The following is a 144179-nucleotide window of genomic DNA, read 5'->3' as shown; positions in this document are numbered from 1 at the left end:
CCGTCAGAAGCGAAAGAATACATTGAGACAGACCTGTGTACGAGTGAAGTTTTGCAATTAATTTAAATAAATTAGGAAACGGTCATTATATTGTACGCGACAAGGTTTGCTGAACATTTATTTTTACCGCACGTACTCGTTCGTTTTATTTCATTTGTTCCGGGTGTCGTCGAAAATGGAATTGAAATTCTATCTGCAACCCACAATCAACAACGTGTTAAAATTGGATGAGTGAGAATAATAAAAATGTTTGTTACAATTTCAACTTAATGGAAAACTTTCACATTGGAGAATTGAATAGTTGTGGTTGTTAATGAGACGTCTAATGAAACAATTATTTATTCATTCTTGTTTAAATGAAATAGTTTCACTGTTTCACTGATAATGTTGTAAAATGTATTTCTTTCCATTCAATCAATGTTTTCATTAGACTGACTTTTTGTCAGAAATTAAATTCGGAAAATGGGGGACGATTATTGAAATTACTAAAATATTTCTTCGTGAAATTCGAATGAACTTCTTGCTTGAAGCACATATTGCAAATATGAATAAATATGAATAGGAATTAAATATGTAAATATGTATATAAATATCACAAATATGAACAAATGCGAATCGGATTTAATATGTAAATATGAATATAAATATCACAAATATGAATAAACGTGAATATTAATTAATATGTAAATATGAACATAAATATCACAAATATGAATAAACGTGAATATTAATTAATATGTAAATATGAACATAAATATCACAAATATGAATAAACGTGAATATTAATTAATATGTAAGTGTGAATATAAATATCACAAATATGAATAAATGTGAATAGAAATCACCATGTAAATATGAATAAAGACATCACAAATATGATAAATCTGAATAGAAATTAATGCTCAAACAAGGATGTAAATATTGCAAATATGAATCTGAATGGAATTTGTACAACCTGCGACTAAACGCAATCTTGTCAAAAAAACCATACATCCGTCGATCGCGCGAAGTGCTCAGCAGTTTTATGGTTAAAACCGATAAAAAACACAACTCGAGGTTCCGAGTGCAAGCGGGGCCAGGTGAGAGAGCGTTAAGAGCGGTTGCTGGCGGAGCCACTAGAAAATCGTCTAGGCTGTGATCGTCGGAAGCTTAAGGTGACATCTCGATGGCTTATCCGGGCTGAGACACCCCGTGCATCATCAGCGGCAGACTATTTCGCGGGCTCGACGCGCCGAGCAGAATTCGCGACACACCCTCGTTATACCATTCATTAAGAGACTTTGCGAGCATCCACGTTGGTCGTGCGACATCAAGAACTAATTTGAAACCAGCGGCGGATTCCGCGAGATTTGAAGGAAAACGATGCGTGAACGCCGCGCCGGTCTCATTTAATTCGCTCGTCTCATCGCGTCAAGCGTAATGTAAAGAAGTGCCTCGTTTAATCGCCGTCTCCCCACCCGCCCCTCCACCCGTTCCTCTGCCTTCGTTTGCCCGACTGCACTTTCCACTTTTCCCAGTGCCAGGCCGCGAAACGTGGCCCCTTTTTACCTCGCGGTCTTTTTTGCCGGCTGCGCGGTTACCTCCATTCACGCCGTTGTACGCGGGATTTCGCGGTAAATTCCACGACAGTTATTGTCTAGACTAGAGCATTAACGAGGCCGAAGCCTGCTCTGACCGGGCGAAGTGGTGCTCACTTATGCCGGTCGATGGATAATCAGCGGTGAACAGCTGCGAAGGAACCGGGACTTGGATCCATCGCGCCCTCGCTGTTAAGTTCATTGGACCGGGGAGTCAGAAGACCCGGTCTTAACTCATCTGTCGGCTGCAAGGAGTTGTATGTTTGTTTTAAGTATTTCGCCGGCTATAATGCCGGCGATAATAATATGAAAGTAGTGATGGTCGTTCTGCCAGGCGACCGCGGCGGCGGGTGCTCGGCACCGCACGCCAACCGCTACAACGGCATTTCTTGCCGTCTTGCCGCCCCCAAGATACCACACGACAGCAATAGTGCAGCGTGCTAGGCCAGCGGGCGGCTATTTACTTATTTGCTTCTGATAAATTTATAGAGCTGACTGCTGAACCCAACACAGCCAGCCCGTGTCATTGAAGTAATTTTGGCACCGCTCGACAAACCAAAGGGCTGCAGATGCATTCTACCCAGACAAGCCCGAAGGCCGCGGGTAGGAAATACACCACCGACAAGCCCGAGGGCCGCGGGTGGTAGTAGCAATAATACCGTCGACCACGGTAGCGGGCGCCAAGCGCCACACGCAAGCACCGCGTCGACCCAGCGTCACAGACCTGTAGTAGGGAAGTCAATTGTAATCATGTCATGCACCACCATGTTTATATCTATCATTGGCCCCTGCTCTTGCCTCTCTTGTCACCTGTTAGCGCGCACATGAACTTAACGAGATCCATGTCCAATTCTAACAAGTTACTCCTCTGCGCGCAGGTCCTAGCAAAAGAAACGCTCGCCGCTAACGCAGAGGTATGCCATTACCCTGTTTTGCCGCCCATACTGATGTGCGTTGCCCAGTCTCCGCCGCGAGGAGGCGGGGTTAGTCTTTGGAGACCAAATTCCACGACAATTCCTTCCAGAATCTCGAGAGGTTTCGACGGTACTTTCGAGCGCGGCTTATTATCGTGTCGATGTAAATGGCCGTTCGCCGCGCCAGCGAGAACCAAAGCGAACGGAACCGATATTCCGGTTTGGTGACGCCGTCTCGCAAAGCTTATCATCCCTTATACCAAGGCGGCTTCCGGGTTCCCCGCCGATTCTATTCTGTTTCCCTTTTGTTTCCACGCCGTTTATCGACCTGCCGCGGATATCTATTCTCGTACACGCAGCGCGCAGCTCAGCTGTTCCGCTCCGGGAACATGGAACGTGCAGGGTCTTCGACGACTAGGATTACTGTTGGTAACGAAACGGCCGTTTCGGAGCTTTACGGAAAGAGGCATACGGATGACTTTTTTCCTCTGCCGATACATTCGTCTCCCCCCCCTTTTTTACGTTTTTGTTTTTTAGGGTAAGTACGTCATTCACTGAGCCTATTACAGCGACGACCGATGTTCTAAAAAATCCGCAGTATTTTTTATCTGTGTTGCTCGTCTTGAACATTTCGATTGTACATCGATGTCTTTTGTATATGTACATATATCGATTCAAGTATAGATAGAACGCGAAATATTTAATAAAATATGCAAGACAGTTTTTGAGCGAGGTACTGTGTCCATCAAAGTGATGTTCGAAGTTTTCGACAAATTGAACGGTTTTTTTACCTATATCTCACTTTTTGATACATTTCAATTATTCGTTGGTGTCTTTTGCATTAGTACAAATTTGATCATTATTGAAATATAGAAGGAACACAAGATGTTTGGCAAAATACACAAAAGAGTTTTCGAGCGAACTACCGTGTCCACTAAGCAGTTAACTACTGCGTGATAATTATGTTTGTATTTGTCGAATAAATCATATTAAATTCTCGCATTCTTTTATTTTGTTCAATTTCCAATAACAAAAATGTAACGCATCTTATTGGATAAATACGGAATTAAATATACCTGTCAATTAGTGTAGGATAATTAATTTTCTATTTACCGAATATGTCATATTAAATATTCGTATTTTTCTTATTTTGTTCAATTTCCAATAGAAAAAATGTAACGCGTCTAATTCGATAAATATAAAATGAATTATCCCTGTCAACGAACCAAAGGCACAGCAATCGGTCACCCCACAGTAACCGGCTCCACTTCCCTAACATTCGGCGGATACCGTCTGGAAACTGTGAACGTGACGCGGTTACACTCACCGAAGTTAGCTATTATTTCTTTTTTATCCCTGAGCCATTCCTCTATTTCCCCACGCGATACCGAGTGTGTTTACTGGTACTTTCGAGGCCGGAATGCGCGACTGGTATTTCGGTATCATCCGCGAAGGATGCGGAATGATCGCGGAATGTGAGAATCGTCTGAATCTCGGAAACAGCGTTTTCGTCATGTTCGCGACATAAACCTGGTCGAAGAAGAGACAGAGGCGAGCCAAACTTTCTCGAGATGATGGAATTCCGTGGCGTACGCGCGGTCCCGAGTTTTGCTGGGACAAATTCCGCGCGTATACGCAATCGCCGTAAACGGCTCGAACGCAATTAGAGCCAGACGTTTCGCTTTGACTGAAGTCCTAACGGCACCGCATCCGACGAATCAATCCGGAACAGTAATTAAGAATGGCATCGTGGGACACCTTTGTGCGTATCGTCCTCGGCGGTCGTCCATCCTTTATAGTTTTCCCGTTAATTACGCGTGCCTGCCGCGACTCCAAGCTCACCGTCGCGGAGCTACGTCTACGACGGAAGCAATAAAATTGTAATCACGGACGTCGGTCTCGCAGTCGGGCAATAATACGATTCTTACGTTGCTCGAGGAAATTGCAGTGGATCCGTTGGACGCTGAGTATCCCCGGTGAGATTTATTCAACGTTTTCGACACATTTTTCTTGTACCGGATGCTCGGCGGAACGCGTTCCCCGCTACTCACAATGTGTTTAACGAGCGCAGAGTGTTAGTCGCTAAGGTAACTAGGTCGAGATGATCGAGTTAAGTCTAAAAGCGGCATTCGGGGTGGAAAGGGAAGGGAACGATAAGCATTTTATCTTTTGCACTGTGGAAAATGTTGAGTGACACGTGTACAAGCTCCCGATACCTTCCGGCGAACGTGTTTCGCGGTGGAAATAAAGCAATTGTCGTTGCACAAACTGTGCTCGCGCCGTTTAGGTAGATCTTTGATCATTCCGTTCGTACAGAAAATGGTTTCATTGCTTTTATAAAGGTGCTTACGGATCATTCGCGTTCAGGACTGCCATCGGAGGTAGACGAAAACGAAGTTCGAAATTTAAAAAATTTTTAAAATTGATAAAAATACAAAATTCATCGGTCCAAGCGATTTCTGAAATGTCCAATGTCTCGAGGTCAACCTAGAAACATATTGAAGCTTCAAATAGACCACTTTATGGAACTGGTAAGATATTAAGAAAGATATTTGTAAGTATTGGACGGAACTGGCGCTGTCGTTGATCTTTTTTTATTCGATACGAACAAATAATTGCTCCAGCTACAATTGAGCCGTTTATTTTGAAAGTGGCACAAGTTACTTTTTCAAAAAAATCGAGTTAATGGCAACACTAATTACAATTGAACGGTATCTTTTCATTAAAAAAAAAAGTGACTTATGCCACTTTCAAAATAAACGGCTCAATTATAATTTGTAAACTCTTATTGACTGCTTGCATTCTTTGTTCTTCACATAAATTTCATTTCAGCTGTTAGCAAACAGTGAAACGAAATATGTACGTACTAGGATCGATGCTCCCTGGAAGTAGAAATATCCAGTGACTGTCAGACACGGTACAAATAACGATCTCAATAAATTTTCGTGCTCGACTCTTTTGCTCGCGTACAGTCATTCGATTTATACCGTATCTCTGACTATGAAAGTTCATCGACACGTTTGGTCGAACGAAAGGCCAAATATTTTTGCGTTCTGGTGTTCACGCCGTGACTTCCGGCCAGGGAAATGCCATAACGACGTATCTTCCTTCGGCTAAAAATCGACAAGAGGTCCATTTAGGACGAAAAGGTTTACTTTTGTAATATTCTGATATAAAAATAGTTTATTATCTAAGAATTTCATATTGAGTTCTCTGATGGATGATAATATTTTTAAATAATACAATGATTAGATGATAAAACGTTTCGATAGCAGAATATTGGAATAATAAATGGTCTGATAAGACAATACAAGATGTATAAATTATAAAAGAGTAAAATATATATTTGGTATCTCTGTGCACACCATTTTAATTTTCTATTATATAAATATCGTCAGTATAGTCAAGCTTGAACGATAATAATTACTGGTTTTATTGACATACTGACGATATTTATAGGAAATAGAAATGGTGTGCACAAAGATACCGAATAGATTTTTTACTCTTTTATAATTTATACATCTTGTATTGTCTTATCAGACCACTTATTTTTGCAATATTCTGCTATCCAAACGTTTCATCATCTAATCATTGTATTATTTAAATATATTACCATACAGCAGAGAACTCGAATGAAATTCTTCCATCATAAACTATTTTTGGGTCAGTATATTACAAAAATAAGTAAATATCCATTGGATATCCATACTTGAACGATAATAATTACTGGTTTTTATTAGCATACTGACGATATATATAGAAAATAAAAATAGTGAGCACAAAGGTTCCAAAAAGATTTTTACCTCTTTAATAATTTATATATCTCGTACTGTCTTATCAGACCATTTATTTTTGCAATATTCGGCTATCCAAACGTTTTATCACATAATCATTATATTATTCAAATATATTATCATCTAGCAGAGAAGTCGAATGAAATGCTTAGATAATAATCTATTTTTGTGTCAGAATATAACAAAAGTAAACCTTCAAATAAGGAAGTACTATATTTGACCACTAGGTTATAAGAATTATCAAGAACCGATATACTTAAAAAATGATAAAGTAAGTAACAGCTTCAAGGAAACAAATAATCGCGGGCCAGAAACTGATCGCGACTAACTAAGATCAGAGTTACCGGGTACTATTCAGACTGTTCGGGGCATGGTACACCGAATCTTGATACAGATATAATTACAGAGTCATCCGATATTATTTACTCTCAGCCCCGTGCATTCATCCGATACGATTCAGGTAAGGTATTGTTATTCGATATGCGTAGTTCATTGGGGACACAGAAGGAGCCGACAAACGCAACCGTTCGTTCGGACCAACACAGAACTGCATAATCTATAGCCTATAGCATAGAATATGTAGATTCTATACCATCGACCTGGCTGCTATTTATGACGATCCTAGAGTGCCCAGATTTTTTTTAGCGAACTTTCAAGAGTTACCTCGCATGCGCGAAGTCGTAGAGCATCTTAGGGATTTCAGGATATTCTGGATATCCTAGTATTCCCTGTCCAGGATGGTCCCGAGGTCTTCGAAGCTTCTATGGAGTCCCCAACTTGCGAAATCCTTGAAATCCCTGATACTCGATTAGACCTGTTCGATACACGAAACCCCGGAAGTCGAGGTCCATAAGACTTTGCTCAGACCCCACATGTGTCAGATTGTGCTATTATTTCCCGGTTCGAATGGTATCGCGGCGGTCTTTACTGAAAGTACACAAAAGCGGAGTGGAGCAGCAGTTCGGATTGCCAGCCGAATTACCAGACTTGGTTATTGATAGAAACACACGTGCGTTAGTGAAATAATTTGCCCAGTCAAGTATATGAAAGAGCATGGTATTTAATAGCAAGTATACATAATGTAGTAGACATTACTACTTTCTTTGTCTTTTTAAGCAGGCTGTACTAAACGAATAACAAGTATAACGTTTGTATTTTATTGCGTGGGTATTATGTTCGTTATCAAGTTGGGTGAAACTCTCGACATACTTTTCTAAAGACAGTACTCCATACAGTACAAAACTAGCACTGGAATACCTCTGTTTCTTTTTTAATATGAAAAAATATTATTAACAGATGTCTCACGGTTAATAAGCTGAAAATGTCTATGAAACTGATATTTTTCTTGGTATCTTTCCTTCGAATCATTTCTCTATAAAACGAGATAATTTTTTTTCTTCTGACTTTATTTACTTTAATTCCTAGATACTGATAATGGAAGAATCGAATTTTGTTTCAACTCGTGACTGACTCATTTACTGCACTGCAAATGGTTAAAAACATTCTTGGTAAATCGGAATAATATTTTAAAAACTAACCAATTTACTAAAGTCATTAAACTTTAAAATATTGGGCAAATCTAGCAATCGATTGAAATGATGAAAAAGATTGGAATAATGAATAAGGTTAAAAGCTCATGAAAATTTAGAGAATACTTGTCGTAGATCCCGGTAACACGGACGGCTGAAAATACCATCGAAATCTGTTCTCGACTCGCGTAGTTATCGCATTTCCATCTCGTACGTGCAAGCATTTATCCATCGAATGATTCCGCGACAATATTTCCAGCGGTCGCAGACGATTTACAACAGAAATGCAACGCGACAGAGTCGCATACTAAATTTCAGCCGCATTAAATACCGCGGCGCCGAATGCATGCCGCAGCACCCGCGACATTTATTTCGCGTCGCGCAATCCAATTTGCATCTGTTTCTCTTTACGCGTATCCACTTTTCGCGAACCATTCGAAACGCGCGAATCGGATTTCCGCGGCGAGGGGGGGAGGCGACGCCGAGCCCGGCACCGAACTTTCCAACAAACTCAATTGGGATTTCGTGTATCGTATCCTGGTCGATTAAAGACATGCTTATTATTCGAACGAAGTAATCGAGCTTTCCACGCACGGTTAAAATCCGGACGGCGTGCCGGTGCACGCGTTTCGCCTTTCGGAGTCGCAGCTTAGAAAATTTGCATAACGATATACAGACGTAATTGGAGCCTCTCTAATGCTGTTGTAGGTCAGATGAGCCAATTACTGTGCCTCGTTAGCGGACTCCTGGCGTTCCCACTGCTGAAAACAAATCCAGCAATTTAATGAACAGTTTTGAAGAACTCAAAGGTACAGAGTTTCTCAATAGAGATAACTGTATCAACAAAATTTCCTGTTTACGTTTCTTCTTCTCGAAAATACGATTTGATGATGATTCAGAGATGATTAAAATTTTCAGGTTATGTAGGTTATTTGAACAAATAATCACTGTTTTGTTCTCCGGTAATTTTAATTCGTTTCACCAACACAATTCGTTCACTATTTTCTCGAGTTTTGCTGAAAAATTCACGAAATCGATATAAAAAAGTTCAAACAAATTTTATAGTATTAGAAGAAATTAATTTGAATTTAAGTAGAAATGTTTGGTATATCTTTTTCGATTATGTTATTTATGCTTGAAAATATACAAAAGACGCAGTAATTGGCTAGCTCACAGTAATTGGCTCCAGTGTCCTACACGTTCAATTAGCGAGGCCCCCCTCGGCCTCGCAGTTGGACGAGTCGCAAGTGACCCTCGGGAACCCGTGAGGTCGCCGAAATATTGCCGTAGATCGGACGAAAAAATCGCGCGGCACCTAAAACCGGGAGATATATGTCCACGGATAATATGTGATCATTGCTTTTGCACCCATACTCCTTAGCCCTCCCGCGTTTTACGAGTGGAATTCTTCTTCCGCTCGGCCCCTTTTCCGATTCCTTGGGGCTGTTCCTCCTAGATCAGCAGTTATCGTTCGTCCGCGCTAAATAAGGCGAACGCTGTGTCGCCGATGAATCGATCAACTCGGTGATCTATGTATCCTTTTTCTTGTCGCTACCGAAATTTGAGTTTTTTAGGCGAGCATTTGACGCGACATCGGCGTTGGAGTCGCCTCTTTGTCGCGCAAACTGTTGCGCGATTGCGTGTCCCTCGGCGACGAAAAGCGCGGTCGCAGCTGCGATAAAATCCGCAGTATTTTTTATCTGTGTTGCTCGTCTTGAACATTTCGATTGTACATCGATGTCTTTTGTATATGTACATATATCGATTCAAGTATAGATAGAACGCGAAATATTTAATAAAATATGCAAGACAGTTTTTGAGCGAGGTACTGTGTCCATCAAAGTGATGTTCGAAGTTTTCGACAAATTGAACGGTTTTTTTACCTATATCTCACTTTTTGATACATTTCAATTATTCGTTGGTGTCTTTTGCATTAGTACAAATTTGATCATTATTGAAATATAGAAGGAACACAAGATGTTTGGCAAAATACACAAAAGAGTTTTCGAGCGAACTACCGTGTCCACTAAGCAGTTAACTACTGCGTGATAATTATGTTTGTATTTGTCGAATAAATCATATTAAATTCTCGCATTCTTTTATTTTGTTCAATTTCCAATAACAAAAATGTAACGCATCTTATTGGATAAATACGGAATTAAATATACCTGTCAATTAGTGTAGGATAATTAATTTTCTATTTACCGAATATGTCATATTAAATATTCGTATTTTTCTTATTTTGTTCAATTTCCAATAGAAAAAATGTAACGCGTCTAATTCGATAAATATAAAATGAATTATCCCTGTCAACGAACCAAAGGCACAGCAATCGGTCACCCCACAGTAACCGGCTCCACTTCCCTAACATTCGGCGGATACCGTCTGGAAACTGTGAACGTGACGCGGTTACACTCACCGAAGTTAGCTATTATTTCTTTTTTATCCCTGAGCCATTCCTCTATTTCCCCACGCGATACCGAGTGTGTTTACTGGTACTTTCGAGGCCGGAATGCGCGACTGGTATTTCGGTATCATCCGCGAAGGATGCGGAATGATCGCGGAATGTGAGAATCGTCTGAATCTCGGAAACAGCGTTTTCGTCATGTTCGCGACATAAACCTGGTCGAAGAAGAGACAGAGGCGAGCCAAACTTTCTCGAGATGATGGAATTCCGTGGCGTACGCGCGGTCCCGAGTTTTGCTGGGACAAATTCCGCGCGTATACGCAATCGCCGTAAACGGCTCGAACGCAATTAGAGCCAGACGTTTCGCTTTGACTGAAGTCCTAACGGCACCGCATCCGACGAATCAATCCGGAACAGTAATTAAGAATGGCATCGTGGGACACCTTTGTGCGTATCGTCCTCGGCGGTCGTCCATCCTTTATAGTTTTCCCGTTAATTACGCGTGCCTGCCGCGACTCCAAGCTCACCGTCGCGGAGCTACGTCTACGACGGAAGCAATAAAATTGTAATCACGGACGTCGGTCTCGCAGTCGGGCAATAATACGATTCTTACGTTGCTCGAGGAAATTGCAGTGGATCCGTTGGACGCTGAGTATCCCCGGTGAGATTTATTCAACGTTTTCGACACATTTTTCTTGTACCGGATGCTCGGCGGAACGCGTTCCCCGCTACTCACAATGTGTTTAACGAGCGCAGAGTGTTAGTCGCTAAGGTAACTAGGTCGAGATGATCGAGTTAAGTCTAAAAGCGGCATTCGGGGTGGAAAGGGAAGGGAACGATAAGCATTTTATCTTTTGCACTGTGGAAAATGTTGAGTGACACGTGTACAAGCTCCCGATACCTTCCGGCGAACGTGTTTCGCGGTGGAAATAAAGCAATTGTCGTTGCACAAACTGTGCTCGCGCCGTTTAGGTAGATCTTTGATCATTCCGTTCGTACAGAAAATGGTTTCATTGCTTTTATAAAGGTGCTTACGGATCATTCGCGTTCAGGACTGCCATCGGAGGTAGACGAAAACGAAGTTCGAAATTTAAAAAATTTTTAAAATTGATAAAAATACAAAATTCATCGGTCCAAGCGATTTCTGAAATGTCCAATGTCTCGAGGTCAACCTAGAAACATATTGAAGCTTCAAATAGACCACTTTATGGAACTGGTAAGATATTAAGAAAGATATTTGTAAGTATTGGACGGAACTGGCGCTGTCGTTGATCTTTTTTTATTCGATACGAACAAATAATTGCTCCAGCTACAATTGAGCCGTTTATTTTGAAAGTGGCACAAGTTACTTTTTCAAAAAAATCGAGTTAATGGCAACACTAATTACAATTGAACGGTATCTTTTCATTAAAAAAAAAAGTGACTTATGCCACTTTCAAAATAAACGGCTCAATTATAATTTGTAAACTCTTATTGACTGCTTGCATTCTTTGTTCTTCACATAAATTTCATTTCAGCTGTTAGCAAACAGTGAAACGAAATATGTACGTACTAGGATCGATGCTCCCTGGAAGTAGAAATATCCAGTGACTGTCAGACACGGTACAAATAACGATCTCAATAAATTTTCGTGCTCGACTCTTTTGCTCGCGTACAGTCATTCGATTTATACCGTATCTCTGACTATGAAAGTTCATCGACACGTTTGGTCGAACGAAAGGCCAAATATTTTTGCGTTCTGGTGTTCACGCCGTGACTTCCGGCCAGGGAAATGCCATAACGACGTATCTTCCTTCGGCTAAAAATCGACAAGAGGTCCATTTAGGACGAAAAGGTTTACTTTTGTAATATTCTGATATAAAAATAGTTTATTATCTAAGAATTTCATATTGAGTTCTCTGATGGATGATAATATTTTTAAATAATACAATGATTAGATGATAAAACGTTTCGATAGCAGAATATTGGAATAATAAATGGTCTGATAAGACAATACAAGATGTATAAATTATAAAAGAGTAAAATATATATTTGGTATCTCTGTGCACACCATTTTAATTTTCTATTATATAAATATCGTCAGTATAGTCAAGCTTGAACGATAATAATTACTGGTTTTATTGACATACTGACGATATTTATAGGAAATAGAAATGGTGTGCACAAAGATACCGAATAGATTTTTTACTCTTTTATAATTTATACATCTTGTATTGTCTTATCAGACCACTTATTCTTGCAATATTCTGCTATCCAAACGTTTCATCATCTAATCATTGTATTATTTAAATATATTACCATACAGCAGAGAACTCGAATGAAATTCTTCCATCATAAACTATTTTTGGGTCAGTATATTACAAAAATAAGTAAATATCCATTGGATATCCATACTTGAACGATAATAATTACTGGTTTTTATTAGCATACTGACGATATATATAGAAAATAAAAATAGTGAGCACAAAGGTTCCAAAAAGATTTTTACCTCTTTAATAATTTATATATCTCGTACTGTCTTATCAGACCATTTATTTTTGCAATATTCGGCTATCCAAACGTTTTATCACATAATCATTATATTATTCAAATATATTATCATCTAGCAGAGAAGTCGAATGAAATGCTTAGATAATAATCTATTTTTGTGTCAGAATATAACAAAAGTAAACCTTCAAATAAGGAAGTACTATATTTGACCACTAGGTTATAAGAATTATCAAGAACCGATATACTTAAAAAATGATAAAGTAAGTAACAGCTTCAAGGAAACAAATAATCGCGGGCCAGAAACTGATCGCGACTAACTAAGATCAGAGTTACCGGGTACTATTCAGACTGTTCGGGGCATGGTACACCGAATCTTGATACAGATATAATTACAGAGTCATCCGATATTATTTACTCTCAGCCCCGTGCATTCATCCGATACGATTCAGGTAAGGTATTGTTATTCGATATGCGTAGTTCATTGGGGACACAGAAGGAGCCGACAAACGCAACCGTTCGTTCGGACCAACACAGAACTGCATAATCTATAGCCTATAGCATAGAATATGTAGATTCTATACCATCGACCTGGCTGCTATTTATGACGATCCTAGAGTGCCCAGATTTTTTTTAGCGAACTTTCAAGAGTTACCTCGCATGCGCGAAGTCGTAGAGCATCTTAGGGATTTCAGGATATTCTGGATATCCTAGTATTCCCTGTCCAGGATGGTCCCGAGGTCTTCGAAGCTTCTATGGAGTCCCCAACTTGCGAAATCCTTGAAATCCCTGATACTCGATTAGACCTGTTCGATACACGAAACCCCGGAAGTCGAGGTCCATAAGACTTTGCTCAGACCCCACATGTGTCAGATTGTGCTATTATTTCCCGGTTCGAATGGTATCGCGGCGGTCTTTACTGAAAGTACACAAAAGCGGAGTGGAGCAGCAGTTCGGATTGCCAGCCGAATTACCAGACTTGGTTATTGATAGAAACACACGTGCGTTAGTGAAATAATTTGCCCAGTCAAGTATATGAAAGAGCATGGTATTTAATAGCAAGTATACATAATGTAGTAGACATTACTACTTTCTTTGTCTTTTTAAGCAGGCTGTACTAAACGAATAACAAGTATAACGTTTGTATTTTATTGCGTGGGTATTATGTTCGTTATCAAGTTGGGTGAAACTCTCGACATACTTTTCTAAAGACAGTACTCCATACAGTACAAAACTAGCACTGGAATACCTCTGTTTCTTTTTTAATATGAAAAAATATTATTAACAGATGTCTCACGGTTAATAAGCTGAAAATGTCTATGAAACTGATATTTTTCTTGGTATCTTTCCTTCGAATCATTTCTCTATAAAACGAGATAATTTTTTTTCTTCTGACTTTATTTACTTTAATTCCTAGATACTGATAATGGAAGAATCGAATTTTGTTTCAACTCGTGACTGACTCATTTACTGCACTGCAAATGGTTAAAAACATTCTTGGTAAATCGGAATAATATTTTAAAAACTAACCAATTTACTAAAGTCATTAAACTTTAAAATATTGGGCAAATCTAGCAATCGATTGAAATGATGAAAAAGATTGGAATAATGAATAAGGTTAAAAGCTCATGAAAATTTAGAGAATACTTGTCGTAGATCCCGGTAACACGGACGGCTGAAAATACCATCGAAATCTGTTCTCGACTCGCGTAGTTATCGCATTTCCATCTCGTACGTGCAAGCATTTATCCATCGAATGATTCCGCGACAATATTTCCAGCGGTCGCAGACGATTTACAACAGAAATGCAACGCGACAGAGTCGCATACTAAATTTCAGCCGCATTAAATACCGCGGCGCCGAATGCATGCCGCAGCACCCGCGACATTTATTTCGCGTCGCGCAATCCAATTTGCATCTGTTTCTCTTTACGCGTATCCACTTTTCGCGAACCATTCGAAACGCGCGAATCGGATTTCCGCGGCGAGGGGGGGAGGCGACGCCGAGCCCGGCACCGAACTTTCCAACAAACTCAATTGGGATTTCGTGTATCGTATCCTGGTCGATTAAAGACATGCTTATTATTCGAACGAAGTAATCGAGCTTTCCACGCACGGTTAAAATCCGGACGGCGTGCCGGTGCACGCGTTTCGCCTTTCGGAGTCGCAGCTTAGAAAATTTGCATAACGATATACAGACGTAATTGGAGCCTCTCTAATGCTGTTGTAGGTCAGATGAGCCAATTACTGTGCCTCGTTAGCGGACTCCTGGCGTTCCCACTGCTGAAAACAAATCCAGCAATTTAATGAACAGTTTTGAAGAACTCAAAGGTACAGAGTTTCTCAATAGAGATAACTGTATCAACAAAATTTCCTGTTTACGTTTCTTCTTCTCGAAAATACGATTTGATGATGATTCAGAGATGATTAAAATTTTCAGGTTATGTAGGTTATTTGAACAAATAATCACTGTTTTGTTCTCCGGTAATTTTAATTCGTTTCACCAACACAATTCGTTCACTATTTTCTCGAGTTTTGCTGAAAAATTCACGAAATCGATATAAAAAAGTTCAAACAAATTTTATAGTATTAGAAGAAATTAATTTGAATTTAAGTAGAAATGTTTGGTATATCTTTTTCGATTATGTTATTTATGCTTGAAAATATACAAAAGACGCAGTAATTGGCTAGCTCACAGTAATTGGCTCCAGTGTCCTACACGTTCAATTAGCGAGGCCCCCCTCGGCCTCGCAGTTGGACGAGTCGCAAGTGACCCTCGGGAACCCGTGAGGTCGCCGAAATATTGCCGTAGATCGGACGAAAAAATCGCGCGGCACCTAAAACCGGGAGATATATGTCCACGGATAATATGTGATCATTGCTTTTGCACCCATACTCCTTAGCCCTCCCGCGTTTTACGAGTGGAATTCTTCTTCCGCTCGGCCCCTTTTCCGATTCCTTGGGGCTGTTCCTCCTAGATCAGCAGTTATCGTTCGTCCGCGCTAAATAAGGCGAACGCTGTGTCGCCGATGAATCGATCAACTCGGTGATCTATGTATCCTTTTTCTTGTCGCTACCGAAATTTGAGTTTTTTAGGCGAGCATTTGACGCGACATCGGCGTTGGAGTCGCCTCTTTGTCGCGCAAACTGTTGCGCGATTGCGTGTCCCTCGGCGACGAAAAGCGCGGTCGCAGCTGCGATAAAATCCGCAGTATTTTTTATCTGTGTTGCTCGTCTTGAACATTTCGATTGTACATCGATGTCTTTTGTATATGTACATATATCGATTCAAGTATAGATAGAACGCGAAATATTTAATAAAATATGCAAGACAGTTTTTGAGCGAGGTACTGTGTCCATCAAAGTGATGTTCGAAGTTTTCGACAAATTGAACGGTTTTTTTACCTATATCTCACTTTTTGATACATTTCAATTATTCGTTGGTGTCTTTTGCATTAGTACAAATTTGATCATTATTGAAATATAGAAGGAACACAAGATGTTTGGCAAAATACACAAAAGAGTTTTCGAGCGAACTACCGTGTCCACTAAGCAGTTAACTACTGCGTGATAATTATGTTTGTATTTGTCGAATAAATCATATTAAATTCTCGCATTCTTTTATTTTGTTCAATTTCCAATAACAAAAATGTAACGCATCTTATTGGATAAATACGGAATTAAATATACCTGTCAATTAGTGTAGGATAATTAATTTTCTATTTACCGAATATGTCATATTAAATATTCGTATTTTTCTTATTTTGTTCAATTTCCAATAGAAAAAATGTAACGCGTCTAATTCGATAAATATAAAATGAATTATCCCTGTCAACGAACCAAAGGCACAGCAATCGGTCACCCCACAGTAACCGGCTCCACTTCCCTAACATTCGGCGGATACCGTCTGGAAACTGTGAACGTGACGCGGTTACACTCACCGAAGTTAGCTATTATTTCTTTTTTATCCCTGAGCCATTCCTCTATTTCCCCACGCGATACCGAGTGTGTTTACTGGTACTTTCGAGGCCGGAATGCGCGACTGGTATTTCGGTATCATCCGCGAAGGATGCGGAATGATCGCGGAATGTGAGAATCGTCTGAATCTCGGAAACAGCGTTTTCGTCATGTTCGCGACATAAACCTGGTCGAAGAAGAGACAGAGGCGAGCCAAACTTTCTCGAGATGATGGAATTCCGTGGCGTACGCGCGGTCCCGAGTTTTGCTGGGACAAATTCCGCGCGTATACGCAATCGCCGTAAACGGCTCGAACGCAATTAGAGCCAGACGTTTCGCTTTGACTGAAGTCCTAACGGCACCGCATCCGACGAATCAATCCGGAACAGTAATTAAGAATGGCATCGTGGGACACCTTTGTGCGTATCGTCCTCGGCGGTCGTCCATCCTTTATAGTTTTCCCGTTAATTACGCGTGCCTGCCGCGACTCCAAGCTCACCGTCGCGGAGCTACGTCTACGACGGAAGCAATAAAATTGTAATCACGGACGTCGGTCTCGCAGTCGGGCAATAATACGATTCTTACGTTGCTCGAGGAAATTGCAGTGGATCCGTTGGACGCTGAGTATCCCCGGTGAGATTTATTCAACGTTTTCGACACATTTTTCTTGTACCGGATGCTCGGCGGAACGCGTTCCCCGCTACTCACAATGTGTTTAACGAGCGCAGAGTGTTAGTCGCTAAGGTAACTAGGTCGAGATGATCGAGTTAAGTCTAAAAGCGGCATTCGGGGTGGAAAGGGAAGGGAACGATAAGCATTTTATCTTTTGCACTGTGGAAAATGTTGAGTGACACGTGTACAAGCTCCCGATACCTTCCGGCGAACGTGTTTCGCGGTGGAAATAAAGCAATTGTCGTTGCACAAACTGTGCTCGCGCCGTTTAGGTAGATCTTTGATCATTCCGTTCGTACAGAAAATGGTTTCATTGCTTTTATAAAGGTGCTTACGGATCATTCGCGTTCAGGACTGCCATCGGAGGTAGACGAAAACGAAGTTCGAAATTTAAAAAATTTTTAAAATTGATAAAAATACAAAATTCATCGGTCCAAGCGATTTCTGAAATGTCCAATGTCTCGAGGTCAACCTAGAAACATATTGAAGCTTCAAATAGACCACTTTATGGAACTGGTAAGATATTAAGAAAGATATTTGTAAGTATTGGACGGAACTGGCGCTGTCGTTGATCTTTTTTTATTCGATACGAACAAATAATTGCTCCAGCTACAATTGAGCCGTTTATTTTGAAAGTGGCACAAGTTACTTTTTCAAAAAAATCGAGTTAATGGCAACACTAATTACAATTGAACGGTATCTTTTCATTAAAAAAAAAAGTGACTTATGCCACTTTCAAAATAAACGGCTCAATTATAATTTGTAAACTCTTATTGACTGCTTGCATTCTTTGTTCTTCACATAAATTTCATTTCAGCTGTTAGCAAACAGTGAAACGAAATATGTACGTACTAGGATCGATGCTCCCTGGAAGTAGAAATATCCAGTGACTGTCAGACACGGTACAAATAACGATCTCAATAAATTTTCGTGCTCGACTCTTTTGCTCGCGTACAGTCATTCGATTTATACCGTATCTCTGACTATGAAAGTTCATCGACACGTTTGGTCGAACGAAAGGCCAAATATTTTTGCGTTCTGGTGTTCACGCCGTGACTTCCGGCCAGGGAAATGCCATAACGACGTATCTTCCTTCGGCTAAAAATCGACAAGAGGTCCATTTAGGACGAAAAGGTTTACTTTTGTAATATTCTGATATAAAAATAGTTTATTATCTAAGAATTTCATATTGAGTTCTCTGATGGATGATAATATTTTTAAATAATACAATGATTAGATGATAAAACGTTTCGATAGCAGAATATTGGAATAATAAATGGTCTGATAAGACAATACAAGATGTATAAATTATAAAAGAGTAAAATATATATTTGGTATCTCTGTGCACACCATTTTAATTTTCTATTATATAAATATCGTCAGTATAGTCAAGCTTGAACGATAATAATTACTGGTTTTATTGACATACTGACGATATTTATAGGAAATAGAAATGGTGTGCACAAAGATACCGAATAGATTTTTTACTCTTTTATAATTTATACATCTTGTATTGTCTTATCAGACCACTTATTTTTGCAATATTCTGCTATCCAAACGTTTCATCATCTAATCATTGTATTATTTAAATATATTACCATACAGCAGAGAACTCGAATGAAATTCTTCCATCATAAACTATTTTTGGGTCAGTATATTACAAAAATAAGTAAATATCCATTGGATATCCATACTTGAACGATAATAATTACTGGTTTTTATTAGCATACTGACGATATATATAGAAAATAAAAATAGTGAGCACAAAGGTTCCAAAAAGATTTTTACCTCTTTAATAATTTATATATCTCGTACTGTCTTATCAGACCATTTATTTTTGCAATATTCGGCTATCCAAACGTTTTATCACATAATCATTATATTATTCAAATATATTATCATCTAGCAGAGAAGTCGAATGAAATGCTTAGATAATAATCTATTTTTGTGTCAGAATATAACAAAAGTAAACCTTCAAATAAGGAAGTACTATATTTGACCACTAGGTTATAAGAATTATCAAGAACCGATATACTTAAAAAATGATAAAGTAAGTAACAGCTTCAAGGAAACAAATAATCGCGGGCCAGAAACTGATCGCGACTAACTAAGATCAGAGTTACCGGGTACTATTCAGACTGTTCGGGGCATGGTACACCGAATCTTGATACAGATATAATTACAGAGTCATCCGATATTATTTACTCTCAGCCCCGTGCATTCATCCGATACGATTCAGGTAAGGTATTGTTATTCGATATGCGTAGTTCATTGGGGACACAGAAGGAGCCGACAAACGCAACCGTTCGTTCGGACCAACACAGAACTGCATAATCTATAGCCTATAGCATAGAATATGTAGATTCTATACCATCGACCTGGCTGCTATTTATGACGATCCTAGAGTGCCCAGATTTTTTTTAGCGAACTTTCAAGAGTTACCTCGCATGCGCGAAGTCGTAGAGCATCTTAGGGATTTCAGGATATTCTGGATATCCTAGTATTCCCTGTCCAGGATGGTCCCGAGGTCTTCGAAGCTTCTATGGAGTCCCCAACTTGCGAAATCCTTGAAATCCCTGATACTCGATTAGACCTGTTCGATACACGAAACCCCGGAAGTCGAGGTCCATAAGACTTTGCTCAGACCCCACATGTGTCAGATTGTGCTATTATTTCCCGGTTCGAATGGTATCGCGGCGGTCTTTACTGAAAGTACACAAAAGCGGAGTGGAGCAGCAGTTCGGATTGCCAGCCGAATTACCAGACTTGGTTATTGATAGAAACACACGTGCGTTAGTGAAATAATTTGCCCAGTCAAGTATATGAAAGAGCATGGTATTTAATAGCAAGTATACATAATGTAGTAGACATTACTACTTTCTTTGTCTTTTTAAGCAGGCTGTACTAAACGAATAACAAGTATAACGTTTGTATTTTATTGCGTGGGTATTATGTTCGTTATCAAGTTGGGTGAAACTCTCGACATACTTTTCTAAAGACAGTACTCCATACAGTACAAAACTAGCACTGGAATACCTCTGTTTCTTTTTTAATATGAAAAAATATTATTAACAGATGTCTCACGGTTAATAAGCTGAAAATGTCTATGAAACTGATATTTTTCTTGGTATCTTTCCTTCGAATCATTTCTCTATAAAACGAGATAATTTTTTTTCTTCTGACTTTATTTACTTTAATTCCTAGATACTGATAATGGAAGAATCGAATTTTGTTTCAACTCGTGACTGACTCATTTACTGCACTGCAAATGGTTAAAAACATTCTTGGTAAATCGGAATAATATTTTAAAAACTAACCAATTTACTAAAGTCATTAAACTTTAAAATATTGGGCAAATCTAGCAATCGATTGAAATGATGAAAAAGATTGGAATAATGAATAAGGTTAAAAGCTCATGAAAATTTAGAGAATACTTGTCGTAGATCCCGGTAACACGGACGGCTGAAAATACCATCGAAATCTGTTCTCGACTCGCGTAGTTATCGCATTTCCATCTCGTACGTGCAAGCATTTATCCATCGAATGATTCCGCGACAATATTTCCAGCGGTCGCAGACGATTTACAACAGAAATGCAACGCGACAGAGTCGCATACTAAATTTCAGCCGCATTAAATACCGCGGCGCCGAATGCATGCCGCAGCACCCGCGACATTTATTTCGCGTCGCGCAATCCAATTTGCATCTGTTTCTCTTTACGCGTATCCACTTTTCGCGAACCATTCGAAACGCGCGAATCGGATTTCCGCGGCGAGGGGGGGAGGCGACGCCGAGCCCGGCACCGAACTTTCCAACAAACTCAATTGGGATTTCGTGTATCGTATCCTGGTCGATTAAAGACATGCTTATTATTCGAACGAAGTAATCGAGCTTTCCACGCACGGTTAAAATCCGGACGGCGTGCCGGTGCACGCGTTTCGCCTTTCGGAGTCGCAGCTTAGAAAATTTGCATAACGATATACAGACGTAATTGGAGCCTCTCTAATGCTGTTGTAGGTCAGATGAGCCAATTACTGTGCCTCGTTAGCGGACTCCTGGCGTTCCCACTGCTGAAAACAAATCCAGCAATTTAATGAACAGTTTTGAAGAACTCAAAGGTACAGAGTTTCTCAATAGAGATAACTGTATCAACAAAATTTCCTGTTTACGTTTCTTCTTCTCGAAAATACGATTTGATGATGATTCAGAGATGATTAAAATTTTCAGGTTATGTAGGTTATTTGAACAAATAATCACTGTTTTGTTCTCCGGTAATTTTAATTCGTTTCACCAACACAATTCGTTCACTATTTTCTCGAGTTTTGCTGAAAAATTCACGAAATCGATATAAAAAAGTTCAAACAAATTTTATAGTATTAGAAGAAATTAATTTGAATTTAAGTAGAAATGTTTGGTATATCTTTTTCGATTATGTTATTTATGCTTGAAAATATACAAAAGACGCAGTAATTGGCTAGCTCACAGTAATTGGCTCCAGTGTCCTACACGTTCAATTAGCGAGGCCCCCCTCGGCCTCGCAGTTGGACGAGTCGCAAGTGGCCCTCGGGAACCCGTGAGGTCGCCGAAATATTGCCGTAGATCGGACGAAAAAATCGCGCGGCACCTAAAACCGGGAGATATATGTCCACGGATAATATGTGATCATTGCTTTTGCACCCATACTCCTTAGCCCTCCCGCGTTTTACGAGTGGAATTCTTCTTCCGCTCGGCCCCTTTTCCGAGTCCTTGGGGCTGTTCCTCCTAGATCAGCAGTTATCGTTCGTCCGCGCTAAATAAGGCGAACGCTGTGTCGCCGATGAATCGATCAACTCGGTGATCTATGTATCCTTTTTCTTGTGGCTACCGAAATTTCAGTTTTTTAGGCGTGCATTTGACGCGACATCGGCGTTGGAGTCGCCTCTTTGTCGCGCAAACTGTTGCGCGATTGCGTGTCCCTCGGCGACGAAAAGCGCGGTCGCAGCTGCGATAATTATGAACGAATATGTCGGAAATTTGACGTCGAAGTTTCGCGACACCGCGAGTCAAACCTGAGAATTTTGCGCCCGATTGTTTGAGCCATTAAGCTTACGGCCAAGTGGCGTGCCTTACCCGAAGGATGTAATGTACCATTTGCCTTCAGATTCCGGCAAGCGTGTAACATAATATTCCTTGGAAATTGCACCAGCGAACTTGAATTTTTCACGCGTTTAACGCGCCAACCGCTCTCCAAATTGATGTCGGAGTAGTTAGTTCAAATTGAATCAGAAGTTTCAACACTCTTCCGCAGCGCCGGGAAAGAGGGTATTGATAATTCCCGTTAATCGAAGATTGAACATCATCGATCATACTTTCACTATACTTTGGTCTGTGTATACCTATTTTTACCACGTCACTTTTCTAATCGTTCTAGGGAAAGTTGAGAAGCCGGCTGAGGAAAAGTGATTTAACTTAGAAAATTGTTTCGGATAGAAATTTTAAAAAGTGTCCTCTGACCCATTTCGTAGAAATAATGTTAAACGGAAATTTTGAGAGGTGTCTTTTCTCCCCTTTCGTAGAGATACTATTAAATTAACGTTGTATAAAGTGTCGTTTCACCCATTCCGTAGAAATAATGCTAAACGAAAATTTGATGAAGTGTCGTCTTTAACCCCTTATGTAGAAATACTGTTAAATTAAAATCTCATTTTGACCCCTCTCTCGACTCCTTTCTCAGAAATTAGGCGAAACGAAAACTTTGAAAGATATTTTTGACGCTTCTGTAAAAAAATAAATTAAAATTCAGATTTTTAAATGTGCTTTGGCGGCGGTCGTAGTGTGTGTGCTTGGGTGAGAAAAGGAGAGGGGAGGCGTTTCGTCCGGAGCCCGCTAGAGGATTCATCAATAAGGCTATCCTAGCGGGCCCTTGCCTTACACGTGGTAGTAGGACGAAGTCTCTGTATATATAGGGATCGAGGCGGATCGGTTACTAGCGGGAAGAGGAGCCCTCTGCTGGCGAGTCTGGAGGTAGCCGCCACAGTGCTTTTCACTATTTTGGTAAAAAGTAGAGTTAATCGAATTGTTCGATTTATTTGCGTTTTCATAAATTCATATTCTTATATAATGACACGCGAATACAATCTCGCAAATAAGTGAGCTTTAAGGATTGCACGAAATCAAGACTGTAATATCGCGTTCGAAAATTTATTAATATTACGTTTCGCTGGTAGTACGACGTGTTTCCCCGAGGTGCCCTTTCGTTCTACTTTATTTCGCACTTCTAGCGCTTCCTGCCGCTTGGGCTTTATCTGGTTCCCTTGTCCTTGTTGTTCGGAAACGAACAGAATCAGGAAAAGTTTCCGCACAGTCTTTTAAGACTTTTAGGACTTCAATATTGTCTCCGAAGTGGCTTATTACTCCTGCGAATAATATCCGTGGTACTGGAAACAGAATTTGCTCCGGCTCTATTTGCTGTTGCGAGGAATTCCTCGAAACTGGAATCAATTCAGAAACACATTGAATATCTGAAGCTTATATTATTATATAAGCTTCGGATATTATAATATCCGATATAATATAATCATTTATATAATAAAATTTAAATTTATATATATTATATAATAATATAAAGCTTATATTATAATATAATATTATATTATTAGAATTTACATGATGCCGTTAAGTCAATCAATTTTTGTGCACTGCAAAAATCAATCGATGGAACAATGCGGTGGTTATAAAAACTGTTGCTCTAATTTCACCGGTAATTACAAACATTTCATTTGCTAAAATAATGCAATTAATTGTTGAACAAACGAACGAAATATTTGTTGTTGGCATTTTTATACTTGTAATTTCATAACGTTAATATTAAACGTCGTCTGTGAAATTCTGTGCTGCATATAGTATTGCAAATGGTTCAAACAAATAATTCTTCCTAAAACGCGTGTATTTATATTCAAATGACATCTCTTACATGGAAATATTTCATATGAAATGTATTTAGACAATATATTGGGTTGGCAACTAAGTAATTGCCAATTTGTTCCATGAAATAAAAAATTTTTTTTTACTTGGAATGCAGTTTAATCTGTAATGTATTTTCCATTTTGTTCGCTGACTTTTTGCCATCTCTATGACAATTTGAAAATTCCACGCTTTCCGGCTAAAAACTGAGTTAAGTGAAATTTTACACCGTCATCATCATTAAAAGTTTTACCACGAAGGGAGTTATTCAGGGATCGAAATAAGTGGTAATCCGATAGCGTGAGATCAGGGCTATATGGTGGGTGCAACATCAATTCCCAACCAATATCCATCAATTTTGGCCGAGTGGACAAAGACATGTGCGGCCTAGCATTGTCCTGCTGAAAAATGACACCTTTACGATTGACCAATTCTAGTTGCTTTTCCTTGACCGCTGCATTCAATTTGTCGAGTTGCTAACATTCACGGATAATAAAAAATAACATAATAATAATAATAATAATGATTTTATAATATAACATTTACGGATATCATAAAAATGGGAGTGAGAGACATCTATAACTGAAATCGGCAATTATTTAGTTGCCAACCCAATAGAATAAAAGATATTGGTTCTATTGTACATTTATGCTATCTTACTCCACAATTATTCGAACCGACAAGCCAAATTTGAGAACACCGTCGAAATTAGTTTTCATTTGGTATTCCCGCGACGACTGCGATTATATGTTTACGACGGCGAAAAAAAAATGGAAAATAAAGGGATTCTAAAAGTTTTCGAATGTTCCGAGTTATACCAGAAACAGAGCGAACTCCACTTATTAGCGGACGTAACCTATCTGTTCGTCCCTGGGATGAGTTACTTTTCCTCTTTCGGACTCTTTTTCAGTTCTCTTCCTACATCTATCCGTTCTGCTTAAACTTTCCGGGCAAGTCCTCAGGGGTTTCGAGCACTTTCCAGCGCTGACTGAACCTCGTGTTATTGTCATATGGATGTAATTCTTTCTTGCTGCGCGAAGTCGACGTGAACTCGATCATGTACGAATAGATTCTGCTGGACCCTTTTCATTCGTGATTTACGCGGTACCCATTCCGGTGCTCGTACATCAGTTTCTCCCTCGATCATTTCACTTTTGCAACGTCCTGTACACTTGCGAGGATCAGTCAATAATTAAGTTAACCTAAAAAATATGGGCAATTTGGGAAGAGATACGCTTAATCGAGCCTCGCGGATCATTTTTATAGCTGCCTGTTGTCGACGATTATGAAAACGATATGTAATCATATGATACATAATTCACCGGAAAGAATGGATCTCATGAAATCCCCCTTATCAGAAGCTCCGCCCGGTTAATTTGAACTTGACATGGTTAATCCTAAACGTGCGGACTGCACGTGGCAGCCCGTATTTTACGGTTCCGCGCGATTTCCGCCATAACTAATTAAACGTCGTATTAGGCTTCGACTTTCTGCCAGTTTCTTTCGACATTAAACACCTTTTCTCATTTATTACTGACTTCAACACATCGACTGCCACGCTTCGACAACCACTAAAATTTCACGAAATTAAAGTATTTCATTTCATTAAATTACGAATTGCCAAGCAAACTTGTATCTCGTGAATCGCATTTCCAATATTATTACGTTTCGCGGGTATTAATAAAATTAGGAAATTATGACGGATTAGCGTGAAAATCAATTTTCAAATCTGATAATTCAATCATTTTCGATCGCCCATATGTAGACGACGCGGCAGTCAAAGTGTTAAAGTACAAAAAAGAATTTTTAAGAGAAAAATTTACAAAAGATATTTAACTTATCAATTAATTCGTTCGATAAATAAGAGCAAAGTTTGTAATTTACTAATATAAGAAGGGTATACTATTTCCCTTTGTTTTACTGTTCTTCCTTTCACATGTATGTGTAATATTTAATTAATGATCCTTGATTGCAATTGATCCTTGTTTCCAATGTATCATTGTTTATACTTTCTAGTGAGTTTGTTAGTTAACTATTGCTGCTCGTAACTGTACAAGTTGTACGTTAACCTACACCTAAATGAACTAGTGACGTCACGCAGAAGCGTTCTTTCATTCCGGTTCGTTCCTTTTGTTTTCAAGAACACGAATCGAGCGAGCCCAGCACGCTCTAAATTACACTAAAACCACACACAACGTATCTCTTGACTGACTTTCTCAGCTACTTGGTCCCGGCAAACAGTTTTTGTTGGAGGCGGTGGCGGGATCACGTTCAGTTCGCCGAAGATACCGTAAAATTTACAATCAAGATGTTCACCCGAGGAAACGTATATCGAAAGGGATTTGCATTTGAAAGTGTGTATTCTGACACCGAAATTAGACTGTTCATAGTTCGTACATCAAAGTTCAGCCGGCGAAGTTCCCATCTCGTCTCGGAACTCCCCATCGCGTGCGCGCGGGAACAGATTTACGTTCCGAAATTTCGCGGAAACTGCAACCGTCAGCGAAAGTTCGACGGCTCCGGTCCTCGAAACGTGACCAAATAAAAGTCTGTGTGTTTGACGAAAGCGGGGATCCCGGAATTCGCGTTAACGCTTTTCATTAAAAATCGACGTCAACCTGGCAACGGTTGATGATCACTTGCGAAACGGTATATCTCGCCGCGGTTGCAGATCCGGAAAGTCATTACAACTTGACACACTTTTACAATGTTTTTTACGAGTGCTGCATTAGAGCCTGCACGTCACGTGTATCCTGTCTTACAAACGACGACTGTTCATATAGGGTGTCTCGTGAAAACGAAGCGAGAATACTGTCTATGGGATCGATGACCGAGAACCATGTTAGTTCGGAAATTATTCACACTAAATAGAGCACTCGAAGTGACTGACCTGCGTTATTTAAAAAAAATGACATTACTGCATTTATTTAAACTTACTAAAGAAAATGTAGTTAATTATTTTCTGCGAAAGTAAAATAGATTTTCTACGTTTTTAAAAGGAAAAGTGAGAAACCGATTATTATTACTATGAACAGGGTTTGATAGATTTAGTGTTAAAACGTGATTTCAGAGATCAAGCTAAGATGGTGAGTGTCTTTTTTTATTATTGTTGATGCCACAGATCCACACTTATATGTTAGTACGTTACTTGTGTATATAATTATTATTAATAGTTCACCATGATATAAAGCAGGCAAAGAACAATAAAGTAAATTATTCTTGAACTTGTACAATTTAGAAGAATTTCACATTACAAATTGATGAATTAGTAAACGCAATATTAAAATATTGCAAAATTAAAATATTGCAATAAAATGAAACGCTTGAGCCACCTTGTACTGCTCATCTCTGGCAAACCTCTGGAAAAACATTCGATGAAACAAACCGTGCATTTGCAAAATTAATTATCAACGTATCGGTTGCAGAAAATATTTTTATTAGCGCTAAAAGCCGGTTCAACAATAACAGCTCCGCTCGCACAAATATATTAAACGTATTGACAACGGTTCCGCGAATGTGGGCCGGGTAAATACCATAATGAACAATATATACGAGAACAGTAGCGAACCAACGTGGAGAAATAAGTGGAAAATTCTGAATAGAATTTTTCCCAGAATCCCTTCATATTGCTCAATTGAATACGGATTTTAACTAGGCCTGCGAGTCGTTCTATACGATTTCATTTGCAGCTTTGCACGAAAATGACAAATTACATTTTATACCCATTGTCGCTTGACAAATTTCTGTTTTCGCGCTCTGCGATTTATCTCTGTTATTTCCTGATGTGGAAAAAATGTACGAAAATAGTTGTTGGTGCAAATTTTTGGGAAAATTTAGACAATTTTCAATTTCGTAGTTCCCTTGGAATTATTTCGAATTTTCTGCGCGGAGTTATTTTTAAGGCTGCTTTTTTAAACAGCTTTAATAATACGATGGTAAAAGGCAATCGGTATTATTAAAAAACACGAGAAAATAACATTGTAGTTTCGTCATTATTTTGCATCTAGAGATTCATATTTCCTAGTTTCGAGTTTCCAGTTCTTGTATAATGGTGCACAAAATTCGAGCGAACAGAGGGTTTACAGAAATACGCGAAATCTTAATGAACTAATAGCAAATGAAGATATGGTGATAATTTATTGCGTGCATTTAACGGCGTCTTTCGCCAATATTTTTTTCTATTTATTTAATGGCGCTTCGTTCAATTAAGCTCACATGTATTAACCATTTATAATCGAATTGTTCGGATAGTTGTAAGCGAATAACGGCTCGGTTTGCATATCAAACAAAGTAGCAATATGCTCGATCCAGTATAATCGTTGATCTCCGGTAAAAAAATTGTCGTCGGGTCAATTATCTCGCGTGATGTTGGCGAGATCAATTGCTCGTTTCATCGGTTGCGCCCGTTTGCGGAATAACGATTTATCGGCGGATTGCGCACCGGGTGACGTTTATCAGGATAATAATTAATCGAAGGATGGCGTAAATGAATAATGGACTTCCGAAACCGTTGGCATTAAAGTGACACCGTCCGGACGTTTGCTATTCTTGGAATCTCCGCAACGCGTAAATCGTAGGAATGACCGCCTCTATCTGTTAGTGTTTCAGAAGTCAGACGCAACAATCGAAACGATAAACCAAAAAATTTTGCTTTCTCGTGTCTACGATAATCGCTCTTGGAAGCTGTAGAGTCGAATACGGAGATTTCGTAAAATCTTGCATATAATTTTTGGTCGGATTAGTATACTCAGTAAGTATAGCGTTGTGTAATTGAAAATGGAAACATTACAACTACAAAAACAACTAAACATAAGAATCTAATTAGTTTCGAAGATAATTTTCGAGACGCCGCACATTCCAGAGGGTTGTTTCAACCCTCTCGAATTCAAGTATCACTTAACTTTCCTGCTATATTTGCTTTTAACAACAGAAACCTGGACGGAGTACATGAGAATTGAAGGTATGCAGTCGGGCGAAATCCCTGGTGGGGAAAATGAAGCGGGATAAAGCATACATTCAATATTACAAAGTTCCGGGGTAACATTCCTGCGGCACGGAGGAAACACCATGGTTAAACAAATCGGAAGTCGCGGGCAACACAACGTTTCCCATTGAAAACTGGAGCAAAATTCAAGGGAGAATTTTAAGGGACGTGTCACTCACAGTGTCGCTAAGGTAAGGACCACTCAGGCAAAAGTAAACGAGCAGAAAACAACAGATTTCTTTAAAAAGCAGAGAGCAAAGAAATAAACGTGCAGCAGGAAGAACATAAGGTAAAGACACTTTGCATCAGAGAAAATAGTATCGTGCAACATTTCCGTCGTCGCCGTCGTCTGTGCCGTCGGGGCTCTGTAAAAGCCATTTACGTTCAACTTGGACGGGTAGATGTACATGCGTAGAGGAGAAGATAGAGATACAAGCGTAGAGGTAGATGTAGAGGTACATGCGTAGAGGTAGAGGTAGAGGTACATGCGCTGAAGTCGAGGTGTAGGTAGAGGTACACGCATAGAAGTAGAGATAGAGGAACATACGTAGTGGTACAGGTAGTGATACAGGCGTAGAGTTAGAGGTAGAGGTACATGCAAAGAGGTAGAGGTAGAGGCGTAGTGGTAGAGTACATGAACCTCTATCTCTACCTGTACGCATGTACCTCTACCGACGCATGTACCTCTAACTCTACCCCGACGCACGTACCTCTACCTCTACACCTATACCTCTACCTCCATCTCTATCTCTACCCTTGCGCCTGGTACCTCTACCTCTACCTCTACGTATGTGCGTCTACCACTACCTCTACCTCTACCTCGAGCTCTGTGCATGTACCTCTACTTCTACCTCTACGCATGTAACTCTACCACTACCTCTACACATGTACCTCTTACTCTACCCCGACGCATGTACCCCTAACTCTAACCCGACGCACGTACCACTACCTCTACGCAAGTACCTCTACCTCTACCTCTACGCATGTACAACTAACTCTACCGCTACGCATGTACCTCTACCTCTATGCATGTACCTGTACCTCTACTTCTACGCCTGTACCACTACCTATACATCTACCTCTACCCTTGCGCCCGGTACCTCTACCTCTACCTCTACGTCTGTACGTCTACCTCTACCTCTACCTCTAGCTCTACCTCTACCTCTACGTCTATCTCTACTCTACCTCTACCGCTACGGCTGTACCTCTACCTCTACCACTACCTCTATGCCTATACCTCTACCTATACACCTGTACAACTACCTCTACTTCTACGCCTGTACCTCTAACTCTACTTCTACGCATGTACCTCTAACTCTAAACCGACGCATGTACCTCTACCTCTATGCATGTACCTCAAACGCTACCTCTACGCATGTACCTCTACCTCTACCGCTACGTATGTGCCTCTATCTCTATCTCTACCTCCACCTGTTACCTCCATCCACCTTACCAACCTCCACCTTTACGTTGTTTCACTTCGTTTCGCATTCATCATTTACGTTATTTTACGTGTTTTACTTTGCTTTACGTTATTTCGTCTTGTCTCACGTTGTTATTTATTACAGTTTTATGTTCTTCTGCGTTCTTATGCTTTGTTTTTAGGTTGTTTTATATTGTTTTACGTTGCTGTACGTTGCGTCAAGTTGTTTTTTTTGTTTCGCATTGACGATTTACATTATTTTACTTTGATTTTATATTGGTTTACGTTGCTTTACCTTGCTATACGTTGTTTTAAGTTGTCTCACGTTGTTTTTTAAATAGTATTACGTTGTTCTACGTTGTTATACATTGTTTTTACGTCGACTTATACTGTTTTACATTGGTTTATGTTGTGTTACGTTCTTTTACTTTGTTTCGCATTCATGATTTACGTTGTTTTACAATGATTTACGTTGTTTTCTTTGTTTGGCGTTGTTTTTAAAAGAGTATAGCTTTGGTTTACGTTGTTATACATTGTTTTTCGTTGTTTTATTTTGTTTTACATAGCTTCACGTTGTGTTACGTTGTTTTCCTTTGTTCCGCATATATGGTTTATGTTTTTTCTCGGTATTTTACCATGTCTTTCTTTGTTTCGCTATGTTAACAAACGTTGTTTTACGTTGATTGACATTGTTTTTACGTTGTTTTACTTTGTTTTGCCTTGCTTTTCGTTGTTTTACGTTTTCTCACGTTGTTGTTTAAAACAGTATTACGTTGTTCTACGTTGTTATACATTGTTTTTACGTTCTTTTATACTGTTTTACATTGGTTTAAGTTGTGTTTCGTACTTTTACTTTGTTTCGCATTCATGATTTACGTTGTTTTACGATGATTTACATTGTTTTCTTTGTTTGGCGTTGTTTTTAAACCCATATTGTTGTGTTTTACGTTGTTATACATTGCTTTTACGTTGTTCTATGTTTTACGTTATTTTACGTTGTTATACATTGTTTTTACGTTGTTTTACATTTTTTTACATTATTTTACGTTGTTTTACTTTTTTTTATCGTTGTTTTACGTTATTTTACCTTTCTTTACGTTGTTTTACGTTGCCTCACGCTGTTGCCCATATAACGTAAAACAACCTAATACTCTTTTAAACAACGACGTGAGACAACGGGAAACAACGTAAATCAAGGTAAAACAACACAAAACAACGTAAAAACAAAGTAATGCAACGTACAACAACGTAATGCGAAACATACGATTAAGAAACAACCCACGTGATCAAACGATCTAGTTTCAAATCTATGCGAATTAGAATATTTATCTACAAATTTACGCAGAACACGTGATTTAGCTACAAATCAATGCGAAATATATGATGTAGCTTCAAATGCATACCAGACAAACGAATTTAACTTCAAATTGATGCGAAACACGTGATTTAGATTCAAATTCATGCAAAACACATGATTTAGCTTCAAATTCATGCGAAACCTGAAGATTTATCTTCAAATCTATGGAAAGAAACGATTAAGCTACAAATCCATGCGAAATAAACGATTTATCTACAAATCCATACGGACCAAACGATTAGCTTCAAATACATGCGAAATAGAAGATTTATCTTTAAATTCATCCGAATAAACGATTTAGCTTCAAATGCATACAATATAAATGATATAGGTTCAAATCCATGCGAAACAAACGATCTAGGGTCAAATCTATGCGACATAGATATCTTCGCTTCAAACTGAGGCGACATACACGATTTAGCTTCAAATCTATGCAAAATAGAAAATTTTGCTTCAAATCTATGCGAAATAAAAGATTTCTCTTCAAATTGATGCGACACAAACGATTTAGTTTCAAATTCATGCGGAACATACGATTTAGCTACAAATCCATGCGAAATAGAAGATTTAGCTTCCAATCCATGCGAATCAAAAGATTAAGATTCAATTCCACGCAAAACACACGATATAGTTTCAAATTCATGCGAAACATACGATTTAGCTTCAAATCCATGCGAAACACATGATATAGCTTAAAATCCATGCGAAATACATGATGTAGCTTCAAATGCATACCAAACAAACGGTTTAACTTCAAATTGATACGAAACACGTGATTTAGATTCACATTTAAGCGAAACACATGATTTCTCTTCAAATTCATGCAAAACACATGATTTAGCTCAAAATCCATGCCAAATGGAAGGTTTAGATTCAAATCCATGCGAAATAGACGATTTAGCTGCAAATCCAAGCGAAACAAACGATCTACCTTCAAATCTTTGCGAAATAGATGACTTGGCTTCAAATTCATGCGACACAAACGATTTAGTTTCAAATTCATGCGGAACACATGATTAGCTTCAAACCCATGAGAAATAGAAGATTTATCTTCAAATTCATGAGAAATAAACGATTTAGCTTCAAATGCATACGCGATACAAACGATATAGGTTCAAATCCATGCGAAACAAACGATTTATCCATGCGAAATAGAATATTTAGTTTCAAATCTATGCGACACAAATGATTAAGCTACAAATCCATGCGAAACAAACGATCTAGCTTCAAATCTACGAGAAATAGAAGTTTGGCGGCGGTTCAAAGTGTCGTTGTCGTGGAAAGGAGAGGGGACACGTTTCGTCCGGGGCCCGCTAGAGGACTCATCAGTAAGGCTATCCTAGCGGGCCCTTGCCTTAGACGTAGGGGTAGGACGAAGTCTCTGTGTATATATAGGAATCGAGGCTGATCGGCTACTAGCGGGAAGAGGAGCCCTCTACTGGCGGGTCTGGAGGTAGCCGCCACAGAAGACTTGGCTTCAAATTCATGCGAAACAAACGATTTAAATTCAAATTCATTTGGAACACATGATTTAGCTTAAAATCCATGCGAAGTACATGATGTAGCTTCAAATGCATACCAAACAAACGATTTAACTTCAAATTGATACGAAACACGTGATTTAGATTCAAATTTAAACGAAACACATGTATGTCAAAACGACCCCGGTTGCAATTAACTCTTTGAAGGCTGCATTTATATACTTTTGAAAGACGGCTGACGAATTACATAACCCAAACGGAACCTTTAAAAATTCATAATGACCGGTGGGAGTTACGGGGGCGGTATATTTTCTGCTATTCTCATTAATGGGAACATGAAAAAATCCATTTCTGAGATCCAACGAACTAAATACTTTCGCGCCTTCTAATAAATCCAATTGATCCTCTATCAAAGGTAGGGGATATCTATCATTTACCATTTTTTTTTATTAAGCTGTGTGTAGTCAACACAAATTCTAGTTGTGCCATCCTTCTTCTTTACTAGTACAATTGGACTTGCGTAATCTGAACAAGACTCTCGAATTATTTCATCTTTCAACCATGACGTTATTTGTTTATCAACTTCAGATTTATCGCGGTCTCTCGTACACTGGGATCTCGTCTTGCAGTATCAAGCTCATTTTAATCCCTACTTCTTTCGTTTTAGATGGTTTATCATTTGCAACACAATCTTCTATAACATTTCTGTGTTCAGGAACCGCAACGTGTGATAAATCTACATTGTCAACTATAGCCTCGACATTGACATTAAAAATTTCCGGCAAATCTATTTATTTAATAGAAATTTCTTCTCCTTTCATACTTAGTTCTACGGAATGTAAAAATTCTGTACTGATTATTAAACTATGGGACGACAAGTATTGGGTAGAACGTGTATATTTATTGGATATGTTATCTGATTTATTGCAATAGTTGTTGAAAATTCCCCTAATGTGTGGTTGTTCTCTGCTCCGACACCACGAAATTGCAAAATCTTATTATTCAATCAAGGAGCACCAATTTTAACATAATAATCCGCTCGCATCAAATTCAGATCGCTTCCAGAATCTATTAACGCTGTCAACTTACAATTTTCGACTTGCACCTCTTTAACTCGCTTCTTTCTCGACGCTTCAGACACACTACTCACAACCCTTGCTGGCCCATTCGCACCGTTACAGCTTGACGCAACATGCCCATAGCCTTGACACTTAAAACACTTGGGTCCTCTTTCTTTCGTCGGGCAGTTTGCAGCCGTATGGTATCGGTTTCCACACAAAAAATATCGCCGTAATTCTTGCCGTGCCACTTGCTGTGATTCACCTTGTGACGAGGTTCCATGGACGGTCGTCTTCTTCTTCTCCTCAGGTCGCCTGTTTTTCGTTCTTGATTTTTCCTTCATGTCTTCGTAAATTTTGAATGTTTCTTTCAACTCACGTGTATTTCTAGCACCGTACAATATCGTTTTGTTTGTCTCGAAATCCTGAACTCCGTCAATAATATACTTAATAACTGTTGAGACTTCCACGTCTGCTTGCTTCGCAATCTCCAACATTTGATAAATGTATTCTTGATACGACTCGTTCGATCTTTTAATTTTACGTGACAACTCTTTATGTATCTTGTACGTATCTGCAGTTTTACCAAATTCGGACTCCAATGCTCGCTTCATCTCGACCCATTTGCGACAACATTTTTCACAGTCGACGGACAATCTCGCCGATGCACGCAATAACCGCTTCGCATAAATAACTTTTTGTACTTCACTCCATTCACATAGCTCCGCCATGTCTTCAAACTCTTCGAGCCAACAACGAATGTTTGCTTTATCGTCTCCGCTAAATGTACGCATGGACTCCTCAACATCCCTGAATGTTAACGCCTGCATCCGACGCACGCATCGTCTCACATCGCTTCCTTCTTCTTCATCTTCACTGCCATCAATATCATCTTCTTCTTCGGCATGTTCGATTTGCAACATTATAGCTGCTTTAAGCCGATCTTGTAGTTGCTTTTTATTTCCCGACGTCCTCAGCTTGCGGCTCTTCAATTCTTCCTTTAAACCGGTTAACTTCATTGTTAGAATTTCCTCTAATTTGTCAGCAGATAGGCTTGCTTGTGATACTTCGACAACGGTATCGTTTAGCTTAGTTGGGGCCATGCTGGAGAGCCCGACAAAATGGGCGGCAGCCATAGCCTTCTGCGAACAGGTAATGTTGCAGAAGGAGGCTGCCGAGCGGGGTCGCCGAGCAGCTGAGAATAGGCGGACGGCGGGTGTACCAGATCTCTGGTTCAATTGCCCGCCGCCCGCCAACCGAGGATGTCCTTTTAGAAGTGGGGGCGACGAAAAGTCGTCGCCCCCGACGGCCGCCGGTGCGGCCGTCATGACGAGGCGGTGTGGAGTGCGGTCCCCCGCTCCGCCGAATCAAGATGATTCATGGGGGGAGGATTAATCTCCCCCCGGGATGCGGCCAGCCACCGCTCCATCCTGGTGGCCGGCCAGGCGAGGGGGAGCCGCGGTCGTGTTCTTGAGAGTTCCCGTGGCTCCCCCGCTAATCGCCAGCGCCCTAGGCCGCCGTGGGGGTTTTAGCGGGTCGAACCCCGCACTACCCCCGCCCCGCCCTTCGGGCGGGACGGGGGTGTCTGACCAGCAGATTTCCCCCACGATAAATAAAAAAAAAAAAAAAAGTATATATCATCATTTTCTTCATTTATTTTGACAATTATTCAAAACTATTTTCTACATTTATTTTGTAAATTGTGCAAAATTATTTTCTCCATTTTTTTCGACAATTGTAGAAAACTATTTTCGTCATTTATTTTAGAAATTATGTACAGAAATGTTCCCCATCTATTTGGGAACTTATTTACAGGTATATTCGAAAACAAGTTTCGAATGCTTTAAAAACTTAATTGCCTGATGAAAATTTGTTTTATGAAATTTTATACTTGATTGAAACCGGAGAAAGATTGGACACGTTTGTTTCATTGGAAGATTGATAGCGTCGACAGCACGGGAAAAGCGCAAGCATCAAGCTGTAACGGTTGCATAATTACCGTTACGTCGAATAATTATTTTAATGAGCTGAAGTGTAGCAAATTAGTTTCAAACACGTTTCGAGCGCACCGGCGCCTCTGTTACTACCCTCCTCCGTCCGTGTGTCCGCAATAACGAAATTTTCTCGAGGCTTTTAAATGCTGTGTACTTGCTGCAGAATAAAAGCCTAATTAATTACCATCCACTGGAATGCCGCGTGCTCTCTGTGATTTAATTCGAGTCTCAAAAACGAAGAAAATTATTTCGATAAAATTGAAAGAATTCCTTTAGAAACAGCACTTAACAGACGACATCTTTTTTTTAATGTATTAGAAATCTCGGTTTTCAAACTTATTTAGTAATAGGATTTTAAAAAAATATAATAACTATCGAAGACAGAAATAATTGTTAAATATGCACCTAGAAAAATTCATCCAAATAATCTTCTAATACGTCCAGAAACTATTTCTGATTCTTCTGCAATTAAATAAAATGGAATTTGACTGAATTCGATTGATATACTGGTAATTAATGTTGAACAAATAGGTGAAGCTACTTTAAATATAAATTTCATCGATTTTCGATAATTTAAGAATTTTAGAAATAAATTTTTCTACTGATGTTATTAAATTAATAATAATTTTAATCAAAATTCTAAGTATGTAAATATGGAAAAATTGATCACAACATTTAAATGCAATATTAACATTATTATCGATATAAATAAGTAATAACCAAAACTAAGAAATTATTTATTTGATAATTTAATTAGATATATAGAATGTTGCAGATTAACAATATTAGAAACAATATTAACAGTATTATAAACATGAATAAATACAAATTCAAGCTACGAGATCTTTTATTACTGAGGACAATATTAACACTATTGCAGATATGGACAAATATCGATTGAAAATAGAAACTTCTGTGGCGGCTACCTCCAGACCCGCCAGCAGAGGGCTCTTCTTCCCGCTAGTAACCAAGCCGCCTCGATCCCTATATATACAGAGACTTCGTCCTACCCCCACGTCTAAGGCAAGGGCACGCTAGGATAGCCTTACTGATGAGTCCTCTAGCGGGCCCCGGACGAAACGTCTCCCCTCTCCTTTTCTCGACCAAACACACACAACGACCGTCGCCAAACTTCTTTATTAAATAATTTAATCATATCGCTAAAATGTCGCAAGTTAATAAATATTATAAATAATATCACATTATTATACATATTTTTAGCACACGTACTGCCGAATCAGCTACGACATTGTTACAAATATAAATAAGTAAAAATGAAAACTAGACAATTCTTTATTAAACAATTAAATCAAGTGTCTACAACGTTGCAAATTAATTTGCTATTCAGCTGACGAGCTAAATGAACCAATTCGTAGGAAACGCGTCAGAAGATCGTTCCTGGATCAACGATTCCAAGAAAATTAAGTTTCAAACGAAAATGTCCGATGGATGCCGCGATCGAGCGCGGGAAATTCAAAAGCTGCCGGCGATGAGAATCGAATTCAAACCACTGGCAGAGAGCAGTTTACATATTTAATGGCGTGTGATTAAAGAAACCGCGCACAGTGAAAATAAATGCGTAAAGTTTCCGGAAACTCGACGGTTCCCGTGGGATGGCGGCTGATTAGGCGAACAGCGTTGCTTGGCACTGCGTCGGAACTCTCGTACAACGTAATGGCGGTTAATATCTCTATCGATTGGAATTGAAAACGGCGAAATTCCTGATATCCGAGATCGCCGACGAGCATTTGTATAAATTCGTTATTAAAATGAAAATACTCCGGGCCGCCGTTTCGGTTTTACGTTCTCGCTCCGCCATGACCGGGAAGGTTCAAAGGATGATATTTCAGCTGCGCGAGAAATGAACTCGCGAGCTGCGGTCTCCGTTGCATTTTTTCGACCAACTGCAAAATTTTTTTTTGAAATTTTTGACGGCAAAAGTTATGTATATACACAAAAAATTGTGTAACAATATGATTATATACAAATTATGTTTCGTTGTTAAAATATTTTATATTTTTTAAAAAGTCCGAAAAGGGGATTGCGACAGGTTGCATGAATACAAAGAAAGAAAAACATTTTTTTTTATTGTGTAAAAAACAAAAGACCGAGTAAGTAATACATAGTTACTATAAGCTCTACATTACATATTTATGTATGGTATTTAATTATAATATAAAATCCGAACCAAAAATGTCATGCTTCAAATATGATAATTTTGTCATGTTCAACTTATTATTATACGATTATAATATTGTTGCGAAGTACACAATTTCTCTCGCGTCGCGGCATTTTATTTACAATAAAGGATATTAACTATAACACAATTCGATACAATAACAATTCAGGTCTTTTAGAAGTAGGATGTTGAGTTGTCCTTTCAGAATCCTTGTCGTAGACAGCGAGCGGTGCCATGGCGAACAACGCTGTCATTGTTTTTGCTCTTCTATATAAGCACGTTCGTTAATAGAACGATCTTCCATTTAATGGGCAAAAATGTCGGATTACGGAAGCAGGTGAAGTCGTATTTTTAAGTTAAAAAGCAAACCGGTCGCCGAAGCGCGCACAAAGTTTTTGTAATCTCGTTGTTCTTCCAGCGAGAGCGAGGGGGGGGGGGGAGACTTAACGCCGTGCTTTCTTTCGATCTTGATCCTGATTTATCTGAACTTTGACGCTCCCATTTGTCCTTCTTTACGCCGCCAACACGCGGTTCCGGCTTCTTAAGCCGGTGGTCGCATTTCCGGCGTTGTCGTCCACGGTTACCATGTCGTGCGATCGATCTTCATTCAGCTGCAGTTGGTCAGGGGCTTCGGTAATTAATTCGCTGAATCTGGTCGCTACTTGCTTCCATTTCAGCAGGTCAGCTGGCTGCAATGGTAGACGATCGATCAATCCCCGGGAAAATCTATGTAATTTAGACCACGATTTGTTCTCCTTCGATTCGAGGAATCAGTCTTGCGAGCCCGTTAAATCGTGAGCGTTTCTACAACCCGACAAAGTATAATCCTCCCGGTCTCGAATATTAATTAACAAGAGCCCGGACTGATCGAATTCGGCAGCGATAAATAAAAATAGAATCTGCCCGACCTACATCCGTTCATTAACTTGCCCCGGAGAGCAACGCACTGGGCCAGATGACATCAGCGAAAGAAATAGATCTGTTTCGAACAGTTTTGGTATGAAATCCCGAGATTTCCATTCGGATTTCACCGTTGGGCAATTTTTGTCTTTGGCTCTTTAACGACAAGAGGAAATTCAGTAGGAAATTCGTTAGGAATTTTACTAGAAAAAATAACTTGGTTGTATTTTACGTACAAATATCTAACAATTTTAATATGTTTTAGAATCTTCGGTATTAAGTACACCAGAAAATTGACTAGGAATATCACTAGAAAAAATTATTTGTTATGTTCAGATTTATGTATTTTATGTATAATTTTCCATCGATGTTTCCGTATTTTTTAAATTTTCGATATAAAGTTCTGTAGAAAAATCATGAGAAACTAACTAGGAGATATACTAAGAAATTTACTACATATGATTACTAGGTCTATTAAGATTTATGTATTTTATGTATAAATTTCCATCAATGTTTAATCAGTTGAAAATCTTTGACGGATGATTTTTCTAGAAACTTCACTGGGAAAGTCACTAGAAAACTCGCTAGTAAATTCGCTAAGAAAAATTACATTTTTATACAGATTTTTATATGTAATTTTTATATTTAAATGTCCATTAATGTCGATAAATTTTAAAATCGTAATAATACTGACGCGATAAATGTTTTTATATAATAGTAATATCTTGAATATTAGTAATTGTATGCAAGAGAACATTTGTGTATGTTTTATGCAAATTTCAGCTGAATGCTTACACATGTTATTAGACCAACTGGACTAATTCACTAACTGGACAATTCACTAAAAGGTACCGATCGAAAAGATATAGCGATGTTTTTGGAACCTCGTGTAGCACCTAGTCTGGAGTGATTAATGGATTCAGGTTGGTTACCTCGCTAGCGGACGACGAAAATAAGAAATTCCATTAACACTTAACCTGAATCGACCAAGCAGGGCTCCTGGGTTAAAAGAACAGATTCTTATAAAAAAGAGGATCCAGTAAAAGGGTTTCTTACTGGCTTAATTTAAAATGGCCTCTAGAAAGTCATACTGATAATAATAGAAGAATCTTCTGCAGTACCAAGACTGGAGTGATTAATGATGTTATACATAACCTAAACTCATTCACTAGAAATTTAGAAATAACAAAGACATTATTTATAGAAGAAGGCTATATACAAACTAAGATTTGTACATCTCACTAGAAGGAAAAGGTCACTAGAATGTGAGTAGAATAATCCTAATTCTAACCTAAACTCATTCAATAAAAATTTAGAAATAACGAAGAAATTATTTATAGAAGAGAGTTATATACTAAAGAACTAGATACAAATTAAGGTTTGTATATCTTACTAGAAGATAAAGGCCATTAGAAACTTAGCAGAAAGTCATATCATAGTAAATATTTGGAACCCTACAGGCATGCCAAAATTAAACTATTGAAGCCCTAGGAGAAGCAGTGTAAAATTAAAGAATAACACAATCTGAAAATTTAGCTCAACCCCATCTGGGGGTAAGATAATTTCGAAGCAACGTGTAACCTCCGTGGCCGTATTTCTGGGATTCTACGTCATCTGCTAGTTAAGTGAGTCAAAACTCAAATATTAAAGCCGTAGGGGGCTATTATAATGTGCTAGAATTAGGAAATAGCCCGAACAGAGTCGGTGGTACCGCGATCCAAATATTAAATCCTTAGTGGGACTATTGTATCGCAGAATTAGAGGATTCCGCAAGTGCAGAATTTACATGAAAAGGAAGATGATATAAAGCAATCTTTAACCTTTATGGTTATATTTCTGGGATTCTACCTCGTTCGCTGGTCAGGTACCATACCCCAAATGTTAAGCCCTTGGGGAGACCATTATATCATAGAAGTAGAGTATTCCACAAGTGCAGAATTTATACTAAAAGGAAGATAATTTAAAGCAACCTTTAACCTTTACGGTTATATTTCTGGGATTCTAGATCGTTTGTGCTAGAGAGGGCTATTAAACCTGAAATATTAAATTCCCAGGGACGATATTATATCATAGAATTATTTATAGCTCAAATCGGGAGAAAATGATTTAAAGCAATCTAATCTGGATTCATAAATATAGGGAACAAAACTCTAATGTGGTAATGCAGTATCAATGGTACCAATATACGCACTGCCAAATTCTAGGATGTTAAAACCTAGAGTAATAAAATTTAGGATGACAAAGTCTATGCCCCTTAAAGCTAGTGTACCGACGCATTGAAACTAAGATCTAGGGGTGTTAAAGCTTAAGCTAGTATTCTAGAGTATTCTTTGGAAGTATATGTTTTCCTGGGGATTCACAAAAGAGAGACCCAAAATGTGGGATGTCACCTCATCTAAGGCCCCTAAATCTGGGATGCTACCATCTAGGGTCCCTAAAACTGGAATGTCACTATCCAGGATCCCTAAAAATGAGATGTTACCGTCTAGGATGCTTAAAAACTGGGATGATATCGTCTAGGGTCTTTAAAACTGAGCTACCACCATCTACGGCCCCTAAATCTATGTTACTATGATGCAATGTTCAACAATCTATGTTACTATAATCTAGTGTTCCAAAATCTATGTTGCTATGATCTACTGTTCCATAATCTATGTTACTATGATCTAGTGCTCCAAAATCTATGTTGCTATAATCTAGTGTTCTGTAATCCATGTTACTATGATCTAGTATTCCAAAATCTATGTTACTATGATCCAGTGTTCCAAAATATATGTAACTATAGTCTAGTGTTCTGTAATCCATGTTACTATGATCAAGTATTCCAAAATCTATGTTAGTATGATTCAGTGTTCCAAAATCTATGTTACTATAATCAAGTGTTCCAAAAATGTTGCTATGATCTAGTGTTCCGTAATCTATGTTATTATGATCTAGTGTTCCAAAATCTATGTTGCTATGATCTAGTGTTCCGAAATCTATGTTACCATGATCTAGTGCTCCTAAATCTATGTTATTATGATCTAGTATTCTGTAATCCATGTTACTATGATCCAGTGTTCCAAAATCTATGTTACCATGATTTAGGCTCCCTAAATCAACGTTACTGTGGTCTAGTGTCCCAGAATCTATCACACCGTGATCTGCAACATCAAAACCTGCGATTGTGAAGTCTGAGGTACCAAAATCCATCATTCTTAAACAACGTGGCGCGAAAACGATCTATTCGCGCACAGGATTAGTCCAGGATTGAAGAGTGAGACAGTCGGGGGGAATTTCGGGTTGTGTCAAAGGCAGATAGTCGGATAGGGGAACGTTTAAGCTTCGCGGTCATAGAACAGGAATGGGTGAGGTTAAGTCCCGGGGCTTACCGTTAAAGTGAAAAAGACAGAGCAGCGCTATCGGAAGCAGCGAACCGCGTAGTTCCGATCTCTCGGTCGGGGATGTCTTGGTAAATCAAGAAGCTTGCCCAGCAGCTCTCCGTGACGGCCGCCGACGTCCTGCCGTATTAAGCCCAGGGCGTCCCTCACAATCACATCGGCGGTCACCCCCGGATTGTCAGCTGGTCGATGCGAAATTACCATTTAATCACCGCTCTTACGATTCTTGGCCCCCCGCCGGTAGTTATAGTCGTGCGGGGACGGATGGCGTCGGATTTATGGTAACCATTGGCCTGCGCTGCGTGCGCTACTTTCCTAGTTGATCGTGCTAAACGCTATTGAGGTTAGGTTAGTGGAACTTATCCGTTGTCGATGGTGATGATGTTCCGAGCTAATAAGGGGAACTTTGACTTTGGAACGACTCGATATACAATTGCGACCGTTAGTGCAACATGGCGGATGGTTGGGTTATGGTGCCAATGTCTAGTTATTTTTTGGTGATTTAACTAGTAGCGTTAGTTTTTGATTGTTCTGTTTAGAACGTTTTTGTAAATGCCTGTAGAAAATTGTATTTATGCAATTGTTTCGATGTAACATTGTTCTTTGAAATTGTTATTGCTATAGAATTGTTTGAAAAGCTGTTAAAGAACGCTTTGGAGGTTAGGTGTGTGACACTTGTCCGTTCTTGATGATTTTGTAAGTCAATAAGGGAAATTTGACTTTGGAACTATTCGATATTCAGTTTTCTGACGACTGCTGACTCAATTGGGACCGTTTGTGCAACATGGCGGACAGTTAGGTTATGGTGCCAATGTCTAGTTATTTTTTGGAGATTTAATTAGTAGTGTTTCAATATGGAATTATTTTTTAACTTTGTTGTTGCTGTAGGATTATTTAAACAATGGTTAAAGTGGAGAACTTTCTACATGAAAATAAGAAATGCTGAAATATTATTGCTTAAAGCGATTTTTCAAATAAAATTGTTTTGTAGGCAGAAATGAAATGTAAAATCTGAAAAACTTGGTTTTTGTTCGATTTAAAGGGTGCAATTTTTTCTGAGCAGATATAATGTAGGAGAATTTGCAAAAAAACAATCGAAAGGAAGGTACACCATGCGTCGAATTGGAAATTATTGGGTCTCAGCGTTCATTGATTCGAGTTTATAAATGACAAAAACGAGGAAATGCTACTTTATTTATGGAAGTCGATATTTATATTGCAGATAGGGACAGGCAGCGTAAAACGATTAATTAGCTGCGACGGAAATTGATGACTTACGTTAACAAATAACGGTACAAATGTGCGAAAGTTTCTGTGAACGACTGCTGTTCGTTTACTTTCCTCGACCAGTGCTATCAACAAATTAAAAAACCAAATTCCCAATCCTGTCCAGTTCGAGGACTGGATGCTTTCGTGATGAATATGGAGTGCCAGAAATAAGTAAATTGACAAATTAGTAAATTAAGAAGTTGAATAAACAAAATCAGGAATGATGAAATAAATAAATTAGGAAGTCAAAGATATGTGAAATAAGGGAGATAGGACATGACAGAATAAACGAAATAAGAGATGGCAAAATAAATAAATAAATGAAGAGAAACAAGAAATTGGTGGAAACCAGAATGAACAATTGAAGAAACACATAAATTAACAAATTACAAGCATTGAATAAACAAAGTCTGGAATGAGGATACAAAACAATTCAGAAATTGATGAAATGATGAATTAAATAAATTAAGAAATAATGGCAAAAAAAATTAAATGATTCACAAACTGACGAAAACAAAAATTAACCTATTAAGAAATGAAAAACTGGAGAAACGACGTGATAAATGAAGCAACGAAGAAACAAACAAATTAAGGAATACGGAAATTAACTGAAATTACTATAATACTTTCTGAAGCAACATTGAGGATGGCGTTTGAAAAATGTCGCAAAATCGATCTCGGGTGCGTGAATTTGATTCAAAAGTACCAATGCAGCGTCGGACCCTATTTTAATTACTCTTCGTTAGCATGGAGCTTGCAAGGATTTTTTCCAAAAGCGGTGCGCATCAAAGAACACGTCGAAGTACGAAAATGAAATTTTACAAACTGTCTGACACAGCGTGACCCCTTTTAATTATCGGGCACCGTTTCGAATCAACGATTGAGCAACATGGCGGAATTATTGCTTAACTCAGCGTTCGTCGTTTACTTGTTCATTTCATCAGCGTGCGCGTGCAATCGAAAAGAATGCGTTGTTTTCCTCGCGAACGACCGAATTAAAAACACGTTAACACTTTTCCGGCAACCTCGCGTTGTTCCGCGTTCCCGTCAACTTTGATTCGCCATTCAGTTAAATGCGCAGACTTGCAGCAATGAATTTCTTTAGTCGTTGCGAATTCATTCGATTCAAATCTTGTTAAACAAAATATAAAAACGAAGATTTGTATATGTCTTTATATATTTATATTATATATTTTATATTTTATACTTTTTTATATTATATATTTTATATTTTATACTTTTTTATATTATATATTTTATATTTTATACTTTTTTATATTATATATTTTATATTTTATACGTTTTTATATTATACATTTCATATTTTATACTTTTTTATATTATACGCTTTGATAATAAACGCAGGCCATTTTCTATCGAATCGAATTTCTATCAAAAGGTGAAAAATTCATTTCGACAAAGTGAAATGTTGCAGAAGAAAATTAGGGGAGGGGTGCATATATTATTTAAATTATGCATATTGACTGTGTGTGTATTGACTGTATTTTATTATACTTTATAATAATATTATCGATAAGAATTCTCGAAACATTTTTCTCAAAAATATATGTACATATACGATTTAACAAATGCAATAAAATTAATATTTTTCCTTAAACATGTATTTGCAACCAGTGCAAGTGAAATAATGTGTACGCGTGTACATACAGGGTGCTCCATATAAAAGAAACCTTAAACTTATCTCCTTCATTCTATTTTTTTACCATAATAGTATGACCATTAAAGCATCTTTAGTTATATTGTTTTTCATTAGCATGAAGCGTATATTGGATAAAATTTAATGTTCCAGAAATATTTCTTACATGGCAGCTAGGAAGGTTAATAGAATGGTCTGTTTTAGGTGCGACAATAATAATATTATTCTTGTGAATAATGAACTACATTCTTCTGAGAAATATATGTGAAATTATTAAGAATAATATTGTTAGTATTAGCAATATTGGAATATAGAAATAAAGAAATAGAAACAAATACTAAAAATTGCTAATTAGAAAATGAAATTGAAAGTAACAAATAGGACAAAAAATACCGTAATTAGCATAATATTATGAAAAATAACTTATACGTGCCATTAAAATTAATAATATTAGAAAATGAAAATACCAAATGGAAACTAGACATAAATATTGCCTATTAAAAAATAAAAATGAACGTAGCAAGTGGTAAACAAAAATATAAATTGCTACCTAGAAAATAGAAATGAAAAATATCAAATGATAATTAAAACAAAAGATTGTCAATTTGAAAGTAAAAATAAAAGTATGAAGCAGTAAATAAAATAAGAACAAAATAAAAAGTGACTAATTAGAAAATAAAAATGAAAGTAATAACTAGAAGCTGAAATGAAAAATTGCTGAACAGAGTATAAAAATCGAAACTAATAGTAAATACCAAATTGAAAAATTACCAAATGAAAAAATAAAAATTGGAATAACAAATACAACATAATATACAAAACTGTCTACCAGAAAATAGAAATGAAAGTTCTGAGTAAAAACTGAAATTAAAAATTGCCAAATAGATTATAGAAATTAAAACTCCGAGTGGAAGCTTACATAAAAAATTGCCAAACAGATAGCAGAAATTGAAATGCCAAATATTATAGAAAATGAAAGTAAAAATTGTCAATTAGAAAATATAAAAATGAAAGTACTGATTTGGAAACTGAAATTAAAAATTGTCAAATAGAATACAGACATTAAAACATCTAGTGGAATCTAACATGAAAAATTGCCAAATAGATACTACAAATTAAAATATCAAATAAGAAATAAAAGTAAAAATTGCCAATTAAAAAATAAAAATGGAAGTACTGGTGCGTGTGTGTGTAGAAACGGAAATTAAATATTGCCAAATAAAATATAAAAATGGAAACTGATAAATTACAGTAACACGAACTGAAATGAAAAAATGCCGAATGGAAAATAGAAATAAAAACTTTCGTTAGTATTTGCACAAAGTAGAGAACTGATTCTGAGAATTGTCAACTAAAAAATATAAATGAGAGCACCAAAGGTGAACAGAGAATATGACTCAAGATATGAAACGAAATAACAATTGCCAATTAGGGAGGAAAATTGAAAGTAGAGAAGGTAGGAAATAAAAATGGTGGACTTAGCATAAAATAATAATCTGTCTGTTCTGACCCACAACTTTTTTGCTATTTCATTAACATTGGATAGCGAAATCTAAACTTGTATTTTAAAAAATTGGAGTTTGAATAGTTTTCTAATTGTGGTTTAAGATGGAGACCTAACTTCCGGTTACTTTAGAATTTACCAAATCTAGCTTAAACCCTAGAAAACGCCATTTATATTTTCTAGTCGGATCTTCCTTCGGATACTTAATTTTGAAAATAAATTACAAAAGGACTGTGGAAAATGCCTCCCTCTCTTTAAGAATTATTTAAACATGTTTAAATGTTCGTAATATTGTAAAACAGTGTATCGTCGTAATCAGGAGAATCTGTAGAATTATTCTACGCAAATATCATGCGTGTGGCATTCACGGTTAAAGAAAAATGAAAAATTTTCAATTAAGAAGCTAAAAGAAGTTGTAGTCGACAGTTTGACGTTTCGTTTTAAAATGAATTTTTATAATCTAAAACAAATTTTAGATTATAATGATTTCTAAATTTGTGGTAAAATCGTAAAAATCGTTACGTACGCTCCTTGAGGAAGATTATGGTCTCCCTGACCGACTGCAGCGATTTCTTCGATATTATATCGTCGTCTGCGTCCTGTCTGCCAAGAAACATATCAGAAACTGAATTTCACAAAATTACAAAATTTTTTGATTTTTGATAGCCAAACATTACAATGAAAAAATATGTGTAAATATGCACAAAATAGCGATGATCTTCAATACTTGGAAGAAAATGATCTCGAAAGAAAAGAAGAACATCAATCGTAATATTCTTAGCTCTGAACTAAAGAAAGTTGGCACATATTTTTGATATCAGCAAAAATACGAAAATATTTTATTATACAGGGTAAAATAAAATAAACTAACTAAAATAACGAAATATTTAATTTCTCACTGATTTTAACCAAATAAATCGTACAACAATAAACCTAAATACATTTGACGATTTCTTTGAGTTTTATTAATTAGTCTATTTGGACATAAATACAAGTGATATTTGTTAGAATTTTATAAAATAACAAGAAATCCAGTAAAATCGAATGTAGTACTTCAGAACAGTCAATAATTTCATTCAACCGATCACAATAAATTTCATCGGGGAGCACATAATTATAAAATTCCAATGAAACTAATACAATAAATTTCATTAAAGTCCGCGTGTCCGCGATCAAATGAGGAACCCGGCGGAAGCTGAGAACCGGGTAGATCCGTGGCCATAAATAACGCAAAATAATATTCAGCCGGGTTAATTAAAAATAATATTTCATTGTGGACGCGGTGCGCGGCGCGGATCTCCATTATCCTCCGCCATTTTTAAAAACGCGATAGGACCGACCGACTCGTTTCCATTCCGAATTCCGTCAGGTAGTTTATTAAAAAGAAAAAATGAAACGCATAAAACAACGGAAAGAAATCAAAGCGTTCGGGCTAAGAAAAAACAATCAAGAGCGTGTTCGTGTCACGTTCGCTTTAACTGATTCATGCTAGCGATAATTAAACGCAAGCTCGGCCGCGTCGGCCGACTTGTTAGTCCCGAGATAATTATTGTTCGGCAGGCAATTATAATTCTTACTTTACTGTGTTGCCGGGCGTGTGATCGCCGATCTTAATGATCCTAATTGCACCTATAACCTTTCGCAGCGCGTTGATTTTGTAATTAAATCCGCGCAGATCGACGAGCTAGTCGCGAGCCATTTTTATCCGCTGATAAAACCGGAATACATTTATGAAATGTTACAGAATTATTTCTTCATTTATGAGGTTCTTGAGAATTAATTTATGAGAATTCGTGGATCGTATCGAGCAAAAATTTTAATAAAATAAATGATAGTACGTAATATGTAGTAAGAAGATTATGTTAGCAAACAAACTAATTTATTCAATAGATTTTAAACAATTTTAGATCAGTCTTCCATTTTAAACAATTTTAAATTAGCCTTTGATCACAAACAATATTAAATCAGTTTTCCATTTTAAGGAATTTTAAATTAGCCTTTGATCATAAACAATTTTAAGTCAGTCTGCGATTTTAGACAATTTTAAATCAGTCTTCAATTTTAAACGATTTTAGACATTTTGTAGTCAAACCGTTAACCGTGGCGCAGGTAATAAGACTGGGGAAAAAGTGGGTAATTGGGTAATTGGTGTTGTGCAGAAGGTAAGGGGAATACGTGACGGTGAGAGAATTTTGGCGACCAGATGTAGGCAGCGTTGAAGGAAATATTACAGGCAGGAAATAACGGCTTTTCGGTATAATTAGATACTATTATTACGGTCGCTTATTTGTTTGTGGAAAGACGCTTGCAGTACAGATAGAGTCGTTTGGTAATTTTCGGAATCTATTGTATGGTAGGGACGGTGTTGGATCGAGCGGTCGAGCCACGTATGCTTTATTACTTTAGATAGCTTCTATATACTTTTAACGCGGAACAACAAGTCTTAGTGGGCATGAGGCGAAAAAAGATAGAATTACAATTGGATTATGTGCAAATGCGTTAGGCACACATAAGATTATGCCTATTGTAATTTATAAATATAAAAACCTAAGAGCTTTGAAACATGTACTTTCATTACCTTACAGGCAGGAAATAACGGCTTTTCGGATAATTAGATACTATTGTTAATTTTACTATTGGTAATTTTCGGAATCTATTGTATGCTTATGCCCCGACGGTGTTGGGTCGAGCGGTCGAGTCGCGTATGCTTTATTAAATAATAGATAGCTTCTATAATACTTTTAACGCGGAACAATTGCAGTTTCTAAGTTGATGGTTTTTTCGAGCCGTCTTCTTTCCGGCAATAAAGTCATTTCTGCATTTTCGAGTAATGCACGCCTCATCGGCAGCATTTTTTATAATAGGGTCATTAGCACGCACCGCTTCGGTCGCCCGTCCAGGGTTTCTTGCTACCTGCGGCACTGCGTGCTACGTCACTTTTACATCCCCTTTCATCGCGTCACTGGTCAATCAATTTCTATTCTTCGTTTCTTGTGTCATTGTGTCATTGAACAAAAAGTCTTAGTGGACATGGGGCGAAGAAAGATAGAATTACAATTGGCTTATGTGCAAATGCGTTAGGCACACATAGGATTATGCCTATTGTAATTTATAAATATAAAAACCTAAGAGCTTTGAAACATGTACTTTCATTACCTGTAATTTTTAAATCGCAGTCAAATGCACGGATGAGTAGAACGTTATTTTCAGATTGATTTGAAAACCATTTCGAACCATCAGTAAAACAATATCAGGAGGAAAACAAATATCGGGGAAAGTAAAATAATGTTAAATGATTGCGAAGCCTACAAAATTTCGCTACAAGAAGAGGAACATTTTAAAATTATATATTTACCACCTAATACAGCATTTGTTCTGGAACCAATGGATCAAGGGATCATAGGAAAAACAAAAAGAATTTTCCGGCACAAGCTTTTGCAAATTGTTTTAACATATGATCAAGGAATAAATGAATTTTATGACGATTACACATTAAAAACCTGTATTGACATTTTATCGGATTCGTGGTTCAAAGTTACAACAAAGAACATAAAAAATGCATGGAATAAACTGCTACATAATAGTAATCCTGCTGGCCCTCCAATTCAATCACACATGGGAGAGTTTGAACCTGATTGGCCAGAGATAATGAGTGCAATTACAGGAGAGCAATGCACCCTGATACATGCCACACAATTTTTATTAGACTGTGAGGAGGAAGAAAGAAGGAACGAAAACGAAAATACAGAACTGCAAAATGAACCAAACAACCACAATAAATTACATGCGGCCCTTAAGTTATTGACATCTTACAGTAAACATCATACGTATTCATATACAATGGTAAAAATTTGCAGCCAATTTGAATATGAATTATTTACAAATTAATGTTTTTTTTTACATTATTTGTTATGAGAAAATAGAGGAAAAACACCACCTTGTTATAACGACGTATTTTATTTATTACGTAATTTGCTAAAATAAAATGAATTACAGATTAATTATCAAGTAAATAAATGTTGTTCAGTCTCATTGCAAGGCTGGAAATCTGTTTCGGTTTCTTTCCGTATCCAGGAAGAAGATCCGAAAGAACGAAATTATTTTATTGTGAAAAGGTGAAAGTTTTAGTATTTAAGGTGTACCCGGTGACTATGCGACGCATCCCGATTGCCATAGCCAGGGTGGTACCAGCGATCGCGAACTCTCTGACCACCCTTCGTACCTGCGAAAACTGTGACAGCAGCGCACTAATTTGCATCTGATCGATTGTACCAAACCATCGGAAAATAGCATTTAAGGCTACAAATTTGAATCTTTTGGGAGAATCAAATAAACATCATTGCCTAAACTTTTCACCATCGCACACCACGTGCATCTTGGCAGCGCATTACGCACAACGTCTATCGTCTTTGATTCTATTGGCAACACAAATATCTGTCCAAACTATATCACGTTTGGTCTCATTTGAATCAGAAATCCATCAGCAATATGTTAAAAAAAAATCAGTATTAAAATGTTAAAATTAAAAAAAATCTATGTCATTGTATTATGAGTTGTCTTCCGGGAATTCGAGTCAAAGGAGCCGGGGCGCGTGCCGCAGCACACGTGTTCACCGACTCGCATAGCGAGAAAATCGATAAATTACAGGGTCGCGCAATATCTCGGTGTCAGAAGTGGCATACTTAAGTCGCGCCAGGAAGAGAGACACTACTATACATGTATATACGGTCTAAGGACGTAACGCCCACGCGACACAATCTCTCAATAAGAGCGCGGTCCCTAGATCGAGACGTTCGATCTCAATCCATAAAACCGCGGTGCCACCAGTCTGGCTCATAATGCGTCACGGCTGTCTGGCCTCGGAAAGCGACGGAGAGGCTCTTCGGAATCGAGCAGATAGCACCGTAGGACCGCTGTCAGCCGGCAAAGACCGAGCACCCGGCGATCTATCATCCGCGATCCTCTCCCGGGAACGATTGTTAAAGAGTTTCGAATGGCGGCCGGCCATTTGCGATCGATGGCCCATCCACGCGCGAGCGCGATATCGGTTTTTCCACCTAGAATTAGTATCTGGCTACGTTCAACCCCCCGTTTGACTCGGCAGCCGTTCCTCCCCGCCCCTCTCCATAAGAGACGAGAAGAATCCCGGGGGTTATAGGAAGAGGATTCTCGAGGTTCGAATCTCCTGATGATCGGTCAGCTTAGCTTTTTACGGGGGCCGTATGAAAAATCTATCAGGGTTAAAGCGTCGCTGAATCATTGACCGCTTATGCACACCGGCGCGGCTTTATCGGATGGATTCTCCTGTGAGGAACCGTTTCCGAGCGGCGCGCTGCTTTGAAAAATTCAGCCGCGTACCGGGCACTAATAGAGGACTTTTTGCAAGTTGATGAGCCATCCGAACCGGGCGCGCCCGTTAATTATTTTATGACGCGTCGTCCACGGGATTCGCGGCGATGCTGGGGGAGGACTTAGGCTGTCTTCCCACTTGGAACAGTTTTATAACCAATTTCAATCGACCGATTTCAATGAAATTTTCAGCGTGTACAGGGTGTTCCACGTAACCGTTGCCACGATTTTTTCCAGCATCTCCGGCGGTCTAACAAATAAACGTTTCGAACAAATGTTACTCGGTTTTTAGCCGGCTACGGATTGCGATATAAAAAGCTTCAGAAAGAAATAATTTACGTGAAGAAATCAAGGTCACTTTCATTTTTTTTTAAGTTGCACAAGACGAATTCGATGACCTGTTATACCACGACCTTCGGATGACCTTGACGTAACACAGTTTTCAATGACAACATATCACTTCGTTGATCGCATTTTTTGTGCGTCAAGGTTGTCCGTAGGATATGGTGTAACATATCGTTGGATTCGTCTAGGCACAAGCTACAATGATATGAAGTAAAAAATATAAGATGCAATTTAAGAAAATGAAGATGACCTTAATTTTTTGGAATAAAACACTTATTTCTGAAACTTTTTATACCGCATTATTCCGACTATTTTTTATTCATATTAACATTAGATTTACGGAACCCGTTAAAATGGCGTGTCACCAATTTTTTAATTTACAATTACGGCAAATGTTACAACAACACTTGTTGAGAATCAGAATAAACGTCTTATTGTTACTTTTATAAACTCATTTAAAACAGCTGTTTTTTGTCTAGAAATCTAGTATTAAATAAATATTCCAAAATGTATAATCTTATCTACAAACATCAATTCATCGAACAGTAGTATAAATATTCAACAATAACATTTTTAATCGTCGTAAAATCGATGATAATATTATACCCTCTGAAAAGCGTTCCGTAATAGGTACAGTAAATTCTCCCTAATTGATGCTCAGCTTAGAAACAAAAATAGACAATTTGGGAAGAAGAGATACAATTATTCGAGCTTTGCGGCTCGTTTTTATAGTTAACGATCGTCACCAACTATAAAAGCGAGCCTCAAGGCCACGAAAGCATTCTTTTTGGAAGAAAATTGCTGCTATATTTTTAGACATAATCATTTCAAATTTATATTTATTTATATGTAAAAAGAAATTTGTATTCTAAAGATTTCTATTGAATTTTCAATGAAATAATCATCAATTATTAATGAATTGAAAATGAAATAAAAATTGAGACCATCTTCAACGAAAAATTTTAATTGTGACCAACGATGCCCTAAAATATTGGTAGCGGTACGGTAAATTTTGTTGGCGCCTCGGAGTCGCCATTCGAGTGCAAAGGGTTAGGTTTTAAAATCAATCGTACGTCAGCGGTGTCTGGCATTCTTCGAGCGTCATTTAAAAATGTTTATTGCTCCATGATATAGTAAAAAAATATACGGTTACGATCGCGAGAGTCTACAGAATCGTTCTACGAAAAATTCGTGCCTCTAGCGTCACAAGTTACACCGGGAAAAATTCTCAAACGCGATAATTTGTCTGCTGAAAAAGGAACTCATCTCCCAGCAATTCGAGTTTCAAACTGAAATCTTCGAAGAACCGACAAAGAGATCGAGAAAAGATCGTCTCGCGATGTGTAAATGAGATCGGAATTTACGAGATAAAATTCATCGTCGGTTATCATCACGGCCGGAAGCGTGACCGCGGCCTAATAAGTGTCCTCGAGCGGGTGGTTTCGCTCACCTTTTGGAGCTCTGCGCGCCCATCGCGGCGATCACGGCCGATTGGCGGGAAATTCGAACGGGGTTCCAGCGCGTCCGCGGTGCGGCAACAGCAATCAACCGAATAATTTAAGGGTCCACGGTAGGTAACGGTAGGTTACGACGCGGATCGCGACTATATTTCCGTCATCGACGCGAACCTATCCGCTTAACGACCAGATTTCCCACGATGCGCAGCACGCACGCGTGTACAAATCGAGAGGACCGTTCGATACAGTCTTTTGTTCCACTGTCGCTATTAAAATAACGTGATTCCGCGAACGGCACCGGGACAGGAACGTAATAGAAACACCGATACCGAACCGGCCGCGGCCGGCCGATCGTCACCGATTTTTCGATTTCCCGCTAGCTCCCGTGGACCCCCGTGGACCCCCATGAAACCAATATGGCTGCCGTGAAATAATGGGACAGTATAGACAATAGACAAATCAACTTTAAATTCATCGCGCCCTGCCAGCCGAGAATCATTCTCCCCGACGTGAAACAATTCGCTCGATTCCATTCGAAACGAGATTAGTTTTTTGGTTGATGCGCACATCGGGACGAACATGAATTCTTCTGGAAATTTGGCGGTACGTCATGCGGCCAGAATATGCCGTGAAATATGATCGCCACGTATCTTTCTTTTGGAAAATTTTAACGTTTTCGTAGAATTTTTAGTCCGTTCTTTTCTATTTCCCAGGTTTTATTCGTCGATTGTTATTTATGTATTTAACGTTGTTTTTATGTTGTATGGTTTTTAGTACGGTTATTTGATGCAGCAATGGCTCGAATGATTCTCAAAGCTAATTTAATAAATAATAATCGTGTTAAAGGACGTGAGGGATATGTTTGTTAGAGAAATATGAAGAATATTATCAATAAGATACTCAACCATTTAGTTGTAAAATCCACTTTATGCACGGAAATGTGTGGGGGACAGTGCATTGACCACATTTACGTACTTTGTTAATCTTCACTGTACACCACATGTTTAAAAATTTCATACGTTACACACAAGGTGTCATGCACACTAGAAAATTAAAACGGCCGTCACGGTTAAATTAGTTACTATTTCGGGTCCGAAAAATTAGTAAATATTCTTCAGACGTTCTAAAGTAAAGGTGAACAGCGTTTTTCTTAAAAATATCACTGTAAAAAAAATCCGGAAAGTTCTCGCTTCGTGATTTGTTCAATACTTCGAACGCGGCTCGAGTCCGTCCCGACCATCTGTCAAAGCCTCTTTCTGCGGGCTCTCGAACTTCGCGCCGTCACCTCCCATTGGTCAGTGATTTCCGTTAATAACTCGTAAACAAAGACGCAGATTGCATTTTCGCAAAGGAAAAAGTTACTTCAAATGACCTCAGCTACCCCTCATTTTCGGCTGTTAGAATAATTTGTGGAACACCCTGTATATATAAATCATTTATATATATTTTATTGAACATTTATTAGTTAAATATCTCGAAGTTCGAAAAATCGGCAAAATTAGCCCAAAAGTGATCAAAAGTAGCTTCCTCAGATAAGAAAGTTAAACAACGAGAGTTTTTTACTTCGTTTTGTCATTCCAAGTATGTAATAGCAAAATTGTAACATTATCTATTATACAGGTCCCTCTATGATCTAAAAAAAATTCAAATCGTCTACTCTAATTTTAAAAAAGTTAAAATTGCGCCTTGAGAAGTGTTCGAATGTCAGTGGGAGTCACTGTATACATATAGCTGATGGCCGGCCTCGGCGACCAAGGGTTGTATTCGCGAGGCATTTTCATGCCCGGCATCTTTTTCGCCGGCATTGTTCGTCCTTGACGAATACGAGGTTCTCTGTTCTTCAGCAAGGGCGAAATGAACAGTCCTCCGAAGCATTGGCGGATTAATGCGTACTGGTGCCCGAGGCGCGATACAAAATTGAGATCCCCAATACGCTATGACACGCTATGACAAATAGAGCGATTATTAAAAAAAGTTTTATTTGAAAATAAAAACTTTATTTATGGCATTGAGAAATTAATTTCAATAACAGCTTTTCGGGACTTTTGCTAGTGCACAGTCGAATGCATGTGTAGATTTCAGCTAGCAACTTGCGTTCATTAGTCGCATATGCATTGCATTTATATCATTTTACTACATGAAATAATATCACGTCGTTCGTTTCAACAGACAGCTGTTATATTATGTACAAAAAAAATAAAATACTACTAATTTATCAATATGTAATTTAATCAAAATAATACATGTTTGCTGGCTTTAAATGGACTTACATCATTTTCATAATTAGTCAATTGTAATAATCATTTAATTTCAGTTATGAAATTTTAAATATCATTTGAAATATATTTTCTATTAATCCATATAATTTTGTTTATTAATAATAACAATAAATAAAATAGGAGTCTCGTTTCTTATTTTGAACGTCAAATATATTTATATATTGTTAAACTTAAAATAAGATATTGTTATTATTTATTTACCGTAAATAACCAGACCCTGTTTACTCCCGGTAGGTTCTGCTTTCCCTTGCAAATCATAATTTTCATCAAGGCTCGGTGCGAGCCTGTTTACAATGGTTCCTTCAATTGACTCATTTGCACTGGCTCGGCCTAATCCGCCGCTTCTCTTTTTTTTTTTAATTTAACTGAACGAGCCAATCCTTGCAAAATCCGTATGACACGACCGGTCATCGCAGGTACATGTGCTTACCTGATAGCCGGCAGCGGTGGCTAATGGTTTTCCACGGGAGACGTTTTTATACCTGGCGCATCTTTTCCGGTAGTATCCTTTTGTCATTGTTCGTCCTTGCTGATTAGGACGTTGTGTCCTTTAGCAAAGACAGTATAAATAGCCTGCCGATGTCAACGGAAACACTTATTCTGCGATCAGTGCAGCAACAACCAGCAATCAGCAAACAGCAGTGATCAGTGCGAAGACTTCGGCGAATTTTCTCAGTTAATTTTCCCAGTGAAGTATAGTGACAATTTCTTAGTGAACTAAAATGGCATGGTACGTACATTTTTGCTATATTTTTCCGCGAACATTCTTCAGTCACTTGTTTTGACTAATGTTTTCCGTGTGTCGGGTATAAGAAAGAACAATTTATTTTTACGAATTTAAATATTTATAAATAAAATATATTTTTCATCGAGACACGAATCAACCTCTAGTTTGGCCGGATACGGAGAATTCTCCCTAATTGATGCTCGGATAGTGCACGAAGATGGACAAGTCGGGAAGAGGAGATACGATTATTCAAATTTTTGTAAATTGAAATCTTGAAAATTATAACATTTAAATACTAGATAATTTAAAAAATGTACATTTAGAAATCGGAGAACTTAAAAATCGTGAATTTGTAAATCAAAGAATTTAGAGATTGACATCTTAAAAATTAGATCATATAGAAATCAGCTAACTTCGAAATTGTAAATTTATAAATCAGAGAATTTAAAAACCGTCAATTTGAATATCGGACGATTCAGACATTGGAATCTTAAAAATCAGAAACTACAGAAACCAGATAATTTCGAAATTATGAATTTAGAAGTATGCGCATTGAAACACCGTGCCATTCGAAACGGTTGGATCGAGAAATTGCAAGTTTCTCGGAACGGAAAAATGTGTTTAATCCTGGCGTATAAATATTTCCAATTTATTCGCTTATAAAAACGAGTCGTCTACAAAGTTGTCGATTCACCGATAACTATAAAAACGAGCCGCGAGGCTCGAGTAATCGTGTCTCCTCTTCCCAGATTGTCCATTTCTGTGCGTAATCCGAGCGTCAGTTAGGGAGACATTACTGTATCTCCAAACGTTTCTGCAAACTTGATTCGATTAAAGCTTCCGTCGTTTAATATACCGTTTAATATTACTATACCACACGCCATCAGAAGCTGCAAGATACGTGCATACTAATTAATTGTTTCTTTTCGTTCAGTTCCAGAACTACAACTGAATCCTGCATTCAGTGGGGCTCCATAAATGGTGGAGAAATCGAGTTCGAGTCTCTGACGGAGAATACTTTGGAGGGAGCATTAGAAGTAATAAGGAAAAGCTTTTTCCCCAACGAGAGCATCTGCAAAGGCATAAATCTGTTATCGGATCCTTGTAGCGTCAAAGCGCTCGAGGAGGTGTGTTTGGCAGTTACTAGAGACGGTGTCAGCCTTGTCGCAATCGAAGTCAAGACTCAGAAAGTTGTTGGTGTCGTTCTCAATAAAATTAAGAAAATAAAAAGAGATGAAATTGACCCGCGGTGGTTGTGGGGGCAACCACCGTACGATCGACTTCCCCCGATCATCAGGCATCCTCCTGAAATGACTTGGCTTGAGAGCTTCAGAGAAGATTGTGAACATCACACGGCCAATGCCTACCTAGATTTGATGATTGCTATAAACGACCAGATAAATTTATTCGAATATTATGATGTTGATTGTATTATGGAGTGTATGTTCCTGGCTACGCTGCCGGAGATGCAGCAGCAAAATATTGGCGAGAGCTTAGTGTGCTTGTCCGTGGATGTTGCCAATGCGCTGGGTAGTGGAGAAGATGTGAAAGTACCATTAGCCGATACTGGAGGTGATAGTATAATCCGTCATTACCTGGGCGTACCGAAGTTAGTGACTGCCGTCATGACTTGCAATTACGCGCAGATCATCGCGAGGAGGTGCCGCTTTAAGGTCTTTAAAAGGATCAATTACAGGAACTTTGGCTGGGATAACGTACCGTTCCGCGAGAGAATCGGGGATGAGCATCGTGACTTCACTGTAGTAGTCAAGAAAATAAAGAACTTGTACGATTCTTAAACAAGATATCGCGATATCAAGAAAATTATATTTTATTTAGTATTTACGTGTGTTTAGCACGATTACGATAATATAATTTTGACCGAAGTTGTGAATTATTATCCTCGAAATTATCTTTGGAATTATTAATTTTGAACTTATCATCTTCGAAATTGTTATCTTCGACATTGTGATCATCTTCGACATTATTATCTTCGAAATTATTATCTTCGAAGTGATCCTAGAAATAATTATCTTTGAAATTGTTATCCTAGAAATTATTATCTTTGAAATTGTTATTCTATAAAGTGTTATCTCCGAAATTGTTATCTTTGGAAATATAGATCTCGAAATTATTATCCTTGAAATTATTATCCTTGAAATTATTATCCTTGAAATTATTATCCTTCAAATTATTATCTTTAGAATTATCATCGAAATGATTAAAATAACACCAATTGACCAAAATATATTCGCTATGCATTGCTATTGGAATCTCGTCGATTTATCAATCGACTTATCAATGAAAAGTGTAGAAATAAAACAACGAAATTTATACTTTTCTGCCTGGTTACTCGTCGTTTAAGCCACTTCATGAAGGAACGGAGATCAGGCACTCGCGCATTTGCATCAACATTTGCATTGTTGCGGCGCAACGCCGACGTAAAATAAATAAAGCAAATCGCCGAGAATTCCGGAATTCATAAAGTTCGCACGGAATCGCAGTTATTCTTTTCTGATTATTATTCATGGTCGTGATGAATAAGTCGCGTCCGTTCCTTCGGAACCAACATCTTTTTCTGTGAAATATCAGCGGAACGATGCCGCCGTAGAAACAAATTGGAAATATTTATACGCCGGGATTAAACACATTCTTCCTTTCCGAGAAACTTGCAGTTTCTCGATCCAGCCGTTTTGAAAGGTACGATGTTTCAATGCGCATACTTCTAAATTCACAATTTCGAAATTATCTGGTTTCTGTAGTTTCCGATTTTTAAGATTTCAATTTCTGAATTCACGATTTTTAAGTCTTCTGATATCTAAATTAACAACTTTGAAATCATTTGGTTTCTAAATTTCCTGATTTTTAAGATTTCAATTTATAAATTCTTCGATTTTTATGTTATTTGATTTTTAAGATTGCAATTTATAAATTCTTTGATTTTTAAATTCACGATTTTTATGTCATTTGATTTTTAAATTTAGAATTTTGAAGTCATCTGATTCCTAAATGTTTTAATTTTTGAGATTCCGATTTCTAAATTCTTCGATTTTCGAATTTGTAATTTTTAATTTTTCAGATTATGGTACCTAAATGTTTCGATTTTTGAAATGCGATATCTTGATTGTTATTTCGGAACAGTTTGTATTCCAATCGGCGATCTATGGATTATTGTAGAGTGGTTTAAACGACGCCGTTATTAACACTGTCCGGAGGTTTGTCGTTTTCACGTTCGAACTAGCCAGCGGTTAATCGAACCTTGGTAATGTCCCGCGTACACGCGGAATTAGAAACGTATAATTCCAATCCAATTCGCCTGCCACGTTGAATTTCATTTACACCGGCGCGACGGCGGTTTTGGTGCGTCCGATTTGATTAGCAGTAACAATTCGGTTGACTGCAGTTTGTTTAGACGATTTAGATTCAATGGATTCAATCCGCGAAGCCGCTCCAAAGGGAAACCGAACGGTTCGCACGATTAGCACTTTTCTTTTCGTTATTAGCTATTGTGATTATCTTGTGTTATTATCCACAGCTTGGTTGTGTTAAATACAAATTGTCTACGTCGATCGCGACATACAAATACAAACTCTATAATATGACCGAATTTGGCTTCCGATGATTCCACCATTTTGCATTTGAATAATGATGTTTCGTCATAAATTTATAAAATTCTATTGCCATTATTAACAATTGATCTTACTTTTCGTAGATTATTATTAAAAGAACAAGATTTGGAACGACTTTATCGCCTAATAAATGCTCTATGACGAAAGCTAACCCAAAATCGACAATTACTTTTTAGCAACGTACGCTTTCAAAATATGCAAATATCATAATTATACAAAGTTCTCGCTATTAATAATTGTGGCTTGTTAATAATTGTTGTTGTGATAAAATTGTTCGTAATTCATTGTAAATATATTGTCAACAATTGTTGCTGTAATAAAATTGTTCATAATTCATTGTAAATATAATGTTAATAATTTGTATCATTTGTCGTAGACAAATGTATACAAATTCTTGAGCAATTAATAAATTCTCAGTCTGCTTCATTGATAACAAATTTTGCAGTATGTTTTCAATTTCTTTAAAAATAAATATTGACGCAACGATAAAGAAATGTTCAGAATTTTATGAATATAATACAATGATAAATAAAAAGGGAAGTTTGTAAATACGGATATGTAGTTACAATAGAGGAATAATCAAAGTGGTGCACACATCCGATTGACTGCTGCGTTCTCACTGTAATTTCCGATCCGCGTCGCGATCTAGTGGATTAACAGAAGCTTGCGGTCTCGTGTTAAAACGGATATTAACAGACTGCAACTAAAATAATCAATTAAACCCCTTTAACAGAATTGCATGCAGACGTGAATCCTATTAGCGGCTTTGCTCAGCCTCTAATACATTCGTTATGTAACAGAGTTGCAATCATTGTAGAGAGGATAGCGAATTACATGTTTTTGAAAATCCATTGCTTGAATTTTGAATAATTTCCGTACACAGAAAATGGCATCAAATGGTATAAAATAGCATAAAATTGCCTAAAATTGCATAAAATGGGATAAAGTAGCATAAAATGGTGTAAAATGGCAGAAAATGGCAAGGAAAGCTAGTAGATCACTGTTTTTGGTCCCAATGGAAAGAGGAGACTTCATTCTATCAGATCATAGTCATTTCAATCGCTATGAAAAGTTTAAATTATGAGAGAAATGTGAATTTGAAAATAACCAAAAAATTACCATCTCTACTTAGAATGGGGGGTCTTAAAGATACAAAGGCACTAATACTGAATAATCCAAACGGCGCGGAAGCTAAGATTTCACCCTTTGAAATGTATCTAAGGACACCATTTTATAGTTAGTTTTGTTAACAAAGTTACGATATTTTGAATTTCAGGATTTCATTCGGAAGAGAATCCAAGGTGCTATACGATGGCAAACAAAAATCATAGATCAATATTTTCGGGCTCATTCGAAAGGGGAGACTTCGTTCGTTAAAATAATTGTGAACTAAACAATTTTTTGAACCACTCAGACGTATGCGAATATGAGAAATCGACAAGACGGAAACATTTGTATTTACAGTGCAGGGTATTAACGAAATAAAATTTATTAAACAGAAGAATTAAGATGCTACGAAACTGGAAACTTGGACTTTTAAAATGAGTCGAAGAACACCACCCTAAAAAATGTTCGCCTAGAATTCCACGACCACAGAAATCACACTAACCTTGGACACTTTTTTTCAAAACTGCCATGAATTGGCAACAAAATATCGCAGATCAATGTTCTTGGACTCGTTGGAAAGGGAATACTTCGTTCCACAGAATCACGGTGATTTCGTACGCCGGAGAAACGTTTCGAACATATTAGAAGCACGCGAATTTGAAAAACGACCAACAATGTTCCATTTTCGCTTATCGCTCGAGTTCCATCGAACCATTTTTCGTTTCGTGCGATTTATGGTGTAGTGCCGGCAGTGCACAGAGCCAAAAATATTCGCGCCGAATCGGAAATGTGATTATCATGTTCGCGCGACCCCCAGCCGCCGAAATTCAATTGGTCCAGCAAGTTTCGGTTGATCCAGCAAATCAGAACTTGGTGAAATATCGTTGGCGCACTTGTAACAATGACACGGAGTCACTAGAGCTTCAGATGATAGCGATTAGGGCAAATTTCGCAGGAGTTAGACGATTACGCTAGTTCTGGCTTGTCGTCGACGGATAATAAAACGGATAATAAGAGCACGCGTCGCGACGGATAATTTACGATTTTTCGATGATTTTTAGCGCTGGTTGACAAGAATCGCCGGTACGAATGTCGGACAATTTTATTTCATAATTTTAATTGCACCTGGACAAAATATTCTCCTTTTTATTTTCTGCACTGTGAAACTGCCACTTTAACAACGACATCCTGATGTTATTCTATTTTCTTGTATATTCATCAAATTTATCAGATATTGAAATAATGTGTATAATAAAACGTGAACTCTATATCCCCTTTTCCTATTTTCTTTTAGAGCGGAACAGCCCTTTTTTAATTGCGATATGTAGATGTTACCTTATTTTTTTATATGTTTAAAAAAAATGATATTAAATTATATGTTATTAAGGAATTTTCAATAAAAGCAAAATGTCGAAGAATTTTCAGAGTTGTTCAATACTGTTGATAATCAAATTTCATCAATTTATTTTGTCAATTGATTATACAAAAACTTGAAATATACAAGCGAATATTTACGCTAATTTTACGCACAAAATTCTCGACATATGTAAATAACAATCTCAATCGCCTCTCACTTCTCATTCATCATCCGATCATTGAATACATTGATCACGCATCATTCGTTTCCGCATTTATACTAATTATACAATTTTAATAAAAATAATCCCGAAAATATTAAATAAATAATTAAAAATTATTTCAATTATTTTTTTCATTCTTAACACACTCAATACATAGCTTTCTTATTATTAAATAAATGAATTTCCTTATATATCAGGTATGGAATTGTTATGTGTACAGTAAATTCTCCCTAATTGATGCTCAGCTTAGAAACAAAAATGGATAATTTGGGAAGAGAAGATACGATTAATCGAGCCTTGGAACTGGTTTTTATAGTTGCTGACAATCGGTATCTATAAAAAGGAGCTGCAAGGCTCGAATAACCGTATCTCCTATTTCCAAATTGCCCATTTTTCTTTAGAAGCCGAAAGAAAATTGGGAAGAATTTAATATACAATGTACTATGAATGTATATGGAAACGTGGAAATATCTAAAAAATATAGGTGATACGAACAATGTTTTAAAACGAATATTATAAGATATCGATGATCAGATTCGATGCTTTGTACATGCTATTCAACAAAACTATTTGTTTATACTATTCGTTATTTCTCGATATAATCATCGATTTTTCAAGTTCCATCGTATAGATATTAATCAGTGAGGTATGTAAACACTTTTACAATACAATTCGAAAAGTCGTCGACTAGAACAACCGTGCCTGGGTTAAAGATTCGTTCTCGATGATCGCAAAGGATCGCATCTTAATGTCGATATTTACATCGATTTTTAAGTGAAAAAGAAAGAACTTTTATCATTAAATATATATATAATAATATAATGCGTGCCATAAACTCGAGGACCGGTCGTAAAAGTATCAAAGTCGAGATCCTGGGTCTGGCCCCTTGAAAGTCCTTATAATTTTACAACCGGTCCTAAGAACCGACCGTTCATGTCACGTATTTGGGTATGCTAGAATTTCTGATTTTAATTTCTGCTTGCCCCCTCCCCCATCGGACAATGTTCTGCCCATCATCAGCACGGCATTCTAGTCTATTGATTACGGGTGAATAATGGTGGGGGAGATTAACCAAGAAATTCTTATTTGTATTCTCTTCGATCGTGAATGGCCGTAACGGTACCTTAAGGGGTGAACGTTTCCTCTGCCCAATCCGCTGGAAGGTCCGCGGACTGTACGCATTCTTGTAAATGAACAAGAAAACAATGTACGCAACAATCTACGTTTTCTTGGCTAATGACCGTGCCCGGCCGCTCGGTCTCCCGTGCAATTTACCGTACGGTGCAGTAAATCCACCCTAATTGACGCTCAGATTGTGCACGAATTCTGTTTACACAGCTATACATATATCGATTTACCAGTGAAATTCATGATGTTCGAAATAAAAATCGAGCCGTCGAAAAACTTTCGGTGTTGTTAATTATAATTGTTCAATATTGTTGATAATCATATTTTATCGATTTATAATAGTAAATACTATAAATTATAACAATAGTAAATTCTAGCCGGACTACATAGCTTATGTGTTAATTTTATAGTAATTAATACGAATGTTAATTTCAGCAATGCTAATGCGAAAATTGACAGCAATTTCAATTTCGATGATATTAAATAATATGTTATTAAGGAATTTTCAATAAAAACAAAATGTCGAAGAAATTTCAGAATTGTTGTATACTGTTGATAATCAAATTTCATAAATTTATATTGTCAATTGATTATACAAAAGATTAAAATATACACGCGAATATTTACGCTAATTTCACGCTCAAAATTCTATATATGTAAATAACAATTTCAATCGCCTCTCACTTCTCATTCATCATCCGATCATCGAATACATTGATTTTCACTGCTCACGCATCATTCGATTCCGCAGTTATACCAATTATACAATTTTAATAAAAATAACCCCGAAAATATTAAATAAATAATTAAAAATTATTTCAATTATTTTTTTCATTCTTGATACATTAAATACATAGCTTTCTTATTATTAAATAAATGAATTTCCTTATATATCAAGTATGGAATTGTTATGTGTACAGTAAATTCTCCCTAATTGATGCTCAGCCTTAGAAACAAAAATGGACAATTTGGGAAGAGGAGATACAATTATTCGAGCTTTGCGGTTCGTTTTTATAGTTAACGATTGCCACCAACTATAAAAACGAGCCGCGAGGCAACGAAAGCATTCTTTTTGAAAGAAAATTGCTGCTATATTTTTAGACATAATCATTTCAAATTTATATTTATTTATATGTAAAATAAAATTTGTATTCTAGAGATTTCTATGGAATTTCCAATGAAATAATCATCAATTATTAATTAATTGATAATGAAACAAAAATTGAGACAATCTTCAACGAAAAATTTTAATTCTGACCAACGATGCCCTAAAATATTGGTAGCGAAATATATTTCTTGAAATGAGGGACTCGACGAAAACTCGCCTGCGACTCGACTTTTGGTGAACAGATGCGGACGATATATAATACTGTAAAATACTAAAATGTATAAGGGAGAGTAACGTTTTCACGAAAATACTGCTTCGCACGGATAGATCGATATTGTCTACAATTCATCATCGGGAGGACAAGCGCAATACAAATTGAATCATTCGGAAATCTTAATCGTTTCTCATTGGTTTATTTTGAAAATGGTGTTTTTTTTATTTTAAAAAATTTAATTTATTATTTGTATAATATTAATAATTATAATTATACATTTATTATTTAGATAACGATAAGTTATGTACATTCTAAAAATTTCACTGAAATCGGTTGACCTTCGTACGAGCTGTAAATAATTAATGATCGCAAAAATCGCACTTTTTATCAAGAAGTGTGAGAAATTTGCAATTTTTACAATCTTTTAACGTTTGTAACTTACCATTGCGTTAAACGATTTCAATGAAATTTTCAGCATGCGTATAACTTACCGAGATCAACAAGACGCATTTTTTACATTTTCGTTAGATTTCATAATATAAACATCCTTTTTTATTTTTAAATAATTAACCTTCATATTTCAAAAGAAGTATTCGAAATTTATAGATTTTATCATTATTAATAAATATAATTAACTAATGATATATATTGAAATTATTTATAAATATTTTATTAAACATTCATTAGTTAAATATCTCGAAGTTCGAAAAATCGGCAAAATCGGCAAAATTAGCCTAAAAGTGATCAAAAATAGCTTCCTCAGATAAGAAAGTTAAACAACGAGAGACTTTTACTTTGTTTTGTCATTCCAAGCATGTAATAGCAAAATTGTAACATTGTCTATTATACAGGTCCCTCTATGATCTAAAAAAAAATTCAAATCGTCTACTCTAATTTTAAAAAAGTTAAAATTGCGCCTTGAGAAGTGTTCGAATGTCAGTGGGACTCACTGTATACATATAGCTGATGGCCGGTCTCGGCGACCAAGGGTTGTATTCGCGAGGCATTTTCACGCCCGGCATCTTTTTCGCCGGCATTGTTCGTCCTTGACGAATACGAGTTCTCTGTTCTTCAGCAAGGGCGAAATAAAGAGCCCTCCCAAGCATTGGCGGATTAATGCGTACTGGTGCCCGAGGCGCGATACAAAATTGAAATCCCTAATACGCTATGACACGCTATGACAAATAGAGCGATTATTAAAAAAAGTTTTATTTGAAAATAAAAACTTTATTTATGGCATTGAGAAATTAATTTCAATAACAGCTTTTCTGGACTTTTGCTAGTGCACAGTCGAATGCATGTGTAGATTTCAGCTAGCGACTTGCGTTCATTTGTCGCATATGCATTGCATTTATATCATTTTACTACATGAAATAATATCACGTTGTTCGTTTCAACAGACAGCTGTTATATTATGTATAAAAAAATAAAATACTACTAATTTATCAATATGTAATTTAACCAAAGTAATACATGTTTGCTGGCTTTAAATGGACTTACATCATTTTCATAATTAGTCAATTGTAATAATCATTTAATTTCAATTATGAAATTTTAAATATCATTCGAAATATATTTTCTATTAATCCATATAATTTTGTTTATTAATAATTACAATAAATAAAATAGGAGTCTCGTTTCTTATTTTGAACGTTAAATATATTTATATATTGTTAAACTTAAAATAAGATATTGTTATTATTTATTTACTCTCTTTATGTGGCGGTGTTTTGAAATAGTCATGATGCACAGGCGTTACATAATGTAATAACTGTTTCATATCCTTATATTTTTCGTATGTAACAGATCTCTCGGCATCGCTATACAAAGATGACATTTGAAAACATTAATTCCACTTGGATATCTCCCGCATCACTATACCTGCAGGAAAATTCTTCATACCATCGAATGCCCCCTTTCATGCTAAACAACTTTTGTAGGAACATGTTTTCGATAACTTCACCCTGTAAATATATCCAATAACAAAGGTACTGTAAATAACCAGGCCCTAATTAGTCCCCGTAGGTTCTGCTTTCCCTTGCAAATCATAATTTTCATCAAGGCTCGGTGCGAGCCTGTTTACGATGGTTCCTTCAATTGACTCATTTCCACTAGCTCGGCCTAATCCGCCGCTGTTCTTTTTCTTTTAATTTAACCGAACGAACCGATCCTTGTAAAATCCGTATGACACGACCGGTCATCGCAGGTACACGTGCTTACCTGATAGCCGGCCGCGGTGGCTAATGATTTTCCACGGGAGACGTTTTCATACCTGGCGCATTTTTTTTCGGGTAGTATCCTTTTGTCATTGTTCGTCTTTGCTGATTAGGACGTTCTGTCCTTTAGCAAGGACAGTATAAATACCCTGCCGATGTCAACGGAAACACTCATTCTGTGATCAGTGCAGCAGTGATCAGTGCGAAGACCTCGGCGAATTTTCTCAGTTAATTTTCCCAGTGAAGTATAGTGAGAATTTCTTAGTGAACTAAAATGGAATGGTACGTACATTTTTGCTATATTCTTCCGCGAACATTCTTCAGTCACTTGTTTTGACTAATGTTTTCCGTGTGTCGGGTATATGAAAGACAATTTATTTTTACGAATTTAAATATTTATAAATAAAATATATTTTTCATCGAGATATGAGTCAACCTCTATTTTGGCCGGATACGGAGAATTCTCCCTAATTGACGCTCGGATAGTGCACGAAGATGGACAAGTCGGGAAGAGGAGATACGATTATTCAAATTTGTAAATTGAAATCTTGAAAATTAGAAAATTTAAATACTAGATAATTTAAAAAATGTACATTTATATATATAGAAATCGGAGAACTTAAAAATCGTGAATTTGTAAATCAAAGAATTTAGAAATTAAAATGATAAGATTTAGAAAATTTGGGAAGCAGATGATTTAAAAATTTGTAAATTTAAGAGTCGGAAATCTTAAAAAGCGTAAATGCAGAAATCAAACAATTCAGAAATCGAAACGGTAAGAACTAGAACATTTAGAAACCAGTTGATAACAATTAAAATTTCAGAAAACTGAAAAATCGTGAATTTATAAATCAAAGAATTTAGAAATTGAAATCTTAAAAATTTGATCATATAGAAATCAGCTGACTTCGAAATTGTAAATTTATAAATCAGAGAATTTAAAAACCGTCAATTTGATTTGAATTGGAATTGGAATCTTAAAAATCAGAAACTACAGAAACCAGATAATTTCGAAATTATGAATTTAGAAGTATGCGCATTGAAACATCGTGCCATTCGAAACGGATGGATCGAGAAATTGCAAGTTTTTCGGAACGGAAAAATGTGTTTAATCCTGGCGTATAGATATTTCCAATCTATTCGCTTATAAAAACGAGTCGTCTACAAAGTTGTCGATTCACCGATAACTATAAAAACGAGCCGCGAGGCTCGAGTAATCGTGTCTCCTCTTCCCAGATTGTCCATTTCTGTGCGTAATCCGAGCGTCAGTTAGGAAGACATTACTGTATCTCCAAACGTTTCTGGAAACTTGATTCGATTAAAGCTTCCGTCGTTTAATATACCGTTTAATATTACGTGCATACTAATTAATTGTTTCTTTTCGTTCAGTTCCAGAACTAATACTGAATCCTGCATTGAGTGGGGCTCCATAGAAGGTGGAGAAATCGAGTTCGAGTCTCTGACGGAGGATACTTTGGAGGGAGCATTACAAGTAATAAGGAAAAGCTTTTTCCCCAACGAGAGCATCTGCAAAGCCGTAAATCTGATATCGGCGCCTTGTAGCGTCAGAGCGCTCGAGGAGCTCTGTGTGGAAATTGCTAAAGACGGTGTCAGCATTGTTGCAGTCGACGTCAAGACTGGGGAAGTTGTTGGTGTTGTTCTCAATAAAATTAAGATATTGAGAGATCATCCGATGCCGAGAGATCCTGTAACTAACCCGCGACGTCCGTGTGGGCGCCCACCGTTTCGTCGACATCGCCCGGTCCTCTGGCGACCTTGCCAAAAGAGTTGGCTTGAAAGATTCAAGGATAATTGCGTACATCACCGGGCCAGGGGCTACGTAGATTTTCTGATTGCTATACACAGCAAGATAAATTTATTCAAATATTATAATATTGATTGTATTATGGAGTTGATGTTCCTGGCTACGCTGCCGGAGATGCAGCAGCGAAAAATTGGCGAGGGCTTAGTGTCCGTGTCCGTGGAGGTTGCCAATGCGCTGAATAATGGACAGCAAGTGAAAGTACCGATATCTGACACTGGAATTAATAGCGTGATCCATAATTTTCTGAGCATACCGAAGTTAGTGACTGCAATCATGACTTCCAATTACGCGCAGATCATCGCGAGGAGGTGCCGCTTAAAGGTCTTGGAAAGGATTAATTACAGGGGCTTTCGTTATAGTGACGTATCGTTCCGCAAGAGAATAGGGAAGGAGCATCGTGACTTCACTGTTGTAGCCAAGAAAATAAAGAACTAATCGACGGTTCAGAAGATATCGCAATGTCAAGAAAATTATATTTTATTTAGTATTTGCTTGTATTTAACAGGATTTCTATAATTTCGACCGAAATTGTCAATTATTATCTTCGAAATTATCATCTTTGAAATTATTAATTCTGAAATTATCATTTTCGAAATTGTTATCTTCAAAATTGTTATCTTCGACATTGATATCTTCGAAATCATTATCTTCGAAATTACTATCTTCGAAATTATTACCTTCGAAATTATCCCAGAAATTATTCTAGAAATTATTATTTTTGAAATTGTTATCCTAGAAATTACTATCTTTGTAATTGTTATTCTAGAAAGTGTTGTCTCCGAAATTGTTGTCTTTGGAAATATAATTCTCGAAATTATTATCTTTGAAATTATTATCCTTGAAATTATTGTCATTAAAATTATCATCGAAATGATTGAAATAACACCAATTGGCTAAAATATATTCGCTATGCAATCTCGTCGATGTAACACTTATCAATGAAAAGTGTAGAAACAAAACAATGAAATTTATACTTTTCTGCCAGGTTTCTCGTCGTTTCAGCCACTTCATGAAGGAACGGAGATCAGGCACTCGCGATCGGGCACTAATACTAAATAATCCAAACGGCGCGAAAGCGAAGATTTCACCCTTTGAAATGTATCTAAGAACACCATTCTACAGTTTTTTTTGTTAACAAAGTTACGGTATTTTGAATTTCAGAATTTCATTCGGAAGAGAATCCAAGGTGCTATACGATGGCAAACAAAAATCATAGATCAATACTTTCGGGCTCATTCGAAAGGGGAGACTTCGTTCGTTAAAATAATTGTGATTGCGTTTGCCAAACAATTTTTTGAACCACTCAGATCTATGCGAATATGAGAAATCGACAGGACGGAACCATTTTTATTTACAGTGCAGGGTATTAACGAAATAAAATTTATAAAACAGGAGAATTAAGATGCTACGAAACTGGGAAATTGGACTTCTAAAATGAGTAGAAAAACACCACCCTACGATATTTTTTAACGAAGTTATGGTATTCTGAATTTCGAAAAATGTTCGCCTAGAATTCCACGACCTCAGAAATCACATTAATCTTGTATACTTTTTTTCAAAACTGCTATAAATTTGCAACAAAGTATCGCAGATCAACGTTCTTGGATTCGTTGGAAAGGGAATACTTCGTTCGACAGAATCACGGTGATTTCATACGCCGGAGAAACGTTTCGAACTTATCAGAAGCACGCGAATTTGAAAAATGACCAACAAAGTTTCATTTTCGCTTATCGCTCGAGTTCCATCGAACCATTTTTCGTTTCGTGCGATTTATGGTGTAGTGCCGGCCGTGCGTAGAGCCAAAAATATTCGCGCTGAGTCGGAAATGTGATTATCATGTTCGCGCGACCTTTACGAAGGCGGCTGGCCACCCCCGGCCGCCGAAATTCAATTGGTCCAGCAAGTTTCGGTTGATCCAGCGAATCAGAATTTGGTGAAATATCGTTGGCGCACTTGTAACAATGACACGGAGTCACTACAGCTTCAGATGATCGCGATTAGGGCAAATTTCGCAGGAGTTAAACGATTACGCTGATTCTGGCTCGTGAGCACGCGTCGCGACGGATAATTTACGATTTTTCGATGATTTTTATGTCGAAATTATGAATGTCGGACAATTTTATTTCATAATTTTAATTGCTCCTAAACAAAAAATTTTCATCCCCTTTTTATTTTCTGCACGGTGAAACTGCCCCTTTAACAACGACATCCTGATGTTATCCCATTTTCTTGTATATTTTGCAAATTTATCAGGTATTAAAATAATGCGTATAATAAAATTTGAACTTTTTATCCCCTTTACCTATTTTTTTTTAGAGCGGAACAGCCCCTTTTTAATTGCGATATGTAGATGTTACCCTATTTTTGTATATGTTATCAAAATTCTCATGACATTAAAAAGCTGTTTATAACATAAATTAAATTTTTCATGCCTTCCTTACTTTCTTCAGGGTGAAACTACCGCCTTAATAACGATGTCTAGATATTACCTATCTCCATGTTTATTTCTAAAATTTTACCGTATATTAATAAAATATTTGCAGTGAAAATTAAATGTTTCATCCCTTTTTATTTTTCGTAGTACGAAACTACCCCCTGAATGAATGTGGTATCTTGTAGATGTTTCCCTCTCTGCATAATTATTTCTACAATTTTATTGGATATTAAGAAATTACTTCCAGCGAAAATTAGATTTTGCACCCCTTTTTATTTTCTTTGAGATAGAACTTCCATATTTTTAAAATTGCACCAGATATTAAAAAAATTTAAGATAAAAATTTAAAGATATTAAAAAATTGAATTTCTTTCCTTCGTTTATATTTTTAAGGGTAAAACTATCCCCTCCTTGCTCGAATGATATATATTCGATATGTACTAAATGTTCAAAAATATGTTACAATAAAAATTGAATATGTTGTCATTTAAAACAACGCAGTCATATAATGTAACAAATATAAATTTTCTGTCTCGTGTAGAATTTATTAACGACAGAGTATGCTAATCAACATGACAATGAAAGAAATCGTATTTCAAGGGGTTAATTACGTCGGAGAATCTGTAAAATTTTTTCTCCGAGGAATTTATAAATAGCCCGAGGCTATACGAATATTAAAAACTTTATAATGAAGGGATCGGAATAGTTGAATTTTGTGGAAGGGTAATTATTCCTCAGACGAAGTTTGGTTGTTGACAGGAACAGCGATTCTTCGAACGAAATTTAAAATAAAAATTGAAATATCATAAGAATTTTATATTGTTCAACATTGTTGATAATCATATTTTATCAATTTATAATGGTAAATAATATAAATTATAACAATAGTAAGTTCTAGCCAGACCACATAGCTTATGTTAATTTTATAGCAATTACAATTTGAACGACACCAGTTAATGTTAGATTAATACGAATTTTAATTTCAGCAATGCTAATGCGAAAATTTACAGCAATTTGAATTTCGATGATAATAAATGATATGTTATTAAGGAATTTCAATAAAAGCAAAATGTCGAAGAATTTTCAGAGTTGTTGTATACTGTTGATAATCAAATTTCATCAATTTATATTGTCAATTGATTGTACAAAAAATTAAAATATACACGCGAATATTTACGCTAATTTCACGCACTATATTCTCGACATATGTAAATAACAATCTCAATCGCCTCTCACTTCTCAATCATCAGCCGATCATTGAATACATTGATTTTCACTTCTCTCGCATCATTCGATTCCGCAGTTATATCAATTATACAATTTTAATAAAAATAATCCCGAAAATATTATATAACTAATTAAAAATTGTTTCAATTATTGTTTTCATTCGTGATACACTAAATACGTAGCTTTCTCGTTATTAAATAAATGAATTTCCTTGTATATCAATTATGGAATTTATATACATCCATATTTCGGTTTCGTGAAATACTAAATAGAATTGATTCTCATATTATACAATAATTGAATTTTCGAACGTGATAATTATGGCATGGAACTCTTCGGAATTATAGCTGTGTTTGATTATTGAAGCACATTAGCGAACCGAGAGATGACCAAGCAATATTAATTATGATTTCGAAAGTTTTCTTTTCGAAAGAAAATTACTGCTATATTTTTAGACACAATTTTTTTAACTTTATATTTATGTATATATGTACAAGAAAACTTTAATTCTGAAGATTTCTACTTAATTACCAATGAAATAATTATCAATTATGAATGATTTGAAAATTAAATAAACATTGAGACAATCTTTAACAAAAATGTACGTGTACATATCCATTTATTACTAATGATTTTATTCTCCACGATCTTCATGAAACTTCTTTGAAAATAGGTTTTAATAATTATTTCATATAAGTTCGTAACTAAAATAAATATTATAATTAAAATAAATATATTTATTTATGGAAAATGTTTTCTGTTCTTGATTTTCACGTAACTTCAACCAATGTAATATTTAATTATCATTACACATAAATTCAATTTAAATGAATGATGAAATAATCGTAAGAATAATACGCGGTTGTATTTGTTTATAGAAGGTGATTTTCTCTCGTTAATTTTCATCGAACTGCAGAGGAAATAATAATAATAATTATTATTATTATGAACAAATTTCATTAAAATGGTTCCCAATTATTAAAAGGAGAATACGTTCGATAATGAATTTCTCCTGACGAATTGCACAGAGATTATTACAACAACAAATGTATATTTTATATAGACATGTAAAATCAGTGGCCTAATCGAAGCTTATCAAACATTCACGAAACCAGTACGAAATAATCCTTGCGCTGATAGCTGGCTCATTATCAATCCATCAAATCCATAATCCCCTATGCAACAAATACGACGTGAACTCGAAAGTCGATCATTCTCTTTCTCGTCGATCAATACCGTTGAGAGTTTCGCAAAATTTTCCGCGAAAATCTCGCATCAAACATAATTCCGCTATTCGAGTTTAGTTAAATGTGAATTCGAGCCGAATGATTTCGCACGATCCATCAAATGATAAATGTCGTCGACTGTAGAAATACTATACATTAAAAAATCACAGCAGAAGCTCAATGATTGTAAGAATCGTTGTAATACATGGCAGAATTCCGATACATGCAACATACAATTAAGAAGAAAATGATAGAAATATTAGAAACTTGACGAAATACAATAATCAAATATAAAGATAGTAAAATGTAGAAACTATATAAATTCAGTAATCAAATGTAGATATATTCAAATATGGATACTATTTATTATATATTACTATATATATTATATTTATTATATTATTATATTATAATATAGATTATTAATATACAACAAATATAAAATTTACTGAATTTTTGAATTCATGTAGCTTCTACATTTTAGTATTTTTATATTTGGCTATATGTATAAACAATATAAATAGAGTATACATAATAAATAAAGAAATATTAAAAATATAAAAACTGCACGAATGTAATAATCAAATATAGAAATACTAAAGCCATAGAAACCACTAAAATGCAACTGGCGAATATAGAAACACTAAAATATAGAAACTACGTAAATGGAATAGTCAAATACACAAGAACTAAAAATTTAAAAATTATGAAAGATGCAAAATAGGGGAAAACTATAAAAAAAGACCGGTGTAAGTTGTGATTACGAAAAATATAGAGTCTACAGAAAATGCAATAGTCAAATATACAAGTACTAGAAATTTAAAAATTGTAAGATATGTAAACTGGGGGAAAACTATAAAAAATACCCGCTGTAAATCGTGGTAGTACTAATATAAATGACAAATAAAATTAATAACTAATTACCAATGATCAAATATAGAAATACCAAAAATTTTAGAAAGTGTAGAAGATATAAAATAGGCGGGGAATATAACAAACAATATTATAAATGATAAAATTATCGTTATCATCATTTTACACTTTTAAACATTACACGAAGCAAAATTGTGTAACTTAACAAAAAAAAAATTATTGTGTGTGTATTATATTATTTTCTATATTTAATATACATATAATTGGGTTGATGGTTTTAATCAATCATCTTCTCCTAATAGCATGTAATTACAGTCGCATTACAATATTCATCATACTCCAATCACAATCACAAATGGCGAGTTCTAATTACATTACAGCCAATATCGTATAATATTATATGTACATAGTCACCTTGTCACCGTCCACTCACCACAAACCACATCCAGTCTCTCACGAAATCAATATTAGCTTATAAGAAATTTATATTTCGACAACAGGAAACAATAATACCTCTCATCATATTAGTTTATGTCAATTTAACAGCAATTTGAATTTTAACGACACTAATTAATGTTAGGATAATATGAATTTTAAGTTCGAGAATATAATATTTTAATATATATAATAACATATATAATAATAATTTAATAATATTTTTTGTACAGAACTTCAACTCTCATGCTATTAAATAATATTTTTTGTTCAGGTATTAAAGCTCCAATAATATTGAACGGAATTATAATAACATCGATACGAATTTTATATTAAATTTATGGGATATATGATGCTCAATGTTATATTTTCATATGATATTGTTTAAAATTGTCTCATATTGTTCTTTTTAACAATGTTTGTTATATGACGTACAATGATTATTTATTGATATCACATTTATGAGGAATTTAGATATCAATAATTACTATCGCATAAATAACGATAACTAGATTGTTGCATCATTAAAATATTTGAATAATACAACGAGGAACTCAAATTTCCATGATTTTAAATAATGTTTAATTTATTAGGAATTCCAGGATCAATAACATTATACACAATGTAATCGTACTAAACCATTCTTATTAGGTTAATGCATAATTTAATACGGTAATAATGTATTAAATGCTGCAGCAATAAAAAAATATAAAAAATGTAAATTTGATAATATTATTAATTATATATATTTTATATATAAATATATATATATAATTAATAAAATATTATTAAATTAACATTTTTTATATTTTATAATATATAATTATAATTATGTATATATATATATATATATATATATATATATATATATATATATATATATATATAATTATACTATATAATATACAATATAATAATTTAGTATAATATACAGTATAATATATATATATATATATACATTATACTGTATATTATACTAAATTATTATATCGTGTATTATATAGTATAATTAAATACATTTATACTGTATATCATACTAAAAACTGTACATTATATATAATATAATGTAATACATTAAATACTATTTCTAGTATTTTACATAATTGCCAAAAGCTGAGTAATTAAATTATATTACGTTCGCTATCAGCATAGTTATATTTATTGTATTTATTGCATTAAATACATTGTATCATCTTACGCGACATGATGAAAATGCCGCCAAAGTGAAGGCATCAATTCTCTAAATATCATGCTATGTGCTATAATTTTAAATAATTATATTCAGAACATTAATATGACGTTCTTTATGCTGCGGGCGAACGTGTTAAGCAATGATCCAAACGCCACGGGTTGAAATGACCTCGACGGTCCATAAACCAAAAATAATATTCTTCCTAATTGATCGCATTTTTTAATTCGAATCTTAACCGTTAGAAGCGATACGCAATTTCAATGCGTTCCTTTTAACGCTGCCAAAAACCTGTTCCCAGTCACGTCCCACCAAAATTGATATTCCCCGCCGTCGCCACAAATTTCCAATAAACTCGCCGCACCAACAGCGCCGCCGAAACCGAAGAAGGAAAACTCGATCGACACTCGCGTGTTTCCCGGTAACGAATCGTCGCTTTCGCCACTCCAACCACGAGTGCAAACACTACGTGGCTGCATCACCGACACCTTTAGGTGCTGGATCGGGGTGGGGTGGGGGGTCGTCGTTGGTGTTCGCTAAAGGTTGCCTCTGTGTTGTAAATAAACGGCGCGACCCGATCGTACTGAAGATAGAAGCCAATCATCCAGCAGGATTTCTGGTTTCCTTTAGTTCCGTCCCCCTCCACCGCTTTCTTCCGTACCTTATGGAGCATAGCAGTACTATCCCCCCCCCAAAAAAAAAATTTGCCGGAAAGCGATATTCGGAGTACGTATAGACTAACGGTCGTAAGACGTTGCCCGCGACCATCGAAACCGTCTTCCGACGGTTAATCCGATACATGGAGTTGCGAAATTTCAGCGACACGGTTGTTTTTATGTTTCTGGTCTCCTGACTTCTGCGAACGGCGGATTACGATCGCCGGATATCCATCTCGGTGGACGTAGAATAAAGCAGACCCGATTTTCTGAAGCTTCGCAGATTATGGTATTCGGAAATAAAAGAATTTCGTAGCTTGCTTTCAAGAGCCTTTTAGAGTGTAACGTACGGAGAATCTTCCCACGAATTTTTTATATTCCCTCCTGAAGGCATACGCCAGGCTGGCGCCAGCCAGCCGGGGATTCATTTGTATATCGCGAGTCGAGTACCTCCGAGAGAGTACGACGACGAACATTTCTGGAGTCGGACCACATAGGATCATCCCCACTACCATTTTTCCACAGAAAAACTGACTATATAAAGGGCCCAAACGCGACCGGGAATTGGGCTAGTTTCGAGTCATTCGTCGACGCGGAAACATTAGTAACATCGAGTTTCAATTCTTCTTCCGCGAAAACTTACTTACAGTTGTAAAACCCAACGCGTAATAATTTAGTTTTTACCAGTTTTCTTTGGTTTCAAGTTTAATCATTTCCACCTCCTGTTTCAAACCAGTAGTTGGTATAACCCACCAAGATATATCTTAACCGCTCGAGGTATATCTTTATTTCTTTTCTAACCCTAATATCAATTTCTCCAAACACCTTATCCTAATTTTAAAGGTAGCTACCCGTGTCGAAATAAACATCGGCTGGTCTACGCACCTCATCCAAAAATTCCAATTACATGCAACCTCCGGCCACCCAAACTGCCTGGCCCTCGGCTCGTAACAAGAGCATGATAAGACGAGTAGTATTGTGGTCATTTAATCCTGAGATAGTAGCGTCTGAAAGCAGAGGAACTTAAATATTTTTGATAAATTATTTTCGTTTAATTTTAAATAGAATCGTACGTGTTTTGATGAAGGGCGAAGAAACGAATCCAACAAGTATAATGATTGAATACTTTCGATTGTTTAACCTCGATATGTTTGCGTTTGAAAGTTGATTACTTAATGTTTCGGACACGATATTGTTACAAGAATTATATCTCTTTTTTAATGTTTATGATAATATTGTTACGGCGACTTGTCCAAATCAAGTGGCTGTAATGTGAAACAGCCCTGTTGTGAACACCTCCTTAAAGAATAATAGAAGAGAGGGGTTGCCACGGAGGTGTGTTATCAACGGACAATCGAAGAGTCGGGATCGGACCGTCGAGCGGTCCAAAGATCTCAAACATAATTGAATTGAGTTGTATTATAGTTTATGTACTTTATTGTAAATAAAATGCCGCGACGCGAAAGAAATGCAGTAATTCGCAACAATATTATTGAATCAATTGTTTTCTCATATAATAAAGCACTCCTTAAAGTAAGTAGAAACATAAATTTTGTTTATTTATTGCACATGTCCTTTTGTATAATAAGCGATAAACAAGATAGTGACGAAATTTAACGTCACAAAAATAATCGGACAGTCCGTAGGTATAGGTGAACTAGTTTTTATCGATGGTATTATGGATAAAATGAAATATTTGGACATTTTTTAAAGAAAATTTAATTACAAGTGTTATAAATATGGGTGTACGTACAGTTTTAAGTTTTATTAGGACAGTGATCCTAAACACAAGGTCAGAATTGTACAGGAATATTTGTTAAACAATTGTCCAAAAGTACTGCATCCTTCTCCTCAATCGCCTGATTTAAATCCAATTAAAAATTTATGGGATCAACTGGACCACAAAATTCGTACAATACTTACAAAGACAACAACAAAGATAAAACAACGTTTGTTAGACGAATGGAAACGAATTTCGTCGGATTATTTAAATAAAGTCATCTGTAACATGCCCAAGCGATTACATGAAGTAATAAAACAAAAGGGTCAACCGACAAAATATTAATATTATGATAACGTGATTAAAAAGATTTTCATTTTATATAAAATTAATGTAATTCATTCACTGTCCGAATATTTTTGTGACGTTAAATTTCCTCACAATCTTGTTCATCGCTTATTATACAAAAGAACATGTGCAATAAATAAACAAAATTTATGTTTCTACTTACTTTGTATGAGAAAACAATTGATTCAATAATACTATCATAAACAATAAAAAGGAGCAATTGTTCTTGTATCAATATCGTGTCCGAATATTAATGCGAGTCACTGTATATATTCATTATACTCGTTGCATTTGTCTTTCGATGCTCTACAAGAATATCGGTAACAATATACAGAGTGTTGTATAAAAGTGTGCTGGAAACAGGAGTAGTCCTCAGGAGTAGTATCTTTTTTTCAGATACAAATATCAAGCGGATTACGAAAAAAAACCGAAAAAATGGACGTCGGATCTGTTGTACATACGAAAACCACACAATGGAGCGATAGAAAAAGACATATCCCTAGTTAACAATACATATGTAACAATAATTTAAACAATATTTATAATTGATTATGTTTTTCTTATTACATTGTCTATAATCATATTGTTCATAACTGATAATATTCTTTATTACTACTTTAGACAATATATTTGTACTACGTGACCTATAATATTATTTTAAAAAAATTGGTTAAGTAAACATTTTTATCACAATTAAATACAAAAATTACTTAACACGAAGATCGTCGTATGAAATTTTATATTCCAATCATATAATTGTAGTCAAAAATCGTAGGCAAATATTGTAGCTAAAATAGAAAAATATTGACATCCACAAAAAATAAGTACTTGGTCAATGAAAATATATAAAGTAAAATGTACAACTAAAATGTTTAGAATAAAATGTTCAAACAAACTGTTCGATAAACATGCTTAAAATAAAATGTTCAACTAAAATGTGTAAAATAAAGTATTCACAACCAATATGTTTAAAATGAAGTGTTCAAAATAAAATGTTCAACTAAAATTAACATCTACGAAAATAAGTTCGAAACAATGCTTGTGTACGTCGATAGCGTCTGGTGTCGCATTTCGTATCGACAGCGCATTCAAATTCAGGAAACCTCGAAAACATGAAAACACCGATTTTCATAAAAGTCGCACGAAGTTGTGGATTGTGGCCAACTCTTTGAGCGAAAAGTGCGACGTGTGGCGTCGGGTGTCATCTGTCGAAGGAACGTGCAAACGTCGGAATACAAAAATTCTCCCCTCCACACTCTCGCCGATCCCATCGGACACTCTAACCGCCATTTCTGGCGCGGCTCCTATCGGGTCCCTTATTTCGTCGACGAAAAAATGGGGAGGTGGGTGAACTGGAAGAATGCAGTCTCAAGCCTCCGCGACCTAACCCAGTGAAATGAATTGAAGGATCGTGCCCCGACCGTGAAAATCGACGCCAGAAAAATATTTTCCTGGCCTTCGTGCTCCGGGCAACGAACGATGCCGATCTTTTGCGTAAGCCGCTTCCAGATATCTCGCAGAGTCGCTGAGATCGCTCGGTCCCCGAAAAATTCCGTTGGAAAAGTCGTTCGCCCATCGATAGCAAAGATTTCTCGCAGACGGAAGTGGTCACGATTTTTTTTCTTGCGGATTTTAGGGTCGAAGGTTTAGGTTAGGTGGACGGGTTTTTATGGAGCTTGGTGGATGGCGTATGAAATGGAGGGTTCGGGGTGTAGTGAAAAAAAAAGATTGCAAATTGAATTGATATTTTATATTGCTAGTAATAATAAAATTTTTTATTTCATTAAAAAATCATTCAAATAATTCGACAAATTATTTATTTATTATTGCAAATGATAAAAAAAATATTTATTATGCAAATAAAATGTTATTTTTCATTTGGGTTTTAGAGAGGGACGAAAAGATTTAGAATACTATTTGCGCTGATATACATATGTATACTTAGTGAATAAATTTAGGATAATGTAAATTAAAGGGTTGGAACTTGAGTTCCAATATATCAATTACTAAAGAATTGAATTTGTATTACAAAGTTTCAATTATTTAAATCTCAAAATTTTAATTTTTTTAATTTTAATTTAAATATTAAGTTACACTTCTGCTTATGTCTACATGCTCCTATGTATTCAATAAATAGATTTTGGCTAGATTTTCTTTCTAATGTAAATTAAGGGTTGTTGACCAAGGTGATAATTACTGAAGGGGTGAATTCGGAGTGCATAGTTAATATTTTAAATAATTTCGAAATATTGATGAGTATTGATTTATTTTTGTCAATAGATTTAAGCTAGAACTCCATTTCCTTATAAATTTAAAGGTCCAGGGTTAATGACTGACGTGTATTAGTTACTGCTGAAGTAAATTTGGGGTGTAAGGTGAGTATTTTAAATTACTGTGAAATATTCACGAATGCTGATTTCAGTCAATAAAGGTCCGGCTTCCCTTTTCGATGTGAATGGAATGGTCGAGGGTTAATGACCGATTGATCGTGGGCAAAGTGAACATTTACAATCATTCCGGAATATTTCTGCATGCCGACGTATTTTTATAAAATCGACTTAGACCAGGTTTGCTAATACATTTCTATTAAATACGTTAAATAAATTTAAGTTAGCTTTCCTTTATTTTCTGAATCAGGGCGCCGAGGCTTGATGATAAAGATATCAACTATTGAAAGGGTGATTTTGAGGTGCAAAATTGACAGTTAAGATTATTCTAAGACACTCCCTGCGCTCTGATAATATTTTCTTGTCTACACGTATTCTGTAAGCAAGGGTTCGAGGTTCCCCTCTTGTACACAAGTTACCCAAAGGGGTGAGTTTGGGGTGCAAAGTTGGCAGTTTGTATTATTTTGGAAAGTTTGTTGATACTAATATTATTTATGTCATGTAAATTTCGGCTGGGTTCTCCTCTTTTTAATGTAAATCAGCTGGTTGCGGGGCGGTGTTGTACATCTAATTTACAGTAGGGACGAATTTTGGGGTGGAAAATTCACATAATTTTCGGAAGCTCGCAGATACTTACATATCTTTATTATGTAAGTTCATGTTGTACTTCCCTTTTAATATAAATCGGGGGATTGAGGGTTGAAGCTTCAAATGTTGATTGCCGAAAGGGTGAATTAGGGGTAGAAAGACTACGGTCTAAACTATTCCAAGATATTTCTTCGTTCTTAGAAAAATTAATTGACTAAATGTGTCGTAAATTAGCTTCCCAATATGCGTGCAAGGGTTGAGTGCGGTATGTTTAAGGCATCAGTTACTAGAAGGGTGAATTTAGGGTGCGAGGGTTTACGTAGTTTCCGAGGAGGTCGTAGACTCTATTTTTATGCGGGTACGTTTATGTGGTAGCCAGTAATTTTCATGACGTTGTAATGACCAGAACTATAATTCTAGGCAATCATAGGTCTGTTGAAGCTGGTGATACTTCTGATTCTAACCGCATTCCTGTTCTCTCTCGCTGCCGTAACACGGTTGATGGAGCTGACTGTCATCGTAATGTATCCGGTGCCCATTTTCGTGCTCAGACTATTTTCGAGAGTAGTCGTGAGTACATGTATAAAGGCAAATCTTACTTTCTGAAACATTCGCTCTTCCCATAAATCATCTTAATATTATGCTAATTTCTTAACATAACATTGGCTATTAACTTTTTAGTTTATCTAACAAGTAACTTACGTGGTCAGCATTAGTAAAATTAAGAAATTATTAATCACTGTCTCGAAACCATTTTTATGCAAAATAATCGAATATTCTTGGTAGTTGATTGTGATAATTTTTCAGCATTTTGCTAGTGGTTTTTCGGTTGATTTAGTAACTTCTGCGGTCGTCGTTAAAAAATTTAATATAAATTATATTATTCATAATCACTAAACCATTTTTATGCAAACTTCTGGTCAAAATATTTTAAAAGTTGATGGACAATTTTGTCGTGCCTCGCTAGTGACTTTTCAGTTTACCTAGTAACTTCTGTGATCGACGTTAATAAAGTAAATAATAAAATGAATTGCACACTACGAACGTGGTCCAAAAGTATCAATAACGTCGGGGTAATTATACATGCTCGATCAGCAACAAGCGGTCCGAAAGCGTTCGTTGCTCGCTTTTTATTTAAACATTCGCGCTGGTGTCGACCCCGTGTATTTTCTCGCGGCATAAGCGCCCAGGAAAATGGAAAACTGTCATCGTGACTGAGGGAAGTCTGGTGAAATATTAGGTTATTACGCGATTTGGTAATCCCATATCGTCCCAGAATCCGTCGCGCGAGTAATTCGGTGAAATTAGATCAGCCATTATGCCGATCCGCAAAATTCCATCTTAAGAGAGATATTTCGGGCATTCGAAGGGATCATTAAACTCTCTAATTGTAAGTCGGCTTCATCAAAAACATCACTGACTTCTAATTTTTCTGAAATTTTAATTTCTATAATATTTTCAGACGCGTTTATAAATTCATTTCAAAAGGACATTCTATTTAAGCGTTTCAAATAAAATGTTTCACTAAAATGTTTAACTAAAATGATCATCTAAAATAATCACACACACACACACACACACAACTAAAATGTTTACAATTAAATGTTTGAAATGAATCATTCGTCTAAAATGTTTGAAATGTCTTTCTACCCCTAATTCACCCTTTCGGCAATCAACATTTGAAGCTTCAACCCTCAATCCCCCGATTTATATTAAAAGGGAAGTACAACATGAACTTACATAATAAAGATATGTAAGTATCTGCGAGCTTCCGAAAATTATGTGAATTTTCCACCCCAAAATTCGTCCCTACTGTAAATTAGATGTACAACACCGCCCCGCAACCAGCTGATTTACATTAAAAAGAGGAGAACCCAGCCGAAATTTACATGACATAAATAATATTAGTATCAACAAACTTTCCAAAATAATACAAACTGCCAACTTTGCACCCCAAACTCACCCCTTTGGGTAACTTGTGTACAAGAGGGGAACCTCGAACCCTTGCTTACAGAATACGTGTAGACAAGAAAATATTATCAGAGCGCAGGGAGTGTCTTAGAATAATCTTAACTGTCAATTTTGCACCTCAAAATCACCCTTTCAATAGTTGATATCTTTATCATCAAGCCTCGGCGCCCTGATTCAGAAAATAAAGGAAAGCTAACTTAAATTTATTTAACGTATTTAATAGAAATGTATTAGCAAACCTGGTCTAAGTCGATTTTATAAAAATACGTCGGCATGCAGAAATATTCCGGAATGATTGTAAATGTTCACTTTGCCCACGATCAATCGGTCATTAACCCTCGACCATTCCATTCACATCGAAAAGGGAAGCCGGACCTTTATTGACTGAAATCAGCATTCGTGAATATTTCACAGTAATTTAAAATACTCACCTTACACCCCAAATTTACTTCAGCAGTAACTAATACACGTCAGTCATTAACCCTGGACCTTTAAATTTATAAGGAAATGGAGTTCTAGCTTAAATCTATTGACAAAAATAAATCAATACTCATCAATATTTCGAAATTATTTAAAATATTAACTATGCACTCCGAATTCACCCCTTCAGTAATTATCACCTTGGTCAACAACCCTTAATTTACATTAGAAAGAAAATCTAGCCAAAATCTATTTATTGAATACATAGGAGCATGTAGACATAAGCAGAAGTGTAACTTAATATTTAAATTAAAATTAAAAAAATTAAAATTTTGAGATTTAAATAATTGAAACTTTGTAATACAAATTCAATTCTTTAGTAATTGATATATTGGAACTCAAGTTCCAACCCTTTAATTTACATTATCCTAAATTTATTCACTAAGTATACATATGTATATCAGCGCAAATAGTATTCTAAATCTTTTCGTCCCTCTCTAAAACCCAAATGAAAAATAACATTTTATTTGCATAATAAATATTTTTTTTATCATTTGCAATAATAAATAAATAATTTGTCGAATTATTTGAATGATTTTTTAATGAAATAAAAAATTTTATTATTACTAGCAATATAAAATATCAATTCAATTTGCAATCTTTTTTTTTCACTACACCCCGAACCCTCCATTTCATACGCCATCCACCAAGCTCCATAAAAACCCGTCCACCTAACCTAAACCTTCGACCCTAAAATCCGCAAGAAAAAAAATCGTGACCACTTCCGTCTGCGAGAAATCTTTGCTATCGATGGGCGAACGACTTTTCCAACGGAATTTTTCGGGGACCGAGCGATCTCAGCGACTCTGCGAGATATCTGGAAGCGGCTTACGCAAAAGATCGGCATCGTTCGTTGCCCGGAGCACGAAGGCCAGGAAAATATTTTTCTGGCGTCGATTTTCACGGTCGGGGCACGATCCTTCAATTCATTTCACTGGGTTAGGTCGCGGAGGCTTGAGACTGCATTCTTCCAGTTCACCCACCTCCCCATTTTTTCGTCGACGAAATAAGGGACCCGATAGGAGCCGCGCCAGAAATGGCGGTTAGAGTGTCCGATGGGATCGGCGAGAGTGTGGAGGGGAGAATTTTTGTATTCCGACGTTTGCACGTTCCTTCGACAGATGACACCCGACGCCACACGTCGCACTTTTCGCTCAAAGAGTTGGCCACAATCCACAACTTCGTGCGACTTTTATGAAAATCGGTGTTTTCATGTTTTCGAGGTTTCCTGAATTTGAATGCGCTGTCGATACGAAATGCGACACCAGACGCTATCGACGTACACAAGCATTGTTTCGAACTTATTTTCGTAGATGTTAATTTTAGTTGAACATTTTATTTTGAACACTTCATTTTAAACATATTGGTTGTGAATACTTTATTTTACACATTTTAGTTGAACATTTTATTTTAAGCATGTTTATCGAACAGTTTGTTTGAACATTTTATTCTAAACATTTTAGTTGTACATTTTACTTTATATATTTTCATTGACCAAGTACTTATTTTTTGTGGATGTCAATATTTTTCTATTTTAGCTACAATATTTGCCTACGATTTTTGACTACAATTATATGATTGGAATATAAAATTTCATACGACGATCTTCGTGTTAAGTAATTTTTGTATTTAATTGTGATAAAAATGTTTACTTAACCAATTTTTTTAAAATAATATTATAGGTCACGTAGTACAAATATATTGTCTAAAGTAGTAATAAAGAATATTATCAGTTATGAACAATATGATTATAGACAATGTAATAAGAAAAACATAATCAATTATAAATATTGTTTAAATTATTGTTACATATGTATTGTTAACTAGGGATATGTCTTTTTCTATCGCTCCATTGTGTGGTTTTCGTATGTACAACAGATCCGACGTCCATTTTTTCGGTTTTTTTTCGTAATCCGCTTGATATTTGTATCTGAAAAAAAGATACTACTCCTGAGGACTACTCCTGTTTCCAGCACACTTTTATACAACACTCTGTATATTGTTACCGATATTCTTGTAGAGCATCGAAAGACAAATGCAACGAGTATAATGAATATATACAGTGACTCGCATTAATATTCGGACACGATATTGATACAAGAACAATTGCTCCTTTTTATTGTTTATGATAGTATTATTGAATCAATTGTTTTCTCATACAAAGTAAGTAGAAACATAAATTTTGTTTATTTATTGCACATGTTCTTTTGTATAATAAGCGATGAACAAGATTGTGAGGAAATTTAACGTCACAAAAATATTCGGACAGTGAATGAATTACATTAATTTTATATAAAATGAAAATCTTTTTAATCACGTTATCATAATATTAATATTTTGTCGGTTGACCCTTTTGTTTTATTACTTCATGTAATCGCTTGGGCATGTTACAGATGACTTTATTTAAATAATCCGACGAAATTCGTTTCCATTCGTCTAACAAACGTTGTTTTATCTTTGTTGTTGTCTTTGTAAGTATTGTACGAATTTTGTGGTCCAGTTGATCCCATAAATTTTTAATTGGATTTAAATCAGGCGATTGAGGAGAAGGATGCAGTACTTTTGGACAATTGTTTAACAAATATTCCTGTACAATTCTGACCTTGTGTTTAGGATCACTGTCCTAATAAAACTTAAAACTGTACGTACACCCATATTTATAACACTTGTAATTAAATTTTCTTTAAAAAATGTCCAAATATTTCATTTTATCCATAATACCATCGATAAAAACTAGTTCACCTATACCTACGGACTGTCCGATTATTTTTGTGACGTTAAATTTCGTCACTATCTTGTTTATCGCTTATTATACAAAAGGACATGTGCAATAAATAAACAAAATTTATGTTTCTACTTACTTTAAGGAGTGCTTTATTATATGAGAAAACAATTGATTCAATAATATTGTTGCGAATTACTGCATTTCTTTCGCGTCGCGGCATTTTATTTACAATAAAGTACATAAACTATAATACAACTCAATTCAATTATGTTTGAGATCTTTGGACCGCTCGACGGTCCGATCCCGACTCTTCGATTGTCCGTTGATAACACACCTCCGTGGCAACCCCTCTCTTCTATTATTCTTTAAGGAGGTGTTCACAACAGGGCTGTTTCACATTACAGCCACTTGATTTGGACAAGTCGCCGTAACAATATTATCATAAACATTAAAAAAGAGATATAATTCTTGTAACAATATCGTGTCCGAAACATTAAGTAATCAACTTTCAAACGCAAACATATCGAGGTTAAACAATCGAAAGTATTCAATCATTATACTTGTTGGATTCGTTTCTTCGCCCTTCATCAAAACACGTACGATTCTATTTAAAATTAAACGAAAATAATTTATCAAAAATATTTAAGTTCCTCTGCTTTCAGACGCTACTATCTCAGGATTAAATGACCACAATACTACTCGTCTTATCATGCTCTTGTTACGAGCCGAGGGCCAGGCAGTTTGGGTGGCCGGAGGTTGCATGTAATTGGAATTTTTGGATGAGGTGCGTAGACCAGCCGATGTTTATTTCGACACGGGTAGCTACCTTTAAAATTAGGATAAGGTGTTTGGAGAAATTGATATTAGGGTTAGAAAAGAAATAAAGATATACCTCGAGCGGTTAAGATATATCTTGGTGGGTTATACCAACTACTGGTTTGAAACAGGAGGTGGAAATGATTAAACTTGAAACCAAAGAAAACTGGTAAAAACTAAATTATTACGCGTTGGGTTTTACAACTGTAAGTAAGTTTTCGCGGAAGAAGAATTGAAACTCGATGTTACTAATGTTTCCGCGTCGACGAATGACTCGAAACTAGCCCAATTCCCGGTCGCGTTTGGGCCCTTTATATAGTCAGTTTTTCTGTGGAAAAATGGTAGTGGGGATGATCCTATGTGGTCCGACTCCAGAAATGTTCGTCGTCGTACTCTCTCGGAGGTACTCGACTCGCGATATACAAATGAATCCCCGGCTGGCTGGCGCCAGCCTGGCGTATGCCTTCAGGAGGGAATATAAAAAATTCGTGGGAAGATCCTCCGTACGTTACACTCTAAAAGGCTCTTGAAAGCAAGCTACGAAATTCTTTTATTTCCGAATACCATAATCTGCGAAGCTTCAGAAAATCGGGTCTGCTTTATTCTACGTCCACCGAGATGGATATCCGGCGATCGTAATCCGCCGTTCGCAGAAGTCAGGAGACCAGAAACATAAAAACAACCGTGTCGCTGAAATTTCGCAACTCCATGTATCGGATTAACCGTCGGAAGACGGTTTCGATGGTCGCGGGCAACGTCTTACGACCGTTAGTCTATACGTACTCCGAATATCGCTTTCCGGCAAATTTTTTTTTTTGGGGGGGGGATAGTACTGCTATGCTCCATAAGGTACGGAAGAAAGCGGTGGAGGGGGACGGAACTAAAGGAAACCAGAAATCCTGCTGGATGATTGGCTTCTATCTTCAGTACGATCGGGTCGCGCCGTTTATTTACAACACAGAGGCAACCTTTAGCGAACACCAACGACGACCCCCCACCCCACCCCGATCCAGCACCTAAAGGTGTCGGTGATGCAGCCACGTAGTGTTTGCACTCGTGGTTGGAGTGGCGAAAGCGACGATTCGTTACCGGGAAACACGCGAGTGTCGATCGAGTTTTCCTTCTTCGGTTTCGGCGGCGCTGTTGGTGCGGCGAGTTTATTGGAAATTTGTGGCGACGGCGGGGAATATCAATTTTGGTGGGACGTGACTGGGAACAGGTTTTTGGCAGCGTTAAAAGGAACGCATTGAAATTGCGTATCGCTTCTAACGGTTAAGATTCGAATTAAAAAATGCGATCAATTAGGAAGAATATTATTTTTGGTTTATGGACCGTCGAGGTCATTTCAACCCGTGGCGTTTGGATCATTGCTTAACACGTTCGCCCGCAGCATAAAGAACGTCATATTAATGTTCTGAATATAATTATTTAAAATTATAGCACATAGCATGATATTTAGAGAATTGATGCCTTCACTTTGGCGGCATTTTCATCATGTCGCGTAAGATGATACAATGTATTTAATGCAATAAATACAATAAATATAACTATGCTGATAGCGAACGTAATATAATTTAATTACTCAGCTTTTGGCAATTATGTAAAATACTAGAAATAGTATTTAATGTATTACATTATATTATATATAATGTACAGTTTTTAGTATGATATACAGTATAAATGTATTTAATTATACTATATAATACACGATATAATAATTTAGTATAATATACAGTATAATGTATATATATATATATATATATATATATATATATATTATACTGTATATTATACTAAATTATTATATTGTATATTATATAGTATAATTATATATATATATATATACATAATTATAATTATATATTATAAAATATAAAAAATGTTAATTTAATAATATTTTATTAATTATATATATATATATTTATATATAAAATATATATAATTAATAATATTATCAAATTTACATTTTTTATATTTTTTTATTGCTGCAGCATTTAATACATTATTACCGTATTAAATTATGCATTAACCTAATAAGAATGGTTTAGTACGATTACATTGTGTATAATGTTATTGATCCTGGAATTCCTAATAAATTAAACATTATTTAAAATCATGGAAATTTGAGTTCCTCGTTGTATTATTCAAATATTTTAATGATGCAACAATCTAGTTATCGTTATTTATGCGATAGTAATTATTGATATCTAAATTCCTCATAAATGTGATATCAATAAATAATCATTGTACGTCATATAACAAACATTGTTAAAAAGAACAATATGAGACAATTTTAAACAATATCATATGAAAATATAACATTGAGCATCATATATCCCATAAATTTAATATAAAATTCGTATCGATGTTATTATAATTCCGTTCAATATTATTGGAGCTTTAATACCTGAACAAAAAATATTATTTAATAGCATGAGAGTTGAAGTTCTGTACAAAAAATATTATTAAATTATTATTATATATGTTATTATATATATTAAAATATTATATTCTCGAACTTAAAATTCATATTATCCTAACATTAATTAGTGTCGTTAAAATTCAAATTGCTGTTAAATTGACATAAACTAATATGATGAGAGGTATTATTGTTTCCTGTTGTCGAAATATAAATTTCTTATAAGCTAATATTGATTTCGTGAGAGACTGGATGTGGTTTGTGGTGAGTGGACGGTGACAAGGTGACTATGTACATATAATATTATACGATATTGGCTGTAATGTAATTAGAACTCGCCATTTGTGATTGTGATTGGAGTATGATGAATATTGTAATGCGACTGTAATTACATGCTATTAGGAGAAGATGATTGATTAAAACCATCAACCCAATTATATGTATATTAAATATAGAAAATAGTATAATACACACACAATAATTTTTTTTTTGTTAAGTTACACAATTTTGCTTCGTGTAATGCTTAAAAGTGTAAAATGATGATAACGATAATTTTATCATTTATAATATTGTTTGTTATATTCCCCGCCTATTTTATATCTTCTACACTTTCTAAAATTTTTGGTATTTCTATATTTGATCATTGGTAATTAGTTATTAATTTTATTTGTTATTTATATTAGTACTACCACGATTTACAGCGGGTATTTTTTATAGTTTTCCCCCAGTTTACATATCTTACAATTTTTAAATTTCTAGTACTTGTATATTTGACTATTGCATTTTCTGTAGACTCTATATTTTTCGTAATCACAACTTACACCGGTCTTTTTTTATAGTTTTCCCCTATTTTGCATCTTTCATAATTTTTAAATTTTTAGTTCTTGTGTATTTGACTATTCCATTTACGTAGTTTCTATATTTTAGTGTTTCTATATTCGCCAGTTGCATTTTAGTGGTTTCTATGGCTTTAGTATTTCTATATTTGATTATTACATTCGTGCAGTTTTTATATTTTTAATATTTCTTTATTTATTACGTATACTCTATTTATATTGTTTATACATATAGCCAAATATAAAAATACTAAAATGTAGAAGCTACATGAATTCAAAAATTCAGTAAATTTTATATTTGTTGTATATTAATAATCTATATTATAATATAATAATATAATAAATATAATATATATAGTAATATATAATAAATAGTATCCATATTTGAATATATCTACATTTGATTACTGAATTTATATAGTTTCTACATTTTACTATCTTTATATTTGATTATTGTATTTCGTCAAGTTTCTAATATTTCTATCATTTTCTTCTTAATTGTATTTTGCATGTATCGGAATTCTGCCATGTATTACAACGATTCTTACAATCATTGAGCTTCTGCTGTGATTTTTTAATGTATAGTATTTCTACAGTCGACGACATTTATCATTTGATGGATCGTGCGAAATCATTCGGCTCGAATTCACATTTAACTAAACTCGAATAGCGGAATTATGTTTGATGCGAGATTTTCGCGGAAAATTTTGCGAAACTCTCAACGGTATTGATCGACGAGAAAGAGAATGATCGACTTTCGAGTTCACGTCGTATTTGTTGCATAGGGGATTATGGATTTGATGGATTGATAATGAGCCAGCTATCAGCGCAAGGATTATTTCGTACTGGTTTCGTGAATGTTTGATAAGCTTCGATTAGGCCACTGATTTTACATGTCTATATAAAATATACATTTGTTGTTGTAATAATCTCTGTGCAATTCGTCAGGAGAAATTCATTATCGAACGTATTCTCCTTTTAATAATTGGGAACCATTTTAATGAAATTTGTTCATAATAATAATAATTATTATTATTATTTCCTCTGCAGTTCGATGAAAATTAACGAGAGAAAATCACCTTCTATAAACAAATACAACCGCGTATTATTCTTACGATTATTTCAACATTCATATAAATTGAATTTATGTGTAATGATAATTAAATATTACATTGGTTGAAGTTACGTGAAAATCAAGAACAGAAAACATTTTCCATAAATAAATATATTTATTTTAATTATAATATTTATTTTAGTTACGAACTTATATGAAATAATTATTAAAACCTATTTTCAAAGAAGTTTCATGAAGATCGTGGAGAATAAAATCATTACTAATAAATGGATATGTACACGTACATTTTTGTTAAAGATTGTCTCAATGTTTATTTAATTTTCAAATCATTCATAATTGATAATTATTTCATTGGTAATTAAGTAGAAATCTTCAGAATTAAAGTTTTCTTGTACATATATACATAAATATAAAGTTTAAAAAATTGTGTCTAAAAATATAGCAGTAATTTTCTTTCGAAAAGAAAACTTTCGAAATCATAATTAATATTGCTTGGTCATCTCTCGGCTCGCTAATGTGCTTCAATAATCAAACACAGCTATAATTCCGAAGAGTTCCATGCCATAATTATCACGTTCGAAAATTCAATTATTGTATAATATGAGAATCAATTCTATTTAGTATTTCACGAAACCGAAATATGGATGTATATAAATTCCATAATAGATATACAAGGAAATTCATTTATTTAATAACGAGAAAGCTACGTATTTAGTGTATCACGAATGAAAACAATAATTGAAACAATTTTTAATTAGTTATATAATATTTTCGGGATTATTTTTATTAAAATTGTATAATTGATATAACTGCGGAATCGAATGATGCGAGAGAAGTGAAAATCAATGTATTCAATGATCGGCTGATGATTGAGAAGTGAGAGGCGATTGAGATTGTTATTTACATATGTCGAGAATATAGTGCGTGAAATTAGCGTAAATATTCGCGTGTATATTTTAATTTTTTGTACAATCAATTGACAATATAAATTGATGAAATTTGATTATCAACAGTATACAACAACTCTGAAAATTCTTCGACATTTTGCTTTTATTGAAATTCCTTAATAACATATCATTTATTATCATCGAAATTCAAATTGCTGTAAATTTTCGCATTAGCATTGCTGAAATTAAAATTCGTATTAATCTAACATTAACTGGTGTCGTTCAAATTGTAATTGCTATAAAATTAACATAAGCTATGTGGTCTGGCTAGAACTTACTATTGTTATAATTTATATTATTTACCATTATAAATTGATAAAATATGATTATCAACAATGTTGAACAATATAAAATTCTTATGATATTTCAATTTTTATTTTAAATTTCGTTCGAAGAATCGCTGTTCCTGTCAACAACCAAACTTCGTCTGAGGAATAATTACCCTTCCACAAAATTCAACTATTCCGATCCCTTCATTATAAAGTTTTTAATATTCGTATAGCCTCGGGCTATTTATAAATTCCTCGGAGAAAAAATTTTACAGATTCTCCGACGTAATTAACCCCTTGAAATACGATTTCTTTCATTGTCATGTTGATTAGCATACTCTGTCGTTAATAAATTCTACACGAGACAGAAAATTTATATTTGTTACATTATATGACTGCGTTGTTTTAAATGACAACATATTCAATTTTTATTGTAACATATTTTTGAACATTTAGTACATATCGAATATATATCATTCGAGCAAGGAGGGGATAGTTTTACCCTTAAAAATATAAACGAAGGAAAGAAATTCAATTTTTTAATATCTTTAAATTTTTATCTTAAATTTTTTTAATATCTGGTGCAATTTTAAAAATATGGAAGTTCTATCTCAAAGAAAATAAAAAGGGGTGCAAAATCTAATTTTCGCTGGAAGTAATTTCTTAATATCCAATAAAATTGTAGAAATAATTATGCAGAGAGGGAAACATCTACAAGATACCACATTCATTCAGGGGGTAGTTTCGTACTACGAAAAATAAAAAGGGATGAAACATTTAATTTTCACTGCAAATATTTTATTAATATACGGTAAAATTTTAGAAATAAACATGGAGATAGGTAATATCTAGACATCGTTATTAAGGCGGTAGTTTCACCCTGAAGAAAGTAAGGAAGGCATGAAAAATTTAATTTATGTTATAAACAGCTTTTTAATGTCATGAGAATTTTGATAACATATACAAAAATAGGGTAACATCTACATATCGCAATTAAAAAGGGGCTGTTCCGCTCTAAAAAAAAATAGGTAAAGGGGATAAAAAGTTCAAATTTTATTATACGCATTATTTTAATACCTGATAAATTTGCAAAATATACAAGAAAATGGGATAACATCAGGATGTCGTTGTTAAAGGGGCAGTTTCACCGTGCAGAAAATAAAAAGGGGATGAAAATTTTTTGTTTAGGAGCAATTAAAATTATGAAATAAAATTGTCCGACATTCATAATTTCGACATAAAAATCATCGAAAAATCGTAAATTATCCGTCGCGACGCGTGCTCACGAGCCAGAATCAGCGTAATCGTTTAACTCCTGCGAAATTTGCCCTAATCGCGATCATCTGAAGCTGTAGTGACTCCGTGTCATTGTTACAAGTGCGCCAACGATATTTCACCAAATTCTGATTCGCTGGATCAACCGAAACTTGCTGGACCAATTGAATTTCGGCGGCCGGGGGTGGCCAGCCGCCTTCGTAAAGGTCGCGCGAACATGATAATCACATTTCCGACTCAGCGCGAATATTTTTGGCTCTACGCACGGCCGGCACTACACCATAAATCGCACGAAACGAAAAATGGTTCGATGGAACTCGAGCGATAAGCGAAAATGAAACTTTGTTGGTCATTTTTCAAATTCGCGTGCTTCTGATAAGTTCGAAACGTTTCTCCGGCGTATGAAATCACCGTGATTCTGTCGAACGAAGTATTCCCTTTCCAACGAATCCAAGAACGTTGATCTGCGATACTTTGTTGCAAATTTATAGCAGTTTTGAAAAAAAGTATACAAGATTAATGTGATTTCTGAGGTCGTGGAATTCTAGGCGAACATTTTTCGAAATTCAGAATACCATAACTTCGTTAAAAAATATCGTAGGGTGGTGTTTTTCTACTCATTTTAGAAGTCCAATTTCCCAGTTTCGTAGCATCTTAATTCTCCTGTTTTATAAATTTTATTTCGTTAATACCCTGCACTGTAAATAAAAATGGTTCCGTCCTGTCGATTTCTCATATTCGCATAGATCTGAGTGGTTCAAAAAATTGTTTGGCAAACGCAATCACAATTATTTTAACGAACGAAGTCTCCCCTTTCGAATGAGCCCGAAAGTATTGATCTATGATTTTTGTTTGCCATCGTATAGCACCTTGGATTCTCTTCCGAATGAAATTCTGAAATTCAAAATACCGTAACTTTGTTAACAAAAAAAACTGTAGAATGGTGTTCTTAGATACATTTCAAAGGGTGAAATCTTCGCTTTCGCGCCGTTTGGATTATTTAGTATTAGTGCCCGATCGCGAGTGCCTGATCTCCGTTCCTTCATGAAGTGGCTGAAACGACGAGAAACCTGGCAGAAAAGTATAAATTTCATTGTTTTGTTTCTACACTTTTCATTGATAAGTGTTACATCGACGAGATTGCATAGCGAATATATTTTAGCCAATTGGTGTTATTTCAATCATTTCGATGATAATTTTAATGACAATAATTTCAAGGATAATAATTTCAAAGATAATAATTTCGAGAATTATATTTCCAAAGACAACAATTTCGGAGACAACACTTTCTAGAATAACAATTACAAAGATAGTAATTTCTAGGATAACAATTTCAAAAATAATAATTTCTAGAATAATTTCTGGGATAATTTCGAAGGTAATAATTTCGAAGATAGTAATTTCGAAGATAATGATTTCGAAGATATCAATGTCGAAGATAACAATTTTGAAGATAACAATTTCGAAAATGATAATTTCAGAATTAATAATTTCAAAGATGATAATTTCGAAGATAATAATTGACAATTTCGGTCGAAATTATAGAAATCCTGTTAAATACAAGCAAATACTAAATAAAATATAATTTTCTTGACATTGCGATATCTTCTGAACCGTCGATTAGTTCTTTATTTTCTTGGCTACAACAGTGAAGTCACGATGCTCCTTCCCTATTCTCTTGCGGAACGATACGTCACTATAACGAAAGCCCCTGTAATTAATCCTTTCCAAGACCTTTAAGCGGCACCTCCTCGCGATGATCTGCGCGTAATTGGAAGTCATGATTGCAGTCACTAACTTCGGTATGCTCAGAAAATTATGGATCACGCTATTAATTCCAGTGTCAGATATCGGTACTTTCACTTGCTGTCCATTATTCAGCGCATTGGCAACCTCCACGGACACGGACACTAAGCCCTCGCCAATTTTTCGCTGCTGCATCTCCGGCAGCGTAGCCAGGAACATCAACTCCATAATACAATCAATATTATAATATTTGAATAAATTTATCTTGCTGTGTATAGCAATCAGAAAATCTACGTAGCCCCTGGCCCGGTGATGTACGCAATTATCCTTGAATCTTACAAGCCAACTCTTTTGGCAAGGTCGCCAGAGGACCGGGCGATGTCGACGAAACGGTGGGCGCCCACACGGACGTCGCGGGTTAGTTACAGGATCTCTCGGCATCGGATGATCTCTCAATATCTTAATTTTATTGAGAACAACACCAACAACTTCCCCAGTCTTGACGTCGACTGCAACAATGCTGACACCGTCTTTAGCAATTTCCACACAGAGCTCCTCGAGCGCTCTGACGCTACAAGGCGCCGATATCAGATTTACGGCTTTGCAGATGCTCTCGTTGGGGAAAAAGCTTTTCCTTATTACTTGTAATGCTCCCTCCAAAGTATCCTCCGTCAGAGACTCGAACTCGATTTCTCCACCTTCTATGGAGCCCCACTCAATGCAGGATTCAGTATTAGTTCTGGAACTGAACGAAAAGAAACAATTAATTAGTATGCACGTAATATTAAACGGTATATTAAACGACGGAAGCTTTAATCGAATCAAGTTTCCAGAAACGTTTGGAGATACAGTAATGTCTCCCTAACTGACGCTCGGATTACGCACAGAAATGGACAATCTGGGAAGAGGAGACACGATTACTCGAGCCTCGCGGCTCGTTTTTATAGTTATCGGTGAATCGACAACTTTGTAGACGACTCGTTTTTATAAGCGAATAGATTGGAAATATCTATACGCCAGGATTAAACACATTTTTCCGTTCCGAAAAACTTGCAATTTCTCGATCCATCCGTTTCGAATGGCACGATGTTTCAATGCGCATACTTCTAAATTCATAATTTCGAAATTATCTGGTTTCTGTAGTTTCTGATTTTTAAGATTCCAATTCCAATTCAAATCAAATTGACGGTTTTTAAATTCTCTGATTTATAAATTTACAATTTCGAAGTCAGCTGATTTCTATATGATCAAATTTTTAAGATTTCAATTTCTAAATTCTTTGATTTATAAATTCACGACTTTTCAGTTTTCTGAAATTTTAATTGTTATCAACTGGTTTCTAAATGTTCTAGTTCTTACCGTTTCAATTTCTGAATTTTTTGATTTCTGCATTTACGCTTTTTAAGATTTCCGACTCTTAAATTTACAAATTTTTAAATCATCTGCTTCCCAAATTTTCTAAATCTTATCATTTTAATTTCTAAATTCTTTGATTTACAAATTCACGATTTTTAAGTTCTCCGATTTCTATATATATAAATGTACATTTTTTAATTGTATCTATCAGGTAAGCACATGTACCTGCGATGACCGGTCGTGTCATACGGATTTTACAAGGATCGGTTCGTTCGGTTAAATTAAAAGAAAAAGAACAGCGGCGGATTAGGCCGAGCTAGTGGAAATGAGTCAATTGAAGGAACCATCGTAAACGGGCTCGCACCGAGCCTTGATGAAAATTATGATTTGCAAGGGAAAGCAGAACCTACGGGGACTAATTAGGGCCTGGTTATTTACAGTACCTTTGTTATTGGATATATTTACAGGGTGAAGTTATCGAAAACATGTTCCTACAAAAGTTGTTTAGCATGAAAGGGGGCATTCGATGGTATGAAGAATTTTCCTGCAGGTATAGTGATGCGGGAGATATCCAAGTGGAATTAATGTTTTCAAATGTCATCTTTGTATAGCGATGCCGAGAGATCTGTTACATACGAAAAATATAAGGATATGAAACAGTTATTACATTATGTAACGCCTGTGCATCATGACTATTTCAAAACACCGCCACATAAAGAGAGTAAATAAATAATAACAATATCTTATTTTAAGTTTAACAATATATAAATATATTTAACGTTCAAAATAAGAAACGAGACTCCTATTTTATTTATTGTAATTATTAATAAACAAAATTATATGGATTAATAGAAAATATATTTCGAATGATATTTAAAATTTCATAATTGAAATTAAATGATTATTACAATTGATTAATTATGAAAATGATGTAAGTCCATTTAAAGCCAGCAAACATGTATTACTTTGGTTAAATTACATATTGATAAATTAGTAGTATTTTATTTTTTTATACATAATATAACAGCTGTCTGTTGAAACGAACAACGTGATATTATTTCATGTAGTAAAATGATATAAATGCAATGCATATGCGACAAATGAACGCAAGTCGCTAGCTGAAATCTACACATGCATTCGACTGTGCACTAGCAAAAGTCCAGAAAAGCTGTTATTGAAATTAATTTCTCAATGCCATAAATAAAGTTTTTATTTTCAAATAAAACTTTTTTTAATAATCGCTCTATTTGTCATAGCGTGTCATAGCGTATTAGGGATTTCAATTTTGTATCGCGCCTCGGGCACCAGTACGCATTAATCCGCCAATGCTTGGGAGGGCTCTTTATTTCGCCCTTGCTGAAGAACAGAGAACTCGTATTCGTCAAGGACGAACAATGCCGGCGAAAAAGATGCCGGGCGTGAAAATGCCTCGCGAATACAACCCTTGGTCGCCGAGGCCGGCCATCAGCTATATGTATACAGTGACTCCCACTGATATTCGAACACTTTTCAAGGTGCTATTTTAACTTTTTTAAAATTAGAGTAGACGATTTGAATTTTTTTTTAGATCATAGAGGGACCTGTATAATAGATAATGTTACAATTTTGCTATTACATACTTGGAATGACAAAACAAAGTAAAAGTCTCTCGTTGTTTAACTTTCTTATCTGAGGAAGCTATTTTTGATCACTTTTAGGCTAATTTTGCCGATTTTGCCGATTTTTCGAACTTCGAGATATTTAACTAATGAATGTTTAATAAAATATTTATAAATAATTTCAATATATATCATTAGTTAATTATATTTATTAATAATGATAAAATCTATAAATTTCGAATACTTCTTTTGAAATATGAAGGTTAATTATTTAAAAATAAAAAAGGATGTTTATATTATGAAATCTAACGAAAATGTAAAAAATGCGTCTTGTTGATCTCGGTAAGTTATACGCATGCTGAAAATTTCATTGAAATCGTTTAACGCAATGGTAAGTTACAAACGTTAAAAGATTGTAAAAATTGCAAATTTCTCACACTTCTTGATAAAAAGTGCGATTTTTGCGATCATTAATTATTTACAGCTCGTACGAAGGTCAACCGATTTCAGTGAAATTTTTAGCATGTACATAACTTATCGTTATCTAAATAATAAATGTATAATTATAATTATTAATATTATACAAATAATAAATTAAATTTTTTAAAATAAAAAAAACACCATTTTCAAAATAAACCAATGAGAAACGATTAAGATTTCCGAATGATTCAATTTGTATTGCGCTTGTCCTCCCGATGATGAATTGTAGACAATATCGATCTATCCGTGCGAAGCAGTATTTTCGTGAAAACGTTACTCTCCCTTATACATTTTAGTATTTTACAGTATTATATATCGTCCGCATCTGTTCACCAAAAGTCGAGTCGCAGGCGAGTTTTCGTCGAGTCCCTCATTTCAAGAAATATATTTCGCTACCAATATTTTAGGGCATCGTTGGTCAGAATTAAAATTTTTCGTTGAAGATTGTCTCAATTTTTGTTTCATTATCAATTAATTAATAATTGATGATTATTTCATTGGAAATTCCATAGAAATCTTTAGAATACAAATTTTATTTTACATATAAATAAATATAAATTTGAAATGATTATGTCTAAAAATATAGCAGCAATTTTCTTTCAAAAAGAATGCTTTCGTTGCCTCGCGGCTCGTTTTTATAGTTGGTGGCAATCGTTAACTATAAAAACGAACCGCAAAGCTCGAATAATTGTATCTCCTCTTCCCAAATTGTCCATTTTTGTTTCTAAGGCTGAGCATCAATTAGGGAGAATTTACTGTACACATAACAATTCCATACTTGATATATAAGGAAATTCATTTATTTAATAATAAGAAAGCTATGTATTTAATGTATCAAGAATGAAAAAAATAATTGAAATAATTTTTAATTATTTATTTAATATTTTCGGGGTTATTTTTATTAAAATTGTATAATTGGTATAACTGCGGAATCGAATGATGCGTGAGCAGTGAAAATCAATGTATTCGATGATCGGATGATGAATGAGAAGTGAGAGGCGATTGAAATTGTTATTTACATATATAGAATTTTGAGCGTGAAATTAGCGTAAATATTCGCGTGTATATTTTAATCTTTTGTATAATCAATTGACAATATAAATTTATGAAATTTGATTATCAACAGTATACAACAATTCTGAAATTTCTTTGACATTTTGTTTTTATTGAAAATTCCTTAATAACATATTATTTAATATCATCGAAATTGAAATTGCTGTCAATTTTCGCATTAGCATTGCTGAAATTAACATTCGTATTAATTACTATAAAATTAACACATAAGCTATGTAGTCCGGCTAGAATTTACTATTGTTATAATTTATAGTATTTACTATTATAAATCGATAAAATATGATTATCAACAATATTGAACAATTATAATTAACAACACCGAAAGTTTTTCGACGGCTCGATTTTTATTTCGAACATCATGAATTTCACTGGTAAATCGATATATGTATAGCTGTGTAAACAGAATTCGTGCACAATCTGAGCGTCAATTAGGGTGGATTTACTGCACCGTACGGTAAATTGCACGGGAGACCGAGCGGCCGGCCACGGTCATTAGCCAAGAAAACGTAGATTGTTGCGTACATTGTTTTCTTGTTCATTTACAAGAATGCGTACAGTCCGCGGACCTTCCAGCGGATTGGGCAGAGGAAACGTTCACCCCTTAAGGTACCGTTACGGCCATTCACGATCGAAGAGAATACAAATAAGAATTTCTTGGTTAATCTCCCCCACCATTATTCACCCGTAATCAATAGACTAGAATGCCGTGCTGATGATGGGCAGAACATTGTCCGATGGGGGAGGGGGCAAGCAGAAATTAAAATCAGAAATTCTAGCATACCCAAATACGTGACATGAACGGTCGGTTCTTAGGACCGGTTGTAAAATTATAAGGACTTTCAAGGGGCCAGACCCAGGATCTCGACTTTGATACTTTTACGACCGGTCCTCGAGTTTATGGCACGCATTATATTATTATATATATATTTAATGATAAAAGTTCTTTCTTTTTCACTTAAAAATCGATGTAAATATCGACATTAAGATGCGATCCTTTGCGATCATCGAGAACGAATCTTAACCCAGGCACGGTTGTTCTAGTCGACGACTTTTCGAATTGTATTGTAAAAGTGTTTACATACCTCACTGATTAATATCTATACGATGGAACTTGAAAAATCGATGATTATATCGAGAAATAACGAATAGTATAAACAAATAGTTTTGTAGAATAGCATGTACAAAGCATCGAATCTGATCATCGATATCTTATAATATTCGTTTTAAAACATTGTTCGTATCACCCATATTTTTTAGATATTTCCACGTTTCCATATACATTCATAGTACATTGTATATTAAATTCTTCCCAATTTTCTTTCGGCTTCTAAAGAAAAATGGGCAATTTGGAAAAAGGAGATACGGTTATTCGAGCCTTGCAGCTCCTTTTTATAGATACCGATTGTCAGCAACTATAAAAACCAGTTGCAAGGCTCGCTTAATCGTATCTTCTCTTCCCAAATTATCTATTTTTGTTTCTAAGCTGAGCATCAATTAGGGAGAATTTACTGTACACATAACAATTCCATACCTGATATATAAGGAAATTCATTTATTTAATAATAAGAAAGCTATGTATTAAGTGTGTTAAGAATGAAAAAAATAATTGAAATAATTTTTAATTATTTATTTAATATTTTCGGGATTATTTTTATTAAAATTGTATAATTAGTATAAATGCGGAAACGAATGATGCGTGATCAATGTATTCAATGATCGGATGATGAATGAGAAGTGAGAGGCGATTGAGATTGTTATTTACATATGTCGAGAATTTTGTGCGTAAAATTAGCGTAAATATTCGCTTGTATATTTCAAGTTTTTGTATAATCAATTGACAAAATAAATTGATGAAATTTGATTATCAACAGTATTGAACAACTCTGAAAATTTTTCGACATTTTGCTTTTATTGAAAATTCCTTAATAACATATAATTTAATATCATTTTTTTTAAACATATAAAAAAATAAGGTAACATCTACATATCGCAATTAAAAAAGGGCTGTTCCGCTCTAAAAGAAAATAGGAAAAGGGGATAAAGAGTTCACGTTTTATTATACACATTATTTTAATATCTGATAAATTTGATGAATATACAAGAAAATAGAATAACATCAGGATGTCGTTGTTAAAGGGGCAGTTTCACAGTGCAGAAAATAAAAAGGAGAATATTTTGTCCAGGAGCAATTAAAATTATGAAATAAAATTGTCCGACATTCGTACCGGTGATTCTTGTCAACCAGCGCTAAAAATCATCGAAAAATCGTAAATTATCCGTCGCGACGCGTGCTCTTATTATCCGTTTTATTATCCGTCGACGACAAGCCAGAACTAGCGTAATCGTCTAACTCCTGCGAAATTTGCCCTAATCGCTATCATCTGAAGCTCTAGTGACTCCGTGTCATTGTTACAAGTGCGCCAACGATATTTCACCAAGTTCTGATTTGCTGGATCAACCGAAACTTGCTGGACCAATTGAATTTCGGCGGCTGGGGGTCGCGCGAACATGATAATCACATTTCCGATTCGGCGCGAATATTTTTGGCTCTGTGCACTGCCGGCACTACACCATAAATCGCACGAAACGAAAAATGGTTCGATGGAACTCGAGCGATAAGCGAAAATGGAACATTGTTGGTCGTTTTTCAAATTCGCGTGCTTCTAATATGTTCGAAACGTTTCTCCGGCGTACGAAATCACCGTGATTCTGTGGAACGAAGTATTCCCTTTCCAACGAGTCCAAGAACATTGATCTGCGATATTTTGTTGCCAATTCATGGCAGTTTTGAAAAAAAGTGTCCAAGGTTAGTGTGATTTCTGAGGTCGTGGAATTCTAGGCGAACATTTTTTAGGGTTGTGTTCTTCGACTCATTTTAAAAGTCCAAGTTTCCAGTTTCGTAGCATCTTAATTCTTCTGTTTAATAAATTTTATTTCGTTAATACCCTGCACTGTAAATACAAATGTTTCCGTCTTGTCGATTTCTCATATTCGCATACGTCTGAGTGGTTCAAAAAATTGTTTAGTTCACAATTATTTTAACGAACGAAGTCTCCCCTTTCGAATGAGCCCGAAAATATTGATCTATGATTTTTGTTTGCCATCGTATAGCACCTTGGATTCTCTTCCGAATGAAATCCTGAAATTCAAAATATCGTAACTTTGTTAACAAAAAAAACTATAAAATGGTGTCCTTAGATACATTTCAAAGGGTGAAATCTTAGCTTCCGCGCCGTTTGGATTATTCAGTATTAGTGCCTTTGTATCTTTAAGACCCCCCATTCTAAGTAGAGATGGTAATTTTTTGGTTATTTTCAAATTCACATTTCTCTCATAATTTAAACTTTTCATAGCGATTGAAATGACTATGATCTGATAGAATGAAGTCTCCTCTTTCCATTGGGACCAAAAACAGTGATCTACTAGCTTTCCTTGCCATTTTCTGCCATTTTACACCATTTTATGCTACTTTATCCCATTTTATGCAATTTTAGGCAATTTTATGCTATTTTATACCATTTGATGCCATTTTCTGTGTACGGAAATTATTCAAAATTCAAGCAATGGATTTTCAAAAACATGTAATTCGCTATCCTCTCTACAATGATTGCAACTCTGTTACATAACGAATGTATTAGAGGCTGAGCAAAGCCGCTAATAGGATTCACGTCTGCATGCAATTCTGTTAAAGGGGTTTAATTGATTATTTTAGTTGCAGTCTGTTAATATCCGTTTTAACACGAGACCGCAAGCTTCTGTTAATCCACTAGATCGCGACGCGGATCGGAAATTACAGTGAGAACGCAGCAGTCAATCGGATGTGTGCACCACTTTGATTATTCCTCTATTGTAACTACATATCCGTATTTACAAACTTCCCTTTTTATTTATCATCGTATTATATTCATAAAATTCTGAACATTTCTTTATCGTTGCGTCAATATTTATTTTTAAAGAAATTGAAAACATACTGCAAAATTTGTTATCAATGAAGCAGACTGAGAATTTATTAATTGCTCAAGAATTTGTATACATTTGTCTACGACAAATGATACAAATTATTAACATTATATTTACAATGAATTATGAACAATTTTATTACAGCAACAATTGTTGACAATATATTTACAATGAATTACGAACAATTTTATCACAACAACAATTGTTAACAAGCCACAATTATTAATAGCGAGAACTTTGTATAATTATGATATTTGCATATTTTGAAAGCGTACGTTGCTAAACAGTAATTGTCGATTTTGGGTTAGCTTTCGTCACAGAGCATTTATTAGGCGATAAAGTCGTTCCAAATCCTGTTCTTTTAATAATAATCTACGAAAAGTAAGATCAATTGTTAATAATGGCAATAGAATTTTATAAATTTATGACGAAACATCATTATTCAAATGCAAAATGGTGGAATCATCGGAAGCCAAATTCGGTCATATTATAGAGTTTGTATTTGTATGTCGCGATCGACGTAGACAATTTGTATTTAACACAACCAAGCTGTGGATAATAACACAAGATAATCACAATAGCTAATAACGAAAAGAAAAGTGCTAATCGTGCGAACCGTTCGGTTTCCCTTTGGAACGGCTTCGCGGATTGAATCCATTGAATCTAAATCGTCTAAACAAACTGCAGTCAACCGAATTGTTACTGCTAATCAAATCGGACGCACCAAAACCGCCGTCGCGCCGGTGTAAATGAAATTCAACGTGGCAGGCGAATTGGATTGGAATTATACGTTTCTAATTCCGCGTGTACGCGGGACATTACCAAGGTTCGATTAACCGCTGGCTAGTTCGAACGTGAAAACGACAAACCTCCGGACAGTGTTAATAACGGCGTCGTTTAAACCACTCTACAATAATCCATAGATCGCCGATTGGAATACAAACTGTTCCGAAATAACAATCAAGATATCGCATTTCAAAAATCGAAACATTTAGGTACCATAATCTGAAAAATTAAAAATTACAAATTCGAAAATCGAAGAATTTAGAAATCGGAATCTCAAAAATTAAAACATTTAGGAATCAGATGACTTCAAAATTCTAAATTTAAAAATCAAATGACATAAAAATCGTGAATTTAAAAATCAAAGAATTTATAAATTGCAATCTTAAAAATCAAATAACATAAAAATCGAAGAATTTATAAATTGAAATCTTAAAAATCAGGAAATTTAGAAACCAAATGATTTCAAAGTTGTTAATTTAGATATCAGAAGACTTAAAAATCGTGAATTTATAAATCGGACAATTCAGAAATTGAAATCTTAAAAATCGGAAACTACAGAAACCAGATAATTTCGAAATTGTGAATTTAGAAGTATGCACATTGAAACATCGTACCTTTCAAAACGGCTGGATCGAGAAACTGCAAGTTTCTCGGAAAGGAAGAATGTGTTTAATCCCGGCGTATAAATATTTCCAATTTGTTTCTACGGCGGCATCGTTCCGCTGATATTTCACAGAAAAAGATGTTGGTTCCGAAGGAACGGACGCGACTTATTCATCACGACCATGAATAATAATCAGAAAAGAATAACTGCGATTCCGTGCGAACTTTATGAATTCCGGAATTCTCGGCGATTTGCTTTATTTATTTTACGTCGGCGTTGCGCCGCAACAATGCAAATGTTGATGCAAATGCGCGAGTGCCTGATCTCCGTTCCTTCATGAAGTGGCTTAAACGACGAGTAACCAGGCAGAAAAGTATAAATTTCATTGTTTTATTTCTACACTTTTCATTGATAAGTCGATTGATAAATCGACGAGATTCCAATAGCAATGCATAGCGAATATATTTTGGTCAATTGGTGTTATTTTAATCATTTCGATGATAATTCTAAAGATAATAATTTGAAGGATAATAATTTCAAGGATAATAATTTCAAGGATAATAATTTCGAGATCTATATTTCCAAAGATAACAATTTCGGAGATAACACTTTATAGAATAACAATTTCAAAGATAATAATTTCTAGGATAACAATTTAAAAGATAATTATTTCTAGGATCACTTCGAAGATAATAATTTCGAAGATAATAATTTCGAAGATGATCACAATGTCGAAGATAACAATTTCGAAGATGATAAGTTCAAAATTAATAATTCCAAAGATAATTTCGAGGATAATAATTGACATCTTCGGTCAAAATTATATTATCGTAATCGTGCTAAACACACGTAAATACTAAATAAAATATAATTTTCTTGATATCGCGATATCTTCTTTAAGAATCGTACAAGTTCTTTATTTTCTTGACTACTACAGTGAAGTCACGATGCTCATCCCCGATTCTCTCGCGGAACGGTACGTTATCCCAGCCAAAGTTCCTGTAATTGATCCTTTTAAAGACCTTAAAGCGGCACCTCCTCGCGATGATCTGCGCGTAATTGCAAGTCATGACGGCAGTCACTAACTTCGGTACGCCCAGGTAATGACGGATTATACTATCACCTCCAGTATCGGCTAATGGTACTTTCACATCTTCTCCACTACCCAGCGCATTGGCAACATCCACGGACAAGCACACTAAGCTCTCGCCAATATTTTGATGCTGCATCTCCGGCAGCGTAGCCAGGAACATACACTCCATAATACAATCAACATCATAATATTCGAATAAATTTATCTGGTCGTTTATAGCAATCATCAAATCTAGGTAGGCATTGGCCGTGTGATGTTCACAATCTTCTCTGAAGCTCTCAAGCCAAGTCATTTCAGGAGGATGCCTGATGATCGGGGGAAGTCGATCGTACGGTGGTTGCCCCCACAACCACCGCGGGTCAATTTCATCTCTTTTTATTTTCTTAATTTTATTGAGAACGACACCAACAACTTTCTGAGTCTTGACTTCGATTGCGACAAGGCTGACACCGTCTCTAGTAACTGCCAAACACACCTCCTCGAGCGCTTTGACGCTACAAGGATCCGATAACAGATTTATGCCTTTGCAGATGCTCTCGTTGGGGAAAAAGCTTTTCCTTATTACTTCTAATGCTCCCTCCAAAGTATTCTCCGTCAGAGACTCGAACTCGATTTCTCCACCATTTATGGAGCCCCACTGAATGCAGGATTCAGTTGTGGTTCTGGAACTGAACGAAAAGAAACAATTAATTAGTATGCACGTATCTTGCAGCTTCTGATGGCGTGTGGTATAGTAATATTAAACGGTATATTAAACGACGGAAGCTTTAATCGAATCAAGTTTGCAGAAACGTTTGGAGATACAGTAATGTCTCCCTAACTGACGCTCGGATTACGCACAGAAATGGACAATCTGGGAAGAGGAGACACGATTACTCGAGCCTCGCGGCTCGTTTTTATAGTTATCGGTGAATCGACAACTTTGTAGACGACTCGTTTTTATAAGCGAATAAATTGGAAATATTTATACGCCAGGATTAAACACATTTTTCCGTTCCGAGAAACTTGCAATTTCTCGATCCAACCGTTTCGAATGGCACGATGTTTCAATGCGCATACTTCTAAATTCATAATTTCGAAATTATCTGGTTTCTGTACTTTCTGATTTTTAAGATTCCAATTTCTGAATCGTCCGATTTTCAAATTGACGGTTTTTAAATTCTCTGATTTATAAATTTACAATTTCGAAGTTAGCTGATTTCTATATGATCTAATTTTTAAGATTTCAATCTCTAAATTCTTTGATTTACAATTTCGAAGTTAGCTGATTTCTATATGATCTAATTTTTAAGATTTCAATCTCTAAATTCTTTGATTTACAAATTCACGATTTTTAAGTTCTCCGATTTCTAAATGTACATTTTTTAAATTATCTAGTATTTAAATGTTATAATTTTCAAGATTTCAATTTACAAAAATTTGAATAATCGTATCCCCTCTTCCCGACTTGTCCATCTTCGTGCACTATCCGAGCGTCAATTAGGGAGAATTCTCCGTATCCGGCCAAACTAGAGGTTGATTCGTGTCTCGATGAAAAATATATTTTATTTATAAATACTTAAATTCGTAAAAATAAATTGTTCTTTCTTATACCCGACACACGGAAAACATTAGTCAAAACAAGTGACTGAAGAATGTTCGCGGAAAAATATAGCAAAAATGTACGTACCATGCCATTTTAGTTCACTAAAAAATTGTCACTATGCTTCACTGGGAAAATTAACTGAGAAAATTCGCCGAAGTCTTCGCACTGATCACTGCTGTTTGCTGATTGCTGATTGTTGCTGCACTGATCACAGAATGAGTGTTTCCGTTGACATCGGCAGGCTATTTATACTGTCCTTGCTAAAGGACAGAACGTCCTAATCAGCAAGGACGAACAATGACAAAAGGATACTACCGGAAAAGATGCGCCAGGTATGAAAACGTCTCCCGTGGAAAACCATTAGCCACCGCTGCCGGCTATCAGGTAAGCACATGTACCTGCGATGACCGGTCGTGTCATACGGATTTTGCAAGGATTGGCTCGTTCGGTTAAATTAAAAAAAAAAAGAGAAGCGGCGGATTAGGCCGAGCCAGTGCAAATGAGTCAATGAAGGAACCATTGTAAACAGGCTCGCACCGAGCCTTGATGAAAATTATGATTTGCAAGGGAAAGCAGAACCTACCGGGACTAAACAGGGTCTGGTTATTTACGGTAAATAAATAAAAACAATATCTTATTTTAAGTTTAACAATGTATAAATATGTTTGACGTTCAAAATAAGAAACGAGACTCCTATTTTATTTATTGTTATTATTAATAAACAAAATTATATGGATTAATAGAAAATATATTTCAAATGATATTTAAAATTTCATAACTGAAATTAAATGATTATTACAATTGACTAATTATGAAAATGATGTAAGTCCATTTAAAGCCAGCAAACATGTATTATTTTGATTAAATTACATATTGATAAATTAGTAGTATTTTGTTTTTTTTGTACATAATATAACAGCTGTCTGTTGAAACGAACGACGTGATATTATTTCATGTGGTAAAATGATATAAATGCAATGCATATGCGACAAATGAACGCAAGTCGCTAGCTGAAATCTACACATGCATTCGACTGTGCACTAGCAAAAGTCCCGAAAAGCTGTTATTGAAATTAATTTCTCTATGCCATAAATAAAGTTTTTATTTTCAAATAAAACTTTTTTTTAATAATCGCTCTATTTGTCATAGCGTGTCATAGCGTATTGGGGATCTCAATTTTGTATCGCGCCTCGGGCACCAGTACGCATTAATCCGCCAATGCTTCGGAGGACTGTTCATTTCGCCCTTGCTGAAGAACAGAGAACCTCGTATTCGTCAAGGACGAACAATGCCGGCGAAAAAGATGCCGGGCATGAAAATGCCTCGCGAATACAACCCTTGGTCGCCGAGGCCGGCCATCAGCTATATGTATACAGTGACTCCCACTGATATTCGAACACTTTTCAAGGTGCTATTTTAACTTTTTTAAAATTAGAGTAGACGATTTGAATTTTTTTTTAGATCATAGAGGGACCTGTATAATAGATAATGTTACAATTTTGCTATTACATACTTGGAATGACAAAACGAAGTAAAAAACTCTCGTTGTTTAACTTTCTTATCTGAGCAAGCTATTTTTGATCACTTTTGGGCTAATTTTGCCGATTTTTCGAACTTCGAGATATTTAATTAATGAATGTTTAATAAAATATTTATTAATAATTTCAATATATATCATTAGTTAATTATATTTATTAATAATGACAAAATCTATAAATTTCGAATACTTCTTTTGAAATATGAAAGTTAATTATTTAATAATAAAAAAGGATGTTTATATTATGAAATCTAACGAAAATGTAAAAAATGCGTCTTGTAGATCTCGGTAAGTTATACGCATGCTGAAAATTTCATTGAAATCGTTTAACGCAATGGTAAGTTACAAGCGTTAAAAGATTGTAAAAATTGCAAATTTCTCATACTTATTGATCAAAAGTGTAAAAGGTCGGAACAAAACTGCGATTTTTGCGATCATTAATTATTTACAGCTCGTACGAAGGTCAACCGATTTCAGTGAAATTTTTAACATGTACATAACTTATCATTATCTAAATAATAAATGTATAATTATAATTATTAATGTTATATAAATAATAAATTAAATTTTTCAAAATAAAAAAAACACTATTTTCAAAATTAACCATTGAGAAACGATTAAGATTTCCGAATGATTCAATTTGTATTGCGCTTGTCCTCCCGATGATGAATTGTAGACAATATCGATCTATCCGTGGGAAGCAGTATTTTCGTGAAAACGTTATTCTCCCTTATACATTTTAGTATTTTACAGTATTATATATCGCCCGCAGTCGTTTGCCAAAAGTAGAGTCGGTGGCGAGTTTTCGTCGAGTCCCTCATTTCTTTCTGCTTCCTACGAGACAAAACGCTTTTCTGATTTATTACCTGCTACGGTTAATCCTTGGCATCCGCAGATATTTTCGATGTAACGATCAGACGCAACCATAAATTCGGGTCTACTCACGCGAAAACGGACACCGTTCGGAGTACTGTTTCGGATTTTGTTTAAATGTGACTACGTTGTAGCTTCTAGCGACTACGAACATATTTCACAAAATCTTAAAAATTTTCTAAATTTCCCCTTTGACAGGCCCGTGAAACAAAGTCGGACGTTAAGTTAATTATAATAATAAAATGGAATTTATAATAAAATGAAATATAATAATATAATAATTTTACCGAAAACGATTTCTAAAATGCCATTTTTTAAATAATTTATTAACACTTATTGGACAAAATTAAATTGTATTTAACAAAATTATTGAATTAAATTAACGAAAATTGTTTATAGTTATATAATTATTATTATTATTGAAAATTAAATCATTTAATTAATGAAAATTATTCGAATGCTTTAGTTGCTAATTTAAAAAATCGTCAACTTCTCATGTTGTTTCGAAAATCTTTAAAAAATTAGTGTTTTCCTCAAGGTTGTTATTATCATTAAATATATTTTGCTACGTATTTTCCTAGAATTAAACAGTTTAAACAAACATCAGATATTAATGATTATAAAATTGAATACCCGGAACAATTTTTAGTAAGTTACTCCAACTCGAAAAATTTTTCTATAAAAAAAGGTCAGAGTCTCGTGTTTTTTTCCAAAAAATTCTTAAAAATTGCTTAAAAATTAGTATTAAGCTCAATGTTGTCGTGGACAAGAAATATTAATATTTTCTTGCAAACGTAAAAATACGCTCGCTCCAGATAAAAAATTGTTTAAACAATCACTTCATACAATTATAAAATTGATCACCCGTGATGCTCGTCGAGCCATTGCTGCATCAAAAAACCGTACTAAAAACCATACAACATAAAAACAACATTAAATACATAAACAACAATCGACGAATAAAACCTGGGAAATCGAAGAACGGACTAAAAATTCTACGAAAACGTTAAAATTTTCTAAAAGAAAGATACGTGGCGATCATATTTCACGGCATATTCTGGCCGCATGACGTACCGCCAAATTTCCAGAAGAATTCATGTTCGTCCCGGTGCGCGCATCAACCAAAAAACTAATCTCGTTTCGAATGGAATCGAGCGAATTGTTTCACGTCGGGGAGAATGATTCTCGGCTGGCGGGGCGCGATGAATTTAAAGTTGATTTCGCATAAAATGCGCACAGGGTATCGCGAGAGAGCTGCCCTACTGTCCCATTATTTCCCGGCGGCCATATTGGTTTCATGGGGGTCCACGGGGGTCCATGGGAGCTAGCGGGAAATCGTAAAATCGGTGACGATCGGCCGGCCGCGGCCGGTTCGGTATCAGTGTTTCTATTACGCTCCTGTCCCGGTGTCTTTCGCGGAATCACGTTATTTTAACAGCGACAGTGGGACAAAAGACTGTATCGAACGGTCCTCTCGATTTGTGCACGCGTGCGTGCTGCGCATCGTGGGAAATCTGGTCGTTAAGCGGATAGGTTCGCGTCGATGACGGAAATATAGTCGCGATCCGCGTCGTAACCTACCGTTATCTCGATGGACCCTTAAATTATTCGGTTGATTGCTGTTGCCGCACCGCGGACGCGCTGGAACCCCGTTCGAATTTCCCGCCAATCGGCCGTGATCGCCGCGATGGGCGCGCAGAGCTCCAAGAGGTGAGCGAAACCACCCGCTCGAGGACACTTATTAGGCCGCGGTCACGCTTCCGGCCGTGATGATAACCGACGATGAATTTTATCTCGTAGATTCCGATTTCATTTACACGTCGCGAGACGATCTTTTCTCGATCTCGTTGTCGGTTCTTCGAAGATTTCAGTTTGAAACTCGAATTGCTGGGAGATGAGTTTCTTTTTCAGCAGACAAATTATCGCGTTTGAGAATTTTTCCCGGTGTAACTTGTGACGCTAGAGGCACGAATTTTTCGTAGAACGATTCTGTAGACTCTCGCGATCGTAACCGTATATTTTTTTACTATATCATGGAGCAATAAACATTTTTAAATGACGCTCGAAAAATGCCAGACACCGCTGACGTACGATTGATTTTAAAAACTAACCGCTACCAATATTTTAGGGCATCGTTGGTCAGAATTAAAATTTTTCGTTGAAGATGGTCTCAATTTTTATTTCATTTTCAATTCATTAATAATTGATGATTATTTCATTGAAAATTCCATAGAAATCTTTAGAATACAAATTTTATTTTACATATAAATAAATATAAATTTGAAATGATTATGTCTAAAAATATAGCAGCAATTTTCTTCCAAAAAGAATGCTTTCGTGTCCTTGCGGCTCGCTTTTATAGCTGGTGACGATCGTTAACTATAAAAACGAGCCGCAAAGCTCGAATAATTGTATCTCTTCTTCCCAAATTGTCCATTTTTGTTTCTAAGCTGAGCATCAATTAAGGAGAATTTACTGTACCTATCGTACGGAACGCTTTTCAGAGGGTATAATATTATCATCGATTTTACGACGATTAAAAATGTTATTGTTGAATATTTATACTACTGTTCGATGAATTGATGTTTGTAGATAAGATTATACATTTTGGAATATTTATTTAATACTAGATTTTTAGACAAAAAACAGCTGTTTTAAATGAGTTTATAAAAGTAACAATAAGACGTTTATTCTGATTCTCAACAAGTGTTATTGCAACATTTGCCGTAATCGTAAATTAAAAAATTGGTGACACGCCATTTTAACGGGTTCCGTAAATCTAATGTTAATATGAATAAAAAATAGTCGGAATAATGCGGTATAAAAAGTTTCAGAAATAAGTGTTTTATTCCAAAAAATTAAGGTCACCTTCATTTTCTTAAATTGCATCTTATATCTTTTACTTCATATCATTGTAGCTTGTGCCAAGACGAATCCAACGATATGTTACATCATGTCCTACGGACAACCTTGACGCACAAAAAATGCGATCAACGAAGTGATATGTTGTCATTGAAAACTGTGTTACGTCAAGGTCATCCGAAGGTCGTGGTATAACAGGTCATCGAATTCGTCTTGTGCAACTTAAAAAAAAATGAAAGTGACCTTGATTTCTTTACGTAAAATATTTCTTTCCGAAGCTTTTTATATCGCAATCCGTAGCCGGCTAAAAACCGAGTAACATTTGTTCGAAACGTTTATTTGTTAGACCGCCGGAGATGCTGGAAAAAATCGTGGCAACGGTTACGTGGAACACCCTGTACACGCTGAAAATTTCATTGAAATCGGTCGATTGAAATTGGCTATAAAACGGTTCCAAGTGGGAAGACAGCCTAAGTCCTCCCCCAGCATCGCCGCGAATCCCGTGGACGTCGCGTCATAAAATAATTAACGGGCGCACCCGGTTCGGATAGCTCGTCAACTTGCAAAAAGTCCTCTATTAGTGCCCGGTACGCGGCTGAATTTTTCAAATCGGCGCGCCGCTCGGAAACGGTTCCTCACAGGAGAATCCATCCGATAAAGCCGCGCCGGTGTGCATAAGCGATCAATGATTCAGCGACGCTTTAACCCTGATAGATTTTTCATACGGCCCCCGTAAAAAGCTAAGCTGACCGACCATCAGGAGATTAGAACCTCGAGAATCCTCTTCCTATAACCCCCGGGATTCTTCTCGTCTCTTATGGAGAGGGGGGGGAGGAACGGCTGCCGAGTCAAACGGGGGGTTGAACGTAGCCAGATACTAATTCTAGGTGGAAAAACCGATATCGCGCTCGCGCGTGGATGGGCCATCGATCGCAAATGGCCGGCCGTCATTCGAAACTCTTTAGCAATCGTTCCCGGGAGAGGATCGCGGATGATAGATCGCCGGGTGCTCGGTCTTTGCCGGCTGACAGCGGTCCTACGGTGCTATCTGCTCGATTCCGAAGAGCCTCTCCGTCGCTTTCCGAGGCCAGACAGCCGTGACGCGTTATGAGCCAGACTGGTGACACCGCGGTTTTATGGATTGAGATCGAACATCTCGATCTAGGGACCGCGCTCTTATTGAGAGATTGTGTCGCGTGGGCGTTACGTCCTTAGACCGTATATACATGTATAGTAGTGTCTCTCTTCCTGGCGCGACTTAAGTATGCCACTTCTGACACCGAGATATTGCGCGACCCTGTAATTTATCGATTTTCTCGCTATGCGAGTCGGTGAACACGTGTGCTGCGGCACGCGCCCCGGCTCCTTTGACTCGAATTCCCGGAAGACAGCTCATAATACAATGACATAGATTTTTTTTAATTTTAACATTTTAATACTGATTTTTTTTTAATATATTGCTGATGGATTTCTGATTCAAATGAGACCAAACGTGATATAGTTTGGACAGATATTTCTGTTGCCAATAGAATCAAAGACGATAGACGTTGCGCGTAATGCGCTGCCAAGATGCACGTGGTGTGCGATGGTGAAAAGTTTAGGCAATGATGTTTATTTGATTCTCCCAAAAAATTCAAATTTGTCGCTTTAAATGCTATTTTCCGATGGTTTGGTACAATCGATCAGATGCAAATTGGTGCGCTGCTGTCACAGTTTTCGCAGGTACAAAGGGTGGTCAGAGAGTTCGCGATCGCTGGTACCACCCTGGCTATGGCAATCGGGATGCGTCGCGTAGTCACCGGGTACACCTAAAATACTAAAACTTTCACCTTTTCACAATAAAATAATTTCGTTCTTTCGGATCTTCTTCCTGAATACGGAAGGAAACCGAAACAGATTTCCAGCCTTGCAATGAGACTGAACAACATTTATTTACTTGATACTTAATCTGTAATTCATTTTATTTTAGTAAATTACGTAATAAATAAAATACGTCGTTATAACAAGGTGGTGTTTTTCCTCTATTTTCTAATAACAAATAATGTAAAAAAAAACATTAATTTGTAAATAATTCATATTCAAATTGGCTGCAAATTTTTACCATTGTATATGAATACGTATGTACTTACTTATTTAATTTATCCTTGCTCAAAAGATATAATTTTAATGCCTCCATAAGGTGTTGTATGTAAGGTGGTTCTCTTTTACTGTAAGATGTCAATAACTTAAGGGCCGCATGTAATTTATTGTGGTTGTTTGGTTCATTTTGCAGTTCTGTTTTTTCGTTTTCGTTCCTTCTTTCTTCCTCCTCACAGTCTAATAAAAATTGTGTGGCATGTATCAGGGTGCATTGCTCTCCTGTAATTGCACTCATTATCTCTGGCCAATCAGGTTCAAACTCTCCCATGTGTGATTGAATTGAAGGGCCAGCAGGATTATTATTATGTAGCAGTTTATTCCATGCATTTTTTATGTTCTTTGTTGTAACTTTGAACCACGAATCCGATAAAATGTCAATACAGGTTTTTAATGTGTAATCGTCATAAAATTCATTTATTCCTTGATCATATGTTAAAACAAGTCGCAAAAGCTTGTGCCGGAAATTTCTTTTTATTTTTCCTATGATCCCTTGATCCATTGGTTCCAGGACAAATGCTGTATTAGATGGTAAATATATAATTTTAAAATCTTCCTCTTCTTGTAGCGAAATTTTGTAGGCTTCGCAATCATTTAACATCATTTTACTTTCTCCGATATTTGTTTTTCCTCCTGATATTGTTTTACTGATGGTTTGAAATGGTTTTCAAATCAATCTGAAAATAACGTTCTACCCATCCGTGCATTTGACTGCGATTTAAAAATTACAGGTAATGAAAGTACATGTTTCAAAGCTCTTAGCTTTTTATATTTATAAATTACAATAGGCATAATGCTATGTGTGCCTAACGCATTTGCACATACGCCAATTGTAATTCTATCTTTCTTCGCCCCATGTCCACTAAGACTTTTTGTTGAATGACACAATGACACAAGAAACGAAGAATAGAAATTGATTGACCAGTGACGCGATGAAAGGGGATGTAAAAGTGACGTAGCACGCAGTGCCGCAGGTAGCAAGAAAGCCTGGACGGGCGACCGAAGCGGTGCGTGCTAATGACCCTATTATAAAAAATGCTGCCGATGAGGCGTGCATTACTCGAAAATGCAGAAATGATTTTATTGCCGGAAAGAAGACGGCTCGAAAAAATCATCAACTTAGAAACTACAATTGTTCCGCGTTAAAAGTATTACAGAAGCTATCTATATTAATAAAGCATACGCGACTCGACCGATCGACCCAACACCGTCGGGACATAAGCATACAATAGATTCCGAAAATTACCAATAGTAAAATTAACAATAGTATCTAATTATCCGAAAAGCCGTTATTTCCTGCCTGTAAGGTAATGAAAGTACATGTTTCAAAGCTCTTAGGTTTTTATATTTATAAATTACAATAGGCATAATCTTATGTGTGCTTAACGCATTTGCACATAAGCCAATTGTAATTCTATCTTTTTTCGCCTCATGTCCATTAAGACTTGTTGTTCCGCGTTAAAAGTATATAGAAGCTATCGATAGTAATAAAGCATACGCGGCTCGAACGCTCGACCCAACACCGTCCCTACCATACAATAGATTCCGAAAATTACCAAACGACTCCATCTGTACTGCTAGCGTCTTTCCACAAACAAATAAGCGACCGTAATAATAGTATCTAATTATACCGAAAAGCCGTTATTTCCTGCCTGTAATATTTCCTTCAACGCTGCCTACATCTGGTCGCCAAAATTCTCTCACCGTCACGTATTCCCCTTACCTTCTGCACAACACCAATTACCCAATTACCCACTTTTTCCCCAGTCTTATTACCTGCGCCACGGTCAACCTTCGAGACGCGCGGATTCTTCGTGAGATTCACTCGCAGGTACGATTCATACCTGCAAGTGACTGTTACTTCGGGGCGGTCACCTTTTTGTTTTTCCTATGATCCCTTGATCCATTGGTTCCAGATCAGATACTGTATTAGGTGATAAATATATAAATATATAATATAAATATATCAAAACGACTGCCTCTCTTTCTAGATCCGGAAAACTTGAAAAAACATTGAATCCGAGTGTCTCATTGAAAACTTCACGCCCCTAACGAATCTTCTTAAAAAACAAAACAGACAACGAACGGATAGATACTAACCAGAAATCAACGCGTAAAAAATTTGGTTAAGACTCCGTCGATAGTCTCACCATCAACTCAATTCATTCTAAGCCAAGTACAGTTAGTCACCCTAGCGTTAAAAATTGTTATGTTATGTTAAAATATAGTGTTATTGATATCAGCCAATGTTAAAACCATTCTTTATCAACTTACCATCCGTATCACTCGAAAGAGTCATAGGAAATCGCGCAGACTCGGTGTCATACACGATTTAATCGGAGACTTACGACCTCCGTAGATCTAACAGTTCACTGTTCGACCTCGCCGGGAACGTTCTTCTCTAGCCAGTATTCTTGTTGGAAGTGCTTTCCATACAAGTCCACCTTCGTCCATATTGTAAACATTTTCCAAACTTATATTTTCTTCCTCTACCATCTTTTCAAAATCGATTATAAAAGCATTTGATGCATCCTGATCAACACTAGCTTTCTCCCTGTCTATGTTTGATAAGCGTATGCCATGTTGTCTCTTAATCTCGTTAACCACCCATGACTCGCTTTAAATCCCGAATATGACGGAAAATTTTCTCTTAATTCCGCCACCTTGTCTAATATAAGAGCATCGGTTATACGGTCTCCTAGTATCCCTCTTTGTACGAACCATGATAATAATTTTTTATTTAGTATATCGTAATAATGTAGCTTTACTATTTTTCTTCGCTGAAGTTCGCGTTTATTTTTGTTTCCAAGCGCATTCATTTTTGTAGCATCATGTGAATGTGTTGAATTGTTCTAATGCCAATGCCATAATTTTTTCCAATATTTTTAACTGACAGACCTGTTTCTCGAAGATCTTTCAAAGCGTAAAAGCGTTGCTGCACGTTTAATGACGTATATTTTTATGTCGATGCCATAATATTAATAGTAAAGCTATGTGTATGTAATTTAGAGTGTAAAACGATTTTAAAAAACGATATTAATTGTCACAATTTATATATCACTAATTACACTGTCCGACAAGATTGTGACACTCCCTGAACAAGAATCCGAAAACCGAATTGCTCCATCACCCTCAGTTTTTTAAATAAACGAACTTTTGTAAGAACCCAAAATTTTCGACGAAAATGAGGTATTGCATGAAAAGTAAAAACGTTAGAAAGTTCTAATTAGTGTTAAAAGATAGAGGAGAGTTTCCCGAATATAATGGCATGCAATTTATTAATTGTTTTTGGTCCTAAATAACAATAAATTAATGTGAAAATTTAAAAAAGTGTCGACGTGAGCAGTTTCTGCGCAATATTTTTGTATTTTTACGAAAAGTTTTTTGTTCGGCACGAAAACTCTACCCAGGATCGGATTCTGTAGACATTTCTGAAGAAGAAACGGCCCGGTAAAAGCGTCGGAACGATATACATTTCGAGTAGATCGAGAAAATGTTCGACGGCAACATGTACACGACGTTTTGCCGCCATGAGCTTCGCTGCTCGCTTCTCTCTGTCTGACAGGGCCGAAACTACGCGTAATCGACACCGATGGAGAGATCCAATGGGGCATCCACTTTTCGTAAATAATATTTGAATTTTGTTTAGTACTTCAATGTTCTGTTTTTTTTTACATATTTCTGTGGATAATAATCACCAAACTGTGTTATATTTCACACAAAAAATCACACCAGAGTATTTGGAGTTGGTAACTCCTCTATCTTTCAACACCAATTAGAACTTTCTAACGTTTTTACTTTTCTCTTGCAATACCTCATTTTTGTCGAAAATTTTGGGTTTTTACAAAAGTTCGTTTATTTAAAAAACTGAGGGTGATGGAGTAATTCGGTTTACGGATTCTTGTTCAGGGAGTGAAGCTCTACAAGAATTTCATAGTGGCTATAGGAACCCAAAAATCGTGTCGGACAGTGTAAAAGTATGCCAAGTCTGCCCAAAGTATGCCAAATTTATAAAATTATATGCTTATCCATCGCTCGAAATTAATTTATATAAAAGTCACAAAATATATAGGAGCCTACTACCTTTTTTAGCTTAATTTTGCGAAATTGTTTAAATATTTCGTAATAGCGATACCTTCCATTTAATAAATTATTTAAACAACGATGAGAATAGAAACTGAAAAGAATTAATGGCCGGGAAGTGTGTTAAAATCGTATCAAATGTTCGAGTCATTATTAAAAGTACGGCTGTTCGTTGTTTAATCAATGACGTAATTGTAGCAAGTATGAACGTAATGAGATAAATTAAACGGCGTGTAATTATTTCACGTGAAAAGCCGCCGAACCGAAAAGCGTAATTTAAAATAAATAGAGGGACCGAAGATTTAAATATTGGTGAGGAAACTTCCGATGGGGAATTAAATTAGCTCGTAGGAAATTTATTACAGGGAGTTGTTGGCTAATTAGCCGGCTGAACAACGTGATTGTATCATCAAATTTTTCATTTTATTTGATCTCGCAGAGCGTACAGAAGCATTACATCGGAATCTACTTTTAGAGTCCTACAGATCGATCGTCATCGCGTTCGCTGTAGAGTCATCAGAAAATCCAACGTGTATTGCTCATCTGCGATACAGAGAATGAGCCGAAATTAAATTTCGCAGTTTCACCAGGCTCGCTGAAATAAATCTACACATTGTTGGAATTATTATTCTCGCATCGGATAACGAATTTTTGCAATGTTAATTTAATTCCCTCTTTTAATGTCCCCGTCTATTTAATATCCTTAATAATTATTATTTGATAATCCCAGAAACTTCAATAAAAATCACTCAGGATTAATGAAATAAAGTTTTGAATTATTTTGTTTCACATGAATTGCTAAAAGTCCACATTTTGAATCCCCTAGGCGCTGTTGCCAGCACATAAACCAATAATTCCCTAGCCTTAAACTGCCACGGATTCGTGAAAGGTCGTTTAATATTTTTTGATTTTGCCCGAGCCCCATGAATCATGCGTTTAATTAAACATCTTATAAAAGAAGAGAAGAAATTTTAATTTTGTAGTGTAAGAAATACGTCGTGCTGCAAAAGTATCCAAACGTAACCTCACATTTACTAGATTCAGAGCTAAAAAATCAACTTTTCGTTTGAATAAAGATTAAAATAGATATTTACTGTATAGATGGACTTATAAAAATAACATTTTCACTAGACCACCACTCTGTCCCCAAACATTCTATTTATAAATCAAATCTATAGCTTGCCACACACTGAATATCCAGAGACAAGCCAGTAATTTATGAAACACAAAATTTCCTGGACTGAAAAATCTCAAGCTGAAAAACCATTAATTTACTTAAGCTTCTGTCACGAAGGAATCCCAATATTATAATGTCTGAAACTGTTAAACATAACCTCACATTTTTTACACCTGAAGCTAAAAAGGAAATCAACTTTTCATTTGAATATGGGTCCAAACAATTCTGCTCTACATAGTAAAAAATCCCCTAGAATTTAATATCGTAAGTAACCTGCACTGTTATGAATTTATAATCCAATAATTCTCTAGTTTGCCACTTTGCGAATCCCTGTGGATAGCCACCAATTCATAAAACAAGAATTCCCCAAACTGCTAGACTCAGAATTGAAAATTTTTCCTTCTCAACCCTACGAACTATCAATTTACTCAAGCATCTAACTTGAAGGAATCTCGATGCAGAGTGCCGGAAACTGACAAACATAACCACACAATTCCTGAACTTGGATCTAAAAAAGTCAACCCGTCCATTTGAATTAAGTTCCAAATAATTCTGTTCTGCATTGATGCAATTATAAAACAGAATTTCCCCCAGAATTCAACATTGTGAATCTCGTAAAACCAGGTTAACAAATAAACAAAAACTTCCCTAACCTGTTTTACTGTGAATCCCCGAAAGATAGCCACCGATTCATGAAACCGAAATTCCCTAGATTCATAAAATTGCCTGAATTCATATTTCAATAGCACCCCCGCGTTGGTTAACACTCCGAAGTCCCTAAATAATGCTCATTTAACACATTTCCTCACCTACCTCTAAGCTTTTGGGTCCTTGAGGAAACGAAAGTCAGTCATCATCTTGCCAAGGTGCATGGGATGAGTATGAGCCCTCATGTGCATGTGATGCATGTGATCAACAGGTCCTACGGCGGCAGCCCTTATCGCCTGTTGATTGCAGTTGCAGGTCATCCCTTCGCTTTGATGAGTGCAATGAGGCACCTTGACGATAGTTGGCTCAGGAACGACCACCATGGGCTTGGAGGGCACGACAACCAGTTTATCCTTGCAAACTGGGGGCACTGGGACCAGCTTAATGGTCTCGATCACCTGAGTCTGCGGTTCCACGATCCTCTCGGGCTGGGGCTGGGGCTTTACAGTGACCACTTCGGGGACTGGAGTCGGTGCTGGGACCTCGACTCTCCTTTTTCTACGATCTGCACCTTCGACTCCTGAGGGCAAGGTTGAGATGGCTGGATGATCTGCAGAGTCTACACCGAAGGGACCACCTGCTGGTGCATCATCTGCTGGGGAACCACCTGCTGGGGAACCACCTGTTGGGGCACCACCTGCTGGGGAACCACGAACGACTGCTGGGGCACCACGTATGCCTGAGGATGGAAAACTATTTCATAACACACACAAGCTCCGTCGGTACGAATTTTTAAGAACTATCAATTAGCGTTGAAGTTTGGAGATCGGTACTACGCCAACAGAATTCACAGTGGCGATGAAATCAACGATATGGCGGAATAGCAGAGTTGGACATTATACAAGTAGAATTTCATTTGAACAATTCGAATAAATTTTATGAATATTTTTTCGTACAGTTTGAAAATAAATTTTACGGATAAAATTTTATTCGACTAATCTTTCGAATAAATTATTCAAATATAACTTTATTCAAATAACGAATTCAAATAATGATTTGAATAAAGTTTTATTCAAATAATGATTCGCGAATAAAGTTTCTTTCAAATAATGATTCGAGTAAAGTTTTATTCGAATTATGTTACATTCAAATAATGATTCGAATAAATTCTCGAATAACGTTTCGAAGACATCCTTTGAATCAATTTTTCGAATAAATTCTTCGAATCACCGAGAAATTAAGTGTTACTGTAACCATAAGCGATAAAAAAAACTTCGAACGCATAAGTTCTCCCTTTAAATTATACAAATAATTACAAAGACTTATGACACAAAATGGAGAATTACGTGTACATTTTCATCGATCGAAATTAACAATCGATGAATTATTTACTAAATGAGAGCTCTTACGAAAAACGAACAACTTTTGTCGAAAACTTTAAATCTCTCACGATTCTCAAGAAATAACACAAAATCAAGATACATGCAGATCATAGTGAATTTATGCGTCGAGAGAAGCATGGTAAATTAGAAAGCACGACGCAATTGCTACCTGAGGAGCCTGGAAGACTCCCAGAGACTGCACAGGCTGCGGGGCCTGCTGGAAGCTGTAACTCTGCATCTTTGGCGCCACCTGCGATTGTTGCACCACGCTCAGGCCCTGCATTTTCATCTGCGACCCATCCTGAGACACCTGCTGTCCATTTTGAGCACCTGGACGGATCTCCACGCAGAAGGACGCCTGCTTCTTCAGCCTGTCCTTCTCAGCACCCGCATCCTCCAAATGGAAATCCTTGGGACTGATCGCCGAGGATTCGGCCATCTTGGTCTCCAGTTTGCCAGCTGGCATTGCTTGCACTGCCATCGCAGCTACCAACAAACCGCACAGACATGCTGTTAACGAATTCATCGATGTAGAATCGGTTGAACAATCGTAGCGAACTGAATGCTTGGACGATTTGGCTGGCTTTTAAACCGATTTTTCGGTGTGACGACACCGCTCACGCACTTTTTTCCGGAACGCAATAGTGCTGAGCGTGCCGAATTCCGACGTAGAGCAGCACGGGCGGGGACTGGCTTCGGGAAATGAGGATGAGGGCGAGAATAAGAATAAGAATGAATCTGAGAATGAGACTGAAAATGGGACTGAGAATGGGGCTGAAAATGAGGCTGAGAATGGGATTGAGAATAGGTCTGAGAATGGGTCTGAGAATGGGTCTGAAACCGAGAATGGGACTCAGATTAAGACTGAGTGTAAGACTGTGAATGGGAGTGAGTCTGAGAATGGGGCTAAGAATGAGACTGAGACTTAGACTGAGACTTAGACTGAGGCTGAGAATGAAATTGTATGTACAATAGTCGGAACGATGGTATTTCGAGAGAGCCGCTGTTTCTGTAGTAAATAGGAGAAAGTTGAACAAGGTAATTTTACATTGTGTGTCAAGCTCAAACGTCGGGGAGTGTGATCTTTTTTCCAAGGAGTACGTCCCTGCACTTGCAAAGTACACTTTTCTGTCGAATGAACGCTGCGGTTTTATTTACTTATTGTTAGCTTGCTTCTTTACGACGGCCTGAGGAGGGTTTGTTCAGAAAGTTGAACATGTTAATGTTTACGGTGATATTTTGGAAATGTCAACGCTAGTTATACAGGGTGTTCTATTTAAGACAAGCCTCTTAAATTATCTTGTCAAGGAGTTATTATAATTTTTATCGAGTTTTCATATAATTGTAATTACTAAACTGCGGATCTTTATGCAAAATATCAATTTTCCAACACGGTTGTAAGAAATATCTACATTGTGTAAAAATAAATTGTTTCTTGGAATAGTTTTGATAAGTCGAAAACAGTGTGACACATTTTTGCCATAAATGCATAAAAGTCTGCAGTCTGATAATTACAGTATATTCAGTATATTCGACACGGTATATTCGAATTACAGTATATTCGAATGTATTGGATACTTGTATTTATTGTAAATCATAATTAAATTACAATTTTTGTTCTGAAGATAATGGTAGTAAATTATAAGAGATACAATTAAATGTGCTATTAAAAGTTGCAACATCAAATGAAGGAAAAGAATTAAGATCATTCAAATACAGTTCCTACACAATTTTTATTGAAATCGTGCCCAAAGTAACTTGAAAATTACAGTAATAATAACATTGAGGTTACCGCAAATTTTTAATAAATATCGATAATTGAAATCAAAGTTCTGATTGAAATTAATTGATTGAAATATCAATGATATTAAATCACAATTAACTTACAATGAAAGTTGCTGTTAAAAGTTATAATATTAAAGAAGCCAAAAAGAAAAGTCATAGTCTTTTATATGATTTTCATTGTAAGTGTGCCCAAGTTAGTAAGATTGAATATTACAATCGTACTTATATATAAAGTGAAATAATATCGAATTTTCAATTAACATTTATAATCACAATTGAGTTACAATTCCAAAAATAAGAAACAAGTATAATAAATCAGATACTGACAAAATTTATCAACGAATCCATTGTCAAAAATTTGCCAATAAAGGCCGGTATAAACAATGTTTAAAAAAACATCCGTCCAATGAAAGCTTCCACAATTTCCACAAAGTCTTCGTTCAAAATACGTCCGAATTCATGAAAGAAACCAATTTAAATAATAAAAATAATAATAATTGCTTATAACGTTGCTAATAATATTTTCTCAACAATTAAATACGGAATCACGGGAATTGGCACGGAATCGCGGTAAAGGTCGCCCGCGTCGCGTTTCAAGGCCCGTATTTAACAAACAACGTTGCAAATAACGATTGCAAAGCCATATTTCGGCAGGCGGTGGTTTCTGCTGGCACAAGTTATTTGCAGCTTCATCGTATTTCGACATCGCGGCGAGCCGAATTTAGGGCACTTTTGACCGTTCTTGCCGGCAACACACTTTCATTATCGTCAGCATATTATGGTTGCGTTCCCTTTATCCCGGCGCGGCGCGGCGCCGTTCGCGCTTGTTTTCATACACCGACAATACGTAACGCACAATACATTACGGTAGACGCCGGCGATTTAATAATGCCGGCAGAGGAGGTGGCATTCATGGAGTTCTTTCGCAAGTGCAAAATATTCATGGAATATTGACCACGGAGCCGCTTCTGCTCCAATTTCAATTAAAGCGTTCCGCACGTCGAGCACGTTTCACCGCCAACAACCCAATAAACTAATTATTAATTGCTGGACCAAATCGTAAACGAGCGCTTTTTCTCCAAGAACGTTGATTCTCGTTCGATTTTTAAAGAGATCGCAGTCGCTCGGTGTCCGGGTGCTTCGTACACCCCCCTACAAAAGTATCAGAAGGCTTGCAGAAAATTCGATAGGAAATTGCCTGAATTATTTTAACTTATTCTTAAATTTACTTCTTCTTTATTTCTTCTTTATTTTCCATGTTTGTTTATTTTTAATATTATAATTTATGCTAAATAAATATAGTCCCAATACTTTTGGACGAGGATGTACATTATTTTGTAACGCTCAATGTGCTCTAGAAGAATGCACTGTAACGTGCACTGTAGGGTAAGGGTCCCAATTACCGACACATTAAGCATGATTTTTTGTTCATCTGTTGCATATATATATAAATACTTGTAGAAAGCATAAATTTGATGTGAAATTAATGAAGAATAAAAATAATGCAGATGTCCCAATTACCGACACTTGAAAAAGCTACTTGTACCAATTATTTTGACCCAAACACCGATAAGATATTCATTTTCGAAATTATTTATACAAAAATTAACTGTTAATTCTAACGTATCCAACTTAAGTGAAACTATTAAATTATATTAATTGCATCATTAACACTTTGACTACGTCACCTGTATGCGAGTGACAAAATTATTTAAAATCTAATTTCTATGCTCATTCATAAAAGTTTCTTAATTCTATTAAGATTTGCAATAGATAAGAATGTTGAAATAGTAATCGATGTCATATTACTTTGCTTTGCAAGTTTAATTTAATTGATTAATCAATTAAATGATTAATCAAATATATGAAATTTTGAAATGTTTTAGTATTAATAATAAAATTGTTAATATATGAATAATATTAATATTAATAATATTATTAATGAATAACTTTTAAATGATCTAAAAGTATCCCATTCTCGCTGTTTATTTAGGAAAAATTATACGAACGTACGAATATTCTTTTATATAGAAGTGTTTTTCTAAAAATCGGAACAACCAAAACAGAAATTGATCTTCGGTCATTTTTCGAGAGTAATAAGATCATGGACTTAAAACTTTGTGGACAGATTAGCTGAAGCCGGAATAGTCTGTAAAATTCTTTCCACGCCAGAGGAATGGTTCTGTCGGAAATTATACTGCTTCTTGCAACGCGCTCTCGAAAGATTGCATGGCGGCCATAAAATCAACCTGCTTTGTTCTCCGAACGAGAGGAGAAACAAAAAGATTGTTAATCTGCTGGAGTGTAGCGGTTCCCCGGCGTGGAATATATGAAAAATTCTAAAACAGTACGGTAAAAGAAATGGATAAAGCTGGAAAGGGAAATTTGATTTTTATCAAGAAATGGAGCCGTTGTTTTGTTACTCGAAGTTCTAAGTTTGCGGATGTCAATTCAGTGTTCCGCTCAAATGTTTGTATGCAAAATGGCTGATTGCATTTCGAGGCGAGCAAGTATTTGATTTATTAAAATAGAAATACTTTCAAGAATCGTTTACGCGAATGTCAATTTTATTTTTGGAATGTTTGTTGCGTTAATATATCTTGTCGAAAAATTTAAGTCAAATTTGAATAGTTACGCATAAAATCAATTTTAAAGTATAACAATTAAGACAGCATTTAATTAAAGCATATGTAATGATGCGTATATAGAACAAATAAATAAAGCATAAACAATTATGTTTATACAAAATGAATTTGAAATAAGGCGTCACTAAAATTACATGTAGATATGTATATTTTCGAGAAGACATTAATAATTATGTACATATAGAGTAAATTAGAAATAAAATATGAATAATTGTATAAAATATATCGTATAAAATATACCCTGAATAAAATATAAATAATTACGTATGTGTATATAGAATAAATCGTATAAAAGATATAAATAATTGTGTACATGTAAAAAGAGTTCTAAATGAACTATAAATAATTATGTATATAAACTATAAATATTGAATAAACTCAAAATAAAACTAGATTATTATACACAAAATAAATGAATTGAATGCAACAAATTTAAATTTTGTAATTTTTAATCTAATATTACTGCACATTAAATCTCGTTGAAATACTCATGTTAGATTTCGATGGTAATATATGAGAAAATTTGCGCGATTAAAATCAATGCAGTCTGCAGCAACAACAGTTAGTATGATATGCATGCCAATGTATTCACGCAGAGCGAAGAGAATCTCAATCCACAGGAAATAAAAACCAAACTCACTTTTGTATTCGAAAAAAGCATTCGATTATCGGCTCTAGCTGAATCATTTATATCCGATAACGAAACGAAAATATGACAACGCAGGAGCGAAGGATTAATATTTTTCCAGAACTTCTGGATAACCCTAATCTCACGGAAAGCTTGCAAATTTTGTATCAAACTTCTCATCATTCATTTTATAAAAGTTATTTAAACATTTTATAAGAATTATAGAAACATTTTCTAAGAATTATAACTACATTTTGTAAGAATTACAACTACATTTTGTAAGAATTATAACTACATTTTATTAATCGAGGAAACATTTTCTAGAAATGATAGAAACATGATAAGAGGTATGGAAGTGAGAGACACAGGTTAATTACTTAACACAACGTGGTTTAATAAACATTAGTACAAAACGTGGCTAGCGTGCACATGGGTCCCACAGACTGTGACCATAAGAAACAAGCAGAGTGGTACGCGGTGGACGCGCCGGTGACGCGTCGGCGACGACCTCGGGGCGGCCAGGATGAGGCACTAAGGGATACGAAGATATCCCTAACAAAACATTTAATAAAGATTATAAAAACATCTTACCAAAATTATAAACGCATTTCACAAAAATCATAAAAAATTTTATATACAAAATTATATATTTGATAATCGTCGTATTTATAGAATATCATTCGTAAACAATTCTATTATAACATTATAATATAATTATTTAGTCTAATCGTATTATAATAACATTACAATTATAAAACATATCTAATTAGATATGTCTAATTATAAAATTCGACAGATTTACTTATTATTCATTTAGTTACTCATTTATTATTAGTGCTGGTTCCTAAATTCAAGAAAACATATAAATTAACAAAGGATTAACAGCGTTTTTATTTTATTTTTATAATGAAAAATCTTTTCGATGATAAAGGAAATTCTCCAATTTTAATTTGTGTAATATGATGTACGAGGACGAGAATTTCCATGAATATTGTAATTATGTAATGTATTATTAAGTGTTTTATTCAGTCACGTGGGAACAGAAATGAGAGATTAATGAAATTAAACGGTTAACATTAAAAGAATGGTATCAATGGAATACTGTTCGAGTCATTGCAATTGGAAATTAGATCGTGAGCAGGTATTTATGCAATATTATATAACAGGCCTGTTTTAGGAAATATTTTAAGACATTCATCCAGATAAAATATTTAACGAAACATTGATTAGGAAATTAAATATGCTACAATTTTTTTAACGACATTAAATTTAAAAAATTAACTGTTATTGGCAGCCTTTATTATACGAACTGGTGTCACAGTCTAAATCAAGCTTTATACGACATACTATTGTGTTCAATAGTACAGATGTAGTATAATTATATACTATATCTGTATTATTGAATACAAAACAGTGTAATAAAAAAATTTAAGTAACTGTAAAAACACTCGAAACTTCAATGCGAAAGTATGGATTGAAATAAAATTATTATTATTATTGTTATTATTATTAATACTGAATATAATCTTATTTATTACACAAATCAATAAACACTGATTACTATATCTGAAAAATACAATAACGATGCTGCTGAACACTACAGGTACCCCAAAATCTGCTGTATAACTAATACTAATTATACTGCTTGTATAACTAATACTAAGTAATTGTTCCATTATGCAAACGTCCACGTTGTTATAATTAATTCGCATAACCGAAGTTCTACTGTACAAAATAATTATCCAAATAAAATAGACTTTTAAACAATGTCGTACGCCATTATGGTTGTCGGTTTTGCCGCGTCGACGTTACAATTATTAGAACAAGAAATTGATCAAAAACACCAATTAAACATTTTTCAACGTCGTCGTTCAGCGTTCGGACGCGGAAAAAAAATTGATTCTTGGATCTGGAGAAGCGAGGACGGTGTTCGTTTGATCAACAAACTGTTGAGAGATTTCAATACACCGTAGATCGAGCCACAGCTGACCGGGCAGAAGTTGGTTTCGTCGGTCGTTTCCGTTCACCTTAAGCTGTTCTGCGATTCCGCGCAGGGATTCTTTCTTTCATCCGCAACGTACGGATACTTTCTCCACCCTCTGTGTGTCTGTAAAACTAAGTCTCAATCTCGGGTTCTTCCTTTCATCGGAAACCATGAACTTTTCTTATCTCCGCCGGGTTTTGATTGGAACTACGCCGTCGGAACAGAGAGAACAGCTGCGACGTAGCACGTGTCAGATCGTTTCTATTAAGGGGACTTATCCAGTTGTCTATCCAAAAGGAACAGCTACATTTTCGCCGTTCATATTGTTGGGAAAACGATCTCGCATTTACTCGTGTGAGTCTTTTTTATTTTTCAACAGATTTTTAATATTTATGATTTTTACAGAACAAATCGCATTGTTCTCAATCATGTCAATTTTTTCGTTGTTTTTAATTTCAGAGTAGTTTAATTTGTTGCGTAAACCGTAGCGAGACACAGCTCATTTTTTAACATCGATATTGTTGTCTTGTCTTTATTTGTGTGAGTTTTCCTATTATTAAGCGGATTTTTAATATTCACGATTTTTTTAAATTAAATCGCATTGTTCCTAATCATGTCTAGTTTTCTTGCCGTTCTTTACTTCGAAGTAGATTAATTTATTGCATAAACCGTAGCGAGACAGAGCTCATATTTTAACTTCGACATTGCTGGAACAATTATTTTGTCTTTACAAAATGCGAGTTTTTTTATTTTGAGTGGATTTTTAATATTTATGATATTTGAAAAACAAATCGCATTGTTCTTAATCGTGTCAACCTTTTTCGTTGTTTTTCACTTCGTTGATTAATAGTTGCAAGAATTATTTTGTTTTAACTTGTACCAAATTTAAACTTTTACGGTGTTTTTTAATGTTTCTGGTTTTTCATTTTGACGTAGACTAGTTTGTTGCATAAATTATAGTGGAACACAGTCCTTGTTTTAACGTCAACATTGTTGCAAGAGTCATTTCCTGTTTCAATAAGTTTTTTGTAGTTTCTTTAATTTTGTAGATATTTTTAAACATTGCAACTTCTACATTATTGGAATAAATTATTTTGTTCTCAATTGTGTCAATTTTGTAACAGTTTGTTGCATATATCATAACAGGGCACAACTATTTTTTCAAGTCCCGCATTATTAGAAAAATTATTTTGATTTTATTTACATTAAATTTTGTGTCACTTTCAATCGCTCTAATTGTAATATTATTAATTGGACTTGTCTAATGTTTCAATAATCAGTAATCTCTAAAAGCATATAAAATTAATTCGTATACGATAACAGTTATTGTAAATGAATCTGTATTCTATTTGCATAATAACAATAATATTTAATCAAATTTAACGACTATTACAGTATTCATAACTGACGATAAAAATACATGGAAACAGTAATTACTATTCTATTTAAAGTATATAAGAATTCATTATTCTGTTGTAATTCTTTTAAATTCAAATTTTAATATATCAGGATTACCAGCTATACATTATTAACCTTTAAATATGATGTTAGTAAAAATAGTTATCATTGTTTGTAGGGTGCACGTCGAGTATACCCAATACTAAAACTCCGCGATTACAAAATCTCTCGGGTTGTAAGGCCAATTACGCTGAGCGACGGAATTAATTAGTATCGCTGTTCGTCTAATTAAAGATGAACAGCTGTTTTATTTTAACTGACACTTACTGAGCGAACAAGACACAAGACACCAATGGCCGATGACTAATGACACAATGACTCATAATTCATGACCAATGACAAAGAGAAGAATCGGTTTCGAGCTTTTATACCGTTTCGTGGACAGAAGACTAGAAATTGATTGACCAGTGACGCGATGAAAGGGGATGTAAAAGTGACGTAGCACGCAGTGCCGCAGGTAGCAAGAAACACTGGACGGGCGACCGAAGCGGTGCGTGCTAACGACCCTGTTATAAAAAATGCTGCCGATGAGGCGTGCTTTACTCGAAAATGCAGAAATGACTTTATTGCCGGAAAGAAGACGGCTCGAAAAAATCATAAACTTAGAAACTGCAATTGTTCCGCGTTAAAAGTATTATAGAAGCTATCTATATTAATAAAGCATACGCGGCTCGACCGCTTGACCCAATACCGTCGGGGCATAAGCATACAAAAGATTCCGAAAATTACCAAACGACACCATCTGTACTGCAAGCGTCTTTCCACACACAAATAAGCGACCGTAACGATAGTATCTAATTATCCGAAAAGCCGTTATTTCCTGCCTGTAAGGTAATGAAAGTACATGTTTCAAAGCTCTTAGGTTTTTATATTTATAAATTACAGTAGGCATAATCTTATGTGTGCCTAACGCATTTGCACATAAGCCAATTGTAATTCTATCTTTTTTCGCCTCATGTCCATTAAGACTTGTTGTTCCGCGTTAAAAGTATATAGAAGCTATCGATAGTAATAAAGCATACGCGGCTCGAACGCTCGACCCAACACCGTCCCTACCATACAATAGATTCCGAAAATTATCAAACGACTCCATCTGTACTGCAAGCGTCTTTCCACAAACAAATAAGCGACCGTAATAATAGTATCTAATTATACCGAAAAGCCGTTATTTCCTGCCTGTAATATTTCCTTCAACGCTGCCTACATCTGGTCGCCAAAATTCTCTCACCGTCACGTATTCCCGTTACCTTCTCCACAACTCCGATTACCCAAGGCAATATCTTTTTCCCCAGTCTTATTACCTACGACGATCAACCTTCGAGACAGGCGGATTCTTTGCGAGATTCACTCGCACGTACGATTCATACCTGCAAGTGACTATTAGTTCGGGGTGGTCACTTTTTCCCTTGTTCACAATTTTTTAACCGATCATTCTAGATCCGGATAACTTGAAAAAACATTGAATCCGAGTGTCTCATTAAAAACTTCACACCGCTAACGATTCTTCTTAAAAAACAAAACAGACAACGGACGGACAGATAATAACCAGACATCAACGCGTAAAGACTTCGGTCAAGATTACATCGATAGTCTCACCATCAACTCAATTCATTCTAAGCCAAGTACAGTTAGTCACCCTAGCGTTAAAAATTGTTATGTTATGTTAAAACATAGTGTTATTGATATCAGTCAGTGTTAAAACCATTCTTTATCAATCTACTATCCGTATCACTCGAAAGAGTCATAGGGAATCGCGCAGACTCGGTGTCATACACGATTGAATCGGAGACTTACGACCTCCGTAGATCTAACAGTTCACTGTTCGATCTTATCGGGAAAACGTGAATAAACAGCACTAAAGAAGGCTATGGCTCTACGAAATTGAAAGCCTAATGAGTGACCTTTTGTCGATTGCACGTCGTTCGATTCCCCATTAATAAAATGATTTTTTAGGGATTTCTGCTAGAAATAATCGTTTCTATTATTAAGGTCTTTGTACAATACAATAAAAACTGGTCATGCTGATTAACAATTTAATCATTAACAATTTAACAATTTAACAGTCAACTGATTAACAATTTATAACAAATTAATTAAGAACTATAATTCTCTTAAATTCGAAGCTAAATGCACAAGAATTGTCATCGATACGTTTTTAGCCTCCAAATTTCATATTACAAAAAGCAGCCATCATTATTTCACCGGTGAAAAATAATTCTCATTATTGAAAGTGACAATTGCCAAACTAATGAAACTAATCCCGACTACTAAGAATTGAAATTGCCAATCTGTTAAATATAATCCCCATTATTGAAAGTGACAATTGCCAAAGTATTAAAAATAATTCCCAATATTGAAAGCGACAATTTCCAATCTAGTCAAAATAATTCCCAATATTGAAAGAGACAATTTCTAATCTAGTCAAAATAATTCCTAATGTTGAAAGTAACAGTTGCCAATCCTTTAAAAATAATTCCCAACATTGAAAGTAACTAGTAAAGTAACTAACTTACATAATAAAAATAATATCCACTATAAAACACAATTGCCAATCCACTAAAAATAATATCCACTATTTTAAAGTAACAATTACTAAAAGTAATCCCCATTATTCCCATTAAAAGCAAAAACCACCAACTCTGTGAAAATAATTCACTAGACTCTTTCTATTGTAGTCTTCGGACTGTCGAGTAACAGGCATGATATCGATCTCCAGAGTTTGTGTGGTCATTTCCTCCGGCAGATCATAATCGATATGACTTAGGAATATCCCGTCGTTCGCGTTCATTGGAACATTTTTTTCATCCACGGTATCCTTCTTCTCCTTAGCCTCGTCATCAATTTGTCAGCCAACCTCATGTTCCTAAACTGATCGCCTTGGCCGAACCTGTTAGCCATCTTGAAGTCCTTGGGCTGAGCATCTTGATGCTGCCGGAACCTACCAGCCATCTTAGAGTCCCTAAGTTGATTCCCTTGGACATGTACAAGCTCGTGAGTCATTCTAGGGTCCTGAAGTTGATTATGGTTTTGCGCCATCCTCGACTCCCTGGACTGGTTCCCTGGCAATACGCTAAGTCTCTGCGCCATTCTGCTGTCCCGAGTTTGATCTTTCTGAGGTTTACCGACTCTGAGGTCCCTAGACTGATCTTCCAGCAAGTCGACAAGTCCCTGGCTCAACACAGCCCCAAGATGTTGACTTTTCTGGGGTTCGCTTGGTCTATCGGTAATCCTGGATTCCTTGGATCGATCAACTCGGTTCTATTCAACTGTACTGCTGGTCTCCTAAGATCGAAAACATCTGTCCTCGAATCAAACTGTTTTCTGGGATAGTCCGAGTGGTAAAGAGGAACAGGATCCTCTTCACTGGAGTCGTCGTCGTATTTGTCAGCTCGGAGGACCATCGATGTTCCCGTATTAAAGTCCTCGAAAATTGATTTCGATGGATCAGATAGATCATAGTTGAGGAATCCACGATTCACCGATGTGAAATTAGGCTCTGCCGGATCGAAGAGGTCGAGCTTCCTCAATTGAGCCTTGGAGCCTAGGTCAAGGGGTTGAAATGGTCCACTGGAGCCTGAGCGAAGGGGTTGAAATGGTCCATTGTTGCCTGGGTCAAGGGGTTGAAACGGTCCATTGAGGCCTGGGTCAAGGGGTTGAAACATTCCATTGGAGCCTGGGCGAAGGGGTTGAAACGGTCCATTGGAACCTGGACCAAGGGGTTGAAATTGTCCATTGGAGCCTGGGCCAAAGAATTGAAACGGTCCACTGGAGCCTGAGCCAAGGGGTTGAAATGGTCCTTTGAAGCCTGAGCCAAGGAGTTGAAATAGTCCTTTGGAGCCTAGGCTAAGGGATTGAAATAGTCCTTTGGAGCCTGGGACAAGAGGTTGAAATGATGCACTGGAATCTGGGCCAAGGAGTTGAAACGGTGCGTTGGAGCCAGGGCCAAGGGATTGAAATAGTCCTTTGGAGCCTGGGCCTAGGAGTTGAAATGGTGCATTGGAGCAGGGCTAAGGAGTTGAAATATTCCTTTGGAGCCTGGGCTAAGGAGTTGAAATAGTCCTTTGGAGCCTGGGCCAAGGGGTTGAAATGGTGCACTGGAATCTGGATCAAGGAGTTGAAACGGTGCATTGGAGCCAGGGCCAAGGGGTTGAAATGGTGCATTGTAGCCTGGGCCAAGGGGTTGAAATGGTGCACTGGAATCTGGGCCAAGTAGTTGAAACGGTGCGTTGGAGCCAGGGCCAAAGGGTTGAAATGGTGCATAGGAGCCTGGGCCAAGGAGTTGAAATAGTCTTTTGGAGTCTGGGTCAAGGGGTTGAAACGGCGCTACAGGTGGTTTCGACATTTTTATATTGCTAAAAGGGGAGGCTGGAGCAGGAGCCAGGTCAGGATAGATGTCCCAGGACTGGAGAGCGCGGGATACCTCGCGTCCGCCGGCGCCTCAGGCCCTGCCGATTTCTGCGCCACCTCTGCCTCGAGCGGCTCCGTAATATGGATTATAGGAATTGACTGATAAGGGGTTGGTGCGGTATTTGGGTTGCTGGGACCGTCCTTTGCCGCTGTACCATAGTGTAGATTCTGCATCATCGTGATGTGCATCCCTTGAGAATGGCAACGAGACCCTGAAACGAAATCAAAAAGTTCCTAGATTTCAAAACGGAACGAGGTGCCTAGATCTCGATCGATGTGTAATGAAAAACAGTAAACCTGAAACGGGATATAACGAAAATCCCTAGATTGCAAGCAAGAATCATCGAAATCATTGCATCTCAAATATAGATATTATAATAATCCCTATACCTTAAATTGAACATCATCAAAGTGTCTAGATCTCTCATACAGAAAATAATGTAAATTCCTAGATCGCAGACAAGATTTCCCATATTCAAAGGGAACATCATGAAAGTCCCTAGATTACAGCTATAATTATGCTTTTTAAACGGTATATAAAAAAGTCTCTAGTATGCAAACGAAATATCATCAAAGTCTCTAAATCTAAAGAAAATTAGCGTAAAAATCTATGTATCAACCAACGGAATATCTTTAAAGTCCCTAGATCACAAATGGAGCAAAATCAAAGTCCTCAAACAGAAAATAACAAAAATTTCTAGACCGAAAACAAGGCATCATCAAAGTCCCTACATGTCAAATAGAACATTGTAATCATATCATGGAAGCCCCTAAATTACAAATGAAGAAGAATCAAAGTCTCTAGTCCTCATACAGAAAATAATAGAAATCACTCGATCACAAACAATGCATCATCAAAGTTCCTATATGTTTAATAGAATATCATAAAAATTCCTATATATCAAATAGAACATCATCGAAGTCCCTAGATCAGAAATGGACTTTTTTACTCCGTGAATTGTTCACTTTCACACCTTTATCCCTTAACTAGAACAATATGATTTTCACAAAAAAGACTACAAATTCTAAATAAAGCACCATTAATATTTTATTCTTAATTGATGTACAAAATAAAAAAAATGGATGATTAAATTTTGACTTCAAAATGTGTAAAATCGTTTAAAATTGAAGACTGATTTAAAATTGTCTAAAATCGCAGACTGACTTAAAATTGTTTATGATCAAAGGCTAATTTAAAATTCCTTAAAATGGAAAACTGATTTAATATTGTTTGTGATCAAAGGCTAATTTAAAATTGTTTAAAATGGAAGACTGATCTAAAATTGTTTAAAATCTATTGAATAAATTAGTTTGTTTGCTAACATAATCTTCTTACTACATATTACGTACTATCATTTATTTTATTAAAATTTTTGCTCGATACGATCCACGAATTCTCATAAATTAATTCTCAAGAACCTCATAAATGAAGAAATAATTCTGTAACATTTCATAAATGTATTCCGGTTTTATCAGCGGGTAAAAATGGCTCGCGACTAGCTCGTCGATCTGCGCGGATTTAATTACAAAATCAACGCGCTGCGAAAGGTTATCGGTGCAATTAGGATCATTAAGATCGGCGATCACACGCCCGGCAACACAGTAAAGTAAGAATTATAATTGCCTGCCGAACAATAATTATCTCGGGACTAACAAGTCGGCCGACGCGGCCGAGCTTGCGTTTAATTATCGCTAGCATGAATCAGTTAAAGCGAACGTGACACGAACACGCTCTTGATTGTTTTTTCTTAGCCCGAACGCTTTGATTTCTTTCCGTTGTTTTATGCGTTTCATTTTTTCTTTTTAATAAACTACCTGACGGAATTCGGAATGGAAACGAGTCGGTCGGTCCTATCGCGTTTTTAAAAATGGCGGAGGATAATGGAGATCCGCGCCGCGCACCGCGTCCACAATGAAATATTATTTTTAATTAACCCGGCTGAATATTATTTTGCGTTATTTATGGCCACGGATCTACCCGGTTCTCAGCTTCCGCCGGGTTCCTCATTTGATCGCGGACACGCGGACTTTAATGAAATTTATTGTATTAGTTTCATTGGAATTTTATAATTATGTGCTCCCCGATGAAATTTATTGTGATCGGTTGAATGAAATTATTGACTGTTCTGAAGTACTACATTCGATTTTACTGGATTTCTTGTTATTTTATAAAATTCTAACAAATATCACTTGTATTTATGTCCAAATAGACTAATTAATAAAACTCAAAGAAATCGTCAAATGTATTTAGGTTTATTGTTGTACGATTTATTTGGTTAAAATCAGTGAGAAATTAAATATTTCGTTATTTTAGTTAGTTTATTTTATTTTACCCTGTATAATAAAATATTTTCGTATTTTTGCTGATATCAAAAATATGTGCCAACTTTCTTTAGTTCAGAGCTAAGAATATTACGATTGATGTTCTTCTTTTCTTTCGAGATCATTTTCTTCCAAGTATTGAAGATCATCGCTATTTTGTGCATATTTACACATATTTTTTCATTGTAATGTTTGGCTATCAAAAATCAAAAAATTTTGTAATTTTGTGAAATTCAGTTTCTGATATGTTTCTTGGCAGACAGGACGCAGACGACGATATAATATCGAAGAAATCGCTGCAGTCGGTCAGGGAGACCATAATCTTCCTCAAGGAGCGTACGTAACGATTTTTACGATTTTACCACAAATTTAGAAATCATTATAATCTAAAATTTGTTTTAGATTATAAAAATTCATTTTAAAACGAAACGTCAAACTGTCGACTACAACTTCTTTTAGCTTCTTAATTGAAAATTTTTCATTTTTCTTTAACCGTGAATGCCACACGCATGATATTTGCGTAGAATAATTCTACAGATTCTCCTGATTACGACGATACACTGTTTTACAATATTACGAACATTTAAACATGTTTAAATAATTCTTAAAGAGAGGGAGGCATTTTCCACAGTCCTTTTGTAATTTATTTTCAAAATTAAGTATCCGAAGGAAGATCCGACTAGAAAATATAAATGGCGTTTTCTAGGGTTTAAGCTAGATTTGGTAAATTCTAAAGTAACCGGAAGTTAGGTCTCCATCTTAAACCACAATTAGAAAACTATTCAAACTCCAATTTTTTAAAATACAAGTTTAGATTTCGCTATCCAATGTTAATGAAATAGCAAAAAAGTTGTGGGTCAGAACAGACAGATTATTATTTTATGCTAAGTCCGCCATTTTTATTTCCTACCTTCTCTACTTTCAATTTTCCTCCCTAATTGGCAATTGTTATTTCGTTTCATATCTTGAGTCATATTCTCTGTTCACCTTTGGTGCTCTCATTTATATTTTTTAGTTGACAATTCTCAGAATCAGTTCTCTACTTTGTGCAAATACTAACGAAAGTTTTTATTTCTATTTTCCATTCGGCATTTTTTCATTTCAGTTCGTGTTACTGTAATTTATCAGTTTCCATTTTTATATTTTATTTGGCAATATTTAATTTCCGTTTCTACACACACACGCACCAGTACTTCCATTTTTATTTTTTAATTGGCAATTTTTACTTTTATTTCTTATTTGATATTTTAATTTGGAGTATCTATTTGGCAATTTTTCATGTTAGATTCCACTAGATGTTTTAATGTCTGTATTCTATTTGACAATTTTTAATTTCAGTTTCCAAATCAGTACTTTCATTTTTATATTTTCTAATTGACAATTTTTACTTTCATTTTCTATAATATTTGGCATTTCAATTTCTGCTATCTGTTTGGCAATTTTTTATGTAAGCTTCCACTCGGAGTTTTAATTTCTATAATCTATTTGGCAATTTTTAATTTCAGTTTTTACTCAGAACTTTCATTTCTATTTTCTGGTAGACAATTTTGTATATTATGTTGTATTTGTTATTCCAATTTTTATTTTTTCATTTGGTAATTTTTCAATTTGGTATTTACTATTAGTTTCGATTTTTATACTCTGTTCAGCAATTTTTCATTTCAGCTTCTAGTTATTACTTTCATTTTTATTTTCTAATTAGTCACTTTTTATTTTGTTCTTATTTTATTTACTGCTTCATACTTTTATTTTTACTTTCAAATTGACAATCTTTTGTTTTAATTATCATTTGATATTTTTCATTTCTATTTTCTAGGTAGCAATTTATATTTTTGTTTACCACTTGCTACGTTCATTTTTATTTTTTAATAGGCAATATTTATGTCTAGTTTCCATTTGGTATTTTCATTTTCTAATATTATTAATTTTAATGGCACGTATAAGTTATTTTTCATAATATTATGCTAATTACGGTATTTTTTGTCCTATTTGTTACTTTCAATTTCATTTTCTAATTAGCAATTTTTAGTATTTGTTTCTATTTCTTTATTTCTATATTCCAATATTGCTAACAATATTATTCTTAATAATTTCACATATATTTCTCAGAAGAATGTAGTTCATTATTCACAAGAATAATATTATTATTGTCGCACCTAAAACAGACCATTCTATTAACCTTCCTAGCTGCCATGTAAGAAATATTTCTGGAACATTAAATTTTATCCAATATACGCTTCATGCTAATGAAAAACAATATAACTAAAGATGCTTTAATGGTCATACTATTATGGTAAAAAAATAGAATGAAGGAGATAAGTTTAAGGTTTCTTTTATATGGAGCACCCTGTATGTACACGCGTACACATTATTTCACTTGCACTGGTTGCAAATACATGTTTAAGGAAAAATATTAATTTTATTGCATTTGTTAAATCGTATATGTACATATATTTTTGAGAAAAATGTTTCGAGAATTCTTATCGATAATATTATTATAAAGTATAATAAAATACAGTCAATACACACACAGTCAATATGCATAATTTAAATAATATATGCACCCCTCCCCTAATTTTCTTCTGCAACATTTCACTTTGTCGAAATGAATTTTTCACCTTTTGATAGAAATTCGATTCGATAGAAAATGGCCTGCGTTTATTATCAAAGCGTATAATATAAAAAAGTATAAAATATGAAATGTATAATATAAAAACGCATAAAATATAAAATATATAATATAAAAAAGTATAAAATATAAAATATATAATATAAAAAAGTATAAAATATAAAATATATAATATAAAAAAGTATAAAATATAAAATATATAATATAAATATATAAAGACATATACAAATCTTCGTTTTTATATTTTGTTTAACAAGATTTGAATCGAATGAATTCGCAACGACTAAAGAAATTCATTGCTGCAAGTCTGCGCATTTAACTGAATGGCGAATCAAAGTTGACGGGAACGCGGAACAACGCGAGGTTGCCGGAAAAGTGTTAACGTGTTTTTAATTCGGTCGTTCGCGAGGATAACAACGCATTCTTTTCGATTGCACGCGCACGCTGATGAAATGAACAAGTAAACGACGAACGCTGAGTTAAGCAATAATTCCGCCATGTTGCTCAATCGTTGATTCGAAACGGTGCCCGATAATTAAAAGGGGTCACGCTGTGTCAGACAGTTTGTAAAATTTCATTTTCGTACTTCGACGTGTTCTTTGATGCGCACCGCTTTTGGAAAAAATCCTTGCAAGCTCCATGCTAACGAAGAGTAATTAAAATAGGGTCCGACGCTGCATTGGTACTTTTGAATCAAATTCACGCACCCGAGATCGATTTTGCGACATTTTTCAAACGCCATTCTCAATGTTGCTTCAGAAAGTATTATAGTAATTTCAGTTAATTTCCGTATTCCTTAATTTGTTTGTTTCTTCGTTGCTTCATTTATCACGTCGTTTCTCCAGTTTTTCATTTCTTAATAGGTTAATTTTTGTTTTCGTCAGTTTGTGAATCATTTAATTTTTTTTGCCATTATTTCTTAATTTATTTAATTCATCATTTCATCAATTTCTGAATCGTTTTGTATCCTCATTCCAGACTTTGTTTATTCAATGCTTGTAATTTGTTAATTTATGTG

At 35.7% G+C, this 144179-nt stretch overlaps 2 protein-coding genes across 2 annotated transcripts; one reads left to right on the top strand and one right to left on the bottom strand.

Moving 5' to 3' along the window:
• Positions 1–68788: 68788 nt before the first annotated feature.
• Positions 68789–123807, top strand: LOC143263020 (uncharacterized). The gene is made up of 3 exons (XM_076528322.1): positions 68789–68884; positions 69992–70684; positions 123735–123807. Exons 1-3 carry the CDS (start codon positions 68877–68879, stop codon positions 123805–123807), a joined length of 774 nt encoding a protein of 257 aa, XP_076384437.1. The 5' UTR covers positions 68789–68876.
• A 722-nt stretch (positions 123808–124529) lies between these two features.
• Positions 124530–125801, bottom strand: LOC143263021 (uncharacterized). The gene is made up of 2 exons (XM_076528323.1): positions 125473–125801; positions 124530–124660 (listed from the first exon to the last, which is right to left on the bottom strand). Exons 1-2 carry the CDS (start codon positions 125782–125784, stop codon positions 124541–124543), a joined length of 432 nt encoding a protein of 143 aa, XP_076384438.1. The 5' UTR covers positions 125785–125801; the 3' UTR covers positions 124530–124540.
• Between the last annotated feature and the right edge of the window lie 18378 nt (positions 125802–144179).

The sequence above is a fragment of the Megalopta genalis genome, unplaced genomic scaffold, assembly GCF_051020955.1.
Source record: "Megalopta genalis isolate 19385.01 unplaced genomic scaffold, iyMegGena1_principal scaffold0292, whole genome shotgun sequence".
Lineage (NCBI taxonomy): Eukaryota > Metazoa > Arthropoda > Insecta > Hymenoptera > Halictidae > Megalopta > Megalopta genalis.
The sequence above is the reverse complement of the archived record's forward strand: the minus strand, read 5'-3'. Positions and strand labels throughout refer to the sequence as shown.

What these genes read in the sequence shown, in the direction of transcription:
- LOC143263020 (XM_076528322.1), top strand. An exon ending in AATTTTCTGAGCATACCGAA is followed by an intron (nt 70,685 to 123,734) that starts GTTAGTGACTGC and finishes ATCTCGATGCAG; the next exon opens with AGTGCCGGAAACTGACAAAC.
- LOC143263021 (XM_076528323.1), bottom strand. Translation starts at nt 125,784, where the DNA reads ATGGCAGTGCAAGCAATGCCAGCTGGCAAACTGGAGACCAAGATGGCC. An exon ending in GAGTCTTCCAGGCTCCTCAG is followed by an intron (nt 124,661 to 125,472) that starts GTAGCAATTGCG and finishes TTCCATCCTCAG; the next exon opens with GCATACGTGGTGCCCCAGCA.